The sequence below is a fragment of the Pollicipes pollicipes genome, unplaced genomic scaffold, assembly GCF_011947565.3.
Source record: "Pollicipes pollicipes isolate AB1234 unplaced genomic scaffold, Ppol_2.1 Scaffold_4219;HRSCAF=4965_pilon_pilon_pilon, whole genome shotgun sequence".
Classification (NCBI taxonomy): Eukaryota; Metazoa; Arthropoda; class Thecostraca; order Pollicipedomorpha; family Pollicipedidae; genus Pollicipes; species Pollicipes pollicipes.
This window is the reverse complement of record NW_023596448.1, coordinates 28,365,714-28,506,104: the sequence shown is the minus strand read 5'-3', so window position 1 is coordinate 28,506,104 and position 140,391 is coordinate 28,365,714. Positions and strand designations below refer to the sequence as shown.

At 57.1% G+C, this 140,391-nt stretch overlaps 5 protein-coding genes across 5 annotated transcripts; 4 read left to right on the top strand and 1 right to left on the bottom strand.

The window, feature by feature from the left end:
* Nucleotides 1–462: 462 nt before the first annotated feature.
* On the top strand, nt 463–14,464 carry LOC119095122 (aspartic and glutamic acid-rich protein). Its single transcript, XM_037218009.1, has 11 exons — nt 463–480; nt 1,815–1,884; nt 2,592–2,723; nt 3,242–3,442; nt 5,067–5,194; nt 5,834–5,988; nt 10,207–10,234; nt 12,364–12,450; nt 12,949–13,050; nt 13,479–13,757; nt 14,438–14,464. The coding sequence occupies exons 2-11, from the start codon at nt 1,857–1,859 to the stop codon at nt 14,462–14,464; spliced, it is 1,167 nt and encodes a 388-aa protein (XP_037073904.1). The 5' UTR covers nt 463–480; nt 1,815–1,856.
* Nucleotides 14,465–19,174: 4,710 nt separating this feature from the next.
* On the top strand, nt 19,175–24,162 carry LOC119095121 (centrosomal protein of 95 kDa). Its single transcript, XM_037218008.1, has 8 exons — nt 19,175–19,294; nt 20,360–20,489; nt 21,525–21,629; nt 22,087–22,238; nt 22,620–22,735; nt 23,076–23,187; nt 23,602–23,924; nt 24,065–24,162. Coding segments are annotated over exons 2-8 (876 nt in total). The 5' UTR covers nt 19,175–19,294; nt 20,360–20,488; the 3' UTR covers nt 24,132–24,162.
* A 2,980-nt stretch (nt 24,163–27,142) lies between these two features.
* Nucleotides 27,143–118,367, bottom strand: LOC119094866 (dynein beta chain, ciliary). The gene is made up of 93 exons (XM_037217783.1): nt 118,194–118,367; nt 115,497–115,731; nt 114,789–114,955; nt 114,480–114,599; nt 113,756–113,832; nt 113,464–113,600; nt 112,134–112,286; nt 104,757–104,968; nt 104,260–104,357; nt 103,856–103,991; nt 103,507–103,644; nt 103,030–103,176; nt 102,556–102,666; nt 102,223–102,374; nt 99,287–99,476; nt 98,766–98,902; nt 98,336–98,454; nt 97,718–97,810; nt 97,221–97,323; nt 95,146–95,264; nt 94,863–95,017; nt 94,203–94,388; nt 93,383–93,465; nt 92,689–92,952; nt 92,129–92,351; nt 90,983–91,149; nt 90,200–90,365; nt 89,653–89,776; nt 87,243–87,391; nt 82,991–83,122; nt 82,302–82,415; nt 81,237–81,329; nt 80,576–80,707; nt 79,761–79,915; nt 79,199–79,270; nt 78,739–78,871; nt 78,209–78,334; nt 77,110–77,217; nt 76,465–76,565; nt 75,945–76,022; nt 74,830–74,965; nt 72,179–72,313; nt 71,666–71,785; nt 71,000–71,142; nt 70,119–70,320; nt 69,259–69,483; nt 67,242–67,452; nt 66,634–66,761; nt 66,104–66,252; nt 65,613–65,782; nt 65,012–65,124; nt 63,957–64,130; nt 63,466–63,658; nt 62,977–63,089; nt 62,221–62,414; nt 61,055–61,274; nt 59,790–59,951; nt 56,181–56,264; nt 55,838–55,953; nt 55,470–55,626; nt 54,578–54,766; nt 53,510–53,631; nt 52,992–53,109; nt 52,031–52,264; nt 51,296–51,422; nt 49,923–50,056; nt 49,349–49,477; nt 48,884–49,037; nt 48,486–48,628; nt 47,478–47,647; nt 46,898–47,036; nt 45,965–46,123; nt 45,469–45,662; nt 44,743–44,947; nt 43,199–43,363; nt 42,366–42,506; nt 41,418–41,588; nt 40,938–41,086; nt 40,429–40,596; nt 39,760–39,892; nt 39,330–39,473; nt 36,329–36,466; nt 35,738–35,827; nt 35,043–35,178; nt 34,401–34,576; nt 32,863–33,001; nt 32,329–32,432; nt 31,930–32,040; nt 31,375–31,446; nt 30,362–30,535; nt 29,135–29,283; nt 27,898–28,030; nt 27,143–27,580 (listed from the first exon to the last, which is right to left on the bottom strand). Exons 2-93 carry the CDS (start codon nt 115,720–115,722, stop codon nt 27,419–27,421), a joined length of 13,413 nt encoding a protein of 4,470 aa, XP_037073678.1. The 5' UTR covers nt 115,723–115,731; nt 118,194–118,367; the 3' UTR covers nt 27,143–27,418.
* A 6,744-nt stretch (nt 118,368–125,111) lies between these two features.
* Nucleotides 125,112–130,498, top strand: LOC119094865 (mitochondrial uncoupling protein 4). Its single transcript, XM_037217782.1, has 7 exons — nt 125,112–125,207; nt 126,449–126,513; nt 127,306–127,487; nt 128,771–128,893; nt 129,222–129,419; nt 129,841–129,933; nt 130,257–130,498. Exons 1-7 carry the CDS (start codon nt 125,114–125,116, stop codon nt 130,429–130,431), a joined length of 930 nt encoding a protein of 309 aa, XP_037073677.1. The 5' UTR covers nt 125,112–125,113; the 3' UTR covers nt 130,432–130,498.
* A 3,279-nt stretch (nt 130,499–133,777) lies between these two features.
* On the top strand, nt 133,778–136,977 carry LOC119095120 (fibronectin type 3 and ankyrin repeat domains protein 1-like). Its single transcript, XM_037218007.1, has 6 exons — nt 133,778–133,879; nt 134,195–134,341; nt 134,689–134,759; nt 134,817–134,958; nt 135,679–135,880; nt 136,787–136,977. Exons 1-6 carry the CDS (start codon nt 133,778–133,780, stop codon nt 136,975–136,977), a joined length of 855 nt encoding a protein of 284 aa, XP_037073902.1.
* The last annotated feature ends 3,414 nt before the right edge of the window (nt 136,978–140,391 follow it).

The following is a 140,391-nucleotide window of genomic DNA, read 5'->3' as shown; positions in this document are numbered from 1 at the left end:
GAGCACTCGCCCAGAGGAGGGCAGCTATGTTTTGCTGGCAGCTTTCAAAAAGTTGGGGGATGGACCATTTTCAGTTGTTACATGGACAGCTCTGCTGTCACAGCAGAGCGTGGTAAGCGGGCACGAATTTCAAAAGTCGCACAGTTGAGATGATCGGACACAATTAACGACGGATGGTTACAGTGCAACATTTCATTCACAGGCGTAAGGTGTCGTAGGGATTGATAGCTTTCGCAGTTTGGCAATATTTAGCGTGCATATTGTTCGATGAAAGGTGATGCAGTCTGTTCGATGAGCCACTCACATCATGCAGATATCATTTTGAGGCCGCAGCGTTTTAGTACATGTCCTGAGCTCTGCGTCATTGGTTGTCATGGAAATAAATGTTATGTAACTAGCGCGCAAGAAATGTATCGTTTCAGAAACTGCCCTCAGCAAGGCTAACGACATCCTTAGTCCAGTCTTCAGTCAGCAACTTTTGTCAGTGGCCGTTGATACAGCAGGCCATTTATCATCTGATTCGCTGTTGTATTCTGGAACTTACTCAATTCTCAATGGATAACGGCTGAGGACGTGCAGGCCCGCGCTGAAGTCGATTTCGTAAAGTTGAATGTGTGAGGAAATCGAAAGAGAAGGGCGGGATTTTCAAATGCAGGTTGTTGTATTGTTTGTTATGGCCATGGATTTGCAGTTTTGCTGCTCTTCTGCCTAATTGCATAACATTTGGGCATTGGCTTAGATCATTTTTTGTGGAAATTAAGTTCTCTCATTCATGCTGTCATTAATGATAATTAGTTCCAGTAATTTATGTTGTTCCAGGATCTTCCAGTCTCATTGTGAGATTAGGGTCTTAAAGATCTTCATGCCTAAAAGCTTTCTTTGGAGGCAATATCTGAGACAGTGATGTTGTTTTTGTTTTTTTTAATTGGTTTCATGTATTACAAGATTGCTTCCAGTGCCTCCTTGTATACTGAAAGTTGTAAACTCAGCATAACTTGAACTCTGTCAAAAGTCAGGAGCTGAAGATGTTTCTTTATAAAAATAGTTGCATTATGCACCAGACTTTGTGCATTCAGTGCACACACATATGTGCATGTACATTTAAATTGTTGCTGTGACATCAGGTGTTATGCCTTACATGCTCTGCATAACATGTATTTTTACAGCCTGGTTGGAAAGCCACAGGTACTGTTTAATGATCTGATAATAGCCAAGGTGGGTTGTTTCATATTGGCCCATCCTGATGACTAAATTGGTAAGAATGTCTGCCTTCCAATCCATCCACCTGTATGGTGGGTGCTCTAACCCACACAAGTACCCTTGTCTTTCTTGTCCTAGCTATGATGCCCAAAGATGAAATGTTTTTACTTTTGATGTAATAGTTGATCCTGGTTAACTGCTGTTGTCAAGCAAACATTAGCTATATTGAAAAAAACAAGTTTTCTGGGTTTTTTTGGTCCATGTTAGATTTTGTCTCGAAACATGCTGGACTCTTTGATATCCTCTCCTCTGTTCCCACATCTGGTGAAGTTTGAAAGCTGTTAAGTAGTTTAAGGTAGTTGGTTAGTGGTCCAGGTTGACAAGTTTGATTTGTTGAAAAATTGGAATTGATGGTAACTGAAGCTTAAATGTTAACATTTTTAGGCTTTTGACCTAAATGTGATGATGCATATAACAATCAAAACACCTGTTATGTGTTTCTCTTCTAAAAATGTATCCTGCACCAAATTTTGGGTCAACAATCTGTCCATCATTTGCTCAATTTAGTGTTTTTTGTATGCTCCATGACCACATCATGACATGATATTTTCCAGATTTATATCTTTCATTGTAAGTGATCCTGTTATGATGTAGTCATGGCAGAGAAGAAGATCAGAAAGAGAGGTGGGTAATGTGGAGGAGTCTTTTGTCTGCCATTCACCATGAATCCAAGCAATTACTAGTATTTGCTTTCCAATGATCCAATAGTCAGAATGTTGGTGCTGTTGTATTGGCAAGTGGCTTGTGTCGTTCGACCATGCTCAGTATCACCTGGTTTCATTACCTGTTTAAGTTTCTCACATTAAAACGTAGTCAACCAAGCAACGTTTCCGCACAATGGTGTGGTGTGCTTTATATTTTTTGGAAGCACTGGCAAACCTGTCATTGGCACCTACCATACCAGTGACACCAATCCAGTCATGCCTTCACATGTGACAATGCACATGATGACTGATGGAATACTTGACTGCTGAAATCAAGTAACACCAGGCTTGGGTAATTGCAAATGCTCATCCCTTTACTGCCTTTCCCAAAACAGTTGTGGTAGATAAGCATAGATAAGGAATGCGATATGACTATTACATACCTTCCCTTTGGAGTGATGTCTGGAAATATAGGAACTAGCCACCTATGTCAGCAATCATCAGGCACAGACCATGTTACATTTTCTATGGTTGAAATATCATAATTATCCATGTCCAGTTTCGTTGCCCAGTTTTCATTGCCTATGCTGATCTTCAGGGATACTGTACTTTGCTCCTCTGGTCGTAATAATATTAAGAGATCCCAGTTACGAAACACGGCGCTGACACTCGTGCGTGCCTCCTAAGATTGCGTCAAGCTCTCCAATAAGATCATCGAACGCTGCGAGTTGCCGATCCCCCGCGTCACTAGCATCGATGGCATCCGCTCCAACTTGTTCACCAGCCTGCTGCAGGTGCTCTACCATCGGGTACCCGAAGGTGAGGCTCACAACCCGCATGACGCCTTGTTTGCAGGCCGCTCGGCTATCTCGAGTCATGGCTCCTAAGCTCATGTGTACGGGATGTTCTACATTCTCTTGCGTGATCCGAAGGACGCACGCTGTAAATAGGGCGGTTGAGTAAGGAAAGCTAAGGTCTTTACCAACACACTCACGTCAGTATTCGTAGCAGCTGTCTGTGCTTAGTAGCTGAAGTGAAACGCCATGCCACTCTGGTGCGGGCATGCATGGTCGGTACGCATGCAGGTGTGCATGATGCATCGCTCGGTCTTCTAATCGTGAGCGCTAGCGGGTACGAACGGGATTTTAATGTATCGGGATGTTCCACCTCAGGTGCATTACTGCTCACCGCCACTGCCATCTAGCGGTGACAGGTGTGATTGGCCCGTCGACCGTGGCGCCATCTGTTGCCAGCAAGCGGGACTGCTGACGTAATTACGTCAATGCGTGTTTGCCGTGCGCCGTCCGACCGTGCTGACCGCGTCCCTGTCCCGCCAGGCATCATCGAGACGCCGACCAACACCGAGGAGGAGGTGGCCAACGTGCAGGCGATCATCAACCACCTGGCGCTCGACCTGATCCACATCGATCTCTCGCACATCTCGGGCGCCGACGTCATCGCCGGCGATCCGCGCGCCATCTATAACCTGCTGGAGATCTTCTGCGGCTTGCACAAGTACCTCAGCTCCACGTCCATCGGTGAATGGCGGCGAGTCGTGCCGGGTCCTGCCCTTATGTGGGGAAACAGGGGACTACTCAGACATTGTCCTTCGGTGAAGTTGTGGTGGACTGTTTTGTTTTTATTTGGCCGGATAATTGCGTAGAAGGCTTTAGTTGGCTCTTGTTAGCTCGTATGAGGTTAGCCAAGTGCATGTTGATGAATTTCTCTGCTTTAACTAAGTAAGTGTTAGCGAGCTCCAGCAAGATCGCTGTATAGATCTGACATGGCGTTCTTAAGGCCGTGACCTGCTAACTGAGCTAACGTTTGCAGGCAGCTAGCTAACCTTCCCAGTTAGCCAGCTTACCTTCCTAGTTAGCTAACCTTCCCAGTCAGCTCAGTTGGTAGAAAACTGGACTCGGGCTGAGAAATCCCTGGCTTGAACCCGAGCAATTCCAGGGGGATAGTTGGGATTGTGACTGAAAGCCAAACAACATCCAGTCCTTTAAGGGCTCTGTGACACACGGCGATGGCCGGAGAGGTAACTGGCCGAAACGTTGTGAACATACCGACAGGCCAGACGAGGACAATAGTCCATATAGAGCATGTAGCATGTAGTCCATATAGTCCATATAGTCCATATGGTAGCCCAATAGAGCATGTAGTCCATTCGTGATATTAATGCCTCGTCCTAATCCTTCCATTAAGCTGTAACGCTGTTGTCTCACGCACTGGTATGCATCAGCTTGTTTTTAAGGTGGCAGTGACTGGCGCTGTCCTAAGTATTTGCCAACTGGCTGTGGGAGATCCTTACAGGAGCTTGCCAGTGTTCACCTCCATGGACATGGCGCCTTGTCGGGAAAATGCCAGGGTACATTGACGGTATCAGTCGTCTGCGTGCTGATATCCCCGGGGAACAGTTCTTCTGGGAGGCTTTACGTCTCACCGACTGCGAGGGCTATTTCGAGACGGATGCCTTTTTACCACCGTATTCCGCATTACGCGGAACGCGCAGGTAGCGTGGCAGGGGCTCGGACTGGAGACGACGAGAGGGTCAGGGCCCAGCATCTTAACGACTTTTTAACAATATTTGATCCGAAGTTTTTGAATGGATGGATTTCTGGGATCAGAGCTCAAACTGAACAGGCTGGTGTGGGCCCCGGCTCCCGCCATCCGACCGCGCGATTCCAGGTCAAGGACAGAGTTGGGTGGCGAAAGTTTAACGTTCCGCAATGCTCGGCACGGTGCGTCCTGCCCTTGGACGTCAACTGACCTTTAGCACGAGCGCTGCCACCGACCGCAGGCCGTTTCTGTCGGGGTCAAATAGGGAACACCGAAAACGACCCAACCCAACCCGCCCCGCCACTGGTGGGTAGATCGGGAGGCAGCCGCTCTAGCCACGTGAGCGATCGAGATGAACACCATACCGCAACAGCCCTGTGGTACTTGTAGGCACTTTATTAGCTAACTAAGCGCTAGCTAGGGGGGGTACCTTCTCTGCTCTTAGCTCCTGCAGTCCCAAGGTATAGATCTTATGTAATAATTTCACTGATCTCTTCCTGTTCGAGAAGACGATCCATGAGTTAGAGATCAGCGATCGGAAGCGCCAGTGAAGGATCGGCGGCCCAGTAGCGCTGACTGGTGCCGCGCGCTGTTGTCGCCCAGGACAATGGAACCTGGAGGAGACGCTGACGGAGACGGACAACGAGCTGAGCAGTGCGCCCTCCTCCGACGAGGTGACTACCGACGCCGGCCAGGAGGAGCTCTCAGAGCTGGAGGAGCCATCAGAGCAGGTCAGTCGGAGCTGGAGGAGCCATCAGAGCGGGCCAGTCAGAACTGGAGCAGCCATCAGAGCAGGTCAGGGAGAGAGGGAGAAAGGGACTGACTGATTTAATCAGGTTCCACGCCGGCTACACCTGGTCTGTGTAAGCGCTCTGGCATGTAATGGTATGTCTGGCATACAGGCGCTCCTCCACGTCCAGCCCACGTGCGGAACGGAGGACGGTGAGCGAGTTGTCCTGATGACGTAACGGCACTACCCCCTCGTATGACCTTTTTGTGGTCTGCCACTGCTGCTAGCATTGTCACATTCTTGTCAGTGAACGGATGTCCCTGGTGCGAAGCCGGCTTTGGTCCACTCGCAAGAGACACTCTTTAGTGTTATGCTTAAGTTGTGCTGCTTGGACGTTTTTAGATTTATTTTGTTCGTAGCAAGATACCTGTAGTACCCTCTCCGTTATCAAACTACGCACTCTGCTGAACGTAGCCGCGAAGCAAGTCGAGAAAATGCAGGCAATAATGATGTGCTTTTGGTGGTGGAATGTAGCAGCGGAGGCTAGTACGTGAAGTTACTTTGCCAAGCTCACACATTCAAAGGGGCTCTTAAGCCACTGCCGGCAAGCCTGGGCTGACGGGTGCCCTTTGTGTTGCAGGAGAGTGAGGACCAGCCGCCTCCCTCTGAGGACGGTCTGCCTCCCTCTGAGGACGATCCTCCTCCCTCTGAGGACGCTCCTCCTGCTGGGGAGGACGCCGCGGATCTGGCCGGACTTGATGAAGAGGAGGAGGGCGAGGAGCCAGTCGTGTCACTGTAAGCGTGCGGTCGTTTCGGGTGGGGCGGGGAGGGGTCGGGCCAAGGGGAGGGGGCGGCGCGTGACCTGACCGCAGCCCATGTGGTGAGAGGGAGCCTGACTTCCTCCGCCGTCCCTCGGCTCAATCGAGCGTTCAGCGCACTTCAGGCTTCTCACAATCGCATACGGCAACTATGTAACGATGTGCGGATCGGTTATGCACTACGCAGGTTAGCTGGTTGGTATCGGGCTCGTGGACCAAGGTGTGATGGGATGATCTCAGTAGTCAGGTAATGCTGTGGGGTAGGTGTAAGTGTCGGGCATGCGGGAAATGAGGTTCATCGAAAGGCAAGTTATCATTACCTGCCTCTGTGTAGGTTGTGCTTTTCCCGCCAGCCTTTCGGTGACAGTCATGTTCAAGCTACCGTGGTGGATTAAGCTGAAGTGGTGCAGTGTACAGGGGCGTTGCCAAGGGAAGGGGAGGACATGGATTGTGGACTATGAATCATGGTCCATGGTTCCTCGCAGGTGTCACGGCCTCCAGGGCCATGGACTTCATGAGCAGAGAGGTTTACACTAGATGTTGGGGACTACTACAGGAACTCTGTCCAAACTCGCCGGTGTTCGGAGAAAATTTTACCTCCCAGGAGGAAAGTTGTGGCTTTTTGCCTGTCAGTGTGGAATTTGTGATAGCAGCCTCGACGGATACTGCGGAAGCTACGGTACTTTGGACGAAGGGCTTACAAAAGTCGTTCATTTGTTGTTCATCTGCTGCCGGTCCCCACCGCCTATGGTGGCGAGGTGCGGTCCGATCCCGGCCGTCTCCAGTGGTGAGGTGCGGTCCGATCCTGGCCGTCTCTAGTGGCGAGGTGCGGTCCGGTCCCGGCTGTCTCCAGTGGTGAAGTGCGGTCCGATCCCGGCCGTCTCCAGTGGCGAGGTGCAGTCCGATCCCGGCCGTCTCCAGTGGCGAGGTGCAGTCCGATCCCGGCCGTCTCCAGTGGCGAGGTGCAGTCCGATCCCGGCCGTCTCCAGTGGTGAGATGCAGTCCGATCCCGGCCGTCTCCAGTGGTGAAGTGCGGTCCGATCCCGGCCGTCTCTAGTGGTGAGATGCAGTCCGATCCCGGCCGTCTCCAGTGGCGAGGTGCAGTCCGATCCCGGCCGTCTCCAGTGGCGAGGTGCAGTCCGATCCCGGCCGTCTCCAGTGGTGAGATGCAGTCCGATCCCGGCCGTCTCCAGTGGTGAAGTGCGGTCCGATCCCGGCCGTCTCCAGTGGCGAGGTGCAGTCCGATCCCGGCCGTCTCCAGCGGCGAGGTGCGGTCCGATCCCGACCGTCTCTAGTGGTGAGGTGCGGTCCGATCCCGGCCGTCTTCAGTGGTGAGGTGCGGCCGCGACTACGGTTATGAATGACTTCTGGAACCGGTGACTCGGACTTGCGGTCATTCAGAATTATTCAAATCTATCCAAATCTTGGGAACTTTCGAGTCTTAAAACCGACGATTGGAACCCTGAACAACAGGATTCAAATCCTGAAACGTGCACGAGCTCCTGAAAGCTTCCATTTGGATATGCAGACAAGTACGGTAAATATAGCCCGGGGCTACAATGTTGTGAGGTCAGTTAAACGCACCTTGTATATAGCGGTTCCACATCGGGCTGAATAGCCCGAATTAAAAGTGGCAGTTTTAGTAGGAGTGGTAGGTTATATTTATTCGAATTTCGAATTGGAATCCGAATTCATATCCATGGACCGCAATATTTGAATCCCAAAAGGCTGCGAAAGATCACATCTTGAATGCGTATAAGTGGAAATAGCTTCATTTCATAGAGAGTTTGATGCTTTATTGCCGATGAATATGACGAACCTGTGAAGTCGAGCACAATTGTGCATATTTCGATTATTGCATCACCGCTGCATGCGAAGAGTCAGTGAAAGCAAGGAGCACTGGTGAGTGCTACCGCGCAAATCAGGAAGGCCTACGTTGTGGTCGCGCTCTATGGAGCTGGTCCCTGGTAGCAGGGCAGGGCGCGGTGACAGTTGCTGCCGCCGCTGGGCCTGCCGTCGCCCTTGCCGAGGCTGCCGGGGCAGGCCTGCCGCCGGCACGCCCTGACTGCGCCCCTGCCGAGGGTGCCGGGGCAGGCCTGCCGCCGGCGCGCCCCGACTGCGCCCCTGCCGAGGGCGCCGGGATAGGCCTGCCGCCGGCACGCCCTGACTGCGCCCCTGCCGCCGGCGCGCCCTGACTGCGCCCCTGCCGAGGGCGCCGGGACAGGCCTGCCGCCGGCGCGCCCTAACTGCGCCCCTGCCGAGGGCGCCGGGGCAGGCCTGCCGCCGGCGCGCTCTGACTGCGCCCCTGCCGGGGGCGCCGGGGCAGGCCTGCCGTCGGCTCGCCCTGACTGCGCCCCTGCCGGGGGCAGAGCGGCCGGCCGGTCGCCCGGGGCCAAGTTCGGGTTCCACCGCCGCTCAGTCGGCCCCGACCGGTATGAGCTGCCGGGCGGGAGCGGGCCCCGGTGTTGGACCCGGCCGCCGGGCGCTATCGGCCTGGCCCCGCACGCCGAACTGGCAGAAGCACCGCACCGACTTGTCCTGGCTCGTATTTGTATGATAGCTGACACAGAACGGGTGTCGTTCGTCGGCGAATGGTTAGTGCGGCATCCCGCAGGCAGTGTCCGTCGAAGTGGAGCTGGCTAGTCGACAGAGTGGTGACCGTGGCCGCCGGCGGGGCGCGCACCTGCGCACGGTCGGAGCCGGTACAGCCGGAGCTGGGGCGGCCGGAGCTGGGACGGCGGGGGCCGGGACGGCCGGAGCGGGGACGGCCGGAGCTGGGACGGCCGGAGCCAGGACGGCCGGAGCGGGGACGGCCGGAGCGGGGACGGCCGGAGCCGGGACGGCCGGGACCGGAACGGCCGGAGCCGGGACGGCCGGAGCTGGGACGGCCGGAGCCGGGACGGCCGGAGCTGGGACGGCCGGGGCCGGGATGGCTGGAGCCGGGACGGACGGAGCTGGGTTGGCCGGAGCCGGGACGGTCGGAGCCGGGACGGCCGGAGCTGGGACGGCCGGAGCTGGGACGGCCGGAGCTGGAACGGCCGGGGCTGGGACGGCCGGGGCTGGGACGGCCAGAGCTGAGACGGCCGGGACCGGAACGGCCGGAGCCGGGACGGCCGGGGCCAGGACGGCCAGAGCTGGGACGGCTGGGGCCAGGACGGCCAGAGCTGGGACGGCCGGAGCTGGGACGGCCGGAGCCGGGACGGCCAGAGCTGGGACGGCCGGAGCCGGGACGGACAGAGCTGGGACGGCCAGGGCTGAGACGGCCGGGACCGGAACGGCCGGAGCCGGGACGGCCAGGGCTGAGACGGCCGGGACCGGAACGGCCGGAGCCGGGACGGCCGGGGCCAGGACGGCCGGGGCCAGGACGGCCAGAGCTGGGACGGCCGGGGCCAGGACGGCCAGAGCTGGGACGGCCGGAGCCGGGACGGCCGGAGCCGGGACGGCCAGAGCTGGGACGGCCGGAGCCTGGCATGGGCTCCTGTCGGGAGGGCAGGGCCTGCTCACAATCGGCCTCGGAAGTCGCCGTGTCGGTTTTGTGCCACTACCTCATGTAAGTAGGAGAAGCTAGTGCTAAGTGACAAAGACGTTCAACAATATCATAATGTAAGCATTAGTCATTCCCCAGGTACTCTGAATGTAATTTAGTGATCAAATGTACCTCTTGTGTCTAAAGGCTGTTCTGTACAAGTTTACTGGGTGTTTATAACCGTGCCGTTCCACCGTTCAGTAGAAAGTTTCCACATCTGTTCAGAGGCGGTAACGGCCCTGCCGACATGGCCCTGTCGGTGGACGAGGAGTCCGATGTTTGACCTCTCACTGTCTCAACCCAGATGTATTTCACCAATCGTGATAACATGTCTGTGTACATGTTATCCCGGTGGTGAGCGGGAGTCAGGGAACGGCAGCTGGATAGCACAAGGTGAGCATTTGTTATCTCGCGACTAAGCAGTGCCTTGACTCAAATCTAACATGTTAACCGCTGCGCGTCTGGGAAACCAGAGGAAACCAGAGTTCGACTCCCCGCGGTGCCCGCCCTTCCTGCCAGGGTGAGAGGCAGGCGACGCCATATAGCCTCAGCACTCAGTGCGTCGTAAAACCCCAATGACACACACAGATCTGACACGGTTTCTTATTCGCGACTGAAAAACCAACAGCGTTTGCAGCGCTGTCATCAGCGTCTTCCCTGTGCCGCCAGATCCCGTCAGCTGTCAGCGGCGGCCCGTGCGTCGGGCAGCGGCGCCGGCGTGCGCGCCTCGACCAGCGCCTCGGCGGCCGGCGCCGTCCCGTCCGACGGCGCCGGTGTGGCGCGCGTGCGCTCCAGCGCCGCCTCGCTGGGCGGCGCGCCCGCCGCCGCCAGCTCCGGCGTCGTGAGGGTGCCCTCCTCCGGATCGGCGGCGGGAGTGCCTTCCAGTGGATCGGTGCCAAGAGTGCCATCCAGTGGATCGGCGGCGAGAGTGCCCTCCAGTGGATCAGCAGCGAGAGTGCCTTCCAGCGGATCAGCGGGAAGAGTGCCATCCAGTGACGCGGGAGTGGACAGAGTACCTTCCAGCGGTTCGGCAGCAAGAGTTCCGTCCAGTGGATCAGGGGTGGAGAGAATACCATCTGTTAGCTCTGGAGCGGTTAAAGTACCTTCCAGTGGATCAGCCGCCAGAGTGCCTTCGAGTGGATCCGGAGTGGACAAAGTTCCGTCCAGCGGTTCGGCTGCGAGAATGCCTTCTAGCGGATCAGGGGTGGCTAGAGTGCCCTCCAGCGGGTCAGCAGCAGCGAGGGTCCCCTCCAGTGGCTCTGGAGTGGCCAGGGTGCCCTCAAGCGGCTCTGGAGTGGGCAGGGTGCCCTCCAGCGGCTCGGGCGTGGGCAGGGTTCCCTCCAGCGCCTCGGGAGTGGGCAGGGTTCCTTCCAGCGGCTCGGGAGTGGGTAGGGTGCCCTCCAGCGGCTCGGGCGTGGGCAGGGTTCCTTCCAGCGGCTCTGGAGTGGGCAGGGTGCCCTCAAGCGGCTCGGGAGTGGGCAGGGTGCCCTCCAGCGGATCGGGCGTGGGCAGGGTTCCCTCCAGCGGCTCGGGGGTGGGCAGGGTTCCCTCCATCGGCTCTGGAGTGGGCAGGGTGCCCTCAAGCGGCTCTGGAGTGGGCAGGGTGCCCTCCAGCGGCTCGGGAGTGGGCAGGGTGCCCTCCAGTGGCTCGGGAGTGGGCAGGGTGCCTTCCAGCGGCTCGGGAGTGGGCAGGGTGCCCTCCAGCGGCTCGGGGGTGGGCAGGGTGCCCTCCAGCGGCTCGGGAGTGGGCAAGGTCGGCTCGGCTGGCGCGGCCTCCTTGAAGCAGACGTCGAGCGGCTCCGGTCCGATGCCGGCCAGCTCGGCCACCTCGGCCGGCGCCGAGGCTGAGGCGTCCCTGCTGCCCAGCAGCGAGTCGGGCCCGGCCGCCGCCGCGCGCTCCTCCAGCGGGCGGGTGGGCGCCGCCGGCGCCGCCGGCAGCAGCGGCTCGGGCGCCGTGCGCGCCGGCTCCAGCCACGCCAGCGCCAAGGCCTCCCGTTCCGGGGACGTCGGCGCGGACAGTAAGTGCAGCCGGCTGGCGACAGCCAGCGAGAGGCTATCTGCTGCTCGACTGGAGGCTCGAGCTGCGACGGGGGCTCTTTTGGTCGTGGATTCCAGTCACTTTCGGGTTTGGGACGTTGCTGCTTTGTGAAGGTGTTCTGTATTTGTTGTTTGGTTGCCACTTATGGGGCAGAATCCGTAATCGAGGCACGCGCCTGAACTGCGGATTGTGTGCTGTTGTTTTATCTTTTACAAACTATGTGATAGCTCGTTGCCCTCCCTACTGCACGTAGAGTTGCTGCACGTAGTTAACGTACACTGTAACCTCTCAGGCCCATTGACTTAGATGACGCGTTACGGAGCGGGATCGGGGTGGCGATAGCGTAGTGATAAACGCGTCTGCGTTAACCACCGCGCGTCTGAGCAGCCAGAGGTACGGGGTTCGATACCCTGCGTTGTCCGCCCTTCCCGCCAGGGTAAGAGGCAGGCAACGTCATGTAGCCTCAGCAGCTGAGTGCGTCTGAAAGCCCCATTAACGACGGATCGCGGCACGCATAGCTCCAGATTTCCGAGCGCAGAGGCCTGTTCTCTGCCGGCACTGGGACGACCGGTGTCGACGGGCGTGTGATCCCCGCAGTGGCCGAGTCGGAGTCGTCGGGGGCCGTCGGCTCGCCGCTGCACGCGCCGTCTGGCCCTGGTGGCGAGTTCGCCAACCTGGGGCGCGCCTCAGCCGCGCGGCCCAGCCTGGTGGCGGCGCGGCCCAGCGCCAGCGGTGGCGGCGTCCGCGTCACCGGCAGCATCGACCACCACCACTACCACCACTACGAGGACGGCGGCGAGGGCGAGGACGAGTACGAGTATGAGGACGAGTACGAGGACGAGGGTGAACTGGAGGACGACGACGAGGGCACGGAGGTACGTCGGCGCCTGTTGGGAAGCTGTGGCAATGGCTGTTGGTTCTGGCTGGGGTAGGTATGAGTCACGGGCTCTGTGGTGGTGGTAGTGGTGGTGGCGGCGGCCGTACATCACTGCACGATGAAGGTAGGATAAGTGGCAGTTCGCGCTGGGTATCCGTGCGTGCATAGCGTCGGCTTCGGGTGCTGGTGTGACTGTCTTACCGGGCTGTCCGAACGTCATCATGGTGACGGCGGGATGGCTTTCGCATGTCGGTTGCAGCTGTTTACCAGGTGGGAAGCAAATCTCCACCCTGTTGCACGTGTGGCGTCGGGCACCGGCTTCATTGCCAGTTCACACCGGTGGTGGTAATCGCTTCCTCGACCGTAGACAGCCGCCCAGCGTGGGACGGGGTCGGGGCGCCACGTCTGCCGGCGCGGCGGCCGCCCGGCCGGTCCGGCGCCGCGGCGGACGGGAGGCGGTGCTGGAGGCGGGTCCTGAGGCGGGACGCGTCCTCAGGTGACGGACGAGCCGCCCGCCGCCGGCGGACGCTACTACGGGGACGAGCACGAGGACGAGCAGGATGAGCAGGAGACGAGCGAGCAGACGACACAGGAGGAGGTCGGTCGGCTCGCCTGCCGCCCAGGCCCGCGTCCGCCGCCGGACGGACGCCCGTGGAAAGCTCTGACTGCCCGCGAACCCTGCTTAGTTGATAGCAGACTTTGTGGGAGCTTATCCCTGCACAGACGGAAAGAAACTGACCGTCATTATCATCACCCTTTGTCCGTCCTGATAACCTGTGGCCCACTGGTCAAATATTTGTGCATTCAAATGCGTCCCGCAATGTTCCTCGCCATGTCCCGATCCTGGTAGGGAAGCGGGGAGACGTGTTGTCCTCGCTACCGCCTGTCTGCCCTCCCCTGCTCGCCGGGCGCGTCTCACGATCGTCGCCCTTCTCCCACGCTGTGCCGGCTCCCGGCTGCCGGTGGGACGGGCGGCGTACCGTGCCGGGACGGGCTGGCCAGAGACCGGGCGGCGACGGCCGGCAGACGATGCAGAGCCTGACGGCCGAGGAGGACGCGGCCACCGGCAGCCTGGCTGACACCGAACACGAGGACGAGGACACCGGCCAGGAGGACCTGAGTCGGGAGGACTACCGGGGCGACGAGGACAGCCAGGAGTGCGAGTCGGACGAGGAGGAGGAGGAGGATGAGGACGACGAGGAGGAGGAGGACGCCGGGGTGGACATCAGCCGTCAGCTGAGTGAAGAGCTGCAGCAAGCGCGCGAGTCGGCTGGCGTTCTTTCGCCGGTGGCTAGCGGCGCCAAGGTGGGACGCGCCGGCAGCCGGCGGTGCCAAGGTGGGACGCGCCGGCGGCCAGAGGCGCGCGGCGCTCGGCCCTGCCGCGGCGGGGAGCTGAGCGGCGGCGCTCGCCTGCCGCCTGACAGCCGTCCGCACATGATGTCCACCGACAGGCGGTCCCAGTATGTGCGCCGCTCCCGTGGTGTTGTGGCCAACGTCGTGGCCATGAGATTTAAATGCTGTAGCGATAGATCTTCTCGTCAGAGTTATTTATTTAGGAACGGTTATAGCATAGATTCGAGTAATGGTTCAAATGGCAAATTGCTTGGTACGACGCACGAACAAAGAGAACAGTTAATTCACCGTACAAGTGCGAATGCGTTTGCTACGTTACTTGATTGATGGCTGTCCGCAGGTAATGTTGCGCATTTTAGCTTTGATGACCTTTGCCAGTCTCTCCTGATTACTCTATGGCCGCGCATAGCAAAACCCCTCCCCAAGCTACGCTGTGTGAAGAGGACGTCCATTTGGTCCGTAATGAAGCTAAAAATGCGAAACTAATCACGCGCGTGTTGTAGCGTAAGACGAAAAGAAGGCATTTGGTTTTGAGGTTTGGAATTAAAAAAGAAGATCTTTGCCCGGTCTGTACTCACGCCCGAGGCAATGTTCGCTGTCCAGCCTCTCTCCTCCTCACTGCTCTGCCTCAGCTTTGCTCCTCCCCCTCGCGCCTCTAAATGCAACGTAACCTACTTGACGACCCCTGGTATATCTATGGCCTTATAAGGTGTTTTGCTGCTTAACTGATCAGTTGCGGAACTGGTGCGAAGGTTTAAGCGCGGCCCGCTTTCAGAAGTGCTGTCGACTTCACTGTGCTGTAAGGTGTTGTAACGTTATCGCGTGTGCATTTGTGTGGAGCTAAACGGGTGAGGATCGGAAACGCTTGTGGACGGCGTTCAGGGTTACAAACCTAGCCCGGTAAAATTCGTAGAACACAGAACATTCAGGCCGTTAGTATAACCAAGAAAGGCCTTCAGCTCCTCTTTTCCAGCATTATGAATTCATGTTTCCTATGCTGAGTTATCAACCTTCCATAAGGTATCAAGAGACACTGACTAAATGTAGTCATCTAATTATGGCGTCTTGAAGATCGATAACTCGGCTTAAAAATTCTGAACGTATAGCACTCGGGCGCGATCGGGTTGGTTACAACTGTTGGCCGCAACTGGTCGGTAGTGCAATATCGATCCCCTGTACATATCGATCCCGTTCGTACATATCGATCGATCCCATTATCGTAAGTTGTTCAGTGCATTTGCAGGGAACGTGCACATAAATGAGACGGTAGTAATAGCCTGTTCTGCCGAGAAACGCGGCTACATGTCCATTCTCCTGGTTTTTCTTCGAGGAATAAGGTTATTGGTACTGTCTGATCCCCTGGTCGGATGGATCCGCGATGAAAAACGCACGTAGACGGGCACTTTATTTCTAGAAAAAAATTTGCCCCATTGACCCAGCTTAAGATTCACGGGAGGTTTCACTTGGGAGTGGTGTGGGTGGATCCGCTTCGTTGGGAATTATTTTTTGGTGCAGCCACGGCACTTGTTTCACAAACCTGGGAGGAGGCTGTTTGTCCTGTATCATTGGGAGGCCTGTCGCTTTTTCGCGAGGGTTCTTCGGCTGACGTTGCTGCGTTCCTGTCAGTTCATTGTGTGTGCCTGTCCTTTCATGCTGATGTGAGTATCCAACTGCTGAGGTGGTGAGCAAGTCAATCGCATGCTTAAGCAACATTTCTGCGTCGCTAGTACATCACCATGACATTGGTCCTAGGTGTTATAGCTGTCTGCTTGGTAACGGCCCGGAGAACGTGCTGTGCAGCCCTTGCTCAACTTTTCACGGTATACTAACGTACCTCCGTTAGGGAGGGATATGCGTACACAATGTCGCGTGTTGGACGCTCATTTTCTTCAGGCTTTTGCGTTTTTACGTGTTTTCTACTCTATCTGTTCCTTATGCTCTTTTGTTGTATTCCACTTTCTTGCCTTTTTACATTAGTTGAAAGAAAATCGCTATCGTAATAACATAAATTAATTATCTTTCAATTGTAGTTAATCTCATCAATATCCTTTGTGACACGACTGTTTGGTAAGTTATGCGTGTGCCGAAATGAGGTTTCTTTAGATGCAAAGTAAATGTGAAACCAGTGCTTTTGTGTACGCAAGCAGTGGTGTATGTGATGACCTCGTGACCGAAAACCTTTTCCCTCTCAATCCAGATGAGTCGTCCCAGCGCCACTAAGAGAGAAAGCTTGTTATCGAGACAGTTGGATTCAACGGTATGTGTCCCGACGTAGTGTCATGGCCAGACATAGTCCGGCTATGTATGGCGAAGGAAATTTATGAATGTGTTTCGGAATAAGTGGCATGGCCAGACGTGGCCCCGCCATGTGATTTAGAGAAAGGATGCAACTTGACTCAGTTTGAGGTTGGACTGTCCACGCTTGTGTTCCAAAGCCCGAACTGTCCAGATAGCGAATATATTCCTGTAGATAAAAATGCCACCCGTGGAGAAAATCTGTTACAAAGCTACCAAACTACAGTTTTCGCGGAGCGTGAACTGCTAGACCCGCGAAATATAAGCAGACAGCATACGCCGCAGCGGCTGCGCGACGGCGTTGCCTCGTAGTGGTAATAGGTCTTGTCAACCCCAAGCTCGAGAAGCAACTATGCTTGGCAAGGTGAGCGAATGGTTCATACTACATGGTCATACTATGTTGTATGGTCATTGGTATGGACATGGTCATAAGTCCGTATAAGTGCACGGCTCTGGTCAGATTGCCACCACGGGACCCGCACACCGAGTCGGAGTTTAAGTGTTCACCGGAATGGAGGGCCGGAATGAACACAACCTATCACGGCCTTCGCACTGATCGTAATGAGTAATGACGAGAGTAGACACACAGCAGGCGCAGAGACACAGCACGTGGCGCGGAGACGCCGCACGTGGCGACTCCTAAATGACTCGTGAAAAGCAAGCCCGCAATGAGCAGGGATGTCGTTTAGCAACACGAGTTGGGTAGGGTGGGCTGACCAGTGAGAAATGACCACACCTACGCTCTAAATAAGCGAGAGATGAATGTATCCATGGCTCTAGCTCACCTCTCAGATTTCGGGAGCTGGAGCTGGAATTGGGAAGGGGGGGGGGGCTGACCCCAATGCCCCCGTCCTCCCATCCTCCGTTCTTTATGTTTACCATCGGGTGCAGTATGTGCTGCCGCCATGTTAAATGTTGTCCAGATGTGCGGGTGGTTACTGTTTTCTGCTCCATTCTCCCACCGCCCGCTCCCCCGGGTCATTTCATGCCCTGCGAGGCAATGCACTGTCCTGCCCTACCCCAAACCCAGCCCCAGCCCCAGCCCCAGGCCTAGCCATAGACTCAGCCCTAGCCGCAACCCTAGACCTAGCCTATCCCTAACCCTAGCCCTAGCCGCAGCCCTGGCTCTAGCCCTAGTCGCAGCCCTAGCCCTAGCCCTAGCCCTAGCCCTAGCCCTAGCCCTAACCCTAACCCTAGCCCTAGCCCTAGCCCTAGCCCTAGCCCTAGCCTAGCCTAGCCTAGCCTAGCCTAGCCTAGCCTAGCCTAGCCTAGCCTAGCCTAGCCTAGCCTAGCCTAGCCTAGCCTAGCCTAGCCTAGCCTAGCCTAGCCTAGCCTAGCCTAGCCTAGCCCAGCCCAGCCCAGCCCAGCCCAGCCCTGCCCAGCCCTGTAGTTGTGTACTACCTAATACCTAGGCGCTGATCACATTACGTATGCGACCGACAGTGGTGTAGCCAGGGGGATTTGTGGATGCTGCTTCCGCCCCCCCCCCCCCCTCTCTCTCTGAAGATGACATGGGTTTCCTCGGGCCGAAGGTCGCGCTACTTTTTGAAATGAGAACGCCAGCAAGGTTTTTAAAACATTAAACACTGCTCCTGCCCGTATCAAAATGGGATACCAAGGCTGGAAGGTTTCCGTATCCAAAACAGCGCTGCTATCAGGGGCGACGCAATGGGGGAGTAGAGGGGGCAGTTGCCCCCCCCCCCCCCCCCCCCCCACTTACTTGCTGGCAGGGGGCAATAGTATGTTTGTGGCCCCTCAAAATTTTTAGGAGACCCCTTTTCCCCAACCAAAGGTAAGGTAGCTTCCCGTGGGTAATCAAAAGGAGGTTCAAGGAGGCCCCTTTAACTGAGCCAGATAATAAATCGAACTTAGATCATTTCTTACACCGCGAGACCGTTTGTCTGGACCATAAGGCCACCTTTGTGTATAAAGCGCACCATACTCTAGATTAGAAGGTTCTACGCTATGCCAAGGAAGCCTTTTCGCTGGGTCGGGAGGCCCCGCTACGACCTAGGAATCCCCTGTTCTATGTTAGGGGTACCTTTTATGTTCAGGAAGCCGTACTTCTGGAGCTCACTGAAACTTGAAATGCCATGTTAGGCCGCGTTTCCCTCTATATTCCCGTTTGACCCTTCCAGTCTTGGTTTGCTCCCCGCAATATCAGGGATGCAGTTACACCTATGACCAAGAAAGACAAGGCTCCCCCAAAAACTGTTGACGTACACATGCTGCGCAAAATCGACTGACGTTTATTTCATGGCACTCTGACTCGTTTGGCTCTGCTCCCCTTTACTGATGTCTTCAGCACTCACGTCTAACAGTTAACATGCAATGCTGCTTCTGTGTTTAATATGGACGTGTTTATTATGTGCGCCAACCCCGTGTTTACAACAATAGCTGACTAGATCACATGGAAAACTATTAGAATTTGGCAGCTTTAAAGCACGTGATCCCTGGAGTGGCGTTTTTAAGTTTACAGGAATATAAACGCACCCTGAGCTATGGCTGAGGAGACTAACTGCTTGTTGTGGCCGGCTATAGTTCGCGATGTTCTTGCCGTTACGGATAGGCGGCTGGACGTGACCTTGGCCCCAGTCCCCTGTGCGGTGCCGCCTCCTCATGCCTCGTGCCAGTATCGTCCGCTGTGGGTCGGGTCGAACAAGGTCATAGTCAAGGGCATCGGTGGCTAGGATGGCCCTGAGCCTGACGTTCTCCGCACATGCCGTCCAACCTGACCTGCGCCAGCCTGGGCGCTCCCGGACCGTGACCTGTTGTGACCCCGTGACCGGACTGATTAAGCCTGGTCTGACCCTGAGCTGACCCGACCGTGACCTCTGCCGCCCCTACCTCACCTGACCCTGACTGGGCTCGTCTCTGACCTGGCCCAACTGTGACCTGACCCAGCTCCAACCCAGCCCGCGCCGCACCATGACCTGACGGTGACGCCCGCTGCCCGGCAGCGCTCGGGCGCATCGTCCTCGATGGCGCGTGACGAGCGGCGAGACGACGCCGGCCGGCGCCGCAGCACGTGGGAGGCGGCGATGGCGCGCGGCAGCCGGCGCGACTTCAGCGCGCCCGGCCGCCGGCCGTCGCGGTGCCGCTCCGCCAGCGAGCGCAGCACCACCAGCGAGCCGGCGATCGGCCGGCGCGGGGTGTCGCGCGTGCCGCCGCGCAACATCGAGACCATCGCCGAGGTTGGTCCCGGCAGCGGTCTGTGCCGTTGTGGTCCGTGGTCTGTCTGTGTCTGTGACTGCCGTGGTCCCTGTGGGCAGCGGTCTGTGCCGGTGTGGTCGGTCCGGGCAGCACTCTATGCCAGGGTGGTCTGTGGTCTGTCTGTGTCTGCAGCGGCGGAGGCTGGGCTCGGGCGCCGAGTGTTGAGCAGGACACAGTCCAGGAGGGGCAAGTTACCACAAATATCGGCGGCTTCGAAGACTCGCTTAACTGTTGCAAATCTGTTACCTGATGAGACCTAACACGCGCCCGGGTGACCGGTTTACTGCCATATGCCATATGGTGGTGGGTCAGTTTGGCCTCCCTGATTTTTCAAAAGCGAAGAGACTTAGATACACCAAATTCACTGGGTGGGTTTGCCTCTATGGAAACTAATCTGTGTAAAAATTTGAGTTTCCTAGATCATGACCTTCGGGTAAAATAATGTCAAACAAGGTCAAACTCCAGATTGGTGTCTAAAATGGATGCATGCAAACGCTTAGGTAGGTAGGTCATTGGTTCTCATTCTAGGTCAGTGACCTGTGTGACCTTAAGAAGGTCATGGTGACCAGATACGTACGAAGTTGTTTTATTTTTTAATTTGAATAAGCGTTTAAGATTACACTCGGCATCAAAGATGACGCTGAACTGGGCCATGTCAGGTCAGTGACGTACTCTGACCTGAGGAAAACTATGGATTATGCATGTCTGTTTGGCACGCCTATGCCGCGCCTTCGGGAAACTACTCTGGAAAAATCGTGGGGGCCGAATTGACCCCCACCATCACCCAGACGCGTGCTACGACTTTAACAAAGCATTTCGAAGGGCTGTAGGGGAAGGTACTGGAAGTGCCGTGGCTCTGACTAAACACCCCGATCTGTTGTCAACCCCCCAATAGCCGGGGAAGGAGGGACTCGGCCGAGTCTTGAGAGCCGCACTCCGCGGCCGGGAGCAGATTAAACAGGAGGCGGCGACGTGCGCTCGGAAGCGGGCGATAACCGGCCGCGACCCGAGTCCGCGTAACCAACGCTCCGCCGCCGCCCGGTCAGATCCGGGAAACGGGCGAGGAGCGGGCGATCGTGGAGACGACGCGCGAGGAGGCCGGCGACCAGCTGCAGAAGGAGACGGTGCGCCGCGAGGTGCGCAGGAAGGTCTGCAGCGCGCCCCACCCGCGACAGAGTGAGTGCTGCGGAGGAGGGTCTGCAGCGCGCCCCATCCCCGACAGAGTGAGTGAGGCGGAGGAGGGTCTGCAGCGCGCCCCACCCGCGACAGAGTGAGTGCTGCGGAGGAGGGTCTGCAGCGCGCCCCACCCCCGACAGAGCGAGTCAGGCGGAGGAGGGTCTGCAGCGCGCCCCACCCGCGACAGAGTGAGTGAGGCGGAGGAGGGTCTGCAGCGCGCCCCACCCCCGACAGAGCGAGTCAGGCGGAGGAGGGTCTACAGCGCGCCCCACCCTTGACAGAGTGGGTGAGGCGGAGGAGGGTCTGCAGCGCGTCCCACCCCCGACGGAGTGAGTCAGGTGGAGGAGGGTCTGCAGCGCGTCCCACCCCCGACGGAGTGAGTCAGGTGGAGGAGGGTCTGCAGCGCGTCCCACCCCCGACGGAGTGAGTCAGGCGGAGGAGGGTCTGCAGCGCGCCCCACCCCCGACAGAGTGAGTGCTGCGGAGGAGGGTCTGCAGCGCGCCCCACCCCCGGCAGAGTGAGTGAGGCGGGGGAGGGTCTGCAGCGCGCCCCACCTCCGACAGAGTGAGTGCTGCGGAGGAGGGTCTGCAGCGCGCCCCACCCCCGGCAGAGTGAGTGAGGCGGAGGAGGGTCTGCAGCGCGCCCCACCCCCGAAAGAGCGAGTCAGGCGGAGGAGGGTCTGCATCGCGCCCCACCCCCGATAGAGTGAGTCAGGCGGAGGAGGGTCTGCAGCGCCCCCCCCCCCCCCGCCCCCGACAGAGCGGGTCAGGCGGACCAGCGCGAGGAGACCTCTCTTTTAGTCTTTTTCGCGTAAACATGCGGTGTGTTGCTGAGTGAACTACATTATACATGATGGGAATTGTCCTCAGACGTGTTCATGGACGCTTGAACCGTATACTGAGTACGTTTGGGGCCAGGTAGTGGTGTTGCCGGCCGCTGCCATGTGTTGCGGTCGGCGCCTCCACGGCGGCCGTCTTCAGCCGCGCCGCCATGGCCGCTCCACTGACCGGCCGCCGGCGTTTGTTTACGTTTCAGTGTCGTACACCAAGCAGAAATCGCGCCGGTCCGTGTGCAGTGATGGCGTCACCGACTGGCTCGAGTCCGGGGCCGACGACACGTACCTCAAGGTCGAGGGCAAAGGTCAGCTGAGCCCTCCCCGCCGGTAGCGAATGTGTCGACGATGAGTGTCCCTTGTGGAGCTTTGTAAGCCGTCAGAACTTTCTTTTTCTTCCTTCAATTCAATGACTGTTAACCGCTGCGTGTCTGGGAAACCAGAGGTACGGGGTTCGATTCCCCGCGGTGCCCGCCCTTCCCGCCAGGGTGAGAGGCAGGCGACGCCACATAGCCTCAGCAGCTGAGTGCGTCGTAAAGACCCAGTGACACACAATTGAATAACTGTTACCCATGATTGTGCGGAGTAGGATGTAGTGTCACCTCACACCGGTGCTGAACATCTCATTTGGTCTGAAATCTAGAACCTGACGCGGCCAACGTCAACCGGGGATGGCGTCCTGCGGTCGACTGGGCGGCGGTACAGCTCGTGGCGCGTCGAGACTGACCCGGCACGGCTGACCCGGCCGGCCGTGTCGTCCGACAGAGGCGGACGTGTTCGACTACCTGCGCCGCGAGTTCCCGTACGTGCATCTGTCAGCCGAGACCAAGCGCCGCCTGATGACGCAGTACCGGCACCAGATGAAGTACATCATGAGCCTGGTGGAGCCCGTCGAGTCGAGGAAGATCAAAATACGGGTGGGTGCCTCCGCCGCCGCTCTGCAGGCCGACGTGGTCGCCGCGGCCACCCCATAGGTGTAGTGGTGGTGCTTGTGGGTGGCTTGTGACACCTGTCGGTGGCTTGTGATAGGCGTTGGCAGGCGTCAGTAGCCCCAAATCCCAAGTTGTCATCAGATACGTGTTGGTGATTGGGAATGACTTGGGTGCGCTTCTGCTTTCGACAAAACGACCGCTTACGTGGACCCCGCGTCGGCTCGTTCGAAAGGCTCGCCTGGTTCAATGTTAACGTGCTTTTCTCCGACGCTACTTTTCTGGCCTGTCACGTCTGCACGCGCACGTGCTGGGCGGTCGGGCCGCCTGCGCGTGACATCGCCGACTGACAGCGCGCCCGGCCGACAGCGTAAGGACGTGCTGAAGCGGCAGGCGCTGCTCACCGACATCATGCACCAGCATAAGGCGCACGACCAGCGCTTCCAGCAGATGGCCAACTGCAAACGGCGCGAGGCCAAGATCCGGTGAGCGCCAGGGCGGCGGCGGCCCGGATCGGCACGGAATAGTGCCCAGCAAGTATACATATGAGCTCTGTACCGCCGTTTGATCTGATGATGGTTTTTGTCCATGGTGGATAGACGTCATTAGCCCCACCCCTCAGCTCGTCCGGTGCTCTGCCTCCGAAGGCTGCAGCTGGCTGATCCCTGAGCGTTCCTTCCGGCCAGAACCGTCAGCTGGCGGGCGTGCAGCGCCGCCATGGCGCCCGCCGTCAGCGTTACGTCGTCAGTCTGCGCGTTGCCTGGTTTGACGGCGCCGTTCCGCACCGCCGTGCCTGGCTGAGCCGCGTGCGTGCGCCGCCGGCAGGAACATGCCGCGGGACAGCAAGATCTCGTGTCTGCGGGCGCAGCGGTACGTCAGCTCGTTCCAGCAGCAGTTCCAGTCGCGCTCGGCCTTCAACAAGAGCAAGGAGGAGCTGGTGAGGCGGCCGTCGGACCGCGCTGGAAGTGACGGCCTGGGAAGGGTGTGGTCGGCCACCGTCACGCCCTTCCACGGACTCCTTGAGTTGACTGGCAGATTGTGCACGGCTGAGACAATGAACCGCCTTCTGGCTATGCCGTAGAGAACTGCTTGGCTTACAGCTGTATGAAATCCTGGCGAGTGTAGGCTGTTACGAACTTGTGGAGTAGCCCGGGCCCGTCTGTCCCACAACTGCCCGAGCTGCTGGCCTGGGCCGTGCTGTCTGAATGCCTTCGGTGACGTTTACTTCGTTCCCACTCGTCTGCAGCTGTTGTGAGCCGTGGTAGACGGATTGGGCTCCGGCGTTGTCGGCCGCACACGCCGTGTCTCACCTTGTCTCTCGCCGTGTCTCACATTGTCTCCGTGTCGGCAGCTGCTACGCGCCGTGTTCGAGGAGATGCTGGAGATCCAGCGCTGCCGGCTGCGCTCCGTGCGCAAGCTGGAGAAGCAGGCCATCCAGAAGTTCTACGACGCTGACGGCTACACGAGCGACCTGAACCGCATGCACCAGTACTACGAGGCCAACTTCCGGGACCTGGCGGCGCTGCTAGCGCGCGAGCGGGCCGACCTGATGCTGGCCGAGAAGCAGCAGACGCGCCTCAACGATCGCATACGGCGCGAGTTCCGCGACTACATGGAGGCGGACGTGCGCAGCCTCAACGACAAGATCGTCAACAGTTGGCAGCCGCAGTTCAGGTGAGCTGGGCCGCGCCGAGCGGGAGGGAGGTGGTGGTATTCTCCGGGAGGTGGTGCTGTGAGTGCAGGTTGCTGGAGTGTTGTGGTGCTCGTGTCGCTGTCCGGACCGCTGAGCCGGCGCCCCCGCTCTGCCGTTTCAGGGAGCTGGACGCGGACCGGGTGCGCAGTGATCTGTACCAGGCCAACTGGAAGTTCTGCGTCACGTAACCGAGCCGGTCGCCGCCGTCGTCCGAGCCGACCCGACCCGCCGGCGGCGGCGGGCTCGGGCTGTCCGCCGGGCCGCCGCCGCCGCCGCCGGCCCTGCCGTCCAAATCGCCGTCCGTGTCGCTGTCGGGCGCCGCCGGCCGCCGCAGGCGGTGCCCGATGTCTGTGTGGGTCCCGGGTGGGCCGCGAGATACGTGTGAACGCGTCAGGAAACGTGGGAGCTAGCTTTCGAGTCAAATGGCGCCGGGTGGTGTGTTAGGGAGACCAACTGTTTTATACCAGAGTAGTTCTACAGGGGATGCAGCCAGGCGCGCGCGCGGTTGTGGAGGATGCCCAGATGTACCGTTATTGGTTTGAAGTATTTTAATGTTTCGTTACGTCTAATAAATTGTTTCCTGATGCGATGCTGGTTTTAGCTGGCCCCATCCAAGCCTGTTTGATTTGTGCTGTAGACTTCGTCTCAGTGCAGAGAGTGGGCCGAGACGTCTTCGGGCGGGTGAATTAAGGGGAAGGCCGGGCAGTAAGGTCTCGTTTATCTCACGGTGAATATGAAAAGGCGGATATCGCAGGTTTTTTAAGTTCTGCCTACAAGAACCATTTATTAGCGTATATTCAAATGACGCAAGTTGTCTACATATTCTATATATTGGAATAACGTCAACAGGTCAATAAGAATAGTTTCGGCGAACAACCGCCTATCTAAAATAAAAAGAACGCTCAGAACAGACGCGAGGGGAAATGGCTGTTTATTTGCGAGCCGATTTCAAACCCGTCGAAGCCCTGTGGTCGAGTGGTAAATGCGAATCGCCCACACCGCAGGACGTGACCAACAGGCAGTGCCTGGACCAACCACTTAACGTTATAACGGCGTGCAGTTGATGACAGTATCATGAACATCTAAGTTATGAATTGTCTAGACGACTGGTTCAATTTGGGTGTTTGGTCGAAAGTCCGTCAGCCGTCGGGCCACAGCCAGATAGATCTTACTGAAAGCAAGCGACGCATCCGTATTAAAGCCACTGCTATTTGAAATTATGGCGTTGCAGAGGGGTACGCGCTTGTTCGCAATATGACTTGAATTGTTGTGTGCAATTTCGCAACATTTTCGTTATGGCTTTTTAGGAGACTCGGGTCTTGCAAAGGGGATGGAGGTGGTCCTGGAGCTCTGTGACCCTTCGTTTTGTCGTAAATGACTCCTGCACCCTTCTGCAACTTTTTGCAATGAATTGGAAAATTCGCCTTTGCGATCATGTATGCCTAGGGAGGGCACTAAATGTGGTTTTATGACACTATCTTGGTTTGTTAAGCGGTAAACTGGGCTTTCAATATTCTGCAACTTTTGCAACATTTTCCAGGATCCTTTGATATGAGCTCTGGTGCCTCGGAACACCACTGAAAACAGTTTCAGAACGCACAATTCCTTTGTTATGTTCGTACCCCCTTAATTTGATGCTAGAAATGTTCATATGTTCAGGCAGCCTGGCCGCCTTGCAAAGAAATCTGCACTCAGTAACGTGCCACACCCTGCGATCCTTCCAGACTACGTACAAGTGTGGGGCTGGCCAATTCCGTGTAAGACATATAAGTACTTCAGTGCCCGGGATGGAGGGTGCGGTTGAGGTTAGGGACAATGATATCGAGAGGAGTCCGCGGAATGATTCTCCCCCTGCTAGACTCGTTTGAAAGGATTTGGGCTACAAACGCCCTGCCGGGTATCTCGCCTACCCACCCGTCTTCGGTTTCAACATTAGATTATTTTAAATGCAATTTTAATTCGTCTATCCGTACCCTTGGCTGAGTTGCCGTTGCTTCCACTGGCCCTTATAAACTGCCAGCTTTCAGGCAGTGACATGCATTCGACCCCCCCCCCCCCCCCCCCGTCATCACCATACGCTGCGTTCATTCGTCGTATCACTAATCAATTTCGGCCCCACAATTTTACCCTATTAGCCCTCTGCGGTGGCACGCAGGATCGGGGGAAAGTACTGCTGCCTAGTACACTGCCAAAGCTAGGGTTAAGGAGCCTTAACGCACGTTTGCGATGTTCGCCCCTCCTCATCTGGGCACGTCGGGCTCTTCCACGCGAAGCGTTCGGGTTCATTCGGGTGAAGGGCAAAAGCGTATAACCAAAGGTTTCTCCCGCCAATACAGGAGGCTCTCATTCTAAGAGTCGCCAGGGCAGCGTCCTCGCACCTTGCCTGTCATTGACACAGGCTCCTCATCCGTAGTATCTCCCAGGAGGCGTCCTGCTAGTTTCCGACGAACGTAGCATATAAGGCGCACAGTCGGTGACCATGTATGCTCATGTGCTCTCTGGACTTGGAGACGCGAGAATGCTGTTGGCTGCGCACATGGACATAGTGGCGGGATTGTTCGCGAGTGCAAGTTTCTGAAAACAGAGGCTGCTGACTGACAAGATTTTGCTTCCCCTGACTCGCGAGAAAGCCTGGTGAGGCCTACACTCGCCTATCACGCCAACAGTAAATCTGCCACTGGTGGGCATCTCGAACTTGACACCCGCCGTTTGGGGTGCAGTGATGCACACGGCATTACGTGCGTTTACTTGTTTCACCGGTTTGTATTGCAGCCAACACATTTCAAAGGCGTGGGCTTTCGTTTTTGCAGTCACTGTACGCCGGGAATACCTCAGGGGTTCTGTCAAAGGGGATGAGGTCGCGGGAGATTCAGTGCAGCTGGCACCTCTTACGTGTGGTGGGTCTGAAGCCGTCCGGAGCACGGGGACACCCCAAGGCTGAAGCACGAGAACACTCCAAGGCCGGCACCGGGCGAGCACGGCCTGTGCGAGAGGCTGCCGTGTAGCTTCCCCGATATCAGACACATCTTCACACCTGTATATTCGCCATGTGATTTAGACTCGGACCGTCCAGCTCCATTTTACTAACAACGGCGCCCTGCTAACCCTGCCGAGCAGGATGCACATCCTGGTGCTCGCTACATCGGAAAACGAAGACGGTGACGCGGTGCTCTACAAGGACAAGACCATACGGAATTTCATCACGTGCTTTAACAAACGAGCAGCGTCACAGTCTCAACAGCGGCTTAGGAGGGGATAACCTTTTACAACTTATTATTTATCTGCATGCGGTAGGAGCGCAGCGGAAGAAGCGCAAAATCTCCTCGATACTGTCAATCGGCGCCATGATTACTCGATCAGTCCGAGCGTCACCCGATAATCGAGCAACACAAAAACGACATCTTCTTAGCACCGGCATGTTCGAGCGGTGCCCGTCCACCCGCTGCCGCAGCACGTGCCAGCGAGCGTCTCTCGACTAGATCTGAAGGAGCAAAGCCACCCCGGCGAGGATCCACTTGCTGGCCTTCTCTTTGGTCTTCAGGTTGAACGTCCAGACGAAGGTGGGACCGCGCATGCGCGTCTTGTAGACGGGACACTCGTAGATGTTCCTCGTGTCCTGTTTATCCTGGGTCATCGCCTGGTAGACAAAAGACCTCGGTCAATGTCCATTGTAAGTTCTGATAACGGTTGCAACCTGACCGCAAACAACAAGTGCTGTGAAAGCGTCCAAAAACAGGACTGTATGGAATAATCGAGAATCGCACATTTATCACCGTGCAACCCCACAGGGATTGAAATCGCGGGCATTTGAGAACCTGGCCATCCAGCATGACTATCCCTGAGACAAACATCGAGTAAATGTCACAGGTATTTCCGCACAGCGAGTGAGTGCGGTACGAGCCGCCATTCGACTGCTTAAAGCGCGCTATGCTCGCGCGGCGGTGCGTCACATACTTTGATGAAGATAACTGGCATAACAGGGTAGAGCTCCTTGAGCTTGGAGTCCATGATGGAGTTGGCGCCGGTGTCCCAGCGGGCGCCCTCCATGAACAGGCCGTGCACGTAGGCGCCCTCGCGCGGCGCCGAGCTGCGGCAGTCAGCGCGGTCCGCTCAGTCGGCCGCCGGTCCGGCTCGGCGCGGCCCGCACCGGCGCTGGCCCCACCGGCCGTATGAGCCGGCTGGCCCCGTGGCCTGGTCGTGATGACGACCGTAACTACAGGCACAGCTTTCCAAAAGAGTATCGGTCCGCAGCTCAGCCAAGCTAGTGAGTCAAAGCCCGCCTAGCTAGCGATCCAGCCCGCGAAAGCTCGCCATTTTATAATGCTGATCCATCTTCAGCCTTTGAACATTCATTTAATACAATATGCATTTTTATCACCTCATCTTAATTACAGACCTATACATTACACTATGGATGAAATAGCGCGTAGCTGTCATCTAACACATAACATTGTTTTATGACACTGTTTTGCCATACCAGTAATGTTACTCCGAGAGCAGCAATCAAAGTACCCGCACGATAAATTGATCCTGCACCAAAGTAGATCTGAGACACTGTGGGAACAATTTTCAGCTATACGTGAGAAGGAAAAGGGTGGAAATTGTATTGAAGGCGCCCTGCAGTGGTGATCGCAAATTGCATCTTCTGCAGACATAGACAAAATATGCTACTACTTTTTCACTTTCAACGACTGCTGCGCATTTGATGCGTCAGTTAATGCTGGCTAGACTTAATAAGCATACAAATATTTTTGTTTTATTGTTGATTTGTGTTTGGCAGCGCACTTCAGTTTTGGGATGATTTCAAGACTTATGGAACAGCCAAAAATACATTATTTTGCCAGAATTTTTTAGCCAAAAAAGCTTGCCAAGTCTGACCCATAACAAAGCCAAAATCACGCGTCAGAAATTGGCGGGTAGGCGAGCTGAAAAGCTGCGTCTATGAAAAACGACAAAGCGTTTCTGTAGTTGCGTTTCTGCGTTCTGAAAACCTGTGGTCCACAACCAACAGATATCCCCTCGCTCAGACTCATGCTTTGTACGCGTAGCTTTTGATAAAAGTTTAAAGAAAATGTTCGGCCTTATCATGGATGACCTCCGAGGCACAAATCGCCAGCCGTCAGTCAGCGCCCCAACACCCGGCCGGACACGTCGCAGACCAGAGAGCTGGCAGTCGGAGCCGACGGCTTACGAGAAGTCCTCCTTGTTTTTCTTGGTGACGTCACACTGCAGACACATCCGGTCGAGCGGCCACTCATTCTTGCGGGCCGTGCTCTGCATGATGGCCGTGAGGAACGACTGAGGGTTGAAGAAGCCGGCCAGCCACACGGACGCCGGCAGCTGCCGAGACGTGGAGACACGGCACGGTCAGGCGGGAGCCGAGACACGGTCAGACAGGAGCCGAGACACGGTCAGACGGGAGCCGAGACACGGTCAGACGGGAGCCGAGACACGGTCAGACGGGAGCCGGGACACGGTCAGATGGGAGCCGAGACACGATCAGACGGGAGCCGAGACACGGTCAGACGACAGCCGAGACACGGCCAGGCGGGAGCCGGGACACGGTCAGACGGGAGCCGAGACACGGTCAGACGGCAGCCGAGACACGGCCAGGCGGGAGCCGAGACACGGTCAGACGGGAGCCGAGACACGGTCAGACAGGAGCTGAGACACGGTCAGACGGGAGCCGAGACACGGTCAGACAGGAGCTGAGAAACGGTCAGACGGGAGCTGAGACACGGTCAGACGGGAGCCGAGACATGGTCAGACGGGAGCCGAGACACGGTCAGACGGGAGCTGAGACACGGCCAGACGGGAGCCGAGACAGGACCGGACAGGAGCCGAGACACGGTCAGACGGGAGCCGAGACAAGGTCAGACGGGAGCCGAGACACGGTCAGACGGGAGCCGAGACACGGTCAGACGGGAGCCGAGACAGGACCGGACAGGAGCCGAGACACGGTCAGACGGGAGCCGAGACAGGGTCAGACAGGAGCCGAGACACGGTCAGACGGGAGCCGACACACGGGAGCGGTTCCTCCCAACTGCACGCATATATGACTTACCCCGGTCACCCAGCCGTCGGTACAAAAATGCTGCTGCGGGATTCACATACATCGGCGGCGTTATACAGACGGGCACACAGCACGCATTGCAATAGCAATCGCACCACTGGCAGTGGGCGTCGCTGCCGGTTGATAAAGATGAGGCGATGAAGCAATTGGGCTCCACACTTCGAGGGGGGCTCAAGTCTCCAGCTGCCGGAAACTCGCTGCGGTTTGATATGAAAAGCTACAGTATGACGCCTGGACACCGGAGCACGGAGCCCGGTTTGTGCGAGCGCGGCTGTGAAGGGCCGTTTAGTGAAACCACCACGTGACACCCCGATCCCGGTGCACCGCGCCCCGGGCGAGCCGCACCTGGAAGTCGGAGGTCCAGCTCTCCAGCTCGCGCACGCGCAGCAGCAGGTCCGAGTACCAGACGGTGAGGCCCAGCATGGAGGCGTACGCCCGCTTGGTCCACGAGGCCGGCACGGCGTCCATGAACAGCGAGTTGCCCAGGTCCTCCATTTCGGCCGTGATTGTGAGCTCGCCCTGCGGCAGCGCCCAGCCCGCTCAGTCCGGCGGGCAGGTGGCGCCGGACGGCAGACAGCAGACTCCCTCCGGCTCGGCCGCGGGGACGTGGCGGCACACTGATCGCGTCTGAAGACGCACTGAGCGCGTCTGGAGACACGCTGAGCGCATCTGGAGACACACTGAGCGCGTCTGGAGACACACTGAGCGCATCTGAAGACGCACTGAGCGCATCTGGAGACACACTGAGCGCATCTGGAGACACACTGAGCGCGTCTGGAGACACACTGAGCGCGTCTGGAGACACACTGAGCGCGTCTGAAGACGCACTGAGCGCGTCTGGAGACACGCTGAGCGCATCTGGAGACACACTGAGCGCATCTGGAGACACACTGAGCGCGTCTGGAGACACACTGAGCGCATCTGGAGACGCACTGAGTGCGTCTGGAGACGCACTGAGCGCATCTGGAGACACACTGAACGCGTCTGGAGACACGCTGAGCGCGTCTGGAGACACACTGAGCGCGCCTGGAGACGCACGAACGCCGCCGCAGGCAAGTGCAGTTGTCTCGGTGAGCACGGCAGAAGCGGGTATTGGTCGGAAGCAGAATCGAGACTGTTTTCCAATGCGCGTTAACCTCGAAGAGACTGGGTGAAAAATGACCATTGCAGTCGACGCGCCCGAAAACACCAATACAAAATAACAACCCCCAAGGAGCCGTCAGTACGCATCGCAAACATCATTATCTGGATGTACGGACCCACTCACACGACAGTACATGTTACGGGGCAAGTCCGCCGCGGCTGTCTGGACGGACGGTCGAGGGTCCCACGCCCGGCACATCCCGGCGCGTGCCTACCTTCAGACCCAGGTCCAGCTCCTTCAGCGACCTCCGGATCTCACCCGTCAGCATGTTCATGCGCTCACACTCCTGAAACGGCCGCCGTCGCTGACTCAGCACGCGCACCCCAGCACACATAGACTACTGCTGAGTTACGAGTTGGTTACTACGAGCTGAGCTGGTTACTCGGTAGGTGTCAGCACCGTCGACCACCGCTTCAAATCTATCCTCCGAGCAGCCGCGCACGACGGTGCTGCTGTCCAAATGTAAACCCCATATGTTGATTTTTGGGCATTTTGCGTTTTTTATGTCATCTGATTCGTCTACTTACGCTGAACTCGGTTATTTAAACCATCAGTTGAAATTTGTACACACTTTCATGCCTTTTTCAGCTAAAATTTTGTGAAAATCTCAACTACTGGTTTGAATATCACAATTCAGCGCGAGAAGACGAATCAACTGGCATAAAAAACGCAAAATGGCCAGAAGTGAACATACGGGGTTCCACCTTTGGACGACAGAGTGGCGATCATTTGGCGGAGCTCCACGCGTCCAGGCCCGACGGCACCGTACCTGGAACGCCACCACCACATACGGCGTGCGCTCCTCCACCTTGCCCATGATCTCTGACATGTTGAACTCGTCCGGCAGCTTGTCCACGATGTCGTCCAGGATCTGCTTGACCTGGTGACCGGGCGTCGAGGTCAGGGCGACGGCGCCGGGCCGCGCAAGGCACGGCGGGGGCTGGAGCTCACCCGCAATAGTGCGCGGACGTTACACGGAATGGGCAAACACTGCGCCGAAGTAGGGTTATCACATGCACACGGCATCCCAACAGTATACGACAACTATTGAAGCATCAACGCAGCCAAGAGCACTTCCGAACAGGTCGCACTTGCCGTATCCGGCCGGGCGGCACTCAGCTCCCTCCCCCCGAATCAGGGAATCGTCTCCCCCGAGTCACTGACTCACCTTCTCCTCTCGGGTGGTGGTGACGCCACCGCCTCCGCCCGAGTCACGCGGCTGCAGCTCGAACACGATGCGGAACAGGTTGTCGGAGGTGGCCGTCAGAAACCCTGGCGGATACGAGAGCGAGACGCCAGGGCCGTCAGCCGTGGCTGCCGCAGGGCAGCGCCAGCCGTACTGGCGGCCAGCGCCGCCCACACCGGCTCTTCACAGTGTGAGTGAGAATGAGTGTGCGTGTGAGTAAGTGTAAGCACAGTACGCAGAAGTAGGGCGGCAGCAGCTCTGCACTTCCTGGTACTGCATCGCTGGAAGGATTATCGTCTTGCGCGTCGCGGGCTCACGTCCGACTGTGGAAACTATCACACTGCACGCATCTCCCCAGCGTGTGAATATCAAAACGCAAACCCGGCAACCCGCCGAATTGCGTCATGAGTCTGGAGCTCTGGCGACTGGACATGTGTCTCGGCCTGCCGGTGCGGGGCAAGCAGCCACCCAGCCAGCCACGGGGCCGATCCTGCGGCCCCTGCCGGCGCCACTCACCGATCTCAGCGTTGGGATGGAGGCCGTACAGGTAGGGCGACTCTGGCGGCAGCATCTCGTCCACGTACGCGTGGTAGCCCTTGTAGTCGGAGTTGGGCGGGCTGGCGAAGCCCGGCGCGAAGAACAGGTCGCCCTCCAGCTGAGGACCGGCGGCGGCGCGGTCAGCAACGCGCCGGCCGGGAACACGGCCTCAGCCGGAGCGGGCTGAGCAGTGCTGCGCCGGTCAGCGGCGCGTCAGCCGGGAGCACCGCCTCCCCGGAGCGGGCAGACCAGTGCTGCGCTGGTCAGCAACGCGCTGGCCAGGAGCACAGTCTCCCCGGAGCGGGCAAACCAGTGCTGCGCTGGTCAGCAACGCACTGGCCAGGAGCACAGCCTCCCCGGAGCGGGTAGACCAGTGCTGCGCTGGTCAGCAGTGCTGCTGACACCTCGGCACAACACGGTATCACCCGAGACGCCGCGACACATACGCCACCTCCTCTGCTAAAATGCATTAGAGTGGGGGTCAAGTTCAGCCCCAGGGTTTTTTCCAGACTAATTTACGAAAGGCGCGGTGCAGTCGAGCCAACATTGTGTAGCTGCAGGCAGTTGAACAGCGGATCTTTGATATATAAATTAGATGCACCTTGCAATATCGCTGACGTATGACCGGTCAGTTAGGCCATAGCTGTCAGCGAAGGCGATCTCTAGTGAATAGTTCGATCTGGTACGACAACGGAGTGCTATGCACAGCCATGCATCTCGAATAGTTTTGTAGACAAGTAGAACACTAGATTAAGGATAACGGAAAATTTCATTGACCTTGGATGAGGTATGAAGGTTAGCCGAGGTGAAAACCAACCTGCCTTTTTTGGAGCGCGCTTTTTTGGTTAGTTTCTGATGCTTATTTCAAATTTCCCCATAACAGAGACTGCAGCAGACATCATCCATGGATTTCTTGACGGACAGAGTAGGTCGTTGACCTAAACTAACCCAGATCAACATTTTGTGCTCAGGAATATACCGCTTATCGTAATCCTTGGCGCTTATTCAAATTCGAAAATCAAAAACGATCGCGTAAGTTTTCAGTAACCATCAGCTAAAGGCCAACAAGGCCACTGATCTGAAATAAACACCACTGACATTTTGCTTAGAAAAGGTTTCCAGATTTCAGGCGGTTGCGCGAGGATGTCTGGGAGCACTTGTAAAAAAATCTGGATTTTCACATTGTTGGACCTAATCTGACCTAAAATTCATCGTCCAGAATCCCTAAGTTCCAACACTAGTAATTTCCACTTCTCATTCCAGAGGGTGCAGTGATCACTCTCTCGCGATTTCGTGGCTCTCTGCAGCCCACGTGCCTGCATAAACACCCAACAAACCCGCTGTCCCGAGCCCGGCGTACGCCATTCCGGCGCCGACACCTCAGCAGCGAGCGGCCGCTGGCCTGCCGACTTCGGGGCCGACGTCTCCAGCGTCACGCCGCCCGCCGAACCAGCGCTCCGACCACACCGCCGGTGGCGGCCGCCGGAGACGCGGCGCGGCCGCCGGCGCGCACCCACCTGGTCTGGGTGCATGTAGACCTCGAGGTAGGTGCGGCAGAGCCGGCGGTCCCAGTCGTCGGTGATGTGGCCGCCGTACATGATCTCGCCGAACAGGTAGCGCAGGTCCTCCCACGGTACCTTGCTGTTGGCCTCCAGGTAGTTGAAGAGCACGTTGACGCTGATGGTCAGGTCGCCTGCGGCGGGCCGGGCGGGCGCGTCAGACGCAGACCACGACCGCCGCTGTACCGGCCATCGCCACGCGCACCATCCCGTCATAAAGACGTTGCAATGCCGTTGAGCTGACACACAAGGTAATGGTGCGGCCGAGCTGATGTAGAAAAGAAGTTGTACCAACATGAATTAATTGTCGCGTGGACAAGCAGATATCAACGTGAAAACGCCGAGACATCGTTAGAATGACTCGGCCTGCTTCCGCTATGGCTGTCACCGGCCCGCACTCTATTCCATACCAAATGAAGCAGTGATTGATCAGGTGAGCCGTTTTGGCAGCACCGGCATACACCGTGCACGGTAGCAGTGACCGTAGCGGTGTGAAATGGCCACGTCTCTGTCGTCGGGAGCTGGCACTCCCAGCTGACCCCCTCCCCCCCCCCATCGCCGTTATCCCGCCGACAGCCCGCCCTGCCGCTCCGGCCGTACCGACGTTGAAGGGGTAGGGCCGGTTCCAGCCCTGCGGCCCGAACTTCCTACGCTCGGCTACCACCGCGTGGAAGTAGCAGAGCGAGAACAGGATCGACTTGAACTCGGCCTCCTTGGTGCACATCTCCAGCGTGTCCTGCAGCGGAGTACGGCGCGGTTAATGGCCCTGCATGGCGTCACTGGTTCGGTGAATGTCGGACTCGCATCGGTAAAAGTCGGCACTCGCATCAGTGAATGTTGGCACTCGCATCGGTGAATGTCGGTACTCGCATCAGTGAATGTCGGCACTCGCATCGGTAAAAGTCGGCACTCGCATCAATGAATGTCGGCACTCGCATCGGTGAATGTCGGTACTCTCATCGGTGAATGTCGGCACTCGCATCAATGAACTTCGGCACTCGCATCGGTGAATGTCGGCACCCTCATCGGTGAATGTCGGCACTCGCATCGGTGAAAGTCGGCACTCGCATCGGTGAAAGTCGGTACTCGCATCGGCGAAAGATGCAGCGGCGACTAACATCGCGTCACAATGATTCACTTTACGGTAGTAATCTCATTTAAAGACAAAATCACGCTGGTGTCGCCACTATTAGCTGCTGAAAACATGTAATGTGCGGCGATGTATTCTTCGAAGGCGCATCGAGCAGCACAACTCCAGCGTCCGGCTTTTCCGACGGAAGACGGGCTGCGCTGACCTGCGTGAAGTTGTCCAGCGCCTTGTGCAGGTTTGCGAACATCCCTGTCGGGGGCTCGTTCGTTATCTTAATCGCCGACTCCAGGATTCCCTGCGATGAGCGAGTTGTCAACATTTCGCCGGTGGAAAGAGCACGTCAGCTGAGTTCTCTGGGCCGCGTAACCCCAGACTCCCCCCCCCCTCCCCCTGACGGTGACTCGGGCCAAGGCGAAGTCGTCCAGTACACGAAGTACCGCTTCAAAAGCACCTAAAAAATGCTAGCATATCAAATGCTACTTGCTGATCGTAGTGGTGAATTTGAGAAAAGAGTAATGTGTATCAAGAACTCAATGAATGACGTGGCCACTTAGCTCACCAAAGTGGGTTTGGTCACTGCGGCGTACTCCGAGAGGCCAAAACACAACCTTCAGCACCAAATCCTTCGCTAAATAAATGCTCTGCCGCTCTGGACTGTTAGACTGTGCCGCGTTACTTCCACGTAATACGGGTTGGTCGCGGTGAGGCTCAGAACCGCAGCAGCAGCGGCGCACCAGCTGGTCTTCGCCTGCAGTGCGAGCCGCGGCCACCAGCACTGGCCAGGTGCCCGACTCACCTGCGGTATGATGTGCGCGTCCGGCGTGGGCGCCGGCTCTGCCGACATGAACACGCGGTACTTTTTGTGCCCCGACTGGCTGTTGGTCTCCAACCGCTTCTCCAGTCGCGGCAGCCAGTTCTTCACCAGGTGGATGTTCTAACGGGACAGCGGCCGACGGTCAGACGTTCCCCGCCTCTCCGACATCGGCACGGTGAGCGGCAACAACAGGTGTGGTTCCCCACCCGGCGAAGTATCAGCATGGCAACTAAGGACGGTGATGTCTCAGGCTTTACTGAAGACCGACACTCAGGCTTCTCAGTCGTGTAAAATCCACCTGGCACACTATCAGGTCCATCCGGCGTATGGGTCACGAGAAATGCCTCCAGGCGATTTCCTAGTTGAAGTTGACATCAGAAAGTTCATGTATCGTGGCACCCATTATGATAGACGAGAAATTATCAACGTAGACATTTTCGAGGTCACAAAGATTCGTGCCACGGAACTGAAACACAAAATCCGCCCGTCCGTAGGAAAAATGTAACCTCGTGACCCTAGCCAAAAGTCATCGCTTAACCTTCGTATCATGTCCGTTCTCTACTTTGTATTCAGCAATATGAGGCACTTCGCGTGCTGTCTTTCCTTGCAAGGCAAAAGAAGTTTCCGCAGGTACAAGTGTCTAAACAGCATTCCTATGGCCCAAAACATGGTCCTCTTCACTTCTTTCGAAGTCGTCAAATCGACACGTTAGTCTACCGTCATCTTTTGCATTGGCCATCGTTCAGATTTATTTGCAGCTGCGTACCATGGGCTATTTGACGCGTTGAGTCCATCTAGCAGAATACCCGCTCTATTCGACACACGGGTCACGATACGGATACATCCTTTAGCTATTTGCAGAGCTTATGTGACGTTGATATACATTTGACGTCCTAGCGCCAACAAAAACACAGGAAAAACTACTCCGCATTAAATTTTCGGACTGTAAAACATATGAAATACTAGCACCAAGTGATAATGCAAATGCATGTAAATTAACCCAACAGGCCAGGACTAAGAGTCACCACATTTTGACATAGATTGGCCAGTGGCAAAAACGTACAAATACAAACCACATAACGTTTACCCAAGGCCCGTCGATGACCGATGGACATCTGTAAAAATGGTGACAACTTCACCTCTTCTTAGGTGTTTTAAGCCTGGTCGCTGTTTTGTCTGAATCCTCCGAACAACTCGCCCATCTGCACAGGACAGCTGATGCACGGTCATTGATCACCTGCCCTGGTTCAGGCGGAGCAAACCGGCTGGTGTTTTTGAGTGTCTGAAGTTATCTTGACTGTAGCGAATGGCGCAGCGAGCTTCTCAGCCACAACTGCGACTTCCGATTATTTGATGATAAAGAACCAGATACTGACAGTCAATTTCTGTACGGAATTCGTCCATGGTCCCCTGAGAAAATGTGACCCGTAGCAGTACCGGTTCCTCTCTCGAGCTACGGCTCGCCTCACGGTCCTCTCAATGCCGTCACAGGCTGTTCTGCCGCGAGACGTACCAATAAATTCAACTCATCGACCGTTCCAAAATATGTGTAATGGTAAGCGAGGTCAAAATGCACTCGAGCGTGTGTGTGTGTGTGTGTGTGTCTGTGGGAGGGGGGGGGGAGCTTAAGGCTCCCCGGAGGATTTTCCACAAGAATTTCCACACGGCATGGTGTAGTCGCACCAAGCGTCGTACAGCTGTAAACAACTGAATAATTGATCCCTTGATATAACAAATAAATGCACCTTGTAAGTTCACTGACTTTGAGAACGTTCAAGTCTGGCCATTGTTGTTAGCGATGCCAATGCCCAAGGAATCTTTCAATATGATGCGACAACGGCGTGCAGGACAAAGCCATAAAGCTTTGCGTCGGTTTCTTAAACTAGGTAATTGCAGTAAAAACTACGACAAATCCCATTGACCTGGGTCGGGCAGGATGGTCCTATCAGGGTCAGAAGTAAAATATCTTGATTACCGAACACCTTACCCTATGGAGTTTTGGACGTTCATTTCGAAATTCTGGATCACAAGGACACAAACAGGCTAATCTAGTTTTTTTTTAAATTATGGAGGTCATGGAGGTCATTTACCTAAAACAACTCCGATCAACCATATATTTTGAAGAGTATGCTCAGTAACGTAGTACTTATCGCCAAATGTACATAAATGCAATGCCCATGGTTTCTGGTCACCTATACTTTCCTAAGGTCAAATAAGGTCAGTGGCCTAGCATAGACACCAGTGAAACTTTGCTTATGGAAAGTATCTAGGTTAAATATGGTTGTGTGAGGAGGTCTGAGACCGAGGCTTGGAGGTCTGAAGAGGTCTGGGTATCAAACTGGCCTGTCACTTGGGCGCATCGCCAGGTAATTATTGGCCAGAGAATATGTGCGTTGACAATATTCTTGTCATTATTATTGGTGTTACGGTGTCTAGAACATACTAATGTCAACCCCGCTATAAAAACACCTCGATGCTTGTCTTGTAACCCATAGGTTGGAAGGAACTGACACTATGCCAGATGGCTTCTACGCACCAGATAGCCGCTGGCATCAATGTTCAGTCCCAGCTGTGACATGACCGTGTCGGTGGTGCTGCGCTGGGTGGGAGATTACACCAACACACACCCAGATACTGCCAAGACCAGTATCTATCATACACTTGCTCTGATGTGCAGCACAGGTCGGCACGTCGGCAGTCGCGTCTCCCTTCCTTCGAGGCTACCGCGCCTGTCGTGCGTAACGCTGGCGAGCACGCACGGCACGACGCCACAAACCGGCGCCGCTTCTGAATACAACTGTACGGCGCCATACCGCGTCCGCTGCGCCCTAGCCCGGCGGCGGCCAGCGCGCGCCGCCTGGCTTAGGCGCGGCTGGCGCCGCTTCAGAATACAAATGTACGGCGCCATACCGCGTCCCCCGCGCCCCAGCCAGGCGGCGGCCGGCGCGCGCCGCCTGGCTTCGGCGCGGCCGGCGCCGCCCACCTGCAAGATGACCCAGTGGCCGTGCTTGGCGGCCACCTCCAGCGCGTTCTCGGCCACCACCTCCTGGCCCTGGCCCAGCGACACGCTGTGGAAGTTCTTGTGGTCGAACGTGAAGCGCAGCTTGCGGCCCAGCTTCTCCACATCCTGCGACGGCGGCCAGCGTCAGCGACAGATGCGGACACGCCACGCCCTCCGGTCCGCGAATGGCTCGGACAGGCAATGTCCAGCAAGATATGACGCAAAGTCTCCACCCTCCTCTCGGAAACGACTGTAACCGGAACGTCACGGGGCAATACAGTTCATCCGTGTGTTTGACCACAGCGGGCGTCAGAAATAAATGGCCATGACCATCTCAAAAAGTTAGCTACAAATTTTGCGAATTCAGTCTGGTTCAGATGACCGCACAATGTAAGTGCGTGCTCTGGCGTACTTTCAGCGGGTCCACGCCTGGCGACAAGATGAAGAAGATGGGCGTGGACGGCCCCGACTCTTCGAACGACTTCGAGAACTCCACACTTCGGCCCTCGATGTACTTAAATCCAAGCCTTTCTTCGATGAAAGCTCTGTAATCAAAGGCGTGCCACACAAGCGGTCACCACTATCGCTACGAAGCGCCCAAAAATGCGCAGGGGCTCCGCTAGTGTAGTGATTACGCTACGCATCTGAAAACTAGAGATGCAGGGCTTGATTTTCCGTAGCGTCCGCTCCTACGGCCACAGTGAAGGGCGCTCGACATCATATGACTTCAGCAGCCTGTTGCGCCACATAGCCCCAACAACACACATATACATACATAACAGCGCACAGGCTAACGGCGCGTGTTGCCGTCCCAATGATACGCTCACACAAGGATATAAAAGACGGCTGAAACCACACTTGACTTATTCATCACGCACCTGGCAACTGATATTTCAAAACCCAATGGGCAGGTTTTGATCGTCGACACTTACAGTACGAGATGGATAACACGATCTTCTTCCAGCTCGCCGTTTGGTAATACCACCTGAGCGGCTTGTCGCAGAGGCGGCCGTCTCAGCACTGGTGCCGGACCTCCGGTTGTGTGCCCCTCCCCTCCCCCGCGGCCGTGGCCACCACTCACCGAACGGCGTAGGTCATACGGTCTGGCCGCAAGGCGCGCATCATGCACAGTCGCTGCAGCGCCGACTTGTTCTTCCACTCCTGCGGGAACTTCTCCTTCTCCGGACACTCCGACTCGCAGAACTTCTTCCAGCGCTTGGCCGAGCCCTCGATGTCGCGGTCCAGGTTCCTGCGGCGGCGCCGGGCGCGGCCCGTTACAGCGGACGGGCGCCGCATCGGCAGCAAGCTGGCCAACATTTTCCGTGACGTCTCTTGAGCCAAAACGCACACAACAGGCGCAGGTGTCGTGCATGATAAACCCTGCACAGAGAGTGGCTGTGCACAAAGAATGCATTGTTTCAAGGCCTACAAACTACATCGGAAGTCAGTGAGCGAGAAACGGCGGTGACGGTGACTGCTACCCTGCATGATGCGCACTGCACATCCCAGCCCAGCCCGCAGCGCGGTCACACCAGACCGCCCCAGCAGTGAGCTATCGGCACGTGAGAGACACCAGGCGCAGCGACTCACTTGAACTCCTCCAGGGAGCTGAGGGACTTGATGGCGCCCCAGTATGTGTTGGTGAGGAAGTCCACCGGGGACGTAACGTTCGGGGTGATTGGGAAGCGCAGCAGGAAGTCCAGCTCGTAGTAATGAATCTCCTTGCTCTCCAACAGTATCTGCACAAGCAGCGGATCAGTCAGAAGCAGCACGAAGGCAGCGCGGTTGGCGAAATATCAGTCTAGGGTACGGATGTCTTTGAGATAAGCCCAACGCAGCAGCAAACTAGCTAGTCTGTCACTAACACATCATCAACCGAGTTTCTCCGTCTCCTACTCTGCGCCGATCAAGTGCCATTGTGACGGTAGGATATCAATGCATGTCTTCAGCGCTGCCGACTGAGAATGTTAGAACACTGAGCGTTCGCGATCACCGACTGAACCAGATGGATAACATGAGCAGGCTCAATCGAGTTACGCGCCCGCCTCAGCCGCTGACGGCGTCACTCGCCTGGAACGCCATCTGAGCGGTGAAGATGAGCTTGTCGCATTCGAACAGACCACGCGTGGTGTACATGAAGACCGAGTAGGTGACGCTGTCGATCAGGTTCTCCACGCGGTCCTTCACCTCCTCCGCCGGCTCCGCCTTGCTCATGGCCTTGTGGAACACCACGCTGAACGCCTGCCGCGGGAGAGGTGGGCTCCGTGAGGACGCGGCGGCGTCCACACTTGAGGCGGCCACCCATCCCACTCCAAGACAGGGCCGCGACGTCTCAGACAGCAGACACCGCTCCGACGCGGTGCTGTCTGACAGCGCAACCGAGCAGCTCACTCCAAACGATACCAGCCAGGGCCGACCGAACGCCCAAATCGCATCATTAAGAGATCAACACCCGTTTGTTCCTCCCAGGCTGAGTCGGCACCAAGCCAACGTGACCATCGCTGTGCTGCCGAACAGGTTCCTGGTGAGCCAATCCGCCCAGAGAGCCGACTTACGAGCACCCGCGAGACGCTGCGCGAGAAGCGTCACCGCGTCCACACATTCCACCTGGCAGATGATGCCGGTGTACGGCGGACGGATCGGCACGGTCAGTCCCAGAGTGCGGCGCGGCGCCGGCAGTAGCGTGGGCTAGCCGGTCGACGCCGGCCACGATCACGGGGCTCCATCTGTCGCCATCCGCGAGCCACTCTCGCCGGCACCAGCTGCCGTCACGACACGCCCCAGAGGAGGCGTGAGTGATGGAGCCGGCTGGGCTCGCGCCGGCCACCGGCCACCGGCACCGCACGCCTGGCTAACGCCGCAGGCCGGCACCAGCGTCTGCTGCGCGACACGAGCGTCGCTCGGCACCGGACCGGCACCGGGGGTCCGCCACGCCACTGGCGGGCAGGGCCGACACCGGCGACGGCCCTGCACCGGGGCCAGCCAGCTTCGCAGCACCGGAGCCAGCTCGGCGCCCACCTTGAGCGAGAACTGGTAGATGGGGTTGATCTTGTGCAGGTCGTTGAGGATGAAATAGAGCAGGGAGGCGCGCGCGGCGGCCGGCCGGTACAGCTCGCGGGCCTCGTCGATCTGGATGGACGTCTCACGACCCTCGATCACCTGCGGCAGGGCCGGCGACGTCACCTCCCGTCACCGCTGACTGCACCGGCCGACACGCCGCTCCACAGCCCGGTCGGCCACCGCACCACGCCGCTCGGCCGGCGCCCTGGCCCCGGTCACCCGGTCACTCGCCCGGCCACAGCATCAGCCGTATTATTCACTCATACAGCAGCCAAAGCGTGTTCGACCCCGATATTAAATGGAGTGGACCTAGTAACAGACCATATAATTTTATTTGCCTGAAATAATGGTCACATTTTGAATAAAAAAACAACTTTCCAACCAAACCACTGGAAATAACACCACCTTACTCCTTGCATTCAGTCATAACTCAGTGGACTGAGACGCTGCATCAGAGCTCGGGCGATAAAACTCCTGGTAAACAAGACCGGCACGAAGTGAACGTGGGGAGTAAGTCACATCTTTCTACGCATCAACTCGTTTTTCCACTCATAGACGCAATCCATTTCAGTTGTCCAACAAACTTTAAAAGGTTTTGCAAGTCAACTGACACCAATTGCTCGCACGACGCCCGGTTTGAGCCACGACAAACGTTCATACACAAAGCAGGCATTAAAAAGGTATTGTTAGGCAAAACTGCGGCACACTCTGACGTCCGCGACACTATTTATAATGTCCCTAAGCAACACCCCTTCCCCTACGTCACCAAATCTCGGCATGTTTGCACTGACCTTGTCTTGGACCTCAGCAGCTGTGGCCTTGGTATACTCGAGATTCTCCACCAGTTCCGTGTCGCCCAGGAAGTTGCCGCCGGCAGAAGACAGACGCGACAGCAGATTATCCTCCAACTTCTTCAGCAGAATCTTGAACTCGTTCTGCTGCTTCGTCAGATTGTACTGCACGCAGAGTGGAGAGGATTCTATCATAAAGCTGATATAAGTAAGGTCAATTATGCGTAAGTCAAGTTTACACCAATGCCCATACATTCTAAATTTTAAAGTGGCTTCAATTTTGTTATCACCCAGCGTTCTCAACAAATATGTTGGAAGCCTTGTAGCATTTGGCAGCGCACGGCATTTTGTTGCTGCGAAGCTTTACGGAAAGCCGCCGTGCGCGCAAACTATCGATGGAGCGAGTGCGCAGCGCCAAAAAAAAGCTGCTTCAATATTCCAGAATTTCGTGGGGACTCCTTGTTCTGAACTTTTGACGAATCATGGTTGGACAGGCATATTCAAAGTGCCAGTCTTTTGTTTATCAATCAAAGTTTCATTTTTCTTCCATCAGTTCAAAATAAATCAGTACGGCGTTGACAAGATAGCGGAGTTAGCCGCCGATACATTTGTAACTTTCTTAGATTCCGCTCAAGCTGGTAACGCATGTGCAGTCAACGTCCGTTTGAGCAGGCATTAAATACAACATAGGGCTCACCAATATTTTTATTCTAACCACGCATAACCACTTGCCAACGCTATGAACTAGACCATCTTACACAAACAATAGTTATGTTATCTTCTAAGACTATTTATGGACTTTTAATCCGGTCACAACATAATTTTCAACTCAGATAATTGAACTACGGCACGAATCGAAGCTAAATATCACTTTCCCTTCTTTCGGAAGTGACGCCACATCCGTCCCACATTCTTTGCTTTCGCACGAATGATCATAGAACATTCTTATAAAGATGAACATGATGGTTGCGGCACACAGCACACACAATAATGTTCGCATTATCTCATCAACCAGCGTGGTATGTGATCAGTGATAATTTTTGCAGCCCCCAAAAGATCAGAAATCAAGTACATCACTTGCCATTTGTCAGCACTCCGATACGTTGCTAGGGACCGGAGAACGGATCTTTCCTAACAAGTGGTCTGTCTCGTGTATCGTTCCAGATACGCACGTCACCGGTCTGGCCGCGGCCGCGTAACGCCTAGGGTATACCAGTGTAGGTAACCTTTGCTCTTCGAGCTTGGGCCTGCGGGCCTTTACCACCTCGGCCAGCAGCTGGTGTCCCGGAGCGAGCGTGGCCTAACCTTCTGCTCCTCGAGGTCGGACCTCGGGCCCTCGCCACCTCGGCCGGCAGCTGGTGTCCCGGAGCGAGCGTGACCTTACCTTCTGCTCCTCGAGGTCGGGCCGCTCGGCCTTCACCACCTCGGCCAGCAGCTGGTGTCCCAGAGCGAGCGTGACCTTACCTACTGCTCCTCGAGGTCGGGCCGCTCGGCCTTCACCACTTCGGCCATCAGCCGGCGTCCCGGAGCGAGCGTGACCTTACCTTCTGCTCCTCGAGGTCGGGCCGCTCGGCCTTCACCACCTCGGCCAGCAGCTGGTCCTCCAGGCCGTCCTTGGTGACGGTGAAGTTGATGAGCGTGGTCTGCGCCTGCATCTCCGGCTTGTAGTGCGGGTTGGCGAGCTTGGTGTGCAGGATCAGCCGGAACTCCGGGTTGTACTCCACCTCCTTGTCGCCCAGCTTGATGGCGCTAGCGGACAGAGCGCACGTAAGTCTGTGGCGCCACACCACGCCGGCAGCGGCACACATGGACCCGGGTCCGTGGCACGTCGCTACACAGATGTACCGAGTTTGTAGTTGTTGAGAACTGGCGTCCAAATCGTGTAGTCTGCTTGGACCCAGCATAGCACCGAGGAAGGATATCATTGCGAGTGGTTAGCACTACGGAAGGCTATGACTACGTCAAGCAAACTCGCTTCTCCTTGGCTACCGCAGCTCGGCCATGCCAGTAACACACTGCCTGTTCCTGCCGAAACTCCAACCCATCACCAGACAAGATCCGGACACCTGACCGGCCGCCGTCGGGTTCGCCTGCTCTTACAGGCGCATGACGCGCGTCACCCCGCAGCCCTGCATCCGGCCCAGCGCCGGCCGCGTTCCTATCGGTCATCGGTCGCATCCACAGCAGAGAATCGAACCCACGCTTTCCCACCGGCAGCCGGCCGTTCCGCCACCGGCGCCGGCCGTGGCGGCCGGGGCGGCCGAACGTACCTGCCCTTGCGGATGAGGTTGCGCGCCAGCAGCGGGTCGAGCACGGGATCGACCGACTCGCCGATGTTCTCCACCAGCACGACGGAGCCGGCGCTGATGGCCTGCTCCACCACGTCCATGTAGCCGCGCTGGCCCAGCCGAATCACCTTCAGCTCGGCGCCGTACCTGGTCTTGATCCACTTGATGCCTTGCAGCTGGCGGAGCGGGCGGCGCGCGTGACGGCCGCGTCGTGCTCGCGTTAACTCCCTCGAGCACAGTTCGTTCGAAACGGCGATAGTACAGCACGACTTAAGACAGCACGATGACCCCGCGCTAGCCTCTACCTACACAACGCCACAAAACAACGCCATGATATTCAACGTCTGCGCATGCGCCGAGCCCGCCGCACTGACAGTGAGTGGCTCTGGTATCATGTAGCTCCTCGCCCACGTGTGCCGTCTACACCGGCTGGCTCGTGGAGAGCCGCTGGACGGGTTCAGCGCGTCGGCGGCCGCACCTGAGGATCAATCATGAGCGGCCAGCGCTCCGACTTGGTGAGGATGGTGGCGTTCTCCGCCGACATGCGGTCGTTGGGCAGACCCTCGTTATTCCAGGTGGCGATCTGCGCCTCGTCCGTCAGCAGCGAGAGCGGGTCCAGCTCGGGCGTGGTCGGCACCTGGCGGCCGGCGGCCGGCATGACACGCGGCGGCGGCGGCGGCGTAGTAGCGCGCGCACGGACCTGGCGCACGCGGCTGCGGACACAGTAGCGCACGCGCGGACCTGGCGCACGCGACGGCGGCGGCACAGTCGAGCGCGCACGGACATAATGCAAGTGGCGGCAGCGGCGCAGTGGCGCGCACGGACCTGGTGCACCGCCGGGCTCGGACAGACCCAGCACGCGCGGCTCTGACACCAGACGTCAGCGCCGCTAAAGCCATGATGCGCACTGACATCGCCCCGGACAAGACAGGACATTCAAACAGGGGACAGAGGCAGCGACTTTGCAAGTCCGTATATCGACATCGATCTTACCATGCAGCAGACGTGTAATCGTTCTTGTGCATTACCAACAAAAAAGCAATCCATCCACGCCGAGACTCCGTTCTTCTGAACACACACAAGTATCAACAGCGGGCCGTTCACCCTTGCAGTTGATCGAAGGCAGCACCGCTCGCGGTGCTGCCCCCGATCAACGCCGCTGCTCCGGCGTCATCACTCGCGATGACGCACGACACCGCCGCCGCCGACAACAGCCGGCTAGTGGCTGCGTCACATGGTGGCGTCCGTCCGCTGGCTGGGATACAACACACGCAGCACTGGTGATCGGCACTGCCGGCGCGCTGTCTGCGTACAGCCGCGTCGCAACCCCAATTCTGTATGCGTAAGCGTTCATCCTCGCAACATGTGTGAAACACGTCCTGATTGCTACTCCTCGGAAGCGGTCGCTTACCTCCAGCTTGGTGATCTGCGGGAACCACTGTTTGTCGAGCAGCTCCGTCCTGTACTGCTTGGTGAAGCAGCCCACGTACGAGATGAAGGCGGTGACCAGCAGCACGTCCCCCGGGATGGTGGTCTCCTGCTCCTTGTACCTGTCACAGCGACCGCAACATGGCAGTTCTCCATCTCACGTGTCGGACTCTTATTACATAAAATGTGGCTGCCGAAAGCCATGGCTTTCACTCCGTCGCATGCTCGCTGGTCGGAGCAGGCGGGCCTGAGCATAACCCCAGGAATGGCTATGCGTAGCAAACATCAAGTTTGAGTCACGCATGTTGAAAGCAAGACCGCCACTAAACGGACAAGTCTGACCTAAACGCAAACGAAGAAATCTCAAACACCTGATCAATCCACACGCAACGCCTGTACAGACACATTGTCATTTCACGGGGCAGTTTGGTAGATCGGGCTCCGAGACAGCCGCCTATAACTCCCCGTCCCTGAGCCGGCGGCCCGACCGGCCGGCGGCAGCAGCAGCAGCAGCAGCTGCAGCAACAGCAGCAGCATCAACGGCGGCGGCGGCGGGCGCAAACCTGGCGACACTCTCTCCCCAGCGGACGTTCTCGGAGGCCAGACCGCCCACCAGCCGGTTGGCCAGGTCGATGACGTAGGCCGTGGCGTCCGCCTCCTTCTGACACTTGACCTTGGCCGCCGTCGCCTCCTCGAAGTCGGCCGTCAGCTTTCCCAGCGTCTCCTCCAGTACCTGGCCGGGCGCGTGGGCGCGTCAGTTGGGGGGGGGGGGGGCTGAGACGGTCACAGCCACCATCAGCTGGGAGAGCGGCCCCCACAGCTCCCGTCGCTCCGGGTCCCGTCACATTTGCCGGGTTGGTTCGAGGAAGAGAGCCAGCCCGAAGCCAGCAGGGGCAAGTGGCGAGCTTTCGTCAAACAGAGATATTTGCAAATGTGGCAAGGAAATGGGAGACGGCCAGCTGTTGACAGGTAATGCGCAGTTTGTTTACTACAGAGACCACGGCAATGCAGACCATCCCAACCCGCTTCTCAGAGCCGACAGACAGCTGTGTGCGGGGCCCACACAGGAGTCAACAACAGAAGTGCCGCGAGGACGACCGCCCGCCATGACCGGGCCGACGTAACACAAGTCCACTCCAGTCCTCTAAGCAAGCCGCTGGTCCGTATCGGGCCCATGTTCCCAGGCCCCGACTGGCGGTGTTGACCGCCCCGTCGGGCCCCGCCCTTACACTACTTAGTGATCCCGGCGGACGTCTGTGAGACCGGCTTCCCGCCGTGCAGCGGAGCACCGCGGCACAGTCTACCTCCGCCGGCCGCCTGGTAGACGCGGGAGCCTGAACGCCGAGTAGGACCGCAGCACCAGCCGATGCCAGTCCACATCCCTAGCACGGCAGACCCCCGCACGCGCCGCGCCAGCTCTCCCACCCACTAGCAGAAGACTCTGCCACATGCGACAGACGCCACACGCCGCAGAACACCACAGCGTGGCCGCGGCACCGGTGATCCGGGCGCTGATCCACAGCAGGATCCGGATCCACAGCACCCACCCACGGCTCGCGCCAGCCACTCACCACGACGCGCTCCTTGATCTCGGCCAGCTTGTCCTGGGCGGCGGCCAGCTCGGCGTTGGCCGCCTCCAGCGCCAGGCGCTTGGGCTCCACCTCGCAGTACACCTCGTAGAACTTGACGATGTTCAGCACCCAGGCGCACAGACCTGCGGCGTCGGCCGGCCGGCGGCTCCGTTAAGGCGAGCGCGAAGCCAGCGCTCCGTAGCAGACTGCTTCGGCAAACAATCGATCGTGAAGGCCGTCGAGTGGTGGGCGGAACAACACTGGATACAGACACAGCTCTCTGGTCTTTTAATCAACGAATGCATGGCGCACGGCAAGGGCCCACCGCTCGTCTCGGCGACGGCTGGGCTCTGTCGGCGCGCGTCGCCGCCCCGGTCCCGTGTAACCTCCTGCCTGACCTGCCGCCGCCAGCGACTTGGAGCGGATAAACTCGGCGTTGAACTGCGGGTCGGCCAGGTACGGCTTGATGGCCTTGAGGCAATCCGGGTGGATGTGCTCCTTGTCGTAGTTGCGCAGCTCGTCCAGGAAGCCGTCCACCTTAGCCATCATCACCTGCCGCGGCGCGTCGGCGGCGGGCGTCAGATGACACAGCGCGCACACAGCAGGCTCACGCTCCGCCAACACAACACACGAGCACGCGCCAACTATTGCCAGGACGTGCAGCGGTGAAGCCAGCCTGCTCAGCCCTCCCCCCCCTTCTCCCCGGCACCACGAGCGGGAAGCACCGCACATCTGACCCTGAAGAGCAGACCTTCCAGGAGCTGTGCGAACATGTCACCGGAGTCCGTCCCTCGTGCCTCGGCACCCCACGCCGGGACAGCGCCCGGCCGGCCGGCCGCCCGGCTCGGAGCGTCACGCCGTACCTTGCACGCCTTCCAGGAGCGGTCGCGGGCCACCTTGCCGCCCGGCGCGAGCAGCACCATGACCGCGGCTGTGACGTTCACCACGGCCGGCGGCGGCGTGCCGAACGACTTCAGCTCAGTCAGGTTGTTCTGCGGCACACACGCTGTGCGTCAGCTGCGGTCACGCAACACAACCACACGCGCATGCGCACACACGCACACACACGCACATACATACGCACACACACACACATACACACACATACACACACGCACACTCACACGCACACGCACACACGCACACACACACACACACACACACACACACATACTGCTGCAATCAGGCAGCATTCTTCACCTTGAGGGAACAGGAAAAGTTTTGCGGACATGTGTTCATCAAAACAAATTGTCGAGCTTAAAACATCTTTTCTGTAAATCCTACATCACAAGTGCGAGAAAAAGCTCCGCCACTGTTGAGACGCCTTCTCAGGGCCGCTGCAACACCGTTTTGGCGTGGTGGTGGCAAACGAGCCGCCGTGCCGTCTCGCTCGCTCCGTCCCCCAACGCGTCCGGAGCGGTACCCACTCCCGCCCACCTTGTTGAGCGTGTCGAGGGCGTCCTTGGCGGCGATGAGCGCCGGCTGAGCCTTGGCCAGGTCCGCCTCGCACTCGCGCTGCTTCTTACCCACCTCCACGGTGATGACGCCCACCTTCTTCTCCTCGGAGTCGGCTGGCGACAGGCACCGGCGAAGGTCAGGCGGTCGGCACCGCCGACGGTCAGAACATGAGTCGACGGTCAGGACATGTGCCGAGGGTCAGGACATGTGCCGACGGTCAGACGGGTGTGAACCGACAGTCAAATGGACACGAGCCAACAGTCAGACGGAAATGAGCCAACAGTCAGGACATGTGCTGACGGTCAGACGGGTGTGAACCGACAGTCAAATGGACACGAGCCAACAGTCAGACGGAAATGAGCCAACAGTCAGGACATGTGCTGACGGTCAAACGGACACGTACCAAAGGTAAGACGGACATGAGCTGACGTTTAGGACACGTGCCGACGGTCAGGACATGTGCTGACGGTCAGGCGGACATGTGCCGACTGTAAAATGGACGTGTACCGACGGCTAGGACATGAGCCGACGGTCAGGATATGTGGCGACGGTCAGACGGACATGAGCCAACAGACAGGACATGGCCCGACGGTCAGAATATGTGGCGGCGGTCAGAACATGTGCCGCCGGTCAGACGGACATAGGCCGACGGTTAGACGGACATGAGTCGATGGTCAGGACATAAGCCAACGGTCAGGATATGTGCCGGCGGTCAGAACACGTGCCGCCGGTCAGACGGACATGAGCCGACGGTCAGACAGACATGTGCCGACGGTCAGGACATAGGCAAACGGTCAGGATATGTGCCGACGGTCAGACAGACACGTGCAGTCGATCACACGGACATGAGCCGACGGTTAGACGGACATGTGCCGGCGGTCAGACGGACATGAGCCGACGGTTAGACGGACATGAGCCGACGGTCAGGACATGTGCCGGCGGTCAGACGGGCATGAGGCGACAGTCAGACGGACATGTGCCGGCGGTCGGGACATGTGCCGGCGGTCAGACGGACATGTGCCGGCGGTCGGGACATGTGCCGGCGGTCAGACGGACATGTGCCGGCGGTCAGACGGACATGTGCCGACGGTCAGGACATGTGCCGACAGTCGGACGGACATGTGCCGAGAGTCAGGACAAGTGCCGAGGGTCAGGACATGTGCCGATGGTCAGGATATGTACCGACGGTCAAACAGACATGCGCCAACGGTCAGGACATATGCCGACGGTCAAACAGACATATGCCGATGGCTTGCTGGACGTGACTCATGCAAGCCGCAATATTGGAGATGACACGCTGCTGGACAGCGTCCACAACTAAGCCAGCGACACCGCCCAACCCCAACGGCTACCTATGTTTTTCTCTCTGGTGACCGTCTCCGTCTCCTTGCCGACGATCTGAATCAACCTGTCCGCGTCCTCGTTCTTTATCTTCAGCTCCACCTCCTGCGACGCCAGCTTGGCCTTCAGATCGTCCACCTGGCGGTCGACAGCCGCATTAGCAGCCTCAGATCGTAACACCACGGACCAGCACAGGCTGGGAGAGATTCCGGACAGCACGAGTCCGACAGCTCAACGATGACTGGTCGATGCCGTTCAGCAGAGTGCAGGGTCCGTCACGGCCGAAGGAAGAAGACAACAGTTGTATTCATATTGACATTCAAGATAAAGTTAATGATAATTTACGTCTTAAATGTTTGCACCTAGTGGGATGCCCATCTCTAACCACCATGTTCCAGTTCTCTCCAGAGATATACATGGCTGCTGATCGTCTCAGGATGGCCGCTCCACCGCTTCCGATCTCCGCGCTCCTGAGATAAAGACTAGAAATGGTACATTTGTCTCCCCCTAGCCGGAGAAATCATGGACCTATGTCTAAGGTACAATTGCCGTCACACCCGTGCCAAATGAGAGCCATCAGTTCGGATGTAAGACCTCTACGCTATTCCGAGAACTTGGTCCCACGTCGTCACTACAGCGCACCAGCGGCCCCTTCGCATGCCGCAACATAACAACCACGGAATCCTTTCGGCCACACAGAAGTACGCGGTACTGGGGTTCCGCGCCGAGGGTGGGACAGCACGCACCTGGGAGCTGGTGTTCCTCAGTTTCTCCAGACCATTCTCCAGACGATTAATCTTGGACGTCAGGTCCTCCACGTTGAACCGCAGCAGCTTACTGTAGAGGGCGATCTGCTCCAGGAAGGACTTGGGCGTCGTGTAGTTGTAGCGTTTGTCGTTAGCGAGGTACACCTTGGACATCTCGTTGACCGAAACGTGCACGAAGGACATGAATTGTGCAGACTTCGCAGTCAAGGGCTCCTGAAAACAAACAGAAAATCTGTGAAAACACCGTCATGCAGGTTTGCTATAATTGGATATAATTATTGGTATCAGTGGCAGGGAACGGAGTGAGCATAAGCTTCCTATTTGTGACGCGTAAGTCTTCGATTTCATGGCATTGGCCGCGTGAACGGCATATGCATACATCCATGCATCCACACACATTATATATATATATATATATATATATATATATATATATATATATATATATATATAGTTATACCTGTATGTGTATATAAATATGTAAGGTATATACTTGTATATATACGTCTGTGCATATATATATATATATATATATATATATATATATATATATATATATATATATATACATAATGGGAACATCACAAAGACACAATGGGAACACCATTGTCACAATCACATCAGAAGTGCTCACCGCCCACCACCTAGTAGCTCAAGAGTTCCGCAAGAATTTGTCTGTCTGTTTAAAGCCGGAGAGAGTTCGTTAATGAATATGCTTTCCGAAATTTGAAGGCGTCTTCTGTCACTGCACGTCCGTAAAATGTCAGTGCTCTCTGTCAGTTGTTGTCGTGTCAATGTCATGCCGTGTTCCTGTCGCATATATATATATATATATATATATATATATATATATATATATATATATATATATGAGGGACGACACGGGGCTAGCAACACGCTGGGATTGCTGTCCTAGACGGCTCGACGCGGTCGGCCTTACCGGCAACTCTCGGACTTCACTGAGGAAACGCTGCGACACCGACACCAGCGCCTCTTCCGGCCACTCGTGGAACCAGTCAATGTTCGTGCAGTTGATCAGTGCCGGGAACTTGCGAGCTCTATGAATGGATATCATTTCTGTGTCTGTCCTGGCATCCAGGCGCACGACGCAATCGAATGGAGCATATCGCGGTAATTACTTCACATGTGACTGCAGAAATAAAAGAATATGTCTAACTCAAAACATTATCACGCATGCCAAGCATAAAACGAAAGAAGTTTTTGATCAAGCACATCACAATCGTCTAAAGCGCACATGCACCCGTTCAGAAGGCAAACACTCGCATGGACAACTAAGCCCACCACCCGAAAGTTCTGATTGTACGTCTCTCGAAATACATGGCAACGGGGGACAAGTGAACAAGACGAGCATTGCTACCGCGAACACCCGAACCAACACGATGGGCTCCGCAGCTGTCTAGCCGCTTCCAACGGCCAGGTGTGTTCCCAGTGTCATACCGGACTCGGAGCGTCGTGCCGACCGGGGAGAAGCAGAGCACAACTTTCAGCGTGCGGCGCACTTTGTCGATGAAGAAGCGCCAGCAGTTGTCGCGCGTGTCCTGCATTCCCGCTGCCTTGACCTGAGTAAACACGGAGACGCAGCCGGCGGTCAGAAGGTGGGCACTGGTAGAGCGGGAATAATCGACATGTTGGTGTTTAGTCGCTTCAACCCGCTTCATCGACATGCAGGACCTGGCTTAATCATTAGCTAGCCTGCATCGTCTTCAAGCATGCTGTTTGGAGCCCGACTGAGGGATAGTCTGCCTTTCTCGGCATTCACATCACGACAAGCCACTCACTCTGAACTTGGTCCAACTCTGAACCCAGTCTGGAGGCTCGCAAGCGAGTGAACGCCCCGAGAGCGATGGTGTGTCGTAACAACCACCGATGCGCCGCGTCACGTGCCCATACCGACACGTGCTGACCCTACCGACTCCTCCGCGTCACATGCCATGTCACATGTCGCCTTGACATGGCCAGACTGATGTACCGCATGAAGGCATGTTGTCATGACTGCCACCGAACCGTGTCGTAAAACGTCGCTACGACCGTCATGCCGCAAGGCATGTAGCCATGATCACCGTTGTTCACGACTCATAACGTGACGTGCTGCTGTGACCACCAATATGTCATAGCGCAACGACAGCCTGCGTGCCGTGTCGCGGCAGCAGTTGCCACGACAGCCGTGGTGGTGTGACACAGCCCGTTCCTACGCAACAACCACAGCAGCGCCGTGTCAAAACACTCGGGCTTGTCATGGCCACGTCACTGTGAACCACGCCATTCAACTGCGTCCTGGCACCAGAGCCGCTCAGACCAGCTCACACGCCCGGACGCCCGGACTGACGCCCGGACGCCCGGACTGACCGCCGGTGGTGACGTCACCGCTCACGTCAGGCCGCCTCCCCCGATAGCAGCGGCGCCACTACCGACTGGCGACGGCTGAAGGCGGCGTCCGCCGTCGCTGCCAGCGTCCGCCCGAACCCCCCGCCGTCGGAGCCGGCCGCGCCGCCGTCCGCGCCGCACCTCGTTCCTGACGGCGGCGATGATGTTCTCCACCTCGTCGTCGGGGAAGAGGTCGGGGATCTCGCCGCTGGCCAGCAGGTCGTTGATGAGCACCAGGAACTTCTCCTCGGCCACCTGGCTGTCCGTCATCAGGAACACCATGCCGACGTTCTTCAGGCCCGACTTCTGATAGAGCGCCGCCAGGTCAGCCTGCGGCGCAACACGGCTACGTCAGCCGATGTCGGCGGTGTGGTCTGACTCAGCACGAGCCGCCTCCGCCCGTGTCGTCAGAAATACCGCCCTGTGCTCAGTGCGGGTCACCCCCACCCGCCGCGCCAGAGGTACCGCCCTGTGCTCAGCACGATCCGCCTCCGCCCGTCACGACAGAGGTACCGCCCTGTGCTCAGCGAGAGACGTCTCCGCCCACGGCGTCAGAGGTACCGCCCTGTGCTCAGCACGAGCCGCCTCCGGACGCCGTGTCAAAGGTACCGCCCTAGTGCCTACCGTCCTAAGGCCGAAGTCACAGGACCTGCAATTTTCGATTGCCCGATCAGGGATTGACCCAGTTAATAAGCTTTCCTTGCAGGATGGCGTGGAAGTGACGCCGGTGCTTTCAGATCTTCGGCCAGGGCAAAAGCCGCAGCGCGAACTTTTCGCGTGGAAGGCGAGTAAATGGCAGCACTTCACTGGAAACAACGCATTTCTCAGCAGCTGCGAAAAACTGCATGTTGATCCTTGGGTTCAGTACATCCGGCCGTACACGCCAGCATGGACCGAAAAGACCTTCGCAGAGACAACGTGTACGTTGCCAGCCTCACGTGCAGTGCCCACCGCACGGCGGCCTGGCCCAGCCGTGCCGCCAGCCGCCGGGCCGGCGGCGGCTCCCACCGGCCGACCGCCCGGCGTCGCCCACCTTCAGGTCGGGGATGCCGTAGCCCTTCTTGAGCGTGACCTGGAACACCTCGAGGCCGGAGATGAAGGCCGCCAGCCTGGACAGCGACTGCTTGCCGCTGCCGCCCACGCCCACCAGCAGGGCGTTGCCGCGCGGCGACTCCAGGATCCGGTTGATGCTGCGGTGGAGGCGGCCCGCGCCGTCAACCGCCATCGCACGACGTGGCGTGACACACCGTCGGCATCGTTGTAGTTTTCGTGTTGCCGCATATCAAATCAAACTGCAGCCTGCTTTGGCAAAAGTGCTATGAATCCTGACAAAGTCGCACCGGCCATCAGCCGGCACCAGTGCGACCCGGTGACCCCCGGTGACCTCCGGTGACCCCTCACCGACAGACGTGCATCATGGCGTCCTCGAACAGCACCAGGTTCATGGCGGCGTTGATCTCGTTGTAGGAGTCCATGGCCTCCTTCAGCAGGCGTGACAGGTCCGGCCAGCCGCCGATCTGTGGGCGGGGCGAGGACGTCAGCGGTGCCAGAGAACACCACCGATTCAGCGGACTCTGAGAACGGACTCTGAGAATCACCCGAATCACTGGACTCATAGCGAGCCGCAAACTGAAGAAAATGTCCGCCCGCTGGAACAGTGATCGCAGCGACTTTGTACGCGAAGTGCTTGAAATAGTAAGCAGTTCGAGCGTCTTGTGGTTCCGTGAACGAATTTCACACACACCTGGTTGTACTTCGGATCTCCGATTCCCTTGGCGAAGTGGCACCAGATGTTGGGCTTCTGCATTACCACCGCGTCGTCCATCTCCTAAGTGCACACACATGTAAGGGATGAGGCCAACGTAAAACTGACATTCCGTTCCAACAGTAAATCACCATAAAAATCAGGCGTGACAGCGTGTGCTAATCGGGTCCAGTCTCTACTGGTAGGTTCCGTGACATAAACGCTCTCGTCCTGGAAAATACCACATGACCGTTCCCATAGCACGAAAAGTGTAGACCAGAACACATAGTGTAAAGATCGTTTAATGCACTTAGCGATATCTAACCTATTCATAAACACGCAGTCAAGTGACTACAAAGACGATGAAAATGCGTTAATCTCATCGAAGTCGTCACTCAGCGTGAGGTGGGCGTCTCAGCCTCGGTGCATAAAGCATCAGAACACTTGCGAGGCGCAAATATTCTGAAAGCGTGAGCAGTGGTGTATCCGCACAATAATACACATTCCATTTATCCCTTCGTGGAGCTGAACGCACGCATCATGCTTCAAACCATGCCGTCAAGGCAAGCTTCTTTCTCCTTTTACCATAACTGGCTGCAAACCACGCACCATCAGTCATTGAAGAGTTAATTTAACACGGTGTTATGACCAAGCACGTGAAGAAGCAGATTCATATCATACGCACCCCTGGCAACACCCTCACGAGTATGTACAAGACGTACCTCTGCACGATAGCCGTCATGCATGTCTGCCTTGTAGTTGTTAACAAGCGCTTTGTAACGCTGTCATATTCATCATTATCATTATCTAGACTAAAACACTATCAACACTATGCGTCGTACCCTAGGCTATTATCCACTGACGCCTGCCGCCCCTCCCATGCCAAAAAAGCTTCGGTTCACAGTGGTCGAACATATTTCGGCCTAGCTTTGAGCCGTTCGGTAACCCAAGCGTCTTTGAAACTGGATGAGGTTTTTTACCTTTTTCACCTTTTAGACAACACATGATTGGAAAATGTACGTTTTTCAAACGTATATCTTCAGAACTTCGGGCAGAGCGTCTTCCACATTCTCCGGCACATACCATACACATGCACATGCACGCGCCCGCAAGCACACGAACGCACATACACACACGCACGCGCCCGCCCACATGCACACATCATCTCCCGGGTACGGGCTCACAAGCGTGTCAGTGGGTCCAAGCGTGCGGAACTGCACTTAAAGCCGGGACATGCGTCGTGCGATCCCCCGTCAAACGCGCGGCGAGCCGCTGGCGCTGGCGCTGGCGCCGGCGACCGGGCCGGCCGGCCGGCGCGGCTACTTGCAGTGGCGGTCGCCGCGGGCCGTGGGGAGCGCGGGGAGGGCGGCAGAAGCAGCTCGGTGCCGTCCGGCGGCCCGCCCGGCTCGGTCAGCCGTGCAAGCTGCAGGGGCAGCGGCAGAGGCGGCTACAGCGAGGCAGCGCCGCGTCCCACACCGGCGCCGCCCGACGCCGGGCGCAGCGGGCCGGCTCAGCGGGCGGCCCGCCCCGGCAGACAAACGGCCACAGGTACACGCGGGCGGTCTGTACCGGCACCAGCCGAGCATGTCCACATTCATACCGGGCCGGTCCTCGGCAGCTCTGCTGGGGTACATCCACATCCGCACGCGGAGCTGTGCCAACATTTAGCGGTACACATTCACACGTTTATCTGCGTTTTGTTTATGACAGCTTATCTATACGGCAGGTTGGCAGAAATCGTCTCGGAGAGCGGGACGCACTGACGTTTCGGTTGTCAGTTGGGCCACTCGACGCATTAGCATAAGCACATGCGCGTTTTGACCGGGAGGTGAGGGGGTGGACAAGCATGTCCTGTGCACTTCTCAAGTAACTGTTTACTGTAGAGTTGCACGCTTTCATCCAACAAGGGTTCATCAAAGGTTGTCTTAACCTGCTGACACTTTCGGCGACAACTCAAACTGTGGCCGGCACCTTCAAAGTTGCCGTGGTGTCAGCATTGACACAAGCACGGAAAGGTATGGGAGACGGAGTGGGGTGAGAGGGGGACGATGGCAGTAGTTCAGCCCGTGTCTCTCGGGGGCCGCGGCCAAACACGCGCTGACCGCTGGGGCCAGTCGTGTCGTGCAGGCTCTGCGACAACCAGACATTGCCATTTAACACAGCACAGCGCGGACGGCTGTGCAGAAGCCGCGGTCGCGGACATACAGCCATCTTAGCGGCGGCGTTTACAGCCGACGCTGGCGGCTAGTCTAGTCTGGTTTAGATGGGGGCAGTTAAGTCTAAGTTAGAGTGTATGTTTGACATTTGACATTTAACGCAGCACAGCGCGGACGGCTGTGCAGAAGCCGCGGGCGTAGACAGCCATCTTAGCGGCGGCGCTTACAGCCGACGCTGGCGGCTGGTCTAGTCTGGTTTAGATAGGTGCAGTTAAGTCTAAGTTAGAGTGTACGTTTGACATTTGACATTTAACACAGCACAGCGCGGACGGCTGTGCAGAAGCCGCGGATGTGGACAGCCATCTTAGCGGCGTCTTTTGCAGCCGGTGCTGGCGGCTACTCTAGTCTGGTTTACATGGGAGCAGTTAATCTTTAGTTAGTGTCCGTCGAGCCCTATCTCACGAGATGGTCTCCGGCTGAATCCTGAAACGATGCAGACGGACGTGATGGAGAACCCGCCGTTCAACACGAGACCTTGACGGACACGATGACATCAGCCTCGATCACCGCCGTCGCGCGCCTCACAGGCGCAACAGCGGAGTGTAAGATCCTGCAAGCACTACGCGCGCCAAGCGGGCACTGCGGTGCGGAGCAGCCGGCTCAGACCGCGACCGGCTACGACCGTGGAGATATTGTAAGACAGAAAAAAACATGACCGGTTGAAAGTTACCGCTGTTTACCTTCAATGCAGCCAGAGGAAAAAGGAAGACATGGCCTAGGCGTTGTTAAAAAACATAGATTCGACAGCCTGCACTACGGTGTATATGTATATATATATATATATATATATATATATATATATATATATATATATATATATATATATACATGTATAAACCATATATATATATAAATATATATATATATATATTATCGTAGCCTACGATTTTGTGCTAGGATAAGCTCGGTTGATGAGCCCTCAAGTTACATCTCTCACTGAAACCACATAAGCCCTATCTGTTAGCCTAGTACTCCCAAGCATCCCGAACACGGCCCTCGGTAATTATTGGTAGTACATGCAAGGAAGGAGAGATCAAGATCGACTACAGATACACAGCGACCTGTGCTGATAGATACCGCAGCAGCAACACTGTTGGCTCTGACGGCATGCCCCAGCGCATGGTGCAGACGTTCAAACACGAGCACCATAATCATTGGGAGCAGGCACCAGTCGCCAAGGCCGCTCAATATCAATGTAATCGGAAAAGGGTACGTGACAAAACCTACGCATTCGCCGACGACAAGGTACACTGACATGAAAATAACGAAAGTGGGTCAACCTACTGCACAGTCGAATCACGGAAGTCAACGGCACCCTGTGGTACGATTCCCGCAGGCTCAGCATTAGGCCTGATCGCTCTCCCGTCGGGTGCTCGACCACGGCAGACCGTACCTCGAAGCCTTTCTTGACCATGTCGACGAGGATCTTGCCAAAGGAGGTGCCGTCCTCCTCGTCGACCAGCTTGTCGCCGTAGACCCGGTCCGCCTCGTGCAGCCAGACCCGCACCAGGTCGATCGGCGTCTTGATCGAGTCTTTGTCGCAGAACAGCAGACCCTGCCGCGCCACACAACATAGCTATGGCATAGCAGCAGATCTGTCGCGCGGCACAACATAGCTATGGTATAATAGCAGACCCGTCACGCCGCACAACATAGCTATGACATAGCAGCGGATCCGTCACGCGGCACAACATAGCTACGGTATAAAAGCAGACCCGTCACGCGGCACAATATAGCTATGGTACAATAGCAGACCCGTCACGCGGCATAACATAGCCATGGTATAATAGCAGACCCGTCACGCGGCACAACATAGCTATGGTACAATAGCAGACCCGTCACGCGGCACAACATAGCTATGACATAGCAGCAGATCTGTCACGCGACTCAACATGGCTGTGGTATAATAGCGGATCTGTCACGCGGCACAACATAACTATGGTATAATAGCGGACCCGTCACGCCGCACAACATAGCTATGGCATAGCAGCAGATCTGTCACGCGGCACAACATAGCTATGGCATAACAGCAGACCCGTCACGCGGCATAACATAGCTATGGCATAACAGCGGACCCGTCACGCGGCATAACATAGCCATGGCAGAACAACAGACCCGTCACGCGGCACAGCAAAGCTACCCACGACTAACTGCAGACCCCGTCACGCGATTCCACCGCACACAGACCCTGTCACTCGGCTCAGCACAATCTGCGGCAGTCGGCCGGTCCCGCCACCCTCACTACAGCCACTCGAAGGTGACACGGACTGCGCCCACCAGGGTACCGCGGCCTCTCCTGACCGGTGGGATGCGCTGCAGTGCGCTGGTTCCAAGTAAAGCGCCAACCTCGCTGATGGCGTTACATGACGACTTAGTTTGCGTTTTACAAAGTTTGTCGTGAAGGGATGAACGATGTGCCCCAGCGACTATTTTTTAAATACCAGCCAAATTACGACTGTTCCCAAACGGTGCAAAGCGGGCCCTCATAGCAGTTATTCAAATGAAGGGACCCCATGACCTTTTGCCGAATAATTATAAAAGTGACAAAGGACAAGTCAAGGAAATTATAAAACCACAGAAACAGGACTGCGGCACCCGCCCGCCCGGCGGGACACGGTCGGGCGTTTGTCGCGAGCCCTGTCCGGTAAGACCCCCCACCTGGAAGATGTTGCTCAGGTCGCGCAGGTTGAAGACGTAGTGGAACTTGATGGCGGTGGGCAGGAAGGTCTGCGACACCTTCTGGTGCAGGGCGAACGCCGACTGCACGATGCCGGGGGCCGTCTTGACCAGCGGGTGCGGGAACTTGTTCAGCGGGTTACTCAGATGCTGGTGCAGAATTGAATTGTAGATGGTGTGCAGCGACTCGGCTCCGGGGAAGCTGAAAATTGAAACACAGGCATGGTCATTTGTACTCCTGATGGTGACCACGCCGGATAGTCCATTTGAAATCACCACGCACAAGCTCGATAGGCTTGAAGCAAGACTGCTGGCCTCCCCTCCAATCACCGGGTTGCAGCGCATCTCGTTGCCCTGGCTTCTTGTGCAGAGAATGCTGAGTGCTTAGGATGTACCAGCAATTCCAACACAGTGCAATGCAACCAAGTAAATGCAACGCAACAGCGTTATACTGCACAACAGGATTATCCTGCAATGCAATACGTCCAGAACAATCAACCCAATTGCAAGCCAATTAATGCGCTTTATAAGGAAACAGGTTAAATGCATGGCGTTCACTGGCTCGATAAAGCACCATCCAATCGTCGTGCCGGTCATAACCTACCCATCAGCTGCAGCAGCAAGTCGTCAGTTGTGTGCTGCTTTGAACATTGGATTGTCATATCTCAAGTGCAGTTCGGAACGACAAAATCATAGAAATGAATGTCAACGAAACGAAAACGACGAGACAAATGAAACACGAGGGCAACAAAACGATAGCAAACGAAGCTCGAGCGGTCTTTTCCGTTCACTGTGTTTTGTTGCCGGTGTCTTTATGCCCTGCAGGCTTCGCCTAGCCTATTTCATACCACCAGTTGAGCCTGGCGTGCTAGACTGAACAGTCTCCTGCCGCATATCCTTAGCCCGGCCGCACCCTTGCCCATGTTTCTCACATCATATTCACATTCATGTTCCCGGCATGTCCACGTCATCACTACCGCCGTTTTGAGAGCCATGCGTTGACGCTCCGGCTAATCAACGCAACACGGCACAACACAACATGGCACAGCACAAAACGGCTGCAGTCGCTGCAGGCTGCCGCGGACGCCGGCCGGGGCCGTCCGTCCAAGCCCGCCTGGGGCCGCGCCGGCGTCCGCCAGCAGACCCACCTGGTGGCGAACACGGCGAAGTGACGCTGCAGGCGCGGGTTGATGGTGAAGCTGCCAGCCGTCGGGTTCATCGACGCCACGTACTGCACGTTGTGGATCTCTTTGAGCGACAGCTTGGTGCGGTCGTACCAGTGGTTGTAGTCGAGGTGCTGGCGCAGCATGGTGTGTGGCTGCACCGTGTCGTACAGGTCCACCTGGGGCGACCGGGCTCAGGTCAGCCGCCGGACGACCGGGCTCAGATCAGCCGCCGGACGACCGAGCCCAGGTCAGTCGCCGGACGACCGAGCTCAGGTCAGCCGCCGGACGACCGAGCTCAGGTCAGTCGCCGGCCGACCAAGGCCAGGTCAGCCGCCGGACGACCGAGCTCGGGTCAGTCGCCGGCCGAGCGTCGCACCTCAGCGGCAGCGGTGGCGGCGGAGACGTGCGCACGAGAACGTCATCAGATGCGGGCTGCACTCTGGTAACAGCGGCGCCCGAACTAGACGGCAAACACCGCTCACACGCACGCAGTCGAAATATAAGCATGCGCCTGCCAAGAAAGCGATGGTCCTCCGTCGTGTTGGTTGCGTTCAACGTCGGCCCCCGTGTGGGCGTGCTTGTGTGATAAGGGGGGGGGGGGGGCGGAAAGCAAGAGTGTCAACTTGACTGGGGTTACTTGTTTTGCAGCTGGATGTTCGGAAGACGCGTGATGGAGGCGCGCTGTGCCACTTACCGGCAGCAGCCGCGGTAGTAGGCGGTCGGTCAGCGTCGCCTTACCTCGGGCATGTTCATGTCATCCACGAAGTAGACCATCTTCTTGCTGCCGGGAGGGCCGTAGTTGCGGCCGGCCTTCTTCTCCAGCGGCCTCTCCAGCACACGCTGCAGCATCTCTGCAACAGGTCAGTGGTCAACGGGCATACTCGGGCCACGCAATGACGCTGGAATGCGTGGTCTCACCTGATCTCAATCAGTCAGTCGTTGCTGATAAGTGACATGCTCTAGACCTGCTTTCCATTGCACTCTCAGTTGTGCATGAAAAGACCAGCATGAACGCCCGACCCAAATTTTCGCTATAGAAGCTGTAAAAATGGCAACAGAAAGCTCTCGGCTTGTAAGCCAAGCTTCTCAGGCAAACTCTGCGGCATTCATTTGCAAGTCTCTGGACAAGTATGTCGGAGCTCGTGCGTGCTCTCGGTCTGCGGAGCCCTCTCGCCGGGCGGGCGGGCGAGCGAGCTTCCCCCGCGGCCCTGCCAGCTGGGCACTGACCGGACGTGGTGTAGAAGTTGAAGGGCACCCTGGTCACCATGTAGTCCTCCGAGAGCTGGCCCAGCTTGTCGTTGATGAGCACCGTCTTGCCGGAGCCGGGCGGCCCGACCAGCATGACTGGGTGCCGGTTCTCCATGAGCTTGTCCATGAAGAAACGCAGCCGGGTGGTCTCCGGCGTCGGTACTTGCACCGCCTGCCATGCCAGGCAGCGTTAGCCGGTACACCGGCGCCAGCCGCACCACACAACTCCATGACGGCGTGCCCATACTTATTCAAGCAGCCGCTGTCGCTAGGCTTCAAACAGCCGCAGCCGCAAAGATAGTCGCACTGCACAACCTGCTCCACGTCGGCCGTCCGCGTTTTGTCGCCGCATACTGTCTTTATCCCGGGAACGGACGGAATCCCGGGAACGGAATGCATTTCTGTCCCGTACGTATCCCATACAGTCGAAGTAAGAAGCCCTCCACACGATACGCCTCTGGGCCTCTCACCTGCAGAGGCATGTCCGGGTCGAGCTCGAAGGACGGCACGTTTGAGGACCAGGGCACGAACTTCTGCGAGTCCTTGTCGATGTAGTAGTCGAACACGGTGCCCTGAGCAGGGAACTTGACCGACTTGAACTCGTTGACCCACCAGCGGGAGAACTCTACGCGGTAGTCGGTCATCTGAAGCCCGAGCCGGGCGCGGTCAGCCCGAGCCGGGCACGGTCAGCCCAAGCCGGGCACAGTCAGTCCGAGCCGGGTACAGTCAGCCCGAGCCGGGCACAGTCAGTCCGAGCCGGGTACAGTCAGCCCGAGCCGGGCACAGTCAGTCCGAGCCGGGTACAGTCAGCCCGAGCCGGGTACAATCAGCCAGAGCCGGGCACAGTCAGCCCGAGCCGGGCGGTCAGCCCGAGCCGGGCACAGTCAGCCCAAGCCGGGCACGGTCAGCCCGAGCCGGGCACGGTCAACTCGGGCCGGGCACAGTCAGCCCGAGCCGGGCACAGTCAGTCCGGGCCGGGCACAGCCAGCCCGAGCCGGGCACAGTCAGCCCGAGCCGGGCACAGCCAGCTCGAGCCGGGCACAGTCAGCCCGAGCCGGGCACAGCAACCCCGAGCCGGGCACAGCCAGCCCGAGCCGGGCACAGTCAGCCCGAGCCGGGCACAGCCAGCCCGAGCCGGGCACAGCCAGCCCGAGCCGGGCACAGTCAGCCCGAGCCGGGCAGCCAGCCCGAGCCGGGCACAGTCAGTGCTGATGTCCGGCGGCGGCATATTCGCTGCTTGATAACTACAGCAACATCAGACAGATCCAACGCGTAACTCGGACGTACTTCATGAATATCCGCTACTTTATCGCCAGTCAAGCAGATTGACAGAACTCGCTTCTATCCGTACCCACCAGCCGTAACTCACGGCATACTACGATGTCTAACCCAGAACGTCATCACACTGACTTCTGGTCGACTAACTGCAAATTTATCACCTAACCCCATGCGGAATGCCTCATTTCAACTGCACCCATATCGCATGTGATCATCTGACCATCGTCGTCAGCTGCGAATGCCCCACCTGGTCCTGGAACATGCTGGCGCCGAAGGCAGACACGCAGCAGAAGCAGAAGTACAGCTCGTACAGCTCCTTAGGGGAGTCGGGCGGCACCGCGTCTGGCGTGAGCATGCAGTCTGCCCACACAGAAAACAGCTACATAAGCAACAGTAGCCAATGTGTGTCGCTGGAATGTTTGTGGTGGGGGGATGAACTCTATGCTAAAGATTAATACAAGTAACTTATAGCGTTTCCAATGGCGCGACTTTATGTCGGATACGTTAAAAGAAGGAAGATGAAAACCTTGGTAAACTGGTATTATACACAACGTAACTACACACCCGGAATATCTTGGCACACTGAGCCGATAACAGCTGCATTTTTTACATAAAGGTTTACGGCGCAACATATTTGAGACCCTCCAGAGGTATGTCGAAGTTGGTTATGGCGATATTGCCATTACCCTTTTTACATGCCGTTCTATCCAAGCATGGACGTTTTTCCCAGCTCCCGGCTGTGAAGGTCTTTGCGGGTAGAGATAAAACAAAACTCCGCTCCCTACAGTCACTGACCACCGCACGCGTTCAAAAAATCATCGGAAGCGCTGCCGCCACCCGGCACTGACCGAGGAGATTGCAGAGCATCTGGATCTGGGAGATCTCTGCGATGGGCGTGATCTTCTTGAGCCGGGTGCGCATGACCTCCAGACAGCCGGGCACGTACTTGTCGAACAGGATCATCAGGTTGGCCTTCTCCGACTGGATCTCGCGCGTCTCAATCCAGCTGTTCACGAACCTGGCCAGCCCGACGGCGCGCTGTCACGCCGGCTGAGCCATTCACTGGCGTGTCGCTTGTCGCCTGCGTCACTGACGTGAGCCTCATTAATGAACACGTCATTACTGAACTGTACCAGGTCTACACAAAGTATGACTAATCACCAAGCCTTACATGCACGGAGCACACACTTTTTCATTGTCCCACGATCCCCCCTGAACGGCATTCCCGGACCCTATCAGAAAGATGTGTCCATCCCCTCTCTACACTGCCGCGCCCGAGTCGCCAGCCGGGGACCAGCCGGGCCCGCGCGCCCGGCGGCCGGCGGGCCGGCCCACGCACGGGTTCCAGCCGAGGTCCTGCGGGTTCAGGTAGAGGATGCCGGCGCGCGACACGGTGGCCGGCGTGGCGTGCTTCAGCGTGGCGATCTCGAACAGCAGCCGCATGCTGGGCGTCAGCGCGATTCGCTCGTTGGAAGCCAGCGTCAGCACCTGCGCGCGCGCCGCGGCACGGCGTCAGCGCGCGCCTCCGTACGTGCCCGCTGGCGCGCCCGCCTCGCCAGAACCGTGTGGCGGATACGCATGAGATTTACCCGCACGTTCGTGAGTGGACAAGTCGGGCAAAGTGGATCATGCTGCTCGAAATGGGAAACACTTGGGCGAGTTTTATTTGTGAGCCTTTAGGCGAGTCCTTCCGTACCATTATGAGCCCATTGCCAGCTTTCACTATCCAGTGAACACCGAGAACATTTGGGAGCACTTCGGACAAGTGCTAGAACTCCCGACGCCGGCTCCGTCAGCGCCACAGACACCTGCCGACACCCGCCCGCAGCCGCGGCGAGCCCGCAGCCGCGGGGGGGGCCCACCGCCCACCTTGTTGTCGTCCATGACCGTGTTGAGCGACTCGATCCACATGGGGTCGATGTCGCCGTCGAGCACGATCCAGCGCGGCCCGTCCGTGGTCAGGTTGGCCATGTCTCGCATCAGCGTCGACAGCAGGCCTGCGCCGCAGCGACCGCGGCGGCACATTGGCCGTTATCGCGAGCAAAGGCGCAGCAGGCGGGGGCAGTCAGTGGCTCCGGCGTATAAGGAGACGGCCGCGATGCTGCCGTGACACGTGGAAACTTCGTTCCACTGCTGGCGCGCTGGCACAACCACCAATAATGCAGCCGTTGAGCCGCCCACCATGCTCCATGCTAACGCAAAACCGTCCGTGGACAACATTGGCTGCGGACTTCAGAACGGCGAAGACGTAACGACAATAAGCGTCGGACTACTCCACCACACATGTAACCCCTAAGGAGGAAGCAAATACGCAGGGCATTCCCTGCCTCGGTGTACAGAACCTTGAGATGTCCAATACTTGCCCGATGTATGAAGAGCACCCGCGGCATCAGACGCGGGCGAACGGTGACGGGGGCCGCGCCGCGACAGCGTCGGTGCATGGCCACCGCTTCCCGCCGCTGGCGCCGCCCACTCACCGTCCTTCCACTCCCGCGTCGACGGGTTGATGATGCCGAACAGCTCGTCGTTGGTAACGGCCTTGGGGTTCAGGTCATTGAAGTAGGGCCTGTGCTTCAGGTTCTGGTGCGTCCTGAACAGGGTCTTCCACACCTGCGTCTTGCCGGTGCCGGCGTTCCCGATGATGAACACCGAGTGTCGCACGTCCAGCAACTCCTGAAGCTGGACCACCTGCAGCATCCAATCAGAGCTCAGAGACGGTACAGGGTTAAAACAATTCTGTGGCAGTAGGTCTTACGACAAAATCTTTCGGCAAGGCCTGACTCAAGCAAAGGAAGCGCGCGAGATCCTCCAGCTGCAATGTAAGTACTGGTGCGGGGCTTCTTCGGGGGCTGAGGAACAGAAAAACCAAAGACACTGCCACAATTTCCGGCACAGAAAATATGCTGACAGGTTTATCCGGGCCATTCAGTCGTTACAGTATTCTTGACGGCTCGTAAGACCAATATTACATGTTTTACGGCAAAGGCCTACTGGCGATCCATTGGCCACACACGTAAACTTCCAACACAGAGTACTGATATCATCAGGCATGTCATCCCGTAGTCCTCCAGAAAACGGATAATTATGAATCGATCAATAACGTTCCCGGGATCCAACGAGATAACTAAGCTGCGATGAAATTATTGTGCCTGATATCGATTCGAAACAACTTGTTTTGCAGTGGACATGATACAGAGCCAGTAAACGCTTTTCTGCACAGAATAGTGACGTTTCGTATTCGTGTTGTAATTGTTCGACCCTCTGGTACCAAATCCCTGGCCTCATTAGGAAACACACGGCCAAGGGGTGCCTTTAACACGCACCCTCACAACGCACACGAGTGGAAATAGCGCCCACATGAGACGGATGACAATAGGGGCAGAGATTTCTACTACAACCCTTGTAACAAAATAATTACACACCCAAGGGAGAGAAGGGGTAAACAGCATGCTATGTGCTCGTTGGGTCGAAGCAGCGTAATGATCCGCCCTGACGCGGCAGACCAACTAAGCGAACGGAAGAAGGGAGGGAGAGGAGAAAAGAGGGCAAGGTAGGGAGGGAGAAAAGATGGAGAAAGAGGGGGAGGGAGAGAAAAGAGGAGAAAGAGAGAAAGAGAGAAAAAAAGAGAGAGAGAGAGAGAGAGAGAGAGAGAGAGAGAGAGAGAGAGAGAGAGAGAGAGAGAGAGAGAGAGAGAGAGAGAGAGAGAGAGAGAGAGAGAGAGAGAGAGAGAGAGAGAGAGAGAGAGAGAGAGAGAGAGAGAGAGAGAGAGAGAGAGAGAGGAGAGAGAGAGAGAGAGAGAGAGAGAGAGAGAGAGAGAGAGAGAGAGAGAGAGAGAGGAGAGAGAGAGAGAGAGAGAGAGAGAGAGAGAGAGAGAGAGAGAGAGAGAGAGAGAGAGAGAGAGAGGAGAGAGAGAGAGAGAGAGAGAGAGAGAGAGAGAGAGAGAGAGAGAGAGAGAGAGAGAGAGAGAGAGAGAGAGAGAGAGAGAGAGAGAGAGAGAGAGAGAGAGAGAGAGAGAGAGAGAGAGAGAGAGAGAGAGAGAGAGAGAGAGAGAGAGAGAGAGAGAGAGAGAGAGAGAGAGAGAGAGAGGAGAGAGAGAGAGAGAGAGAGAGAGAGAGAGAGAGAGAGAGAGAGAGAGAGAGAGAGAGAGAGAGAGAGAGAGAGAGAGAGAGAGAGAGAGAGAGAGAGAGAGAGAGAGAGAGAGAGGAGAGAGAGAGAGAGAGAGAGAGAGAGAGAGAGAGAGAGAGAGAGAGAGAGAGAGAGAGAGAGAGAGAGAGAGAGAGAGAGAGAGAGAGAGAGAGAGAGAGAGAGAGAGAGAGAGAGAGAGAGAGAGAGAGAGAGAGAGAGAGAGAGAGAGAGAGAGAGAGAGAGAGAGAGAGAGAGAGAGAGAGAGAGAGAGAGAGAGAGAGAGAGAGAGAGAGGAGAGAGAGAGAGAGGAGAGAGAGAGATGAGAGAGAGAGAGAGAGAGAGAGAGACCAGGAGGCCACATCGACTCACCTTCAGCGTGAAGCCGTCCTCCGGCTGCAGCTTCAGGTCGACGCACGCCTTCTTGATGGACTTCTCAAAGTCCATGTCACGCTTCCTGGGCACGTCCAGTGCCGGGAACAGGTCGAAGATCAGCCCCATGAACACGGGCACGTCGTCGGTCACGATCTTGGGCACGTTGAAGTCGCGCAGGGCCCGCATCAGCACTTGGTCCTCAGGTCGGCCTCGGTCGCTCCTCTATCGGCAGCAGACACGCGGCGCGTGCATTACCGGACGGGACCGGCTGGCTCGGGGGATGAATGGCCGCTTATTGCGCCAATCTCTACCGCGCAGGGTGGGTTCGTGTCGAACGGTTATTTCGTACAGGGTGTGGCAAGAGAGGAGTTCTTGCTCCTGGCCAGCCTAGCCTCGTGGGGTGTCTATCGATCACGCGTAGAATTTGGTGAAAATCGTTCAGGAGGAAGGAAAGACGCACTTGTGAGAAGTCTCAGGCTTTTGGCTTCTTTTAGTGGTTTGGCGAGTGCTTGGAGGGTCCTGATCTTCATTTGGGATGGCCCGGAGCGAAGCAAGCATTGGTGGGAAGGCCCCGTCCAATTTTTTTTAAAATTAAAAAATGCAAGTCTTTCCGGGTCCCAGGCACTTGTATGCACTCAAAGTGTGCAGGCGATGATGCATTCGCACGACATTTACAGCAAATTCACGCCCAGCTAAGTGACCACTCGCCAATATAAAACACAACCTAACGATAAATAGCCCAATAAATGGGACGCTGTCGCAACCACAGCGGTCGCCATGCTGTCACCGAGCCGGCCGGAGCCGCTGCGTCACAGCCGCCGGACGCCGCGCTCCGGCAGTCAGGCCGGCGGACCCACCTTCAGCGACCCCGCCACCACCAGCACGGACTTGACGGCGCGCAGGCCCCAGTCGTAGTGGTCCTGCTTGGACAGCAGCTCCTTGCACAACGTGTAGAGGGTGATGAACTTGCGGGCCAGCAGGCGCGAGTCGACGAAGCCCTCGGACACCAGCATGATCTCGCAGATGAGCTCGATGTCCGGCACCACCATGGCGCACGGCCTGGGGCAGCACGGCAGGGGCGTCAGGGGCGGCGCTACCCAACGGCCGGCGGCGCTGCGCCACCCTCCTGCTCGCCCCCGGCAAGGGCAGTCATGGGCCCGCTACATATGCAACGGGCACCTCAGAGCATTATGAGCAGAGTGGCTTTCAGTACAGTGTAGCTAAATATGTGCCACATGTACAATGCTCAGATTATTTTATGTGCAATGTACTTTAAGAGGCCCAGTCTAACCATTTCTTGCCTGATACCGTTATTTACCCAGTACCCTCTGGTGACTTAAAGATATATTATGTCCAGCGCAAGAAATCCCAGCTCGTAATGCCGAGAAGAAAGAAAATAGAGGCTCAAGGCTCTACCTGCTTATATCGCTTTAGAACGGCCATAATCATACACAGCCTCTCATGTTAGTATCTTGGTTAAGCGCCGATTAAATTTCACTCCACAATCCCGCCAGGTGAGACGAGCCATGACATCAACGAGCCCTGGATGCGGCTCACAGCAACATTAGGCCAGAACACGGTTTCGTTTACACCACGTGGGCACACAACATGCACATAACACCGCTGGTCCAGTGACACCCCAACACCGCAGCACTGAGCCCCACCGTCTCATCACCACCACACAGGTGACACACGGCAGCCGCGGCGCGGCGCGGCTCGCGCCGGGCGCCTGGCGCACCTGAACAAGGCCTTGAGATTCTCGGGCAGCTCGGTGCGGCCGGCGTAGCCCGGGTTCATGGTGATGAAGATGCCCACGCTCGGGATACATCGGATCTCCTCGCCGAGGAAGTTGAACCTGTCCTTCTTGTCCCGAATGGCGTCCTGCGGCGGCGACAACACATTGTGGAAGTCGATCGCCTTCAGCCGGGCCCGTCCAGTGGCGTGATGTCGCACCCTTGGTAGACGGCTTATACAAACGAACGCCCATGCTCAAATCGGCATTGGAATCCTTTCATGCCAACACACAAAGTTGAATGCCCTTCACAGGCTAGGTGATGCTCCAATAGCCTGTAGTTTGCACAATCCCAGTCCCAATGCGTTGTATGTCGGATATTGCTTTTGAGCATGACTGGGATAGTATGAGGAGAACCAAATATCCCGGGCTCCCAGCAGTGGCAAGAAAGCCAAATGATCTTTCTGCTCTATTTCCAACAATATGAGCACAGGATATCCAACTGAATCCATCGTAACGCATCGCATCTTTTCCCGAAAGTACTTGACGAGTCACAACTCTCTGCTGTACTTGCTGTACCGCGGCTCGCAATGTTCATTTGTCCGAGCGGCGGCCGAGACGGCACACGTACCTGGACGGACCCGGCCTCCACGGCCGAGACGCCACACGTACCTGGACGGACTTGACCTGCACGGCCACCACGGACAGCACCTCCACCGAGATGCGGTTGAACTCGTCGAAGCAGCCCCAGGCGCCGGTCTGCGCCAGACCCTTGTAGATGTTGCCGCAAGACTGCAACGACAGCGCGGGGCGGCTTCACGCTGAGCCGCACTGGACAACGGGCACGACCACCAGCCGGGGCAACAGCTGGCAGGCTTGTGCCCGAGCACAGACCAATCACACGGGCACGCAGTGGTAGGTAACGATTGAGGCCGACTGAGAGAAGGCTCGGCTGGGTGCACTACCACCGCACCGCTGCCGGCACGACACTGGGCGCCAGCCATCAACTGGCAACTGACACCAAGCACCAGCCGGGTGAACTTCAACGAGAACACTTCCAATGGCGACCAACGCAGCAGCGCCACGACGCCATGTGTGTCCCAGCCAGAGGCTAGGCTCAGCCGGGCCAGCTCCGACTCCCGCGCCGTCGGACGCCACGCTCTGCCGGCTGGCGCGCCACCTCACCTTGTAGTCCATCTGCTCGGAGCAGTTGAACACGTACACCATGATGCCGAGCGCCTTGCCCAGGTCCTTGGTGGTCTCCGTCTTGCCGGTGCCGGCCGGGCCGGCGGGAGCGCCGCCCATGATTAGGTGGAGCGACTGTGGCCGTGTGCACGCATGAACGCGAGCGCGTGGGTGACCAGTCACGGACTGGTAGTCAAAGTCACTGACGGCCAATGCTCAGAAAACGGGAGACAGTCTGGTAACAACAGGTGGTGACAAAACTGGCCTGGTACACCGCAGTGCACTACATTCGAAATACATAAAGGGCACAAAATTCCAACGCATCCTCAAACCCGTCAAGCTTTTTACTTCAAAATCTTCAGGAGAATGTTCCACATTTGAACATACTGAAGCAGCTATCATATATGATGAAATAAACCAACTTAAACCATTCGTACACTCAAGCGCTCTTGAAAACACGATTTATGTATTCGGGAAATATGCTCCTCAAAACGCCATTGTTTGACTCCGTCATGGAACGTTTATACGGCGTTGAGGTGCTGCCAAACTTGCCGTGCGAAATTGTCATTCCCACACTCACTTATAATACTTCAATCCCCGAGAGGTGATCGTGGTGGTGTTAGAGATGTTTGTTGAGCCAAACATCGTTAGGTGCTCGCCTTCTGGCCCTTTCTCGTGGTGTTCTTGCACATTTACACGTGAGCTTAAGGTGCTTAATTGTATCCACATGCCCGGTTATGGCGCTTTTCTTAAATTGTTCGATTACAAGTTATCTTTCCGTAATAACTAGTGCCCGCGTTCAATTTATTGCATTACGTAGTGCAAAACGTGTTTGATTCAGACTCCGTCCCTCTTATCCTCTATCTCACTTCATCCTGCATCCTCGCGACACCCCGCTTGTCCGGAGCAGGCTGCATGCGTCAGCCACGAGTGGGCCGAGAGCCCCGTGGGAAGGGGACCCCCAACCGGGCACCCAGCGCGCATGCGCGTGTTTAAGGCCGGCGGCTGGCCCCCCCAGGCCTGTCCCACCGTTAACAATTTTCCTTTATCCCACAGCCCTGAAATGATCATGTCTGGTCGAAAGGGCTCTAATCCAAACAAGCAAATCATCCAAACTTGCACTGCACAGCCTGCACGACATAAGTTGACAGCCAACTGACGACCGTTATATCTGGAAGTCGTGCTTACGAAAACCAGATATAAACGACCGCAGAGCTTATTTTTTTATTGGCTTAGATCGCCGCATGATCAATCGGGTGGCAAGCTCTAAATGACGTTGCTATGGCGTCATGCATGCCTGAATGACCTTGAATTAGGCTGCACATCATTGCGGACATTTAGCCTGCAAACTAGAATTTTGAGTCCTGAAGGTGGGGCGGTGAACTGTACCGAATGGTCTTCAAGGTGACTATTCCAGCTCAAAACCACATATAGATGTGTTCCACCCCTTTTCAACGTGATGTAGGGAAAGCATAACAGACCATGGCTGCTGAATACAAAAAATATTCTGGATGAACGCTTATAACATGTCATTTACCATGCGTTCGGGTAGAGAGTCAGTTTGACTAAATCCGGATGTTGCAAAATAAATCTGGACTGGTGCGGCATAGCCGTGGCAAACCTTACACTGCTGTAGGAACTTGAACAGTCAATCTTTCGGTGTAAAAAGTGATAAAACATCATGCGGCCGCTGACATGCTGCAGGTCGAAGTCAGACCACGTCTGTCAGCGAAGGCAATTATCGTGGAATCTTTCAAACCGACCCGACAACAGAGTGATAGACGAAGCCATAGAGCTTCGAGATGGTTTCTGAGGCAATTGAAAGATTGAAATTAGGATAATGACTGATCCTGTTGGGGTCTGGTCAGCTATGGCGGTCAATAACAAATCGGTTTTACCTCGATAACTTGCATTGTGGGATAGTTTGTGGCGACTGTTTCAAATTCACTTATCATTACGACGTCAACTGATCGCCCCTATTGACTTCAAGACTTCATGAAGGTGAGGGAAGGTCGCTGGTGTGAAATGACCTCGATCAGGATTTTGCCTCGAGCAACTTGCAGCACGGTGTGGTTCTTAACGCTGAATTCAGATCTAAACATTAAGATAAGATCGAAAGTTTTAGTCAATTTGACCTTATGAAGATCAGATAGTCAGTGGCTTGATACACAGTCGGCGGGCTTGTTTCTTAAAGAAATACCAGGGACAAAGCTGACTTCGTGAGGTTTGGGAGCAATTCGGACACCGATCTCGACCTTGACTCTTCTTGACCTCATTTGATCCGAACGTTGCAACCCTATAACCTTGAAATTCCACCAAAAAGTGAGATGACGAAGAGCCATGCCTACGTCGTGGTTTTAGGTCTATCTTTTGTAGTGTCTACCCACGTCCAACTGACTCCCACCCCACCCGAGCGCGTGGCGCTCAGCCGGCCAGCCGAGCTCATGTTACTGCAGCACCAAGCACCCTTAACCGCCGTGTCCGTGGGTTGTGCGCGTCGTCACCAAAACCCGTGCCGAACCGTAACGCCATCCACTACACTCGCAACACAACCTCAGCATCCGACGGCCGCGCACAGGACGCCGCCCCGGCCGCGGCGGCTCGACCGAGCTGCGTGAGCTCCGTCCCGGTGGCCGCGCCGCCCGCCTGACCTGCGTGAGCGTGATGTAGCAGCGGTCCGTCAGCGGCGTGATCACCAGCCGCGGCGTGTTGCCCAGGTACTCGTGACTGTAGCGGATCTGGGCGTCGCAGATGTTGGCGAAGCAGTCCTTGGCCTCGTCATCCCACCTGTCCGCACGATCGCCACTGAGGCACTGAAGCGGCGGCGCCAGTGGGCTTGGCTCGTTCGGCTGGGGGTGGCGGTCGAGGACAGCGGCCGCCTCTGGACACTGTCTCAGCAGCGAGCGACCTACACCGTGTCCGAGATGACACGACACCCACCTGGCGGCTGCGACCAACGCCGGCGACTGGCGGTGGAGACCATGCTGAGTTCGTCTTTACGACGCTGAGATTGCCCGGTCACTTCTCGTTCCCAAAGAAACGTCTCGGCTCAGCCGGTGCGGCACGTTACGATCCCTTCAGTACCAGTAGTAAAACAGCGCAAACACCGCACGCCATCACACCGCGCCTCACGCGGCACGGCCCCAGCTGACGCCGCGACCGTGCGGGCCCCGTCACAGCGCCGGAGCCAGCCGGGACGGGCGGCACCGCCTCCAGCCCGATGACCCGGGAGCGAGCGGCGTCGCCTCCAGCCCGCTGACCCGGGAGCGGACGGCGCCGCCTCCAGCCCGCTGACCCGGGAGCGGGCGGCGCCGCCTCCAGCCCGCTGACCCGAGAGCGAACGGCGCTGCCTCCAGCCCGCTGACCCAAGGACGAACGGCGCCGCCTCCAGCCCGCTGACCCAAGGGCGGGCGGCGCCGCCTCCAGCCCGCTGACCCGGGGGCGAAACGGCGCCCGCCTTCCAGCCCACTGGACGCGGGGAACGGGCGGCGCCGCCTCCAGCCCCGCTTGACCCCAGGGCGGGCGGGCGCCGCCTCCAGGCCCGCTGACCCAACGGGCGGTGCGGCGCCGCCTCCAGCCCGCTGACCCCCCGGTCGGGCGGCCGCCGCCTCACAGCCCCGCCTGACCCGGGAGCAAACGGCGCCGCCTCCAGCCCGCTGACCCCAGGGCGGGCGGCGCCGCCTCCAGCCCGCTGACCCGGGAGCAAACGGCGCCGCCTCCAGCCCGCTGACCCCAGGGCGGGCGGCGCCGCCTCCAGCCCGCTGACCTGTGCCTCAGCTGCGCCTGCCAGCTGAACGCCTGGCTGCTCTCCACCTTGGTGGTGATCAGCTTGCCGACCACGTCCCTGTCGGGCAGCGAGACCGGCCCAGTCACGGCGCTGCGTCGCGGTGTGCCGGCTCCCCACGGCCGGTGGTGCTACTGAGGGCGTGACGCCCTGCACTGTGGCCGGGGAGAGGGCAAACTTGGCAACAGGCGGAGCGCACGCCTATTGCCGGAAGCTGAATCACGTGACTGTACAGTGTGTGTGCGTGTGTGTGTGTGCGCGCAGTGTGTGGAGAAGGCTGGCCGGTCGTCCCCCTGGGATGCATTTAATGCGGGGACATCCAACAAACCACAACGATCACGGAATCCAACGACCACCTTGTGGCCACTAAACCGACGGTAACACATCAGGCAAGAGCTGCGACTGAATGCATGTCACGGGTCGGACAATTTGCTCATCGCCTGCGCCGTTCTGGCGTGCTGGCGGCGCGCCCGCCTGACCCGGACGCCGGGCGGCAACGCACCGGGAGTGCACGTCGATGGTGCAGATGGTGGTGATCTTCTGACGCTCCTGCTTCGTCAGGTCGCCGACCAGCAGCGTGATGAGGGCGTTCAGCTGGCTCACCTGAGATAGTCACCGAACGTGAAGCTGCGCGCGCAAGTTCAGCGGGCGACTCGGAGATTCTCGCTGAGTGAATCACGCGTCGTGACCGATCAGACCCTCACACGAGATTACCTGGCTCGCTTGCCCAGCGCAATCGCATCCAGGCATGTGATCACATTGGTGTCTCGAACCGCTGCGGACAGCTCGGACCATGTAAGACGACTGTCGTAAGACTACAGTCGTTCGACGCCTCCTTGCCCAGCTCGTCAGTATCGCGGCGGAGTGACCAGGCAAGACCGCAACCTCGCCTACCGGCACCTTTCGGTATGCGCGGCTCGCAAACTCTGTTCAAATCACTCAAGCGTATGTTGCAGCTTCTTGAGCAGCTTCAGTTCACGCTATAGCCGATACAGAGCCATTGTTTCCAGCGATGCAGCAAGCCATCTCCGACAGTTAAGAGCGAATGATAGCCTGGGCTTGATGAGGCGGCCCCAAGTGACACGCAGGGCCGGAGTAGCCGAGCCTGAGCACACAAAACCCCGAGGCGGGCGTCCGTGCCACCCACCTGCTTCTTATTATAGTCCTTGAGCGCGTTCTCATAGCCCTCCTCCAGTCGGCCGAAGCTGATGTTGACCTCGGTAGTCCACCAAATCTGGGTGCCGGCTAGCGAAACCTGCGGGGCGCGTTACATTCTCAAACGGCTGGAGCGAATCGTCCACTAGCATGCAGTGAAGACACCGTACTAGATGCGTAAATGGAACTCGACCAGGACGTGTGAACACCACGCATCGAATGAGCCCGATGACAGTGAAAGCAAGGCGATACGACGTGAAAGCAACACGAACTTTGGTTACTCTTCTGATCATAGCGTAGATCGTGCAGACGTCTACCTGCCGACACTCAATGTCTATGACCTGGCACAACCTAGTCGTTCACATATGCGTCACCTTTCCGAACCTGAACAGGGCGGTTGATCGACTTCTTTCGCCATGAACACAACCCAGCCAGCGCCCGTCCCGTCCCCGTCCTCGTCCCCGTCCCCGTTCCCGTCCCCGTCCCCGTCCCCGTCCCCGTCCCCGTCCCCGTCCCCGCCCCCGCCCCCGACCCCGTCCCCGTCCCCGTCCCCGTCCCCGTCCCCGTCCCCGTCCCCGTCCGCGTCCCCGTCCCCGTCCCCGTTCCGGTCCCGTCCCTGTCCCGTCCCCGTTCCGCCACCGTCACCGTTGCTGGTTCTTGGCTAGTACTGTCCTCTGCGCTAGGTGACCCGGGCCGTGACCGGAGGGCCAGCAGAGTCGGTGGTCAGGCTGTAATGCTGCAGGTGGGCACTAATGCATCGTACCTTGTGAGATGTTAAGTTCCTGGTACGAGAGCTACCCACCGGAGGGAGTGAAGACGATACAATCGCCGCCGTACCCGTACCCCACCCTCTCGTACCTGTACCCATATCCGTACCCGTACCCGTACCCGTACCCGTACCCGTACCCGTACCCGTACCCGTACCCGTACCCGCACCCGTACCCGTACCCGTACCCGTCAACATACCCTTACCTGTACCCGTACCCGTCACCGTACCTGTACTCATACCCGTCACCGTACCTGTACTCGTACCCGTCACCGCACCTCTCCCCGGTCCCGTCACCAACCGAGCCATCAGTCGCACCGCGCACCTGAGCCGGGTAGTCGAACAGCCATTGTTCACGCGGCTTGTCCTCGTACGTGACGACGGCCTCGGTCATGTAGTGCCGCACCGTGCACCGCATCCGCTCCAGCAGCTTGTTCAGCCACTGCTCCACCTGGTTGGCGCCAGCGGTGCCCGCTCGTGACACGCTCGCCAGTCATCATGTGGACACCCCCGCGCAGCTCGGCGGGTCGGCCTAATTCTAATCAAGTGAGGTTGGACGTATGGCATAATGATGCCAACGATTGGCACTGCTGAAGACATCGCTTTCGGGCTGCATGTAGCGCTGCAGCACTGTGAAAACGAAACGAAACGGGCAATACGATAATCAGAAAATAAGTTGGCATGGCCAATCCATCTGCCACGCTCCAAGACGGTCCAAACGACTGGCCCGGGCCGATCTGAACCGATCCCAGCTCCTGTTGCGGGTGACTGCGGCCGGGCGCGTGCCGCGGCCGCGAGCCGGGCTGGCGGCGAGACTGGCGCAGCTCCTCCGCGGCGGTGTCCGCCCGCGCGTACCGGTCCGACGCAGTCGATGTCCTCGTCGAAGTCGACGTACTCGCCGTCCTTGGCGAACATGCCGACGGCCACCGTGCCTCCCTCCTCCTTGAACTTCAGCTTGGCCATCGAGTCGAACAGCTTGGTAAGGTGTCTGCGCAAGAGGCAGGCATCACAACACGGTACAGCAGCGCGCACTGATTGCGTTCGCTTGTGTTGGTCGTCACTTAACGGCCTACATCCTCCATTGCAGCAACCGACCAGAAGGCAAGTGTTGCAGTGCCTCAGTGCTGCTGCATTCACTGCTTTATTAGTAATTTTGGATCGATCTGCTTAAAGTACCAAGCGGTCACCAAGCTTCAGCACAATGATGTCAGCATCTCAAATGACTTCAAATATGATCAGAAATGCGCCATTTTCGTATTCATTCCCCGTTCTCACGCGTGATAAATATCCCAAAAGTTGGTCTGATGTGCCTTACTTGGCCACCAGCTCCGGCTGGTTTCCGTTGCTGAGGATATCCAGCAGATCAGCGGAGGAAACGAAGTAGAATCTGTGAAACCACATCCAGAAGGCAACAGATAAGTACACTTCCCACGCCGTCCTTGCACTGCAGTACCACGATCAAAACACCTCTAAACGCTCACTTGCGTTTATAAAGCTTTCGAACGAGCACTGCCTTTTTATGGCAGGCGGTGATTGAGTCCAGGCGGGGATTCCGTTATTATGCAACATGGCCCTTTCACTTCAAATCCTCACAATAAGGCGCGTACATTGTTAGCTTTATCTGCTTCCACTGAGCCTGAACCGTACGTCAGTTTTGCAGGCTCACCAAAGCTTCCACAAGATACCTCTCTGGCACCTGCGTACCCTCTCCCACTTCTCCACTTGTACTCGAGCCGAATATTGAAGGGAGCTCATCCGCGGTGTCATCCCAGCCCGCTCCCAGACTCGGCATATCACGTGGTCCTCACACCGGTATCCCCCCCCCCCTCTCCCCCGCCCTTGCAGGCCCTCCTGCGGGTGTGACCGTGTGGACCGACCTGGGGAAGGCGAGTCGCTTGGTCTCCAGGTACTCGGCCAGCGCCTTCTCGCAGAGCGTCAGCTGGCCCTGCAGCTCGTCCAGCCGCTCGTACAGGCCGTCCTGGTTGGTGGCGCCGACCACGTTGGACGTGACGTTGATGTCCGTCACCAAAACCTGCGATAGCGGACGGCGGCTCGTCACCGCTCCAGCACCGCGCAACACACTGGCAAACGCCGCCAGAGAATTACGTCTGTAAAAGTGAGGCATGGCTCGTCTTGCGTCCCGTAGACCATCCCAGTACAGCCAACCAATACAAATGTCCGAAATAGAGGGGCAATCGGTGTGCAGCGGTACACTTTACATAACGCCCGTGCGGCGTGACCACCTGCAGACGGCGTGCCCAAATCCCCCCCCCCCCCCCCCGCATAACGCCCGCACTTGACACCCCCTTGATGCGGAGGCAGGAGCACCGCATCATGACACAGAATGTTCCGCTTGAAAAGGATGGTTCAGCAGCAGCATACAAAACCACACGAGGCGCGGGCCGACTTGCAGTGACCGGCTTACAAATGATTGGAGTGCGTGGTGGCGCAGCCTGGTACCATTAGAAACATTTATTGGTCACATTATCGATTACATGTAATCTCAGAACTATTTCTGGGCCGTTTACTGACCCTCTATCGAACAAATGAAACAAAGGGGAGTTTGTCAGGTCCGTTTTGTACTGACACAGTACAGGCTAGGTCACTTGAGCTCCAGTTCACACATGCTTGGGTGGCGGCAGCACCGGCCGCTAAGCTGGGCCATTCAAAAGGCCGGACAGCACCGCCATACCTTAAACTTGGCGTCGATCTCATCGAACCGCTTCGAGTCTTCGGGCAACTGCTGGCGGATGTCCTCCGAGCCGATGAAGATGCTCTCCAGATGGCTCCACGTCCGCTGGACCTCGAACCAGATGGTGATCACCTGTGGCCAGTAGCCGTGCCAGTCCAGTGGGAACGCACACACGGGACGTCGCGGAGCTCCAGACATACGCCGACGCTCCGTGACGCTCAGTGTCGCAGGGCTGCTGTGCAGTGGGACTGGTCTGGACCAGTCAATGACACTGGTTTAGACCAGTCAATGATGCCGGTTTGGACCAGCCAATGACGCTGGTCTAGACCGGTCAATGACATTTGCCTAGGTCAGTCAATGCCACTGGTTTAGACCAGTCAATGACGCCGGTTTAGACCAGTCAATGACGCTGTTCTAGACCAGTCAATGGAATTTGCCTGGGCCAGTCAATGGCACTGGTTTAGACCAGTCAGTGACGCTGGTCTAGACCAGCCAATGGCATTTGCCAAGGCCACTCAACGGCACTGGTCTAGACCCGTCAATGACTTTGGTTTAGACCAAAGACATTGGTCTAAACCAGTCAATGGCATTTGTCCAGACCAGTCAGTGGCGCTGGTCTAGACCAGTCAATGATATCAGTACAGGCTAGTCAGCGTCTCACCTGGTCTGCCATGCTCAACTTCTTCTGCCAGGTCGATACCTCCTCCAAGAAGAAGCTGATGTACTTCGACGTCATCAGATTCTGCAGCTGGACCTGTTCACGAAAACACATTTCTCACGTCAGTTTGAGTACTAAATAGTTGTCACACCGATGGTGCATTGCCCGTCACAAAGACTGATGGCAGTCGAAAATCGGGAGTCATAAAACATGTCGCTACGTCAAATTGGCCAGCCCAGTGACAGTGCAGGGATCAGCACGACGCCCGGGGCGGCTAACAGAGTAGTTGCCCTGTCATCGATCCCAAAACAAGAATCTAGCGTGTGGGTGGCGCCTTTTAATTCTTCCAAGAGCCATTTGACTTCGTTCTCCGAATCTGGGTCAGTGGTGCCAGGGTCACTGACGGGGCCACCTGGTGTATTTCTGAACCGCCGACAGGCGACGGGCTCATATCACTACACTGCATCCCCTGAGGAACTCACCTAGCTATCCGCGGTCCCCGAGGGACTCACATGGTTACTCTGTGGCACTGAGGGACTCACCTGCTCACCCTCCGGCCCCTGTGCAGCCCACCTGGCCACCCTCCGGCCCCTGTGCGGCTCACCTGGCTACCCTGCGTCTCCAGTGCAGCTCACCTGGTTACCCTGCGACCCCTGTGCAGCTCACCTGGTCACCCTCCGGCCCCTGTGCAGCTCACCTGGTTACCCTGCGTCTCCAGTGCAGCTCACCTGGTTACCCCCCGACCCCTGTGCAGCTCACCTGGTTACCCTGCGTCTCCAGTGCAGCTCACCTGTCACCCTCCGGCCCCTGTGCAGCTCACCTGGTTACCCTGCGTCTCCAGTGCAGCTCACCTGGTTACTCCGCGTCTCCCGTGCAGCTCACCTAGTTACCTTGCGCCTCCCGTGCAGCTCACCTGGTTACCCTGCGACCCCTGTGCAGCTCACCTGGTCACCCTCCGGCCCCTGTGCAGCTCACCTGGTTACCCTGCGTCTCCCGTGCAGCTCACCTGGATACTCTGCGCCTCCCGTACAGCTCACCTGGTTACCTTACGTCTCCCGTGCAGCTCACCTGGTTATCCTCGAGCGTCTCGATGAGCTCCTCGGAGGCGCGCAGCAGCTGCAGGCCAGTCCTGTCGTGCTTGTCGTGCTCGAACTCCATGGTGGTCCAGGTGGCGTCCAGCTCCTGACCGGGCCATCACGCACGGCACGTCACCACAAACACAGCGCAGCAGCAGCAGCACACCGCCCACCGTTACCGTCACGGGCTATGAACGAGCTCTGAAGCTGGTGACGTGTGCGTGCTGGGCATAGCACGGCCGTGGGGAGGCTTGCCCCGTTGAGCGTTATTTCCTTCCCCACATGTGTGTTCAGGTTCGCAACGGGTCCCGTCATTCATCCGACGCAAACGTCAAGTCCAAACCGCCCGCGTCTTCTGTCGGAGCCGCGTTTTCACGTGGCGTCACGTGTCGGTGTAATTCAAGGCTTTGAAACCACGCCAAGCTGCTGCGCTCGGGCACAACGCCGCGCAATTCGCTTGGGCACACAGCTCCATGGCTTCGACACTGGCGGGGAAGCGGTGCGGTGAAAACTGCGTCAATGCGACAGTTAAGGTGCGCCACCAATAACGAAGCAACATGATCGCCCACTCCGACCCAACCACGAGGGGCCACACGGGGCTGAACATCGATTTAATGTCATTGCACCCATCCCCGTCGTTCCGTGCACCGTCCCCTGCGAGAGCGGCATAATCGTACGCACCTTCAACACCTTCTCCATGGACATCTCCTTGACGGCCTTGTCGACGATGTTCTTGACCTCGTCCTCGAACTCGTGCAGGTTGAGCGCCAGCAGGTCGGCCAGGGTGGTGTTCTCGTCCATGACGAACTTCACCTGGTGTTCGACGGGTGTCAGTGTCACAAGCGGGTGTCAGCGGCGGCGGCCGCGCGCGAGACGCCAGCACACCGGGGCAGGCGGAGGGGACCCCAGCAGGTTGTTGGACTCTACACGGACACGGCGGTGTTTAATCTGGGTGGTCGTGCTGAGCATTTAGCGGTTCGACACAACGGGCACACAGTGGACTCACAGATTACGCCGAAGAGCAGTTTATACGGTACATCGGCAGTTCATCATGTGTTCATGCCAACTATGTATAAAGAAGTTTTGATCATAACAGGTATCATGCGCATGCCAAACTGTGTAGCTTTCTATGTACATATATGCGTACTTAAAATGTTTCAGCCCAAAACTTCAGAACTTCAAACAAAAGGCTAAATTCGTCAAGGACTTTTAAAATGCTGATGCAGCGCTCTTTCAAGCGAACAGCAAACGAATGAAACCGGACCAATGTCAACGCTACAGCATGACCAAAACTAGATCAGGTGACCCGCAATATTGCGTGGATGCAGCTTGGGTGTTCCAAATATTGTTTTTATTGAATGCATTTCAAGTGACGTTAGCTCCCTTTATCATCCGCATAGTCATGTCCGCACCTCCGTCCAATCACGGTCTAAAAAATAATTATGATTTTCATAGAGGAAGCACAATAATACACGCATACAAGGTACTACCAACGTTTTATGCTCAAGCATAATCTTGTTTTACTGCCTAAATGTAGATGCGTTACATTCGTTTTACACACTTGAAACCGTTTTCCATTAAGCTCAAACGTCCCATGCCCAAAAAACTTTCCGGCAATTAGCACACAACTTGGTAACAACCTCTAGGATGGGATAATCGAGCGTTCCATAGCCCGTCCTCGATGCATTTAGAACGCGTCTTTCCGTCTCGATGGCAATAACGATCGGACCGTGGTGACAGATAGTCGAGGACCGTGTTACGGGTTACTATTGACAGCGAGCGTAAAGGTTCATCCAGTCGAGTGCATGCATACCGTACAAGTCAGGTAAAAACGGTGCAGCCGAGGGTTGGTTTTGGCTTGGTTTGTTTTGGTTCCGAGCTCTTTCGGCCAGCATTCGCCCTTCTAGTGCTGTGGGATGGGGGACGGAAGAGAGAGTGATGGGCAGCACCGCAGCCATCATGGGAGACCTCCGCTCTGAGCCTTAGCCCGCACAAAGACCCCTCTTCGGGGCTTGTGCGGGCGCTGCGACAGGGATTCCGCCGGAGCGGTCCCTGGCCAGCTCACAGCCGACGGCCACAGGTCGGCCTGCAGAGGCGTGGTGTTGCGAGAGGAGTCGTGAGGAAGCGACGAGTGAGGAAAATCCGCAGGTCGGCCCACAGACGCGTGGTGTAGCGAGAGGAGTCGTGAGGAAGCGACGAGTGAGGAGAGGACACAGGTCGGCCTGCACAAGCGTGGTGTAGCGAGAGGAGTCGTCAGGAAGCGACGAGTGAGGAGAGGACACAGGTCTGCCCACAGACGCGTGGTGTAGCGAGAGGAGTCGTGAGGATGCGATCGGTGAGGAGAGACGGACACCGAGGCTCGATCACGTCCGTCCATGATCATCCCCGAGTCCAGAAGTTGACCATGCACAAGCCTAATCGATATCGGAAACAGTTCATGAGCTCAGCGCTGTTGACGATATGTAACGGTGGTCGAAGTCCCGTCGACCGCACGCTGACCATGACCGTCGCGGTGACGTCAGCCGCCGCAGAAGCGTTCTGTACAGGGCGCCGCCGGGCGGGGCGCGGCGTCGGGTTCACCTGGTCCGGGAGGGCCCAAGCGAGGCGGCCGTCGGCGCGCCGGCGGCGGCGCCGGCCGCGGCACGCCACCTGTCGCAGCGGCCCGTCAGACGCATGCAGAAGCCGGCCGGCGGCGGAGCGCGCCGGCCGCCCGCCGGCCCACTTACGTCGTCGCCACCGGCCGCGAGGCGGCTGAGCGCTAGCGCCACCGACGAGAGGGCGGCCGTGTCCGGCGGCGGCGGCGGCGCGGCCTGCTCGGCGCGCCGGCCGCGCCGCGCCAGCGCCCGCAGACGCTGCGTCGCCGGCTGGCCCGACATGGTGCCGGAGTCGGCCGGGCCCGGCTGAGCGGGGCCGGAAGGCCGTCAGCACGGAGGCGGCGCCTGCAGCGTGTCGGCTGCCGCACAGCACGGCACGGCACGGCATGGCACGGCACGGCGTAGACGGACCAGGACCGGTCCGAGCTTGAGCACATCGTCGCAATGATCCGCTAGTTCAGTCGGGGTTTCAACATGTCGGTAATGACTGCTGACCCCACGTAACTTTGTCCTAGCATTTTCTGTCGATATTTGGGTGCAACCTCGAGCCTCGGTCCTTGACCTGACCTCTCCAGGATAAGACTGATGCGCCAACGCCAGTTGCAGATCGGATCCTGCCAGTGCAACGGGCGTCGAAGGGGGGGGGGGGAGGGGAGCACAACGGGCGGCGACCGTGGCGCTCCAACTGGGCACCCTAACCGGCCTCCCCTCAGTCTCACCACCACGGAAGCTGCACTCAGTACGAAAACGGTCAGTTTAGCAGGCCTAAGGTACTATGAACACTATACTCGAACTGTGATCTCCCACTTAAGAATGACCTCCCCGGCATAAAGGGAGTCAAAACAGGTAAAGCTGCTCACGGTCATTATCGTGGCGACTCGACGCCCGGAAAGCCAGAACGACCACGGCAACAAAAAACAATAACATAGTTTCTGTGAATGTAACGTTGAGGGATTTGTTCCAGTGGATTGGGACCGAAGTATGCGTTTCAACGTACAGAAATAATCTAGTGGAGCAACTATGCGTCTGCTGACAGCCTTTCCATACCTAAGTCAATGGTTTGTGCGGTCAGCTGCTTCTCATCGTTATCATGTCATAAAAGAAACGTGAATGCATACCGTGAAGCTGGTCACTATTCAGATGCCCTAATTGTCTCCCGCCCCATTAAAACAACAGTGTAAAACAAAAGCACAGCCAAACTGCACACAGCACAAAGTGTGCACAAACAGCGCCAGGCCAACACACCACACATGCGCCACGAGCGGTCCAAGCCCAAACCACAGCGCTCCCCGGACCGACGGCAGCCACATCAGCCCACCACGCCACCACCACACCGGCCGACAAGTATGCGGGAGGAGCAGGCAGCACAGATGCAGCGAGAGTCCGGTTACGTCGGCCTTACCAAAAACATGCGCCGCATGAAGTTACGTCGCTGTGGTACACAGTTCAAGGCATTATTGGTTATTCTTCGGCCCGTCGCCCGTGGCACGCATCCAGGAAGCATTAGTTACGCACATATATGCCCAGCGCGTGTCTACATACATGTCAAGCCCATGTGGGCTCATCTCCTCGCACTGCTGCATGCTTTCAGTGATACGCCATCCGACGTTCATTGCCATCATTTTGGGGTCCTGAACTTCGCGAAGTAACACATCTTTGGATCTGCGCTCACCGTCCAAACCAGGAGGGTCCGCATCTCAGTGATGGTTAATCCCAATCACGTAACGATAAGCTATTACACAGGTGCCCAACCCATTACCATTCCCGTTAAGTGCTTCCTACCCAACAATGTAGCCAACCACGCTAGCTGATCGAGACAATGCCTACTCTAAATGCGGAAGGGGCGATCAACAGCCGTCAGGGACGCAGCAACGTAACAGGAGGTGCTGCCCAGGCCAGTGAGCTGTATTGCACTGGACTGGTCCACAGGGGCAACCAATCATGGCGGGTATCAACGTTTTCACTGACCATTAATTGACACACGTTGTTGCAAACGGCGAAATGATGTAAAATCATACTGCATTCAAAATTAAAGTATGTATGCACGGTTAAGATGTCATTACCTAAAAGTGGCATTGGTCAGAATATAGAAATAACAGTTTGCATACTAGTGCTCTCCATCTGAGGTTTAAACTTGCCGACAAATGGGGAGAGTCCGCACCATTGTGGAACACGACGGCACACAAATCCAGTGGCAAACAGCCCACCGGGATGTCGTCCGACACCACCCAAATTAGGTTGACCCCGCCGTTGCCACTGTGTGTCACAGTCGCCGTGGCTGAGCGGCCGGCCAGGCGCCGGTATGAGCGGCCGGGCCTCGGCAGCCGCCGTCCCCTCACCTTGGTGGCCACCATCAGCTGCTTCCAGTGCCGGGTGCGGATGGCCGGGTTCTGCAGCTCGGAGACGGCCTTCAGCGACGTCAGCATGTTCTTCACCGTCGCCTCCAGCTGGGTGTACGTGTCCCACGCCCGCACCTCCTTGTCCATGCCTTTCGCGGAGTGGGCGGTTAGTGAAGGCCCCTGGCCGTGTCGGCGGGTGCTGATCGCCGCCGGTACGCCGCGCGGGGCGGCGCGCACCGGCGCAGGCCGAGCTCCTCTCTCCCTCCCTCCTCCCCCCCCCCCCCCCCTCCCCTCAGCCAGCAGAGCTTACCGCTGGCAGCACGGCGTAGGCCTGTCCGTGTTAACGGCGTGATCATGCTGACCATGATGCGGCTTCAATGGCATACGTTCAGTGAATGTAGTTTTTTAACTGGTCGGCGCACTGCGACATCTCGCAGATGCAACGCGTTTACAGCACACTTTCAAATACATCTTTGACAGCCGCCACATGCGCTCGTGAACAAAAATGAAATGCACCATCAGTCGCTTTTGTGCACCTAAAGCAATGATCTAAGTACAAATGTCATTGGTCATTCGATTACATCAAATGGACCGAACGACGCCGCTTCAGTTCAGCAGCGTCGAGGAAACGAACATCCACCAGACCGCTTACCGCACCCACCACAACCCCTCATGACCTATGTTAAACAGGCCCTCAGGTGACAGCGAGTTGGCCCCATTTCCACCGCTCTCATGCCAAACAGATGAGCAAAGGTGACGAGATTGCTCTCAGAATGCGTCAAATCACATCCCCGGGCGTAATTTGAAACACACCAGCTTCGACGCGGATCATAAAGGGTGTCTGCCGCTTCTCACACATACGCTGCGTCGCGACGCGCACCACACACGATGCATGCGATTCGCGCTGCACGAGATGCACCGATTCGCACTGCGTACTCCATACTGTACGCCTAGTTAGTGGGAAACTCACCGAAACAATCGATCACTTCTTAGGCACGTTTGATATTTTGTGGATGTCGTAGTCGTGACAGTGACAGACAGAGTGACAGTCGTAGATGGTTAGAGTTCTACTAAAGGCAAGTTTAAGGGAAAAGAGTCGACAGTTAATATTTTGTGTCATCCTGTCAGAAGCCAATCTTTACCAGGAACGCGGCGATAGCTAACTGCGATTTAGCTCAGTTGTCCCGCAGTCTCTGCTGTCTACAGGGCGTTGCTAGTTATTTGCTGGCTGCTGTCTTTACGACGGGCTCACAGCTGGTGAAGTTATCTCTCTGGGACGACGTTTAGTCGGCGCCGGTCAGCGGCCCGCGAGCTTATGTTCTATTATCTTAAGCCTGACTACATCTGTCCGTACTATTATCATAAGCCTGACTACATCTGTCCGTACTATTATCTTACGCCTGACTACATCTGTTCGTACTATTATCTTAAGCCTGACTACATCTGCTCGTGAGTAACTTCCTTACCGAGACCTCCGCGCGTTTCGATTAAAGAATCGGCAAAGTCTGCAAAGCGTCGTTTCGATACAGTTCCACAACTCCATCAGGGCAAGACATGCCCCGGCACTGACACACCCATATGTACACATTGTGAGGAGGCGAGTGCCACAAGCGTTCGGGTGGCGGTGGGGGCTCCAATGCAGGCAAACCAGCCCCGAGGCACTAAAACGGAGGCAGTGACCAAGTACTGGCAGTGTGAGAGGACAAGCCCGTTAACCGTGTGGCATCCAGTGGAGTGATTTTGTACACTGCACAGTGTACCGCTCAAGTATGTACAAACTGACGGCTGTTCGTGATCACTCGGGTCTATGGGGTCCGCATACGACCGCAGCTCAAAAGAACTCATACCGATCCCACGTGCTCCGAAACCACGGTGGAAGCAACTCTCCTCGCTGATTCATACCAACCCCCACCACAACATGTGTTACATCACACACACGCACACACGCTCACCCCACCCTGCCAGCGATCTATACTTCAGTATACAATGCTCACTCATTCGTGCCGTCAAAGGTGCATGAGACAGGCCCACAAGCTAAGCCAAATACTTCCGTAGTTCTCAAAAGCTGGCATTCCGCGTGCCTTCGTCAGACTGGGGCGATACGTACCCATCTCTGGATCGGCGAAAGCGAAGGCGAGAGCGTTATAGATTGCTTTGCGAACACCAGTAAAGGTTCAGAAGCGATAGTTCTCCTTTAGCGCATGCAGAGCTTCGTGAGAAAGGTCACTTTACGAGATGTTTTAGAGGCGAAAATAAAACAGTGAATGAAAAGCATTACCTGACAGAAAACACATGGCTGCAGGAAAGTAGCGAGTAGTACGCGTCGAACAAACTGTATGTCAACTTACAGCATTTTCAAAACAAGTGAGAAGAGATGTCACGAGTATGATGGCCAGCGAGTGGTACGTACCTCTGACGTCCTTTGAGAACTTCTTGCACTCGATGTCCATGTTCTCAACGTTGATGTCCTTCCAGGGCGTCTTCTTCCAGTCATCGATACAGGCGAGGACAATGTTCACTTGATCCCAGAGATGCTGTGAACGCATAGGGGTCGCTGCGGTTCTAACAACATGACAGGACGTTACCCTCACGCTATCGAACGAGGGGGCAAGACGTGCCTAGACAGTGACGTCATCACAGCTGACAGGGAAATGAACTGGGGTCACATCCATGTCAAAAGGAACTCTCCGGAAGGAGCTGTCCGTATGCATCAGAGCACTGACTGGACACGCATTACGCACGGACTCAGCAAGCAGTTCTCCCCAGTTTTCAAGAAAAAATTGTCCGAATGGGATGGTGTTAAACACGGCAACTGAATGCCACGTTGTCTTTCATTACACTTCAGCACATGTCCAGAATGCCGAACATCCCACCACGACTCCGGCCTGGCCCGTCTGACACTGGTCCGGCGCCTCTCCAGGCGCATATGCGCGGCGAAGAGAACGTCGGCGCAGTACCTTGGCGAGCCGGACTTCCTTGCGGCACATCTTGAGCTGCTTGAAGTCGGGCATCTGGACCTCGAACAGGGCGGCAGACGCGGTGATCTTGGCGAGCTCCGCCTCCATTGCGTTGATCACCAGGTGCGTGTTGTCCAGAATCTCGTACGGGGTCGTGCAGTCGTAGCTGCGGCGCCAAGCACAGCCAGTTCCCACCCACGCACGAGCGACGCTTGGCAAGCAATCACACGTACTGCTTGTCGCTACAGTATGACAACGTGCGCTCTCTGAGGCCCGAACTCTGGAAAGCACGCACTGCTTGTCGCTGCAGTACGACAACGCACGCTCTCTGAGGCCCGAACTGTAGAAAGTAGGCACGCGAGCCGAACTGAACGGACGCACCACCGAAAATACCGGACAATCCAGCGCATTGCGCGACACTTCACGGCACATGAAGGAGCTGCACCTCTCCGACGCCTCAGCACCAGCTGACTGTGGTCATGTCAGCGAGCCACCGTCACGGCGAACACGAGGGACCCCGCGCGCGCCGCGTCCATGCCCCGCCCACCATCGCGCGCCGATGGCGTTGTGCCCTCGCTAACCCGCATGCGTGCGCCAACACCCGAGCACCGACATGCCAACCAGCTCACTAAACGCCGACCATTCCGCTGCCGTCACCGAATCTGAATGGCCGATGGCGACGGTCGGGGACCTAGGCGTCACACCGAACTCCGTCACCCACGAGCGCCGTCCCCACCCCAGCGACGCGCCGACGGGGCCCGGGGACGCGTCGCGCCGGCTGACCTGAACACGAGCAGCTTGCGGAACGTCTCGCGGTAGTCGTGCTGCTTCAGCTCGAAGTTGGAGATGCTTCGACGCACGTTGGCCACCTCGTTGGCCTGCAGCGGCGCCACCTGCTGCTTGGCCTGGATGCTCAGCTTCACCGTGTTCTTCCACTTCTCCGGCAGCTCCTGACGCGTGAGACGGCCGGGCCGTGTTACACCGAGTCTGACATCATCGCCGCAGAGACAGTCTCACCCTACAGTTATAGGCAGGGGGCATGGAACGGTATCGTGAAGGGGAGGGGGGAGGGTCGGGGGGGGGGGGGGGCAGAAGGCATGGAGCCGATGAAGCTTTGCGGGTACACTATCGTTCAATTTCGACGATTTGCTTGCCAAAAGACCAGACACCGAGCCTCCTATACGAAACAATATCTGGACTGAATGACACCCTTGGACCTCCACGGCCACAAACTGCCCAATAGTTCTAAGGGGAACTTCGCAAAAGAGGAACCTTGAGCACTCATGTTCTTTTATCGTGGGCTTTAATGTGCCATGGTGGAAAACGAAATGGTGGTGGGGACGAGTCACCATCCCGGACCCCAGATCATGGGTTGTAACGCCGGCGTCCAGTCCTGGTGGCGTCCTCGCCATGGAAACTTCCGCGACCTGAGCGTAGGTCCCACAGCCAAACTTCCGCTTAGTTCCACGTGCTCCCGAAATCGACTCCGGAGTTCAGTGAATTTCAATTAAGAAGCGCCTTCGCTTCCTCACGGTCTGATTCACGCAAAATGGTCCCGATGCTCACGCGCCCTTAAACGCCAAACCACGGCATGGTCATCATTCACGCTAAACGGCGCCTCGTTGCCGTAAGTCTGAGTATATGCGCTCTGGGTCAGCATGAATATCGCTTCTGCTGAGGCCGAATGCAGCATAAGTCCGCAGACAGCAGCGCTTCGCAGGCTAGACATCGCTTCGCAATCTCCATGCCATGGCATCCCTCAAACAACGCACTGGATCGAAAACAGATATAAACAAAAAGCTTGTTTTCTATGCCACCTGGCGAGGGAAATGGACTCGGCTCTTATCATGAAATGGAACGGTGCCATCAGGCTGGAACGCAATGGAAGAAGAGCCGGGCCGACATTTGGTAAGCACGACCGAAGCGCACCTGCAGCTGAAGATGGATCTCCTCAGACATCTCGACGTCGTACGTCTTCAGCAGCTCAATGGTCTGCTTCAGCGGCTCGAACATGTTGTCGGTGACGTCTTGCCGCTCCTTCACGGCCAGCAGGTGGGCCATCATGGTGACCAGGCCCTGGTAGTCGCCCTCCTGCACTTGATTCACCAGCCCCGCGTCTTTCGCGTGAATGAAGTCCGCCAGGTCCTGCAGGCTGTGCAGGAGCAGTGTGGCACAGTGTCAGGTGCAGAGGTCACGGGAAGAAACACGGCTGTTGGGCCGGATGACATTAAAACCAACGAAGCGCACCATCGCGGGTGTGACCTTACGCCGTTCACCGTCCTGCCCGGAGCCTCAGCTGCGGCAGTGTTCAGACAAAGTGACTGACACTGCTGGTCGGATTGATGACCGGGCTGCCCGGGCTGATGAGACTCAGCTAACACGAACTGCGCAAACAGTGTGGCAAACCAACACCACATCCGGCATCAGTTCACCCCAGCTGACCCATCCACGTCAGCGCGCCTCCAGACGGGCAGGGCTAGCCGAGTTACCTGTTAGTGACGTGGTCGATCAGGTACTGCTTGAAGAGCAGACTCCAGCGCTTGATGGTGTTGAGCAGCGCCGCCTTGAACGGCTTGCAGTCGAGCCGGAACCAGGTGTCGAACGTGACCACGGGCTTCACCCGCTCCATCTCGACGTACAGCTTCTCGTAGCTGTCGATCTGCTCCTTGTACTGGTCGAGCGTCGGCGGCGACTCGGGAATGCCGTCCTCGCCGAACTGCTCGATCTCCTCGGGCGTGATCTGGTGGCCGTACCTGGAGACCGCCAGCCCGGCCGCACCCAGGTCACGAGACGACCGGCCACCCCGCCGCTGGCCGGCAAAGCCCAGCCACGGCCCAGTGTCTTTTGGCGTCCTTTGGCGCTGCTTTTCTACGCGGCTCGCTTCACTGTCACAACAAGTTTCGGCGAATTGCAGAGTGCACCAAACCACTGAAGAGTGACAACATTTTGACCTGATGAAAAGGCAGAGCTCGACAATACTTCACAAAATGAAAGTGGCGCTGAGCTGCGCCAATGAATATACTACCATCCGGTGTGACTTGAAAGGAAGCCAAGAGTTCTACAGGTGTATCCCTATCGATGTTCTAACCGACAAACTTGATTGAACCTATTTATTACCGCGTGTTTCGATAACAGCGGTGCCGGCAGGGCCTGACCTGGACCGAATTGGACACCCGCACTAACCTGAGGAACTGGGCCATAAATTCGCTGCGGTCGTCCGTCCACAGGTAGCTGTGCTGGTCCAGCGAAGACCTGTACTCTTGAGCCTGGCGGCGGACGCACACAGTGACTCACGGTGGTGGGATCAGGCAGCAGCAGCGGTACAAGGTGATGGGATCGGGCTCCAGCGGCGGTGGTACACGGTGGTGGGATCGGGCGCCAGCAGCGGTGGTACACGGTGGCGGGATCAGGCGGTAGCAACAATGGTACAAGGTGGTGGGATCAGGCAGCAGTAGCGGTGGTACACGGTGGTGTTATCAGGCGGCAGCAGCAGCGGTACACGGTGGTGGGATCGGGCTCCAGCAGCAATGGTACAAGGTGGTGGGATCAGGCAGCAGCAGCGGTGGTACACGGTGGCGGGCTCAGACGGCAGCAGCAGCGGTACATGGTGGTGGGATCGGGCTCCAGCGGCGGTGGTGCACGGTGGTGGGATCAGGCGGTAGCAACAATGGTACAAGGTGGTGGGATCAGGCAGCAGCAGCGGTGGTACACGGTGGTGGGATCGAGCAGCAGCAGCAATGGTAAACGGTGGTGGGATCGAGCGGCACCAGGGCAGCAGCAGCAGTGGCTCTGGTCATCAAGGACTCCATAATAAACCAACACAGCACGAGTCCGTCCAATCACTGAGACGCGGGCAGATTTTGGCGAGCGATGGCGACGTAATCTATAAACATATACACACCTTTAGGGAACAGGGTTCCGCAACTAGCTTCCCGCCTCTGAAACGACGCAGACCGGCGGAGGGGAGAGACCGAGCGGAGGCCGATACCGCGCTCCCTCTCACCTGGCTGATGACGGAGTGGATGTTGTTCATCAGAGCGTTGCGCATCTGGCTCAGCTGTTCCGTCTCGTCCAGCTCCTCCAGGTACGACTTCTGGTGCACCTTCCTCGACAGCTTCTTCATCAGGGTGGACATGTTGAATATGTCGGACACAACACCCTCCGTGATGTCCAGAAAGCCGCCTTCCTCCTGGCAAAGTGTGCCTGGTCAGTGCTTGCACCGCGAGCTGATCGCGAGGTGTCTGCCGATGTTTCCTTGAAGCACACGGTTGCGCACCGCCACGAAAGCACCGGTCAGGCCCCCGATTTCAAATAGAACGCCGCGACCACGCGTTAACAGCAAAAGCGTTTTTTTTTTCCGTTGTGTTTGTCTGGGGCTCCGTGCACTCCAACGGAGCCACAATCGCTGTGCCGCATGACACCAGTGTTGGCGGGTCAGTCTAAACCTCTCAGGCCAGCAAGGTGAAAGGCCTATCATCCGACTCTCACCCGGATGTCTTGCGAGGGCTTGAGAATGACACGTCGGGCTCTCACCTGGAAGTCGAGCGAGGAATTGTACAGCACGTCCATCTCTCACCTGGTAGTCGAGAGAAGCCTTGAGAAAAGCACGCCCGGCTCTCACCCGGTAGTCGAGCGAGGCTTTGCACAGCGCATCCGGCCTCACCTGATAGTCGAGCGAGGGCTTGAACAGCACGTCCGGCTCGATGAGCTCGAGACGCGCCTCCATCAGCGGCTGGGTGTTGACGCGCGGGTCGGTGTTGTCCAGCAGGTAGCCGAGGCTGCACTGCACCACCCTCACGAACTCCTGCACCACGATGCCTGGCGGAGCGGAGCGCAGTCGCAGCGGCTCGACAGCGCTTCGCGGCGCCTCGACGCCGCAGCGTGCATGTACAACACAGATTCTCACTCCCTCTCTCCGACTCTCACCGTGCGCAGAACACACTCACCGTCTACAAAGTGCACGTAGTGGCGCCAGGCGCGCGACTTCCCGTCGGCCTTCAGGTGTATCTTGTTCTCCCGCACCAGCCGGTGGATCTTTTCGCCCGACTTTGTGATGGCCGCGTACCTGGGGACATTGCAGTGATCATCTGCCACCAGCTGGAGAGGAGATGGTCGACAGCGGTAGCTCAGGCAGGGGGAGGGGAGTGGGACGCAAAAAGGGTCCGAAGGGCTGGCTGGAGGTCGCATTAAGGGTTCCAGTCCTACCGACTGGGCCCTCAAACGCCAGTCGGAGGGCTCTTTGCGCCGATTTCGGGCCCCTTAGCCGATGACCAGGCACCACCAGCACTGGACAGCCGGCTCCGTGTCGGTCTGGACCCGAGGGCACATTTCCGAAGGAGGGACAAGGCCGGGCCCCCGATTTACGTTGGTCGCGACCGTTAAGTCAATGGGCCCCCTCCCCCCCAAACGCTTTTTGTCGGCCACGGGCCCGCAGCGCCCAACAGGGGATTTCGTGTTGGCAAGGGGCCGGAGTCAAACAGTGTTCGAGGGGGCTCGAAGATAGGGCCCGAAGTGCCCTTTGGACCGTCGATCAGGGCTCAATTAGAGGTTGTAGGGACCAAAAGGCTCTTCGGGGGCCCGATCAAGGGCCCGTAGATCAAGGGGCCAATTGGAAGGCCGCGGGGCCCAAAGGGCCTAAAGGACTACATGTGGGCCACATTATGGGCCAGGATCCCGACTCGTACGGCCGCGGCTCCAAATGTCAAAGTGCCTCTTGCACTGATTGAAAACCCTTGACATAGGGGGGGGGGGGGGGGCTACCATGATTTGCGACGGGGAGCTTATTTTCTTCGAGCGAGTCCATGCCCCATTAACGGTACCGACGCACTGCGAACAGACTCACAGACCCCTAAAAACGTTAATAGATACAGAACCTAGCATATCCATGAGCTAGCAACGTCAGTTTCCCGGTGTCTTAAACAGTTCCTTTAGTTGCGTAGCTTGGCTCTTCCCTTGGCCATCTGCAAGTTGTCTTACGAGACAACATATCTACAACATACAACAGACCCCCACAAACGTTGATAGATACGGTACCTAGCGTGTCAATGAGCTATCAATGTCGGTATTACCTGGTACATTAAACAATTGTTTTAGTTGCGTGGCGTAGCTCTTCCCTCAGTCACCCGCAAGTTCCCTTACTCAACCACGGCCGTGGCAATACATGCGCTGTATGCGCTGTCAATGGCAGTATCCATGAAATTGAAAAGCAACATAGCGCTCCTGAACACCAGATTCTGGAAATATATTCAGTAGTTTCGTCGTGAAAAACTGTGCTGGCAGCGACAGCGGAAGAGGAGGGGGAGGCTAAAACTCCGAGAGCCACCCCTTGGCTGCGTCACTGTTCCTCCGTCATCTTATTTGTTCGGAGCTTTGCTTAATGTGCAAACCTTAGGCTTTTGACCTCTATCCATCCCTATTAGCCGGCTCAAAGAAGACGAGAACGGGCGTTGTGCGACCATGGTCAGTCGACGTGCCCCCGAAAATTTCACGTCATATCAGCAAGGCGGAGTCAACATGGAGACTGCAGCAAGTCAGCCGACCGTTCTGCTCTTTCAAAACCCTCTGAAGTAAGGAGGTACAAATTAGATACCTTGTGCGAATATCTAAGTGCATAGCACAAATGTTGTAAAAGTCCAAACGTCGCGGAAACGGTGCTGTATTACCAGGTACAAAAGGCAAAGTTTTTCTTTATGGGGGAGGGAAATGCCCAATTTTTCCGAGTTTGTGCGAAGTAGGACCGAATTTTTGTGAAATCGCTCAGTGTCTAGTGTAAGACTGGTGGCTTGGGGGAAGCGGCATGCCCTCCCCCCCCCCCCCCCCCACGCCTCCCTGGCCTGTACATCGCCATTATCGCACCAAAGTGTTTTAGCTTTCAGCTGTGCAAAGAGAAAACTACAGAACTCCCAACTTAATCACATGACACTTGCGTCACTATCAGCCTCACACCTCAAGCAGCACAGAAGCAGAGGCTCAAATCCATCGCCAGCGCGCGCCTAATACGACTCGGCGTCGGATAACATACGTTTTCTTCAGCTTCTCTTCCTTTTCCTCCAGATTTAGCAGCGTGTTGGTCCGATCCTCCTTTCTCTCAAATAGAGGCTTAGAGGCAAACACCAACAGCATATCTGGAAAGTCGGAAACGCGCGTCCAGGCGTTATCATACATTCTGATTACAGCCATTGATCGAAACGCAGCGAAAACATGTCGTCGCTTTACCCTTCCTGCAACAAGAGCTACGACTACGTTTACAAATCTTGATACCAATAAGTCTGATCAAAATATCTTTAGGAAGCCCTATAGCTTGCTGACATAATGGTGTGACTCTGACGGGCAGGACAAAGCTTTTTCATTTGACCCCAGTTGCACAATAAAACGACGACCATGTCAGTCACCAGAGGGCGCTGAAGTCAGACAAAATTGGAGGGCAAGTAGAAGAACTCCGCGTGATCTGTTACGTAATCAGCATCTCAACAAAGGCAAACCACGTAGCCAAAACAACTGATCCTAACAAACACCCACCCCTTATAATCTGGATGTTCTTCTGAGACTTGGAAACGCGTTCAGAGAGATCCATCACAAGGTCACGAGTTCCCTTGATGTACTCCCAAGCATCTGGAAAATGAGTCATCCGATCAGCGCACACATCGAGGCGGCTCATACCCAGGGAGTCGTTTGGATGAATCGGAATTTCGATTCATAACTTCGCCATCAACACATGAGGGTTTTGTGTGACACGCATTTTGATCCGATTTGAGGTGTTGGAATGACCTGCCTTCGGCCCTTCGCATGAATCTGCGACGGTCGGTGACGGGGACGCCCCCTAGCTGATCCAAATCACCAAAACCACAGACACGAGTTACAATGACGGCAATGAACCTGCAGAAACCGCAGCACATCCCCCACAGGCCACGTCGCCCCATACATCAAATCTCGAACGGCAACCGAGAGCGAGAACGTAGGCTAGGGTGTAGACGGGCGACAAAACGTAAGTACGACCTGATCTCAACACCAGGCTACCGAGATTAACGAATCCTCATTGAAATTGCAGTTGCTTCCAAAATGCGTGAGTCCGAGCCACAACAACCCTGGAGACAGCCAGCTACGCGATCGGAGCGCAATTTCCATCGTTTGCCCGACCGGGGCTGGTCCAGCACAGATCGGTTTCAGCTCTTGCTAGTCGCTGGTCGATCTCCTTCATCTGGCTCTCGATCAGCTTGAACTCCACGGGCTGGGTGTTTTGCCGAAGGCCATTGTAACTGTGGAACAGAGACCGGGTTATCCTGCAGCGCACGAAACTGCAGGGTGTTACAGCTGTTCAGCGGAGACTAGACTTGTTACACCATAGATGCAGTTGTTAAGCAGACCACTGAGCGCGACCAGAGCCCAGACTAGATGTCATGTATGAGTAACAGTCGCAAGGTTCGTGACCAGTGCACCAAAAACTGACATCTTACGGCCACACCAAACAAACATGGCGACCCCCACCGAGCGACCTGTACAGGTCGCTCAGCTGAGGAACGGCAGCTTTTACAGCCCGGCCGTTCCCGGCGGCGGCGGTGTCGCTCACGAGGTGCAGATGAGCTCCAGGTTGGAGGTGTACTGGCGATACATCTCCGAGTTGTCGTCCATCTGGCCGGCGTCGCCGGGTACGTCGTCGCGGTTCAGCTGCCGCAGGTACTTGACCTCCCTCAAGATGCTCACCAGCTGCCCGGCAGCGCGGCGTCGGCAAGTCACGTGACGTCACGTGGCGTCACGTCGGCACACTCACGGCCGTCACAGCAGGACTATATCAGCTGTCACCAGCCACAGGCTTGTTCAGATCACCACTCTCTGAGAGACCAAGTGCAACAGTGTCACAATATTTCACTCAGACGAAGGCAGCGCCAAGAATCAGCCCGCTGACCCATACAACCCCACAGCATCGCAACTCAGTTGTCTTCCAGGCCAAACATCCCAAAGCGCGCCGGTGTGTGTGAGGCCTGTCCGCCCCTGCTACGGGGCCACCGTCCGCCGTCCTGCGGTCCCCGCGCTCGGTCCCCAGTTCGGTCCCCAGTTCGGTCCCCGCGCCCGTCAGCGGGCGGCGCTCACCTGCGGGTCAAAGTTGGCGTGCACGGCCTTGTGCGTGCGCGTGATGAGCGGCAGCTTCAGCTTCTCCTGGATCTGACTTGTCACGCCGCCCTGCCACTCGTCATACACCGTCTTCTCCCGTTCGAGCAGCAGCGTCATCAGATCGTCGTACTTGTCGTACAGGTTTTTGGCCGAGTCACACTCCACCACCCTGACGCGGTCCGGTCCAGGTCACGTTCTACCACTCCGACACGGCCCGATCCAGGTCACGTTCCATCACCCTGACACGGTCCGATCCAGATCATGTCCCAACACCCTGACACGGTCCGATCCAGATCATGTCCCAACACCCTGACGCGGTCCGATCCAGGTCACGTTCCACCACCCTGACGCGGTCCGATCCAGGTCACGTTCCACCACCCTGACACCGTCCGGTCCAGGTCACACTCCACCAACCTGACACCGTCCGATCCCGGTCACGTTCCACCACCCTGACACGGTCCGGTCCAGGTCACGTTTCACCACCCTGACACGGTCCGGTCCAGGTCACGTTCCACCCCCTGACACGGTCCGGTCCAGGTCACGCTCCACCACCCTGACACGGTCCGATCCAGGTCACACTACACCCCCCTGACACGGTCCGGTCCAGGTCACACTACACCCCCCTGACACGGTCCGGTCCAGGTCACGCTCCACCACCCTGACACGGTCCGATCCAGGTCACGTTCCACCACCCTGACACGGTCCGGTCCAGGTCACGTTTCACCACCCTGACACGGTCCGGTCCAGGTCACGTTCCACCCCCTGACACGGTCCGGTCCAGGTCACGCTCCACCACCCTGACACGGTCCGATCCAGGTCACGTTCCACCACCCTGACACGGTCCGATCCAGGTCACACTACACCCCCCTGACACGGTCCGATCCAGGTCACGTTCCACCTCCCTGACACGGTCCGATCCAGGTCACGTTCCACCCCCCTGACACGGTCCGATCCAGGTCACACTACACCCCCCTGACACGGTCCGATCCAGGTCACGTTCCACCTCCCTGACACGGTCCGATTCAGGTCACACTGAACACAACATGAACGGGTCCAGACCCCATGCCGCGCCACACAAGGAGCCATCAGAAGCCAGCGCACGATAACGGTCACGTTTTCAAGGCACTGTTAGTCGTGATGGATCAGCCCCTCACTCTCTCCCAGCTCTGCCGTCCAAGGGCCAAAATGTCTAAATCGATCATCGGGTAAAATGACAGTTGGCAAAATGGCAAAATGACGACCTGCGTTTGCACTGATGCAATTGGTTTTGTTTCCTGAGCGGGAGAATTGCGTTTTTAATGTTCGCAACACGCAAATGCAAACATGATACGGACTTATCATGATTCCAGCCAGACCCTGCCTTGGTCACGCGAGCACCGCACGCCACAGCTTGCGTTGAAAGTGGGCTTCAAAGAAACCATACGAAATGGGTGTAATAACCGCGACTGCCTCTGCCATTGAGTATTTGAACTGAAACTGACCAACGAATACATACATCGAGCGTGTCTAACCGGCTTGGTGACAATGGGATGTCAAGGCGATGAAAAAACCATGTTGTTCTCTTTCTAGAACCGGTCTCCGTTTAGCTCGCGTGATACTCCAAGCGTGTTTCTGAGGCCTCGATGCTGGATCTGCCCTTCACAGCTGTTCCAGTGTTTCAACAAGCGCGCCGTTAGCTTGTCAGCTTAGCTTAACAAGCGCGCTTGTTACAAGCGCGGGTGGGCGGCAACTCGCGGACGAAACGAATATCGGTCGGGAGAAGCGTGCGCCGCACCGCTCTTCACCTGCTTACCGTACCAGGCTACATCAGCGCCTAGTGCCAGCATATACACAGCGCAGGGACCGAATGGCCGCCGCTCAATCCAGCCGCGGTGGATGTATTACACAGTCGTATGTCTCCATCGACTTAACCAAGCTAACAGCAGACCCAGTCCAGTTAGCGGAAGCGAAGGTATCGTATCTCAAGGGTCTACGGCTTCGGCGAACAAAATGAAGATATGTACAGCTTCTACAGTGTATGAGATGTCATACGCATGTAAGGGTAAAGACATATCTCAGCTGAAGGAGCGTAAAGTGACGTACGCCGAATGGCTCTGGTCACTAACAATAGGTCTACCAACCATCGACGAGATATAAGGGTCACACCATGTGAGGTACACGAAGGCGTAGAGAAGCGAGCATTTTACAGCATGGAACGGCCGTCCGTTGGAATTCCGGTGTCCAATTCATGACGGCAAAGCAATATTACAGCAGCTGTACAGGTCCGCAGGGTGTTGAAACACGTAGCCGCATTTACCATTCGGGCAGCAGAGGTTTTCCAACTTGCCTGCAATGTCAGTTGAACACTGATAACGTTACTGAATAGCGAGCAGCCTCAGACATTGAGCTAGTTTGCGCCACCAACTGAGACGAGCAAACACGAGCACAGGCACAAAATGCAGCGAGTTGCAGGCCCACACATACCTGCACGTCGAAAAATAGCCACGTGGTGAACAAACATTTAATTACTCCATGCTGTTTCCGCTAATTAGCGTTCCTGGACGGAAAAGCCTAGTCATATTGTGGTCTTCGGTGCGAGATGCCTCTTAAGTAAAGTAACGAACTTTTTACGTGCGTTACCTATGCCCGACTCTACGGGCATACGGGCACGCAAACGGGCATAAAAAATTCCAGCCGAAATTTGGACACATTTATGACCTAATCGCAGTGCGCTCTAAACAGCTGGTATAAGGCTGCCGCGTTTCGGAGCGGTTTTCCATTAACACCTGCCCACCGTGCCGCTGTGCCCTGAGCCCCAGCCAAGTGACCCGACCCCGAGCCGCAGGCGTGCGCCCCATCGGTGCCGGCGCGCCGCCATCGACAGCTCCGAGCCGCCGGTGGCGCCCCCCCCCCCCCCCCCCGGCGCCCCCACTCACGGGTGCTCCAGGCCGCGGAAGTTGTCCATGGTGCCCTGCACGCGTCCGCGCAGCTCGGCTATCCACTTGAGCGTGCCGGCCACGGCGGGCATGTTCTGCCCCAGCTGAAGGGAGCCGGCCTCGGCCAGCGCCATCTGGCGGTCGTACACCACCTGGCCACCGCGGCCAGACGCGCTCAGTGCCGGAGGTCGCTCGCTTTACCCACGTCACTTTTAGCATCTGCCTCTTAAAGGCCGGACATCCATGTGAGCACACCAGGCAGACGACAAGAGGGCTGGTGCCCACACGAGTTTGTCTCCCGCGTAAACCAACCTCTTTCCCGCGTAAACCGACCTTGGCCTCGTCCAGTTCGGCGTGAATCATCTGCAGCAGCTGATTGTACTTGGGTTCGAAGTCCTCTTTGATGACGGGCCGCTCGAGAAGAGTGCCGCACATAGTGATCAACTGAAATCGTGGCGCAAACCATAGGCGAACGCTCTCGAAACGTTCGAACCGGCACTCATCGGTCAAAACTTCCGCCCGCTTGCGCGAATCAGTGCTGATTCAGACGTCGCCATAACCCCCAGGCAGAACTCATTCAGACAGCTGTCGCACATCGAGCAGACAAAACGACATTGTCTGTGGTCACCACCGGCCTCCCGCTCCCTGTGGTCACCCGCCCGATCCCCGGCAAGTCGCAGCGCTCCTGCCCAAGCCCCCACAGCTGCCCCCGCCGAGCTGGGCGACGGACTCGCGGGCCAGACGGCCGCATGGGTCGGCCGGCGCCGCCGAGCGGGAGAGATGGCGGCGGCGGCGGAGGTGGCTCGCCTTGAAGGCCGACTCGCTGCACACGCAGTCGTCGAACGCCTGGCAGACGCAGGTGGCCAGCCGCCGGTCCAGGTCCAGGATGTGGCCGGTGAACGTCTCGTAGTCGGCGACGAACGACTCGTCGTCCGGGTCCAGGCTGTCGTACGTCTGCCGGCCGGTGCAGCGGCGCCGTGTCACCGTGCGCCGGCCGAGAGCTGGCCGGCCCCCCGCCCGGACACGGGGCAGGGCGGCCGGGCAGCGCCGAAGTCAGCCCATAGCCCGCGTCGCTCGCGACGGCCGCGATAACCGTGACGTTGCAATCAAGGCCACCGAATATTGCGTGCTACACCGCTACACATGCATAAGTGTAGACTCAGCGCAAGAAAGGGGTCCTGTTTAGGCGGTTCCATTCGGACAAACCAGACCCTGAACGGGCCGTGCCGACGGACAACTACGGCTCGTGGAACCGAGTGATTTCAGACAGCTCTGTGATCTTACCTGTCCCGCAAAGTGGGCGTAATACTCGTTGAACTGGTTGAACACTACCAGGACCTCGGAGCTGAGCGCCTTGCCCCGGATGCCGCCAATCTCAACCTTCTCCAGCTTCAGAAACTCCAGCGAGGACTCGAAAAACTCCTGCAGCCAACCGGCATGGGCGAAGGAGTCAAGAAGCGCAGTGTTACCAAACCCAGCCGACTTGACGAGAGGCACCTTGCGCCTGACGAGAGGCAGCGCCAGTCTACCCAGCGATCATCCCAGAGCGCTCGCCGAGCACTCAGTGACGTAATCACGGAAACGGCGGAGCTGAACGGGGGCCGCACTCGGCTTTAGCAGCTCTCGTTCGCACCTTGATGGTCTCCAGACGCTTGAAGAACCGATTAAACCTGGAGAACACCAGCTCCGGCTGGAACTCCCACAGCTTGACCAGCTCCGCCGACGGGAAGAACTTGGGCAGCTTCTCCTTGTACTCTTCATAGACGTGTCTGTGGGAACGGCACAAAGAACCTTATCGCCTTCGTTTCACTGTGGTGACCAGCAGGAGCGTCGTTTTCTTTCGCTCTTGCCGTCTCGTGTCTTGCCGTCTCGTGTCTTGCCGTCTCGTGCCGTGTCTCGTCTCGTGTCTCTCGTCTCGTGTCTCGTGTCTGAGAGGTCCGACGATCCCGTTGACCCCGGGGTACGCGGTGGCACGATGCTGGTCTCCCTGAGGCTCCACACAAAATTTACCGGAAAGGTACGAAATGTCCAGCTTACCTGAACAGCTTCAACATTCGTAGTGTGGTGTATACATTCTGTACGGCCTCCTCCGCCTCGGCTTGGAATATGGAGCCCGGGTCCAGAAACGTGCGGGACTGAAACACCAACCGAATAGCGAGATTAGACATCCTGCGATGAGCACAGACGTCGGAAAGTACATGCATCCTTCCTGCGCTCTGCCCCCCCCCCCCCCCCCCCCCCTCCCCATTGGTGGTGCCCGATGGAGATCTAGACTTCATACAGCTGAGCTAAGAAGAAAAGCCCACGCGAATGAGGGGAACTGTGTTCTGGAGCTGTGTGTTAGCAAAAGCTTTTCATATTGATGCTAAACGCTGCGTGCATTTGAATTGTCACGCACGCTGGAGCGACACTGGCTCCGACAACCCATACACTCTTTCATTCTGCCCACTGTGCAGGCCAGACTCCATTCCAGCTGAAGCCCGCGAGGCAGTGAGCACCGCCGGAGCGCAATACCAGGGTGGAGCGCGGCTGACCGTGTGTATGATCATGTTGCAGATCTCCTGGAGCAGCACGATGATGCGGCCGGGCGTGCTGTAGTAGCGCGAGTTGGCCCAGACGAGGCAGACGGTGTGGATGAGCGGCCGCAGCAGCACGTCCACGTCCGTCAGGTCGGCGGACTCCACCGCCTCGATCTGCGTCACCAGCGGCCGCAGGTGCAGGCAGATGTCCTGTGCCTCGTTCAGCGCTGTCGGAACAAGGCCGTCTCAGGTCACCACCAGACACGCTGTCGGAACAAGGCCAGCTCAGGTCACCACCAGACACGCTGTCGGAACAAGGCCGGCTCAGGTCACTACCAGACACGCTGTCGGAACAAGGCCAGCTCAGGTCACCAACAGACACGCTGTCGGAACAAGGCCAGCTCAGGTCACTACCAGACACGCTGTCGGAACAAGGCCAGCTCAGGTCACCAACAGACACGCTGTCGGAACAAGGCCGGCTCAGGTCACCACCAGACACGCTGTCGGAACAAGGCCAGCTCAGGTCACCAACAGACACGCTGTCGGAACAAGGCCGGCTCAGGTCACTACCAGACACGCTGTCGGAACAAGGCCAGCTCAGGTCACCAACAGACACGCTGTCGGAACAAGGCCAGCTCAGGTCACTACCAGACACGCTGTCGGAACAAGGCCAGCTCAGGTCACCACCAGACACGCTGTCGGAACAAGGCCGGCTCAGGTCACCACCAGACACGCTGTCGGAACAAGGCCGGCTCAGGTCACTACCAGATACGCTGTCGGAACAAGGCCGGCTCATGTCACCACCAGACACGCTGTCGGAACAAGGCCGGCTCAGGTCACCACCAGACACGCTGTCGGAACAAGGCCGGCTCAGGTCACTACCAGACACGCTGTCGGAACAAGGCCGGCTCAGGTCACCAACAGACACGCTGTCGGAACAAGGCCGGCTCAGGTCACCACCAGACACGCTGTCGGAACAAGGCCGGCTCAGGTCACCACCAGACACGCTGTCGGAACAAGGCCGGCTCAGGTCACTACCAGACACGCTGTCGGAACAAGGCCGGCTCAGGTCACTACCAGACACGCTGTCGGAACAAGGCCAGCTCAGGTCACCAACAGACACGCTGTCGGAACAAGGCCGGCTCAGGTCACCACCAGACACGCTGTCGGAACAAGGCCGGCTCAGGTCACCAACAGACACGCTGTCGGAACAAGGCCAGCTCAGGTCACTACCAGACACGCTGTCGGAACAAGGCCAGCTCAGGTCACCAACAGACACGCTGTCGGAACAAGGCCAGCTCAGGTCACTACCAGACACGCTGTCGGAACAAGGCCAGCTCAGGTCACCAACAGACACGCTGTCGGAACAAGGCCGGCTCAGGTCACCACCAGACACGCTGTCGGAACAAGGCCGGCTCAGGTCACTACCAGATACGCTGTCGGAACAAGGCCGGCTCAGGTCACCAACAGACACGCTGTCGGAACAAGGCCAGCTCAGGTCACCACCAGACACGCTGTCGGAACAAGGCCGGCTCAGGTCACCGCCAGACACGCTGTCGGAACAAGGCCGGCTCATGTCACCACCAGACACGCTGTCGGAACAAGGCCGACTCAGGTCACCACCAGACACGCTGTCGGAACAAGGCCGGCTCATGTCACCACCAGACACGCTGTCGGAACAAGGCCGGCTCAGGTCACCGCCAGACACGCTGTCGGAACAAGGCCGGCTCATGTCACCGCCAGACACGCTGTCGGAACAAAACCAGCATCCCAACAGGGTTTCTAGCAGCTGCTACTTTGGCGATAAGGGGGCCGGAGTGCTCTGGTCGATCCAGAAGCCCTCACAGGGCTAGAGCATGCGCCAGTCCCGTCCTGATGCTACAGGCCTTCTGACGTGGGTATTAGGTACAGGATCATCGCGGGGCACGTACTGACACAAAATGATCCATTACTAACGCAGGGGGTCCAATAAGTGACGTCAAGACACCAACTCGGCTTACCGACCCTCAATTGGAATGGTACATAGGATCCCTCGTTCGGTTCTCAGGCCTCGGACTGATGCAGGCTCTTTTCACTGTGTCGATGAGTGTGAGCCCTTGCGTAACCATTTTTCATGTTTGCTCTCATTGTCAAACGGGTCTTGAGCAAGGCAAGAGGCCTTTTGACATTGGGGTCCCGCTTCTGTCCCTGTTCAGCAAATGTGCCCCTGGCCGACTTGGGGCCCACTGCCGACATAGGGTCCCCCTTGTTAGGTACTTTACTCCTCTGACCACCACAGGAGCCCTCCACTGTCTCAAGGGTCTGACAGGGTTCCCACCTTGGGGGGGGGGGCACCAAGGTACCAAAGGGTACCTTGCAAAAGGTTTCGGATTGGCATTTGCAGGCCCTGGCCCTGCCCCTATTTGCGAAAGGAACCCCAGGGTCCAGACTGGCGCGGAACCGACTGTTCAGTTTTGGTGGCCGCAGTTAGCTGACTCACAAAGACGCCCTCACTGTTCCAGGGGACCCCGATCTGTGCAAGAGGTCCTCTGACTGACTATTGAGGGCCTCACCTTTTGACTAAGTTCCGTTAATGTGTACCGGCCCTTCCTTTTGAACCTCCAATTGAACCTTTGGTCATCAATTCTGAGAGGCCAAAACGGTCCTCGGGACCCTCGGGACCTAATGTTGGTCACGTGCATCTGTTCAAGCGATGAACAGATGCATGGCTCCTCGCGAAAAAAATTAGGCCATTTTTTGGTGCTCCCTGGAATTTGACGTCACTTGAGCTTGAAGCTGTAGAACGCTTTGTGGGGACTCCCTGACAATGGGCATCTTTGAAAATGCAGGTCATGATACCCCGACATGAAAACTGTGGATCTTTATTTGCCAAGGAGGCTGACCAAGGATTGCGTAACGGTAGAAGGCACGGAAGTTGCGTTGTCCGGATTTGGGTCCCCCTTGAAAGTCAAGACATTGGGATCCTTCAAATGACCCGTTTGTATTTACTGTCTCTTCAAAACAAACGCTATGGTGCCCCAAAGTGGAAGTTTTGGCGACCCATCGCCGAATGGGCCGGTCCTGGATTCTGTCAATGGGGAGGTGCGATCATTGCGATGCCCCCTGGAATTTGCTGTCTGTTGAAAATGAACGTTTTTGGGCCCCCTTGTGGTGCCCACTAGAATTAGGTGCCTCTTGCAACAAAGATTTGAATGTTCCACAGTACAGGTTTTTGTCGTCTCTTCGCCGAAGGATCGAACTACAATTTGGTCAGGGTGGAAAGTACGGGATCGTGTGTCCCTTAAAATGAACGTTTTGGGCCCTCTGAATGGCCCGCTTGAACTTGGTGCCTCTGGAAAATAAATGCCATGATGCCCGAAATAAATATTTTGGGATTCCTTCGCCGGATGGACCAAATTGGGATTTCGTTAATAGATGGGTACGGATATTTCGGTTCCCCTGTGATGTGCTGTCTAAAAAAAAAATATAGGGTTTTGGACCATTTGTGATGCCGCTTGCATTGGATGCCTCTGGAAAATAAAGGTCTTGAATTCCTGAAATGAACGTTTTTGATGCTACTCCGCCAACCAGCGAAGATCGGGCGGATCAGGTATTTGGTCAGGGTGAAAGGCACAGATCAAGTGGAGCAAAAAATCATGGTGTGGCGAAATTAAGGTTTTGATGAACCCTCGCCCAAGTGAGCGATCCAGGATTTTGTTCGGGGTGGGAAGCACACTATTGCTGTACCTCGGGAATACAAATTCCTTGAGAATGAAGGTACGCAGCCCTCTATTATTCCCTTCTGAATTTGGTGCCTTTGGTGAAAAATGAGCGTTTCCAACACAGCTCGGTCTTGCAGCTACTGTGCATATGTATTTTAACGTGCTTTCACAGCAAACCAAATCACCCTGGCCCGCACGGAAGACACCCAACGTCAAACCATGTAACTGAAAGCGTGATCGCAGTCGTCCTGCGGACGCGTGTTTCCCGCCAGGCCATCCTCCACCAGGTCCCCCACCCGCCGGCTGATGCGTCAGCCGCCGCCGGCCGCCCCAGCCACCCCCGGTGGCCGGAACAGGCGGGTCGTGCAGGGTGCCAGCAGTAGACGCCGCCGCCGGCCGCCCCCGCCACCCCCGGCGGCCGGAACAGGCGGGTCGTGCAGGGTGCCAGCAGTAGACGCCGCCGCCGGCCGTCCCCGTCACCCCCGGTGGCCGGAGCAGGCGGGTCGTGCAGGGTGCCATCAGTAGACGCCGCCGGCCGTCCCCGTCACCCCCGGCGCCTGGACAAGCGGGTTGTCCAGGGTGCCATCAGTAGACACCGCCGGCCGTCCCCGTCACCCTCGGCGCCTGGACAAGCGGGTTGTCCAGGGTGTCAGCAGCAACCGCCGCCGCCGGCCACCCCACCACCCCGGCATCCGCCCGGGTCGTCAGCAGTAGACGCTGTCGGTCGTGTGCAGACGGATCCAGTCGAGCGCCGCTGTGACGCGGCCGTACACGCCCGGGTACTGCTGCGAGCCGCACTCGACGCCGAACGAGATGACGCCGATGACGGCCAGCCTGCCGGCCAGCTCGGTGACCAGCGGGCCGCCGGAGTCGCCGGTGCAGGCGTCCCGCGAGCCGTCGTCCACGCCCGCGCACAGCATCGTCTCGTCGATGGCGGTCAGGTTCGCGTAGCTGGCGGAACACTGCTGCGGCGAGCGTACCGCCACGCTGGCCTTGAGCAGCGTAGCCGGCTGGCTGCCGCCCGGGTAGGAGGTGAAGCCCCAGCCGCTGATCAGAGCGTCGGCGCCGCTGAACAGCTGGCCGGCCGGCGGCAGGCAGGCCGGCCGTACGCCCGCACCGAACGTCGCCGGCGTCGCCAGGCGCAACAGAGCGAAGTCGTCGCCCTGCCACGGCTGCGAGTAGCCGTCGAACACGCGCACGGCCGAGACGCCGAAGCGCAGCTCGCCGTCGGCGGCCGTCGTGTTGTGCTCGCGCAGCAGCACCTGCAGCTGGCCGGGCGTCGTGTCGGCCACGCAGTGGGCGGCCGTCAGCACGTCGCGGTCGGTGATGAGCGTGCCGCCGCACCAGACTACCGTGCCGCCCACGTCGACCAGGCCCGCCTGCCAGGGTAGCTCGTGCTGGGCAGCGGGGGTACCGCCCACCACGCGCGAGCCGCCCACGCCGCAGCAGGTGTTGCTGGTCACCCGCACGGTACAGACGAAGCCGCTGTCCGTCACCGAGTAGTCGGTCTCGAACACCGCTGTGAGCGTATTGATGGTGCTGACGGCCGGCGGCAGGTCGTAGCCACAGTACCGCACGCCCTCCACCACAAGCCAGTCGTAGCCGCAGGACGAGTGGTCCTCCACGCTGAACGTGCTGCAGTTGAGCGTCATGAAGTCGCCGACGCCGACCGTGGCCAGGTTCCAGTGGCAGATGTGGTTGTTGTCGTACTGGCCGGGATGATTGACCGACTGGATCTGGTAGGTGTCGGGCTGCAGGCTGAACGTGCCGCACGGCACCACGGCCGGCGCCACTTCGATCTGGCAGCGGTAGCCGGCGCGCTGCACGTAACCGTCCGAATGGAAGTGGACGTTGAAGACGACGCTGGAGCTGGGCGGGGGGCCGTTGGGGTCGCAGTACTTGACGCCGTTCACCTGCAGCCAGTCCCAGGCGCAGGAGCTGTGGGCTTCCACTGAGAACTGGGAGCAGCTGAACTGCAGCTGCTGGCCACCCCTGGCGGTCAGGTCGTAGAAGCAGTCCGAGTTGCGGAGGTACGGGCCTGGTGCGCCTGGGTGGGTGATCTCGTACGACCCCGCCTGGAGCACGTGCGATCCGCACGGCAGAGGCGCGCCGCCGGCCTGACGGTCGGTCCCCGACAGCCGCGGGTCAGCACCTCCCCGCTCCGAAGAGAGCCCCATGAAATATCTGTCCTTAGGTGGCGCCTCCTTCCCGGAGGACTTCCCGGTAAACTGCCTCTTCGAGGAGGCCTCTTTCGTGGGTGGATATTCACCACGCGCATCAGCCGGCTGCCTGTAGAAGCTCTCAGCGCCATCTGCATCCCGCGTGCCGCCCGCCAGCCGGCCGCCGGCACCGGTTCCGCCGAGCGCCACCACCCCCAGCAGCAGCAGCAGGGTCCACATGGTCGCCGCGAGCGTACCTCGGGCGCTGCGCTGACCGGAGTAGCGGCGGTCAGAGCGGGCCGCCATATATACCGGGCTTGCCGGCGCCGGGCGGCGGCGGCACGGCACGTGCAGCTGCGGCCGTCGACGGGCCGTCGGTCATGCGACGGTGCCAGCTGCGAGCTGACGGCAGGCTCCTCATGCCACACCCAGAACGGATCACGCTCATCTTCTCCCCAGATCTGCAGCCCTCCACATCGGGGTGAAATGAATGCCCCGCCCGCATTTCTGCAGGTGTAATGCGCTGCACGGCGCAGATCTAACGGAGTAGTGGGAATTGTTCAGCAAAAGCAATTGACTGCGTGCAACGATTGAACGCGGTTTTCTTGGGTACTTATGAAGCGAAAGAGTACTAGGTGAGGCCTACAGAAGCATACTTGTCTCATGAATAGCGGATTTCAAAAAAAAATCAGGCTCGTTTAAAGGGGTATTTTCTAATCGAACCACAACGTCCATGGTAAAAAAGATGAGTTACATGGTACCCACGTATTTTCAATTAACCTACCCGGCACCGAACCGCTCGCTGCAACAACAGACACCGCTGGACAGTGAATTGCTACCACCCCATTATTCGCAACAAGGATGTCCCATCGCAACAAAGCACTGCGACGCAGCAAACTGTTGAGTAACGGCATGGCGGCTGGTTCTCCGGAGCCGAACACTTGCCCGCCTCAAACAAACTGGAGGCCTTTGTCACGAGTGACTGCTGGAAGACACGTGCCAACGAGCGTCGCTGGCGGCCGGGTCGCGGCGCGCCCGCTGTGTCAGGTGACGGGGACGCCTCTGCGTCGTCGCCAGAGCGCCGCGGTTCCCCGCGCTCTCACTGAGCTGGTGCTGACCGTGACAGCGGCGAGCACAGCAGTGCTGCCTCAATAGTATCAGCAGTCTGCATGAATGATTTTGATGCGACGACGCACAGACGCACAGACGTCAAGTTCTTTTAGCGGCGGCTGGACAAATTCAGTGAGGTGCCCATTCCGTGATGGAATGAACACCGGGTAGGGAGCGGTGCTGGCATACTCACTAAATCTGCCGGAGCATCGGACGGAAGGCTGTGACTCAAGCGACGACAGCTGCCTCTCTTACCGATCAACATTCCAATGGAGCTTTGGTGTGATAGCGACTGGCTTTCATGCACTAAAGTCACTACACGTCAGTTCTTCAAAGCACTGTGACCGCCTCAGACGGCATCGAGCCGGTGCGACAAGTGAGGTGGAGGCTTCTACGTGCCGAAGTCTGCCCCGCCGACCCACCTGCCACCACGTTGCGGAACATGGCCTTGAAGGCGGGGAAGTAGGCGGAGCGCGACTGCTCCAGGATGATGGCCATCTTCTTGACGTCCCCGTCCTTCATCTGGTCGTAGATGCACTCCAGATTCTCGGCGCGGCTGTTCCAGAACTGCACCTCTGCAAGGCACACCACCCAGGGCTGCACATCTGACAAACGCACGCGCCGTGAGGCAGCCCTGGGCGAGACAGCGGCTCGGCGTCCACGCCCGCATCTGCTGAGACCGCAGACTGCGAGGACTGCCCAGGAGGACAGCAGAGCATGATCCGTCATTGGCTTGGCGCTTGCTTACTGTACCTCGCTCGTGCCCGCGAGCTGCATGCAAGTCTCGTCTTAGCGTTGGTGGAACGACTAGTTTGACGTGCAAAATCAGTTTCTTGCAGAGACGTGTTCTAGTGCTGACACGGAATTCCTTGCCCGTATAGTGGGGTCAGGGCTTATGCATTGAGTAATGCTTAGCGTGGGTGCTCATCCTAGTGATCCATCTAACTAAAAATATTCGGGCTGAATCTTTGAAAACGTACCATGTGGAACACAACGAACCCTACATTTCTCAGTAATAGCACGTAAAAGGTAACTGAGACAAGACTTCAGGGTAGCACGTTGCAGGAAAGAGTAATGAGTGCTCCTGCTCCCCTATCTGCGTGCAACTAATTCCCCACAATGTCTCCGTTTGTGCGGGCGTATTCTCGTGCTGGCTATCCTACCAGATTTACTGGTGGCCCGTGACGTCTCGCGCCACTCTGCCTCCTCCTGATGATTGGACACATGTAGCTGTGTGATAACCGTTTCCCAATCACACACGGGGAGTGGAGCAGCAGCAGTTGCGCAGAGGTGCAGCGCAGAAGTGCAGTGCAGTGCAGAATTGCAATGCAGTGTAGAGGTGCAGACGTTCAGAAGTGCAGAAGTGCAGTACAGTACAGAAGCCCAGTGTAGTGCAGAAGTGTAGTGCGGAAGTGCAGTGCAGAGGTGCAATGCAGTGCAGAAGTGCAGTGTAGTGCGGAAGTGTAGTGCAGAAGTGCAGTGCAAAGGTGCCGTGCGGAAGTGCAGTGTAGTGCAGAAATGCAGTGTAGTGCAGAATTGCAATGCAGTGCAGAGGTGCAGAAGTTCAGAAGTGCAGTAAAGTACACAAGTGCAGTGTAGTGCAGAAGCGTAGTGCAGAAGTGTAGTGCAGAAGTGCGGTGCATGGGTGCAGTGCAGAAGTGCAGTGCAGAGGTGCAGTGTAGTGCAGAAATGCAGTGCAGTGCAGAAGTGCGGCACAACAGCAGTTGAGCACACGCTGGCGGTGCCACTCACCGACCATGGGCCCGGGACTCTGTCCGCCGACCAGGGCGGCCGACGAGTCCCGCTTCAGCACCTCGTCCACCTGGGCGTTCCACTTGATGGCCATCGACTCGATGGAGCCCTTCAGCACCACGTCCACCAGCTCGCCACTGTCCGGCCCGGCGGCAACCCGTCATGTGCCGACACCGCAGCAAACCATCAATCCAAGCAGAACCAGTTTAAAATGTTTGGCTAGTCGCTGCTGAAAAGCAACAATAAATCACACACCGCACTGAGTTAGCTATCTAAAGTGGATTCTGCTTACTTTTCGAGCGCTTTCCTCTCGGCCTCGGCTACGTGGTCCCTATTGATCGGCATCGGCAGCAGCGTCTTCCCCTTGATCTGCGAACAGGGACGTGGTGCGATCACCTCCTGCAGCTGTGCTGCGACGGTCGATGCTGTGAAGCGGCCGGCTAAGAACCCACCACGTCGAGGTACTGTGTCAACCAGCGGCTGGTGTATGGACTGAGTGGCCATGGTCTGCCCCTGCATCAGCTCCGCGGTGCGCTGCCGCAGCCCGAGGGCACGGTCCCGCTCTGGGTCCGCGGGTACAGAGGTGCAGCCGCCGTACAGGAGTGTATCAAATCGTGTGAGATTTGGTAGAAATACTGACAGCGAGAGGATGGTGGAGAGCGCTCATGAGCTCGCAGGAAATGCATGCCTCCATCACGTGCATACATTACATTTGTGTGCGAGAGGCTTGTTTGTCCCAACGTGCGGACGTCACCGCGGCGGGACAACACATTTTCCCACAGAGGCTACTTATACACTCGGCCAGTCTGGCAGATAGTTCGTTGTTGGGGGCGGGGCCGCTACCAACACAGAACAAACAGCTGTACTTGAGTAATATAATATCGGCATGTCTTACCTTACCAGAAACGACACCATGACAGCGACGACATTCCATGGTCATCCGCTTTTCCCTAACATAATCACTTTAAGTTTCCCCACTGTACTTAGTCTGAAGTGATGCTAAGAACACAGCTTACCTGTCCCACCATTCTGTAGATAGTCCCCTTCAGCTCATGAATATGCTTCTCCACATCTTGAGACACCACCTTTGGCCAGCCCTTCTGGTTCTCGGGATTCGTCAGCAGCGGCACCAGTACCTAACCGCCCAGAATGGAAATAAAATCGCCGTGTAGTCACAAAAACACGCACAACCAGCACTTCATGTGCACCTTTCCATGGTCAGAAGAATTTATGTGTGGGACATTACACCTGGAGCAAAATGTTGGTGTTGACCTGTTGTCACGGATCGCCTCCCAACGGCACACACAGCGTATGCATTGCCTCACGTTCTCCACGAGCACGGAGAGCTGCTCCAGGGGACTGTTGGACAGGTCTCCGAACACGAGCGCCTCGTGGACCTCCTTCTTAGGCAGCGGCTTCTTCTCGCGCTTTAGGAAGTAGATACTCTTAGCCTTCGGGTTGGCCGGGAATTCCGTGCCCGGAATCAGCGCGCCTGCGAGGAGGCCACCGTTCAAACGTCACCGGGGAGGGGCGACGCATGGAGTGCTTTCAGTGCGCGCTCGCTTCTCCGCAGTGTGACGTCAGACGGGTTACGCAATGTGACGTCAGACAGGGAGACGCTGGCGCTTGGTTTGGGTTTATCGCTCGCACCGCTGTACAATGTGATGATAGTAGGGACACGAACCGCTTGTTCACAGTGCGTTTATCCACTGTAGGAGGGGAAAACATGGGAAAACAGCACTAACGTACATGCCATGGCGAAGTGAATGATGAACACCCCTCTCTGGCTGCTGGCTATCGCGGCCAGCCACTTGGAGGCAAAATACTTCAACGGGCCCCTTCTATCTCCTGAGCTATAGCACAAGTTATCTTCAATGTACGTTCAGAGGCAACAATTCAAACACGTGCTCACCCCAAACTCAATGCTAATGTACTCACAAAGCACGTAATCACATCTAGTCCCCTCCCAGCCTGGTAACACCACGAACGGCTTCCACGCGGCTGGTCGTGGCCAGCCGCATGCCTTGACTGACCGGCATTATTCTGCGTAATGACCAGCAGCTCCGCGGAGTCCGCCTTGTCGCAGAAGTCCATCACCACGGCGCGCATGTCGGTGGTGCCCATCATCTTCTGCCACTTCTCCAGCTTGATGCGCAGGCTCTTGCTGATGTAGTCGGAGATGAACTCGAGGCGCGGATCGATGTCCTCCGCCGAAGCTGACGCCGAGGCCGGCGGATTGGCCGCCTCTTCTTCCCCCATCTCCAGTCACTGACGCACCGAAGCCCACCCGTCAGCTGAGCCCCAGTTCACAGCTCACAGCACAGCCGCGCTTGGCAGCTACATCTTAAAACACCTGCACTTCATGAGCAAATACAAGCTGGCGCCGTGTGATGCGCAGTGGCTGTCGGCCTGCGTCGTCTGGGATTTCTCCTCCCGCTACGACAGGTCGCAACGTCGTGACCCTGACCCACCTGGCGGCTGCGACACGCCGAGCAGTGGCCACCAGCGAGCACAGCACGCGCGGAGCATTCACCAGCCACCGGGACCGACAGCAGGGTCACATCAGGCCGGGTTAGGCCCGGTCACCTTCTCCCACACGGCGGAGCAGAGCTATCGATCAAGCGGGCCGCCCGGCCGCACCGGGCGAGGCGCTCCGCTAAGCTCCAACCGCAAGCTGCTGCCGCCGTCCAGACACGGCACAGAGCGGTCTCGTTCACAATGTTTCTCGTTTGAAACGGCCCTGGTAAATTACGTAAAGATTTCGAGTTATAAGTAGTCACTTGGACCCGGTTTATGAATAGAATTGCAACCAGGACACAGTTAGAGTCATGGTACGGGGCAGGGGCACAGGGTTCAGCCTTTGGTCAAAACAGATTGGTGAAAAAGAAATCATGTAACATAGCTTTAGACATGCACGCTCGCAAGTCTTCGAAACAAAAACATCTACACCCGACACCCGGTGTTTCAGTCTCCATAGGGCCCCGCGGACTTGCAAGTTCAGAAGGCAGGCCGAGTGGATATTTCAGCCGTGCGGTTTTTAGATTGAAATAAGAACGGATTAACATTCACAGCGAAATGGTGCTGGAATCTAGTGGAACTGGAAGAGTAAAGGTAGAATCTATTTTTTTCGTGTCACATGACTGTTATTCTGTTAAGAGGGTATCCCCAAAATTATTCTTGAATTATTTTTAATTGGTTCTCATCAGCCTTCAAGCACTTCCAGACTATTTCATGCAGTACCCGCATGTACATTACACGTATATTCGTAAGGTTCATACATCCCTTCTCGAAGCTTGAGTAACACCACCACCATCTGCCGTGTTCGGCAGGTGACCCGAACTTCGGGTCAAGAGACAGGGGTTTGAGTCCAGTCCAATTACACAACATCCTGTCGACACCATCATGACAAAAACAGCGCAATAAATCGACACGATCGTTAAATCGAATGAAGCTGTGGAAGGAAGTTGGCCTGTCAACTAACCGGAAATTTGGTTGCTACAGCGACCGGCTTATGGTGGGTTATCGTTGCATCTAATGAATTGGCCGCCATCTTTTGCAGCGTTATGTTTCCAATGTGCTTGCATGCGTTTGATTTCACGACGGTTCACTTAAACGTTGCAACATTAACGAAATTTTGCTTCCCCTTCCGATTAACGTGTGAATCCCAAAACGCAGAAAACTTGCGAGCAGGCCAAAATATGTCCGAGCTAGGTACTGATCTCAGCAACCAATGTCCACATTGATCCGATACCAACACCGTTTGCCGTTTGACAAAGGCGGGTTCACAAACCGCGTTCCCGGGTGTCGGCTGTTGTGTTCAGCCTTTCACCCAACATCGAGCACGAACCATGGCTCCGACGAGATTCGGCCATTTCTAAGGATAGATAGAATTGTCCAAAATTTCTCTGACATTGTCTAAAATTTATTGAAGCGATCCCATGCGACAGGGTAATTACGCTGATTCCCACCAAACTTGCATCATTCCATGGGCTAAGACCCGTAGCTCATTCTTTCCAGAACGTGGTATTTGAGGCGATTTGTAAAAAAATGCCAGAAACACCTGAACTGCCGAAAGTGGCTGCCGAAAGTGCCGAACTGCCGAAAGTGGAAACCGATCCGATGCCCCGAGCTAAAGCGACAGATCGCCACCAAACCTTCACCAATCGGTATGTCAAGGTCGATTACTCGGGCTGTCCGACATATGGTGACCTTGGCGCAAGAAGTCACCAAACGCACCCGAAATCACCTAGATCAGTTTGCAGATAATGGCAAGCTTCTAGCCTATTGGACCGATCATCACCAAACCTTGGTCACTTGATGTACCGTGGTCAATAACCTATTTGAGACACCTTTACCTGTTGTTAGGTTCCAAAGTATTGTCTGGTGTCAGGTGACTTCTAGGCTGAGACCGGCTGAGACCGGGGAACAATCTGCAAAACCCATGTTGAATACGCAGCCGTTCAAGGGCGTAGTCCCATCAAATAAGTTCGCGGGGGGGGGCTGAGCAGGGCGAAACGACCCAACCTTTCCCCAAAATATGACAACTAACAGCATTTTCCCCTGATTTGACCCACTTCTTCACCAAGTTGGAGGGCTGGAGCCCGGGTTACGGCTGAATACCTCCCCCCTCCCCCAAATGAATAGGAAACTACTCCCTGCAGCCGCCGAAGTGAACGGAGCCATGTTACGTTGCGAGATGTCAGCTGTTTGATAAACCCGCCTTCTCTCACCTTGCAGGTCGTCGGAGCTTCGAATGCAAGTCAGCTTCTTACTGCAACCCGCTTGTCATGGCACGTCTCCAGAAAACGCGTCTTCACACACATTTCTCAGAAAATGCACACATCTTACCAACAAGTTAAGGCCATTGGCCACATTACCAAATCCCCACAGCCCACAAACATTTATTCCCACCGGCCCCTTCTTTACAATTAAAACTCGAGGCCGTATGGCCCGTATTGGTTGCTATGGATATTCCGTGTTGCTATGGTTACAGAAGCTGCCAAATATAGAGAAATAGCCCACACCAGATATTTTTTGGAATAACACCTTCAGAAATAGGAAACGAACTCACCAAATGTCGCGACGTCACGGTGTGGTATTGAGCTGTTCACTGGGGGCGAACCACGGTGCCGATTTATATTATTTTGTGAGGGCATTCAGACCCCCTTCCATATTCGTTTAGATCTCCCTATATTTTTGGCTGGAATCTTACAAAAGCGTAGCAAAAGCAAACAATTACACAAAGGCCATCCTTGATCCTTCCTCATAGTGACGCCACGATGAAGGGCGCATCGAGGTAACTTGAGCCTGCAACCTCAAAATCATCTCCTCAAATGGGGGATTACTTTAAACATTGGGGATGGCCCATTTTACATCCGACGTTCTTTTGTTTTGTCTGTGAAATGTAAGCCCAGACGCCTTTTCTTTGTGCAACCTACATATGATGCTGACGCCACTGATTAACCCGTCTCGTGGACACTGTTTTGCATCGCGACATTTGGTCCCTTATCCATGATGGGATATGAACATAGCTTTTTTACTTGAAGTTGAGACCCGAATTGCCTTGTTGCATGGTCTCAAGAGAAAACAAAAGGCAGATGATGTTGGGATTTCATGGTACGTAATATTACGTATTTTAGTCTGATTTTGTGGGCTGATCAGTTATTACTTTGCTATGTTGATAAAGACCTAGACCTCACGTAATTTAATTGGCTCACATAATATAACATGCATCCATTCAACGGAAAGTCGCGCGAACTTCAGGCGCCGTCTTGGAAATAGCACACCAATCTAGCACAACACAATTAACATAGCATAACTGATTACGATTATGTTGTTTATTATAATTGTTGATGCCTTGACATTATTGAATTGAAAAAAAATTGTGGTGCAGCGCCACCTTCCGGCCAATACTTTCGCACGCCGCTTGCGAGTCACGCAAAAATCTGGTGGTGATATGTCCGCCGTATAGAGCAGTGCACCTACCAACGCTAAAACACGCCTCCCTCGCAATAAAAAGTCGATATTCCGCTCACTGCCAGAAAAAGTCCTATCTGCTGAGCGGATGAACCGATGCAACAAAACTTTACGCACCGTGAACCGTAAGAGGTGCAGAGGCTCGATAAGATAATCAAAAAAGCACTCGGAGTACGGGAACGTTATAACACGTTCATGACTTACCCTGTCTCCGTACCTCATAACCAAAAATACGCGCCACTGCCCATGGCCATGGCCAAGTGTGTTTTTGGCACTCCAAGACGGCCTCTCCTGGGGCGCCTTCCCCAACCAATTAGAAGGGGTACGTGCTTCCAGCGCCCCCTCCCCCTCCCCCTCTACATCCGTCCTCCATGACAGCTTTACTGCTTAACACGTGCCCAAGTGGCCTGTTGAATACCCTTCGCTAGGATGGGGGGGTCGATTTAACCCCCTGTGATCTCAAAAACTAAGAAAGCTAGAAACACTAAATTACAGGGTGGGTTGGCCTGCATGTGAACTTACTTTGCATAAAACTCGAGGTTCGTTGGTCGTGACCTTCGGGACAAATAAGGTCAAGCAATGTCAAACCCCGGATGGGTGTCCAAAATGCCCTCAGACCTCGTGCAACCACCGTGAACCTGGATACCTATTATAGGCAAAAATTCAATGTTTTCACTCCAGGTCGGTGGCTCTTTTTGAACTTGAGTAGATAAAGGTGACCAAAGCCTACAAGAGTGCTCCTTTTTTGCCATTCGAATAAGCGTGAAGAATTACGTTAGGCGGTACGCTCCCAAAAACAAAATGTTGGCATGGGTCATTTATGTCATTGACATACTCTAAACTTTACAAAAACCATAGGGCGTGTCTGTCGCGGTCCCTTTGAAATTCGAAATCAGCACCAAAAGCTACCCCATAAAGGTAGTTCTCGGGTAAAAGAACATAAGTTTTCACCTTAATGTGACCTTCATACCTGATACTAGGTCAATATGTATTTGTTCGTGTGAAAGAGTTCGTTAGTTTTCTGGAGGACCATCGACTTGATTCGAAAAAAGACGTTGAAAAGGAAGAGTCTCTATTAGCCAAAGAGTTGCAAGACGAAGGTAAGAGAGGCGTTGGAAGAGAGACGTCGCACACTCCGAACTCGTCGTCGTCGTCGTCGTCAACACTGACGCGGCTCGCGTCGAGCCGCGCCGTCGGAGCCTGAACGTGGACTGATGGGCAGAGACCGTGCGTTCCTGCCCGCGTGTTCCATAAACCCACGTGGCCCACATATAGGCTCCAGATGATGGGGACCAATCGGCGGAGGGGTCGCTCACACCATCGCGGAGACGCCGCCGTCGCGCCGGCAGCGACGGCCCGTTTGCTCGCTAACAGTATTGCTTTTTTATAAGTTGAATGGGTTTATTGCCTACAAAACTATCGTGGAGATGCACAAAGATGTGCGTCTTCGTTTAACACTCCGTTGTAGCATCAGATTGAGAGATTGCTCAGAAATGGCCTTTGCTGGGATCCATGGCCTGGCTTTGACCTGTCATAGGTCAGCTACCTTTCAAGGAACGTATATTTTTAAACCAAAAGATCCGCCGTACAAATCCCCACGACAATCCAGAGTTAAGCGCGGCTACGCCGCGTCGTTCGGAAATAAACTCGGAAGAGCATTTGGTATGGTAAAATCAGCGCTACCCGCCCCCGAGCTTATATTAAGTTAAATATTGTTTTCAGTTATTCGAAAACATAGAATATACATTTTCGTTCGGTAGAATAAAGTGTGCCAAACCCGTTGAGCAAAAAAAAAAAAAAACAGAGGGAGCAGACCGTCGCGTCCTCGACTCGGTCCCCTCATCATTTACAAAAGTTGACACCCCAGTGTCAAACACACCGAAAGTTGATTGCAATTACAAATTGATTATTACATCGCATTTGTATTGCTATCAGCCGTTCGCTCTTGCACCGTCACTTGAAGACATGTTTTTTGCTTCAGCGTGAGATTCCAAAGGTAACAATGTTCTAACTGGCTGTGGCGGGCGGTAGCTGGACGCCAACGCTCTGCTGTCAACGTATCAAAAGAGGTAACTGCGACGAACTGGTCAAATATCGTCGAGTTTATTCGGTGAGCCATGGGAAAAGGTTAAGGCTAAGAATAATTATCATTTGGTGTTCGGACATTAGCGATGATCTAACTAAGTTTGTTATCATCTATCCATATTTGTCGCGTCTCTTGTGCGATCATGTTCGTCAACGGCTTCGCATTGTGTGTAAAACTTCCTTTTGAACATCAGGAGAATCGTTTATTGTCGGATGTTTAGAGGACCTATCATAGCGTGCGCACGACAAATATTTTGTCTTTGCGAACGAAACACCTTTACGACATGAAACCAACAGGATGGTAAAATACGTCTTATCATCTCGATGGATTTCGCAAACTGGTTGATATGTCTACGGTTTGTTCGTGTGAGGGCGCGTGATCAGCCGTCCGCATCGGCACACAATTTTTCCAAGTGACGACACGGTAGTCCAGTGGTGGTGCTTTCGGGTATTTTGGTGACCTTTGACTTGCTCCAAGTTCACCAGTCTCTGGAAATTAATGAATATCGACTGTGGCACATCGATTTAAAGGCTTTCGGGTGATTTAACCTGAAGGCTCGGAGCCGGAGCATGGGGTTGCCTGCAATCTGACTTTTGAGGTTTGGGATTTTTTAGTGACCCTTGACATGACCAAAGGCAATGGTGATTTTTTACCAAGCGGCATCGAGTAGTGAGGGTTTCATGTCGATTGGTCCTAAATGCTCGGAGCATGAGTTGCGCACAGTTTTTGTTGACCGTTCAGTCCGTTCCCTAGATGTGACAGTAATTGCGCAGCTGCTGCATTAGCTGCCTGTCGTCGGACATCGGTGATTTATTGCACTATTCCTCTTGGCCTGCTGACGGTGGGGCGCGTTGTTGATTTTTTCTGCAGCTTGTGGTATTTGTGTAGCCGCTGGATTTGCTTGCACGCTCGCAGGTTGGTGCCCATTACAAGCAACCATAATTTCAGGTGCGCAGGCCTGAGGAAGGCTAGTTCTCACTGTTATAGCAGCTTAAGTAATGACATTGTGGTGAGCATGGAGATAATGGTCTTTAAAATTAGATTTGACGCCAGGTTGAACATTTTTAATCTGTCAAAAAGCACTGCTATGAAACATGTTATAACTTTTGTTGCATTTTCCATGTCCACCATAAAATTGATATTGAAGCTACTTGGAGAAGTGGAGACCTTGCCTCCCTCAGACCTGTGTTCCTAGGGCTATGGACTGACTGAATCATAATTGCATGGTGCACCTCACATATTGTTTGTACCATGCATGGCAAAGTGGGGCCACTTTTCAACTTTCAAGGATGTTTGGCCATGCAAATGTAAGAAGTGAAGCTAACTAAAATTGCCAAAGTATTGGTCACATGATTTGATTGCTAAATCAACTGCATAGGTGCTATTAGGTGTTACTGCATTACTACACTGAGTTTTATTCATGCAGTGATGAGTACACCAGCAAATATCATGGTTGCTTGAGCTGCACTCCATAATTGTTTTACTTCTTCCATTATTTAAGGTGACTGCCCATGATTTTCTTTTCCATTGCTGAGTGTTATAATCCAGTTTTTATACAGATACACAACACTTGACAAAGTTGTTTGATGGGCATGCTGGTTGTTTAATTTACTTTGCATGTTTCAAGATGAGTGTTGGTGGTGTGCATTTTCATTTTGGTGTCTATTTACATTTTAGAGGTATGCTGGGAGGTCGCAACACACATGTTAACATTGAGCGTTTATATTGTGGTGCCTGAGTTTTATGATATATAGGGTAGATGTTGCTGAGGATTCATGCATGGAAAATTCTGATAAAGATGAGAAAATCTGCATGCCATCTGGTGTCAGACACTCACAGTGCCTATCTTGACAACCATGTTCATGTGCATGCATGTTGACCAACATGTGATCACGAGTAGAGACCCTGACACCTCAGAAGATAAGCTACTGTATAGAGGTTTTTCTGATGCAAAAGGACTTCTCTCTCTGCTGATGGTTAACATCAGACTGCTGCAGCTTCAGGGGTGTTGCAAGTTTAACCAAAATATTGATTTTGAATGTATGTGTAGTGTAACATCATATGGTACTTCTAATTCCATGTTTTGCTTTTGTGAAATGCCTGAAATCACCTGTTCTTTTTAAGTTAAGTGTAAGGCATATGCAGATAGAACATGACTGACATTTACTTTAGTAGGTACAACTTACCCTTTACATTGCATCCAAAAACCTATTTGATTTTGTTGTAATTCAAAGTAAGATAATCAGGTTAAAAGCTGAAATTATGGAATGCTTTTGCTGCTCTGAGCATTTAAAGCCATAGATTTCATGAAGAAATTCAAATAGATCTGTTAAGTTGAATAGGTATTGCTTTAGTGGAAACTAGATAATATATTTTTTAGTCCCAATTCTTTGTCAACTTGATAGAGCTCACCAAACATAATATTGTTATATCATGCATGTAATATGTGTGCTATTATATCTTGACCACTGATGCTTGATGAACATAAAAAGCAACTGCCTGGATGTGAGCTTTAATACTGTCACATACCCCCTTCCTCACACACAGTTTCATTACAATTTGTGAACTGAATGGGCTAGTTGCCACTGAGTATGCCAGTTGGTGTTGGAATGCTCTTAATGTGATTGTAATGATGTCTTGAAACTGGGCTGTCTGTAAAGAACTGATGCAGGTCTTTTTTTACTTTGAAATTTGTTGATAAAATAAAACCTGGCTGGTCTGACCCCTGCTTCGCAGCCCCCTCAGTCCTAGCACTGCCTTCATACATCTCGTGAACTCATGGCCATAAACAGAGTGGGCCTGCCTTCTGTCACGTCATGGTGCTGACGCGGCCGGCAGCCGTGAACAATGACCTTCTGCTGGGTCATGCGTCAGTCGGCTGATCGTCCATGACGTCACTGGTCGGCGGACCTCACTGGCACGCAGTCCGGCGGCCGGCGTTCACGAACTTTGTTCGCGGTCCGTGTTCTGGCCGGTGGGATGACGCGGCCTCGGTGCGGCGGTGTCCGGCGCCTGCCTTCGTGACTGTTTACCTTGTCGCCACATGTGGGGCAGAACGGCCGCGGCGGTGGGCCCGGTCGCTGCGGTGCGTTAGCGTGCCGTTCCGAACGCTGAGCAAACAGCGGACGTTGTCATTCTTCGGTTTGTTGGTCTCGCCTCGTGTAGCTTTAAGCGGGCGTTGGCTCCGCTTATAGCACCTGATAGCAAGCCAGTGGTCGAAGGACGTCGGATAGCCTTAAGCCTTTGGGGTCGGTCGATTGGTTCTCTGCAACTTGTCTCATGCCGATTGTAACACTTGATCTGTTGTTTTTTCGCGATTTTGCGTGTGTGCAAAATTTGTCACCATTTAAGCGTGGGAAAACTCCAGTACCGAACCCATCGACATTCCCCACGCAGCTTAATAAGCAGGTGTCTTGTTCACCGCGCAGTCGCGAGACCATACGTCTGGCGGCGACAAGCTTTAACTGGCAGCTCTACAGGCCTACCGCGCGGTGACCCGAGCGGCTCTTCAGGCGGGCCGCCTGCCGCGCGGTGACCCGAGCAGGTCGGCTGCGGTCAGTGACCTGGCGCACGTCTGGCACAGGCACGATGGCGATCGGCAAGATGGTGGACGTGGGCACAGCCGACGCCGTGTGGTTCAAGTACCTGCTGTCGTGCGCGGCCGCCTCGTGCGCCGAGTTTGGTGAGTCGACCCGACTGCCGGGCGCCCCGGACTCGCCCCCAGCCGATGAGACGCGACCGATGACGCGGGGCGATGGGACCCAAACACCGTGACCCAGCTGAGGAGGGCCCACTGCTCCCAGCCGATGAGACGCAACCGATGACATGGGGCGATGGGACCCGGACGCCGGGACCCAGCTGAGGAGGGCCCACTGCCCGGAGCCACGTGTTGGAATGAGTCTCGGGAACCTAATGAATGCGATCAGAATGCTGAGACATGGGTCACAACATAGGGCACATGGCTGTGCTTGGTCGAGCAAAGCCCATACACGCTTTGGCGGTATGCCGTTTTCTAATGCATTTTCAGCGTATTGCACAGACCAGGGATGATCTGTGTGCTGAGCGTCGCGGCTGGTTAGGCGTCTTAGAGAGGAGGCCATGTTACGGATACACCGCAAAGCGCCACCTTCCGACCAGGGAACCTTTGACGAACATGTTGCCCCATTGGGCACCTTTCGACTGGGGAACGGCGTGGGAGGCTGTGCCGACCTTTTAACTCTCCGGTCACCATCCGGCTAGGAGGCCCGTGGCTGAATTATGTTGACCCATCAGTCACTGACTGGGCTGACCATCTGACCCGCGGCTAACAATCTGACCCCCGGCTAACAATCTGACCCTCAGCTGACCATCTGACCCGCGGCTGACGTTCCAACCCCCGGCTGACCATTTGACCCGCAGCTGACAATCTGACCCGCTGCTGGCAATCCGACCCCCGGCTGACAATCTGACCCGCAGCTGACAATCTGACCCGCTGCTGACAATATGACCCCCGGCTGACAATCTGACCCGCTGCTGACAATCTGAACCGCAGCTGGCAGTCTGACCCGCGGCTGACCATCTGACCGCTGTCCCGTTTGTCATCGTTGAACCGGCAGACCGATGCTGGCTTTTCTGACCGCTTTGTCACCGGGCGCCCTCAATGGCTCGGGGGTCATTGACGCCAGTTCGCTGCGGCTGTCGTCCCTGCACGGTGTTGTGTGACACGGGATCGGATGCCATCCTCGCGCCCCCGCCCCATCTGGGGGAAGGGGAGGGGGTGCTTGCCGCTGGCGTGGCTGCGCTGGACGGACCGACCCACTTTTGCGCGCGCCGAGTGTACGCTGGATGGGTTTTGCGCTGATGTGGACGCGGGCGTTTTGCGCGCGCCGCGGCTGCGGTGGTTTTGGCTCTGCGCCGACGTGTTGTGAGACGGCTCATTTTCAGCGACGTACCCACTGGACCTGACAAAGACACGCCTCCAGATCCAGGGCGAGGCGGCCGACAGCAAGGTAAGGAGCGGCCGCTGTCCGCTCCTGTGTCTCTTCCGCCGGAGCCATGTGTGGCTGCGGAGTTGGATAGCGTCGGCCGTGATGACGCCGCCGGTCGTTGTCGCTGTACGCGCGAGCTCTTTGCCGAGCGGGGCTTCTCCGTCGCCGTTTCCCACGCCTCGTGTGTTAGGCGACCGGTTCGTAGGGCCGGCTTCTGTGAGGTGCTGCGTAGGCGAGCTGGTCATCCCCACTCTAAGGCGCGCCTCCCCGTACGCCTTCCCTTCGCTTCCCCTCCGCCTCCATTCGCCTCCCTTCGACTCCCTCCGCCTCCCCCGCCTCCCTCCGCCTCCTCTCCGCCTCCCTCCGCCTCCTCTCCGCCTCCCTCCGCCTCCTCTCCGCCTCTCCCACCTCCCTCCGCCTCCCTTCACCTTCCTTCGACTCCCCTCCGCCTCCCTTCGACTCCCCTCCGCCTCCCTCCGCCTCCCTCCGCCTCCCTCCGCCTCCCCTCCGCCTTGCCCGCCTTCGCCCGCCTCCCCCGCCTGGCGGACGGCGGTGTTCCCGTGTCGTCTCTTGCTATCGGCCCCGTAACTGACGCGCGCCCGACGCCCGGCCTATCCAGTGACGCCGGTCCGTCAGCCAGCTGACTGTCCCGGCCTGCTGCAAGCGCCCGCCCCGCCGCCTCGTCCGGGACTCGGTCCGTGTCGGTGACCTGAGCTCGTCTCCCATGCCTGCGCGTCGTCAGCAGCCCGGCCCGCCGCCCGGCTCGCCGCCCGGCCCGCCGCCGGATGAGGTCGCGTCGCCGCCTGCCGCCAGGTGCCGTACCGGGGTCTGGTGCGCACGGCGCTGGGCGTGGTGCGCGAGGAGGGCCCGCTGCGGCTCTGGCAGGGCATCACGCCCGCCATCTGGCGGCACGTCGTCTACACCGGCGTGCGCATGAATGGCTACGAGTGGATGCGTAACCAGCTCCGCGAAGAGGGCCGCTCGCTGCCCGTCTGGTGAGAGCACCGGCGGCCTCTGCCGGGGTCGGACACGCCGCCTGTCGGCTGTCTGGTCTTGTCTGTCTGGGGTAGGTAGGGGGTTTACCCGGGGTGGGCAGAGGGTCTACCTGGTGTGGACAGGGGGTCTGTCTGAGGTGGACAGGTGGTCGGTTTGGGCTGGACAGGTGGCCTGTCTGGGATGAACAGGTGGTCTGTCTGGAGTGGACAGGTAATCTGTCTGATGTGGGCAGGTGATCTGTCTGGGTGGACAGGTGGACTGTCTGGGATAGACAGGTGGTCTGTCTGGAGTGGACAGGTGATCTGTCTGATGTGGGCAGGTGGTCTGTCTGGGTGGACAGGTGGCATGTCTGGTGCGAATGCTGCCTGTCGGATCAGTCTGGCTGTCTGTCTGGCGAGGACAGCCAGGCGCGCTGTCGGTCCGGCGACGACGCTCCCGCCCTACCGAGCGAGGACGCTCGCTGCTTGCCCTGAGTGCCGGGTACTTCTGACACGGCCAGAGACACTCACGATGCACAGACGCTGGTGGTGACACCACTGACATTCTGGCCGTCAGCCACTAAGAGGTGTCTATTCTCGGAGCCGGTCGCTCGCCACGTTCGGGGCGTGCCTCTGGCAAGTGGGGTGTGCTGTGCACCGCTTGGCCGCCCCTGCAATGCGCCGTTATGACGGCGCGGAATGCGGTCTGGGTGTGGGACTGACGCAGGGCCGGCAGACGAAGCGGTCGGCGCCCGGTTAGGAGCCAGCTGCGCTGTTGGAGCTGGGGCTTGGCTGCTTCGGTGGGAATACGGGCCAGTCCACTGGGTAATGCACAGCTTGTAGGAGCGGTCGGTTTGTTTATGGATACTGAAATTGCAACCGGTTTACACGGGTCGCAACGGATTTCGGGAACGAATCCGAATGGTGGTATAAACTCGTGACATATTCGTGACGTATGCGCTTGGCATGCCCATTACGTGAATCAGCGGGCGTTTCACCCTCCATTAACAGTTGTATGTGTGCCATTTTAATTTGTACTTATGTACATGTACGTGCAAGTTGTACAACAACCGAACCGGAGATGTTAGTTGCCCCCATGTGATTTATGTTGCATCAAGGGGCGTGGAGGACGCCAGCTGATGACATATATTTGAAGTCTTGAAATATAACACATATCCCCAATATTCTACAGCGGCGGGCATTGCTGGCAATATTTGTGCTGCCTTTGTGAACAACAGACATCCATCATGGTGTTGCCGCTGGTGTTTGTTGGGTCGCCCACGCGTGTGGTGACACCTGTGCAGGCAGGCGGCACTCGGTGGCCTGGTGATGGGCGGCACCGGTCAGCTGCTGGCCTCGCCGGCTGACCTGGTCAAAGTCCAGATGCAGATGGAGGGTCGGCGCAGACTGCTCGGCAAGAAGCCCAGGTCGGTGAGGCGCTCACGCTCGGGTGAGGGCGGTCCGGAAGTGCGGCGCGCGTCCGTGCGCGCCGACAGCGCGTCATCACCCGCGCCATCGGCCGCTATTCGCGGAGGGTCATTTTCCGGAATGCATGGGCGGAAAAGGATGTGTTTATGGTCCCCTTTGGCATCACCTGACAAAATTTGCCTGGGAACTTTATAGCGGGGATATTGCGAAGCCACACCGAGCAAGTGATTTGCAGCAGCCTGTGTGAACGACGGCTTCCCGCTTGCCGTGTGCCGCGCATCTCGTCGGCTGTCCGCGCCCCTCACGCCGCCGGGTGGCGCCCGGCAGGGTGCAGAGCGCGGGCCAGGCGCTGCGCAAAATCGTGCGCGAGGGTGGCGTGCGCAGCCTGTGGAAGGGATGCGTGCCGAACGTGCAGCGCTCGGCGCTGGTCAACCTCGGCGACCTCACCACCTACGACTCGGTCAAGGGCCGCTTGGTGCAGAACACGACACTCGGCGACAACCACCTCACCCACTTCCTGGCCAGGTGAGGCGGCGGCGAGGCTCAGCGCTCGGCTGATCACTGCGCCACGCCGGCGGGCGGGCGGGCAGGCCGGCCGGGCTAGGCTCTGACGCGGCGTGGTGAAGCGCATGCGTTGTGGATGTGCAGGCGAAGTTGAAGGAACGTGTGGGGACAGATGCGCGGCTGCGCAGAGCCCGCCGCCTGAAGCTGGGCCGCCTTCAGGCTCAGCGTCGGAGCCGCTTACCACATCCTCGCCCGCCGGAATGCTTGTTGTCACCCATTGTCTTCTATGCAATGGAAATCCATTTCTATGCGTGATTGTCGTTCCAAATGTGGTTGCGCGGATGGAGAATGCGGGTCGTTCACTCCGCACCGACCCGTGGCCCTCGACGGCGGCCCCGGGAGTGTGACCCGGGTGCTCTGACCGTGGTGTGGCCCCCGGCAGCGCCTGTTCGGGCCTGGTGTCGGCCACGCTGGGCACGCCGGCCGACGTGGTGAAGACGAGGGTGATGAACCAGCCAACGGACAAACACGGCAGGTAACGCTCAGTCGCAAATCTAGCGGTGGCGAAGGCTCCGCGTCGAATTTTCAACCTCGCCCTCACCCTCAGCCTCATTCTCGACCAAGACCATCGTCAGCGCTATCAGAATGCTTCAAGTGTGGCAGTATATATGTATGTGTTTATTGTGGCCTCTAATTTGCTTTCATTATGGCTATTAAAAGGCTTCTGAAGCGGCAGTACTCTAAACTGAACGGAAAGTCGTGCGTTAACGCGGCGCAATTGGTAGGTGGTCACTGCCGATACTGTGACCGGCTGCCTGTGACCCGACCTTGACCTAGCCTTGACCGGTGACCCGACAGGGGAGTGCTGTACCGCAACTCCATCGACTGCTTCCTCCGGCTGGTGCAGGAGGAGGGTCTGCTGGCCATGTACAAGGGCTTCGTGCCCTGCTGGCTCCGCATGGCGCCGTGGAGCCTCACCTTCTGGTTCACCTACGAGAACCTGCGCAAGTTCTGTGGCACGTCTACCTTCTAGCGAAGTCGGCGCGGCCGGCCGACCGACCTCGCTCGGCCGCAGCGGGGTGTCAAGCCGGCCACGAAGGGGGGGGGGGGGACACCCTGGTGCCGCCGGAGCTGCGGTGCCGTCGGCAGCGCCGCCCGTATCATACTCTGTCGTTGGGGCCGACCGGCGTGGGCCCCGGCGGATCGCACATATCCTGTTGTCAGGTGCCGTCGACGCGTGGCACGCGTATGTCAGCGGTGCGGGACCTGGAGCGCTAGCTCGCTCGCTGCGGGCGTCTCGAGGCTGACGCCGAGCGGCGGCGGCGGCGCAGTGTCGCAGCGAGCGCTCCTGATGGGGGCGGGGAGGCGCGGCCCGCCACTGACGGCGGTGGTAGGCCGGCCCGGCGTCTGACCCGGCCTGACCCGGCGTCTGATCCTGCCTGACATGGCGGCCCGCCGTGTCCTCCGTGTCAGCAGCTGGTGATCGGTGTGGTGTTCGTGCAGCATTTACGCATACAGTGGGGCTGGTTGGCTGTGGCACCGCCGCTCACCGGGTGCCGGACCCTGAAGTTGGAGCATGGAACAGGACGGGCATAATTGCGAACGCACACGTCAGGGGGTTAGGGAGTGGATGGCGGCTCAGGGACAGAACTGTTCAGCGGCTCAGGGATGATGAATGGCAACAACAGCTTGAGACACGATGCTAAGGGGCGTTTTGGTCCTCCCATTCCGACGAATGACAGCGCCGCCACAGTGAGGGGCCCATCTGTAACGTCGAGAGGTGTGGTTGACGGGACTCAGACGCGTTCTTTGTGATGAAGATTTTTCCGTGGAGATATCTAAGATATCTCAAGGCTCGACGAAGGGAGGCACAGACTCCTCAGACGGAGCCGCATCAATGCCCTCATCCGGTGCCGGCCTGTCGCGCCGTCTGTCTCGGTTATCGTCGCTGTCGCCTGGGAGGGGTGGCGGGGAGGTCGAGCCAGCCAGCTGATCTGACCCGGGTCAGGTCAGCCGCGGCGCGCGGGACTGGTGCGCGGTCCGCGCCGGCCGACACTTGACCCGAGCGCGACCCGCCGGCGGACGCCACTCCGCCGCTGCCGCCCCTCCCAGAGCCTCAGCCCAACAGTATTGTTACGCTCAGTTCTTGGTCAGGGACCTGCGCGTGTTTGTGTTGCCTCTGTGACGCTGACGTTGCAGGGAGGTGATGGGAGGTCAAAGGGCAAGGGGTCGGCTGAAAGCGTGGGCGCGGGGCTGTTATAGTCGCGCCGGGATCCTAGAGCTGTGTTGGGACCATATCACTGCAGAGCCGGGGAATGCTTCGTCGATAGCCTCCCGCCTGACTACATGTAAATGGTGCAACTCGTATGTGTGCCTTCAAAACTACCCGACGACCCGGACGCTGTGCTGCGATGTGGGAAGGGAAGCCGGCAGGGCTGGTTTGGACGCGACGGCTTCAAGGCTCTTAGACCAATCCCTGCGTGGAATGTAGCGGTGTCGTGTCCGTAGGAGAGCTGTAACGTACTGTGAATATTCTGTGATGGGTTCTGTGTGAGCACGTGATCGTGCGCAGGTGCGTGACGAGCTGGTCGTATGTGCGTAGTGCCATTGCCGGGGGGTCGCGCCGCAGTGCGCCGGCCCTGGGCCTGGGGGAGGAGGACGAGGATAGAGGGCGAGGGGGAGGGGAGAGCCAGAGTCGTCAGCCAGAGTAGAGCCAGAGTAGAGGGCCAGCGGCCGTTAGCAGCCGGGGTCCACTTCGTTGCCGAGAGGGAGCCGCGGTCGCTCTCGTCACGTCTCTGACGCTTCTCGTGGCAGGAAAAGGTCAAATGTACCGGCAGCATCAACCCGTGCTGCGCAGCTGTTAACAGTACTCGCGGCACGTGCGGTCCTAAGCCGGGCGACGGACTCGGTCCGGCTGCATAGTTCTCAGTTCTCGTTCTCGAGTTCTCGGCTGCGGTCTCCTGCGCTAGGGGGGGGGGGGGGGGAGACTGGCCTCTCCGGGTCTTTCCCCACCATCCAGCTGCTGTTGGAACTCCGTTGTATGAAATAGCCGCCCTAACCTAGTCTCGCAGGAAAAAGCTCGTCGATACTGCCGCAACTCGTCGGGAAGCGTGTAGAACATTCTTCCGAAGCAGATTCTATTTTTGGAAGACATCTAGCTCTCATCGGAGTAATATTTTGATGTCTATGACATTTTCGGGGCAAATTATGTAGAACTGATTGTTGTTTGTATGTCTGCTTGCAGTCCGAGTAGTGTGCGTCTTGTGGTGAAGATGTAGTGCAGGCACTAGTGTATGGCGGGATACCAGGAGTCTTGTGATCGTGGTAGTGTGATGACCTTCTAGGAGGGTATTACAGCTCAGTCGAATGTGAATGCTTGTGTGGTTCACAGTGCAATAAAGGATGTTTGGAAAAAAGCGTTTTGGTTCGCAGCCGTCAGCATGGGTCTTTTTCAATTTTGCTCTGCTGTTGACAGCAAGACCCGTTTTTCGAAGTCCGCAATTGCAACTCCTGCCGCCCAAGACATTCTCACAAACCTGCGTGACGTGGCACTTTTCTCGACTGCTGTTGGAGTCTATAATGTGCTTAACTCAATACCATTCTAAAGTCGCCGTATAATTAAAATGGGAGGAGAGCGCAGAATGGCGTGCCCGCCCCGGCCTCTCAGCGTGCACGCCCGGGGTGGCGCGGTATCCCACCGCACGGCCCCCGTCCTGTGGCACAGCATGCCACCAAACCCCCTCCAGACGGTGTCCGTCACATGGCACGATATCCCACCAGACCCCCATCAGACGGTGTCCGTCCTATGGCACGGTATCCCGCCAGATCCCCACCAGACGGCGCCTGTCCTATGGCACGGTATCCCGCCAGACCCCCATCAGACGGTGTCCGTCCTATGGCACGGTGTCCTGCCAGACCCCCTCCAGACGGTGTCCGTCCTATGGCACGGTATCCCGCCAGACCCCATCAGACGGCGCCCGTCCTATGGCACGGTATCCTGTCAGGCGATGTCCGTCCTATGGCACGGTATCCCGCCAGACCCCATCAGACGGCGCCCGGCCGTCGCCATGGTGACGCCTCTGACCCAGGGGCTCGGTGGAGCCGCGACCGACGGGCAGCGGCGGTCGTTGTTTAGTCGATGGAGGCCCGGACGGCCGTGCCGGCCGTCCCCGCTAGACCGCTTCTGTCCGCCGGAGGTCGTGTCGTGTCGGTGCCGAGGGTCGTGCCGTGCCGGCGCCGAGGGTCGTGCCGCGTCGGCGGAACTGTGCCGGCTCTCAGACACCCGTCTGGGAGCTGCAGAGCCGCCGTCTTTGTGGCGGGGTGTGGGCGTCCACAACGGCAGCTGTCAAGATCCAGCCTTGTGAGACACGAGTGAGGAGATGAGCACCACTGACTGCGTCACCAGCATCGGGGAAGACGAGGCCATGGCGGCCGGTCGGCTGGTGATCGAGTGCCAGCGGGTCGGACCCCACGAGCTGCACGTGACGTGGAGCCGCCGGAGCCCCTCCGAGGTGGCCGCGGCGCCGACCTCCGCCGGCGACGGCGGCGGAGGTCGAGACGGAGGTCGGAGGACGGAGGAAGGAGGTCAGGACGGACGTCCAGCGCCTGACTCCGGCGGCGGCGGAGAGCAGGCCGCGGACGGCCGGAGCCTGACCCCGCCGGCGTCGCGCGCAGTGCCAACTGACCCGGACATCGACTCCCAGCGTCTCCAGTCTGCGGCCGATCGGAACGACGGCGGAGACGCTGGCGGGTCCGCCCCGGATGGCGGGGCGGGTGACGCCGCGCCGGTCCGGCAGATCTCCACACTGGAGGTGTATGAGCCGGGCCCGGCCGGCCGCTGGGTGCAGCTGTACCGGGGCTTCGGACGTGCTCACTGCCTGCGCCGGCTGCAGGCTAACGCCCCCTACCGACTGCGAGTCAGCCGAGGCGGCGAGGCCAGCGAGGTGAGGTCGCGGACGGAGCGCGGCTGTGCTTGACGCGCCGGTCGCAGTCTTTTGTTGTCTATGCGTAGTCTGTACTGTAGTGTGTTCACGCTGATGATGATGATGGATGGTCCGGGCTGGTGAGAAATTTCAAGCGGTGTCGTTCTACTGCTTTGCTACGGAAACGGATATTTGACTCCAATTTTCAAGAATGCTAAACGCGTAAATGACAACTTTCCTAAAAAAAAGCAGCAAACACAACGAATTGTGCTCGCCTCACGTAAGGAAGTGGTCTTCACTCTCCAAGCAGGACACTGATCCACCGGCTGACCGGCTCCCGCCGTGAGCGCAGCCCCTGCCATGCCCAGGTGCACAGCTTCATGACGAGCGCGGCACCCGTCTCGGCGACCGAGCTCCATCGGGCCGTCCAGCTGGACCGGCGCGAGCGCGCCGCCGCCGTGCTGGCGCGCCGGCCCCGCGTCGTCGACGCGCTCAGCCCGTACGGCCTGACGGCGCTCATGGTGGCCGCTCGCGAGGGCTTCGCGCAGATGGCAGCACTGCTGCTGCGCTGCGGCGCCGACGTGAACGTGCGCAGCCACGGCGCCGCCAAGACGGCGCTTATGTTCGCCAGCTTTGCGGTGAGGCGGGGTGGGGGGGAGGGGACCCGTCCTGCGTTGGATGGTGGGGCCCTTACACCTCAGTTGCCCGCGGCGCAGAACGGGCGGCACTCCTCTCAAAACGAGACGTTGTGTTATGATCGGCGTAGCTAGCATATCTTCACTGTGATGTCAGATGTCAGCTGATGTGTACTGGCCATCCATCGGCGGATTGCGGCTCGCAGTGACTGACTGCCTTAGGCTGGGTAAGGCGAACAGTCAGGGCGCAGTGAGGATTTCTTCGGGAGGGATCAGAGCTCGGCGAGGGTGCATCACGCCTATTTTAACTTTATACCATGAGTCCTCTAAGTTAAAACACGAAAAATCTGGGCCTAGGGAAAGAGCCCAGGTATTCTGGTACCTTCTATCGCAACGCCAGCTCAGTTTTCCACTGGGTCAGATGGCTACCAGTCACTAGCTGCTGTCCGGTTCCCATAGGGTCACCTGGCCATCACCGAGCGGCTGCTGTCCGACTCCCACAGGGTCACCTGGCCATCACCGAGCAGCTGCTGTCCGACTCCCACAGGGTCACCTGGCCATCACAGAGCGGCTGCTGTCCGACTCCCACAGGGTCACGTGGCCATCACTGAGCAGCTGCTGTCCGACTCCCACGGGGTCACCTGGCCATCACCGATCAGCTGCTGTCCGGCTCCCGCAGGGTCACCTGGCCATCACCGAGCAGCTGCTGTCCGACTCCCACAGGGTCACCTGGCCATCACCGAGCAGCTGCTGTCTGCCGGGGCGGACGTGCGGGCGGCGGACTCGTCGGGGCGATCCGCGCTCCACCATGCGGCCGACGGCGGAAGCTGCGCTGTGCTGCGGCGCCTGGTGCAGGCGGGCAGCCCGCTGGAGCAAGCCGACTCGCAGGGCTGGACGGCCCTGATGCGCGCCGCTCTTCTCGGAGGTGACGCCGCCGCGCCGCACACGGGCCACGAGCTCAACGAGTCACGAGCTGCCGACGGCGCACCGCTAAAAAGTAACCCCAGTCGGGACGCTCGCATGGATTCTTTGGTCCGTGGTGTAGATTTGTTTGACCCTTTTGTTCTTGTGCGTTCAGTGTGCTCTCGGCGTCTTGTGAAGACTTGGCTTCTTTTTAGAACTGCATGTTTTTGCACGTTCTAGCCACGCTGGGTTAAAAATGGCTGACCGCTTCATGCCACAGCTTTTGAAACCTGGGCAACTCCGAGTGATGTGTTAGCATGCAAACATATATCAACCACGTATATATCGAACATGACGTTACCTTCGTAGCGATAACAAGAAATGCATAAACAGGATTCACTCTCATCCGTCCGACCTGTTTTCAGCAGTTGCCAAGATCTGCATTCAGTTGCCAAGATCTGCATTCAGTTGCCAAGATCTGGACATTAGCTTAAACAAGCGCCGCGACATTGAGTCCGGTGTATATTGGTCTCAGTGGTCTCAGTGGTGACCTGTTGATATTGACATGCCGCATAGAGGGGGCGTTATGTCGGACCAGGCGCACCAGGCGTCGGGGTTCAGGCTGAGTCCCAACCTTAAATGGAACTACGCCGATGTGTATTGACGGTGTGCTCTTGGCCGTTCCGAATCTGAGCACCGACATTAGACGTTCATAAGACGGTCACCGAACAGTTATTTTTATTTCGGTCTATCCAGCCATTGGGGTGATCTACTTGGCCAAGAATGTCTCGCGGACTTCCCGGGGCCCCGAGGCTGATGGAGCCCTCTGGGAGGGCCTCGTCGGGGATCACTCTCTGCCCGTCAGCCTGTCGCTCCCCCCCCCCCCCCCGCCGCCGTTGCACGAGTCCGACGCGCGTCCTGTCCACAGGCCCGGTGACCACTCTGATGGAGCTGGGCGCCCGCACGGACGGCGTCGACTCGCGGGGCCGCCAGCTGCGCCGCATGGGCACGTCTCCGCTGCGGACGGCCGACCTGATGGGCGTCTGGCGTCGGGGCGCGCGCATCCTGCAGAGCCACCCCTGGCGGTCTGGCCGGTCACTGCCCAAACAGAGCTGGTGACCCGCTCAGACGCTGCACGGACCCCCCTCTCCCCTCACCTGGCCACTGCCCAAGCAGAGCTGGTGACCCGCTCAGACGCTACACGGACCCCCCTCTCCTCTCACCCGGCCCCTGCCCAAGCAGAGCTGGTGACCCGCTCAGACGCTACACGGACCCCCCCCCCCTTCTCCCCGGCCGCTGTCCAAGCGAGCTGGTGACCCGCTCAGCCGCGACACGCCCCCCCCCCCCCTCCGGCCGCTGCCCAAGCAGAGCTGGTGACCCGCTCAGACGCTACACGGACCTCTCTCTTCTCACCCGCCCATTGCCCAAGAAGAGCTGGTGACCCGCTCAGACGCTACGCGGACCCCGTCCTCCCGGGCAAGGGCGAGGTCAGAGGCATGGTAAGGGGGGGGGGGCGCAGAGTTAACAAAAGCCCCTTCATGGTGAAAGGCCACCTTCCAAAAATCGTTGAATTCGCCCGCTTGATTTCGAGGGCACGATTAGATTCGTTGTATTTATATAAGTCACTTCCTTAATTGGGACCAAGGCCAGCGAAGCTACGGGAAGATTTAACTCTGTTATGTGGCGTAGTTTCAAACACGCGCGCTTGGAAACCTTAGCAACGGAATACCCGACGCCCTGCGTTGCAGTCTCCGCAGGCTGCGCACTGTCATCCCTGCATCTAAGTCCAGCTTACGGTCAACGGACGGATGAAGATGATGACGTATGTGAAAACAGTACCTTTAAATGTTTTATGACATCAATTTCCACGTTTGGTAGGCAGCTCTGGTGGATGATGCACCTGCGTGATTTTTGGATCGATAATAGGAATGGATGAACATTCTTATAATCCTTGAGCGGTAGGAATTTTTATTTTAAAAGACTCTCGGAAGCATTATTTCACGACGGTCATTCCCACGCGCCCGGCGCCAACCGACTGGTCTGGTCTGTAGCGGCCAACGCTGTTCGGTTTTACGAACACTGCAATCGCGGTCAAAGCAATTGTTCTTGATTCTAAGTTTGCCAGTGCGCAGGCTCTAAGCTTTCGATATGATTTTTTTCGCAAGTCGGTTTTCCAAAAGAATGCACGTTTTCAGGCAAATATAGGCTGGACTTTTCTTTATTTTTTCAGTCATTTCGATCCACGTTTTGTACACTTGTGAAACTCCACCTTTTCCCGACGATGGGCTACATGGGAAGAACACTAGGAGCACATGATCATTCCCAGCCAAGGGCTGAAGGACAACTCCGTCCCAGCGAGGGTTGCTACCGGATGTCATTCCAGCGATGCAGGGCGGGGGCCCCACGTCTATCCGTAGGCCTTTAGCGGAATGCAGCGTGCACTGGTCCCTTTCTGAAGCGGGGTGCTCTCTGCCCTAGGCGGTTGGTCTTAGATCAATGCGGTAGTTCTCTTTGACGCAACAGGACCCCTAATCGCCACGGGTGGTCCAATAATTGGCACAGAGACTTCAGTTTGGTTTGACAGGTCCCCAGCTGAAATGGGGCGGAGGGCCCCGTTCCGTGCCGGAGGCCCGGACTGACAGAGAACCCTTCCATCGTCTTAAAGAAGACTCTCATCATTAGACCTCATATCTCTCCTTGTCAGAGGCCCCAACCAACGCTAAAAGCGCTCCGGCATTCGGGGGCCAGGCCCTGTCCCTGTCCCTCTGCAGCGTATGTTTCAGAGGCCAACTCGGAGCCCCTTGCCGACACAGATCCCCTCACTGACACAGAGCCCCTGATGGGTGCAGGGGCCCCAAGCAAGGTCATTGGCAGGCACCTGCCTTTTTTGGAAATGGACCCCAGGACTCGGCCGACACGGAGCCGACTGTTCGATGAAGGTAATGTCTGACCTGACCTGTAGACTGACCTGCGCTTTGCCACGCCTCACCAAATGTGTGAAGCGCAGACTGTTATCGCTGCGCGCAAATCACGTGAGCGATGAAAACCTGCAGGTCATGCCTGTTTGTTTCAAACATACGTTGACGCGCGGACCAGTGACCGAACTACCCGCATGGACCATAACCTGCGCTCCCGGCGGTGCGCACGGCGGCAGGACAGCGGTCCTCTGCATACAGAGCGGCGTCTCACATGAATGAGCTGCCTATAGATGTTAGACGGCTGGATTCAACATGTTTTAAGCGCGCTGCCAAGTCCTTTCCCGTGCGACAGGATTGCCGTGTATTGTTTATGCGCGCATGCGTTTGTTTGTTGTTTACCCCTTATCACTTTCCTTTGTTTTTTACATATTGATTTATCTTTCAGAGTAGTGACACAAAATAGTCATGAATGTATGTGGAATGTCAGCTGACGTCAAATACAATAATTATGGCCAACATAGAGGTTCTCATAGACTGTGGGGGACTTCAATCGATGCAAAGGGACTGGCCTTTGAGAGCCCGACCCGCAAGGCCGGGACCCATAATGCCAGCCTTTTGGGCCCTTAATCGTCGAGCTCGAAGGGCCCTCCGGGCCTCTCGGCACCTAAGAGAGGTGGCACGTACCCCATGCGCCCCTGCGTGCGCCACTGCCCCGGGTCACGTGTCTAAGCGCCGCAGAAATACGACCGGTCACATTCTGCAAACACTCGGAGACCTGGCGACATGAATGTGACCTGTTTGTGACCTGTGTGTGTGACCTGTGTGAATGGTCACATCCTGCGGACGCCCGGAGACTTGGCGTAATACTGACAAACAGTTCTGCTGACCCGGCCATACGTGCATGCATACGGCAGGGACATGCCACTTCCGTTCCTGGGTATTTGCTCAGAAGATTATCACAAGAGTGCGAACATCAGTCTGACTGGCGCCTCTTGGGCCGATGAAGTGTTGGCACGCGCGGAATGTGAGGTGTGGATTCGAGTGACCTGAGCGCTCCGTTTCGTGCGCCGACATGCTGACGTACTCGGACCACACCAAGCTAGCCGGCCTGCCTCCCGGCCTCGCCAAGCTTGCCGGGCCTGCCTCCCTGCCTCGCCAAGCTTGCCGGGCCTGCCTCCCTGCCCCGCCAAGCTTGCCGGGCCTGCCTCCCTGCCTCGCCAAGCTTGCCGGGCCTGCCTCCCTGCCTCGCCAAGCTTGCCGGGCCTGCCTCCCTGCCTCGCCAAGCTTGCCGGGCCTGCCTCCCGGCCTCACCAAGCTTTCCGGGCCTTCGTTCTGGCCTCGCAGTCAGGCTCAAGCACCCCGAGTTCCTTCAACGGAGGACAGTCCAGTACGCCTCCGGGAAGCTCCCGCGGACTCCGAAACGCGCTGCATTTCGTAGGCTCACATGCAGCCACGTGTCAGGTGTTTATGGGCGAAGGCATCCAGCTTGGCAAATACATGACAGTCAAATTCACTACGAGTATGCGCAGTGTTCGTGCTCTGCCAAGGTCCAAGCTGCGATGATATCGCGAACGACCAGTACTCGCAGCGCTACGTTTCGTCCGCCCTCTCGCCG

Bases quoted from the DNA above. Each gene is read 5' to 3' on its own strand.
- LOC119095122 (XM_037218009.1), top strand. From the start codon at position 1,857: ATGGCAGAGAAGAAGATCAGAAAGAGAG. The intron at 1,885-2,591 runs GTGGGTAATGTG...GTGCCTCCTAAG, and splicing joins GAAGAAGATCAGAAAGAGAG to ATTGCGTCAAGCTCTCCAAT. The intron at 5,195-5,833 runs GTCAGTCGGAGC...TTTGTGTTGCAG, and splicing joins TGGAGGAGCCATCAGAGCAG to GAGAGTGAGGACCAGCCGCC.
- LOC119095121 (XM_037218008.1), top strand. The intron at 22,736-23,075 runs GTGAGCGCCAGG...CGCCGCCGGCAG, and splicing joins CGGCGCGAGGCCAAGATCCG to GAACATGCCGCGGGACAGCA. The intron at 23,925-24,064 runs GTGAGCTGGGCC...CTGCCGTTTCAG, and splicing joins AGTTGGCAGCCGCAGTTCAG to GGAGCTGGACGCGGACCGGG.
- LOC119094866 (XM_037217783.1), bottom strand. From the start codon at position 115,722: ATGGGGGAAGAAGAGGCGGCCAATCCGCCGGCCTCGGCGTCAGCTTCG. The intron at 113,601-113,755 runs GTAAGCAGAATC...CGGGCCGGACAG, and splicing joins GAGAGGAAAGCGCTCGAAAA to TGGCGAGCTGGTGGACGTGG. The intron at 92,352-92,688 runs GTAACTCGGCTA...GCTCCTGCACAG, and splicing joins ATCGACCACGTCACTAACAG to CCTGCAGGACCTGGCGGACT.
- LOC119094865 (XM_037217782.1), top strand. From the start codon at position 125,114: ATGGCGATCGGCAAGATGGTGGACGTGGGCACAGCCGACGCCGTGTGG. The intron at 126,514-127,305 runs GTAAGGAGCGGC...GCCTGCCGCCAG, and splicing joins GCGAGGCGGCCGACAGCAAG to GTGCCGTACCGGGGTCTGGT. The intron at 129,420-129,840 runs GTGAGGCGGCGG...GGCCCCCGGCAG, and splicing joins CTCACCCACTTCCTGGCCAG to CGCCTGTTCGGGCCTGGTGT.
- LOC119095120 (XM_037218007.1), top strand. From the start codon at position 133,778: ATGAGCACCACTGACTGCGTCACCAGCATCGGGGAAGACGAGGCCATG. The intron at 133,880-134,194 runs GTGACGTGGAGC...CCGGTCCGGCAG, and splicing joins TCGGACCCCACGAGCTGCAC to ATCTCCACACTGGAGGTGTA. The intron at 134,342-134,688 runs GTGAGGTCGCGG...TGCCATGCCCAG, and splicing joins GAGGCGGCGAGGCCAGCGAG to GTGCACAGCTTCATGACGAG.